This window comes from Amphiprion ocellaris, chromosome 11 (genome assembly GCF_022539595.1).
Source record: "Amphiprion ocellaris isolate individual 3 ecotype Okinawa chromosome 11, ASM2253959v1, whole genome shotgun sequence".
Lineage (NCBI taxonomy): Eukaryota > Metazoa > Chordata > Actinopteri > Pomacentridae > Amphiprion > Amphiprion ocellaris.
The window spans coordinates 30,698,176-30,842,354 of record NC_072776.1 but is presented as its reverse complement, the minus strand read 5'-3'; the positions used below and the strand labels follow the sequence as shown (position 1 = coordinate 30,842,354).

General features: G+C 37.8%; 2 protein-coding genes and 1 long non-coding RNA gene across 6 annotated transcripts in view; 1 reads left to right on the top strand and 2 right to left on the bottom strand.

Moving 5' to 3' along the window:
- The first annotated feature begins 5,314 nt into the window (after positions 1 to 5,314).
- On the top strand, positions 5,315 to 14,805 carry LOC111574238 (uncharacterized). 4 transcript variants are annotated; one of them, XR_008603343.1, is made up of 4 exons: positions 5,315 to 5,489; positions 5,580 to 5,658; positions 6,409 to 7,633; positions 8,573 to 9,077. It is a non-coding gene; the product is annotated as an uncharacterized LOC111574238 (long non-coding RNA). The 4 variants fall into 4 exon arrangements; XR_004848083.2 differs by having other exon boundaries at positions 5,316 to 5,658; positions 6,409 to 6,948; positions 7,475 to 7,633; XR_008603345.1 differs by lacking the exon at positions 8,573 to 9,077 and adding an exon at positions 13,543 to 14,805 and having other exon boundaries at positions 5,316 to 5,658.
- A 32,845-nt stretch (positions 14,806 to 47,650) lies between these two features.
- LOC111579586 (SH3 domain-binding protein 4) lies at positions 47,651 to 105,270 on the bottom strand. The gene is made up of 5 exons (XM_023286909.3): positions 105,112 to 105,270; positions 77,781 to 77,979; positions 73,128 to 75,487; positions 50,044 to 50,232; positions 47,651 to 48,932 (listed from the first exon to the last, which is right to left on the bottom strand). Exons 2-5 carry the CDS (start codon positions 77,902 to 77,904, stop codon positions 48,708 to 48,710), a joined length of 2,898 nt encoding a protein of 965 aa, XP_023142677.2. The 5' UTR covers positions 77,905 to 77,979; positions 105,112 to 105,270; the 3' UTR covers positions 47,651 to 48,707.
- Positions 105,271 to 129,700: 24,430 nt separating this feature from the next.
- Positions 129,701 to 144,179, bottom strand: part of pde1a (phosphodiesterase 1A, calmodulin-dependent) — a 51,230-nt gene continuing 36,751 nt past the window's right edge. Inside the window, exons 9-16 of the mRNA XM_023286922.3 lie at positions 143,508 to 143,633; positions 142,499 to 142,600; positions 137,989 to 138,109; positions 135,071 to 135,152; positions 134,549 to 134,669; positions 134,239 to 134,423; positions 132,914 to 133,090; positions 129,701 to 132,829 (exon numbers count right to left, since the gene is read on the bottom strand). Coding sequence (XP_023142690.1) covers positions 132,774 to 132,829; positions 132,914 to 133,090; positions 134,239 to 134,423; positions 134,549 to 134,669; positions 135,071 to 135,152; positions 137,989 to 138,109; positions 142,499 to 142,600; positions 143,508 to 143,633 — 970 coding nt within the window. The 3' untranslated portion in view covers positions 129,701 to 132,773. The remainder of the gene's footprint in view (positions 132,830 to 132,913; positions 133,091 to 134,238; positions 134,424 to 134,548; positions 134,670 to 135,070; positions 135,153 to 137,988; positions 138,110 to 142,498; positions 142,601 to 143,507; positions 143,634 to 144,179) is intronic.

Genomic DNA, 144,179 nt, shown 5'->3' with positions numbered 1-144,179 from the left:
AGCCCTTAGAGGCTGTTAAATGTCCAGTTTAGTTCACAAAAGTCTGACTGTTTCTAAAAGAACTAAAGAAAAAGGTAAAATTCTGGCAAGTGGGGCACGAAAACTATGGCTAAACAACAACTTCCATAATTAGAATACAGTTTCTACCCTTTACATATTTTACTAGGTCAGTCATCTTGCTTTTCTTTTAAATCTGTTGCATTTTGGTTATTTAGTTTGCTCTTTTGTATATTTGGTGTTTGTTTTTTCTTGGCTTTATCTCCTTTATTCTAATTTCTGCTTTGCGCTGCACCTTAAGACTTTAAAAGCTGCTTTAGAAATAAAGGTTTTCCTACTTTGTGCAAAAAAACACACAGGAAAAAGCATCATCTTTACATCAAACCAAAGTAAACCAACCCAAAGAGCAACTTTTCCTGCAGTTATGTCACATAACTCTAAACCAGTGAAGCCACATGTTTAATCCTTTAGTCGTTCAGGTTAGTTTCACTGCAGCTTTTCTTCTCTACGCCTGGAAACTGTCCAGTACAACCAGTCTGACTGAAGCCCGACCAGGCGGCCGACTGAAGGTTCTGGAAGGTGGAGGAGGAGCAACGGGCTCATATGAATGAGAATAAAACACATTTAATGAGCTGATAACATCTGACACGTCTGGCTGAGGGTCATGAATCCACTAAAACACACTAAAGAACACAGACAATACACTCACAACAGTAAATTAGTGGTGCTTTTTCATTAAGAATTCTCTGTATTTTTGCATAAATGTGATCTAAAACATCACCAGACTCACACACAAGTCCTCAAAGTAGAGAAACACAAGACAATTCAGCAAATTAAACACAAAGATTAGACTTGAAATGTCTAAAATGACACGTCTTCTTTGCTTTTCTGGTTCAACTCTCCCTTTTGGAAGCAATAAATGCCCCTAAATGTCTCCAGTTAATCTGTTCTGCAAACCAGCTGGAAGGAATCTTCTAGTAAAGAAGATAAATGATAATTTAGGATGAGATAAGATCAACTTTAGTGGAGTAATTTCCACATTATAGCAGCTGGATAGAAATGAAACTCAGTCAGAAACATGACAATGAATACAAAAGTTAAAAAAAGATTTAAAAAAATTAAAGACCCACAAAAACTACTGTAAAATAACAACTTCTGCAATTAAAATACCGTTTTTACCCTTAATTTTTACATAATGTGCTCTCTTGTTGTCTTCAAAGGGGCCTTAGAGAGTAAACACAATTCAACAAATGAGACACAAAGATTAGACGTAAAATGTCCAAAATTATGCCTTTCGTTTGCTTTTCTGGTTCATCTGCCCCCCTTGGAAGCAATAAAAGCCCCTAAATGTTTCCAGTTAATCAGTTCTGCACACACAAGAAATGCAAAAGTAAAAAACACGGTGTGTAGAACTGCATTTTGCTTAATGTTGTTTTAGTCAGAAATCATGTTTTCTACAAACAAGAGCAGTTAACGGACGGAAAATTGTTTGAAAATCTGTTTTAAAAAATCAAATAATAATGCAAATTTTAAGGGATATTTCTCTAAAATGCTGAAGTTAGTTAAAATGTGTTTTTTTAGTGGTATTTTTGTGTTCTCGTGTGTTTTCTTTGCTGTTGTTTTTGATTTGAAAGTCAGTTTTTTTGAGTGAGTACAGTGCATTGTGTGCATTTTTTCAGTTGTATTAAAGAGTTTTATGGATTTTGTACATGAACTGCTTGTTTCTTCCACAAAGTTTCTGTTGGATGAAAATCAACATTTTTAACTTCCAAAACATTCACTTTTCTTTCATTTAGCTCAGTGTTGGTGTCTTGCTGCATGTTTTCACGTTCAGTTCAAACAGATATCCTGATATTTTTCTTTAGGATTCGCTTGTGTAATTTAAAATTGTGAGCCGTCCCGAACCAGAAACCATGATGATGCCACCACCGTGCTTCAGAGCTGGGATCTGGTTCTTATGTTGGAGGACAGATTTCATTTTCTTCATTTCTCCAAACAAAATGCTTCACATTTGAACCAGAAAGATATAATTTGATCTCATATGTCCACAAACCATTTTCCAAAAGCTTGTACAGATGATCCCTAGCAAAAATCTGTCAACTCTGGCACAAACACTACAGTTCGGTAGTTTGGGGTCACTTAGAAATGTCCTTATTTTTGAAAGAAAGGCATTTTTTCCAATGAAGATAACATTAAATGAATGATAAATCCAGTCTAGACATTGTTAATGTGGTAAATGACTATTCTAGCTGGAAACAGCTGATTTTTAATGGAATATCTCCATAGAGGTACAGAGGAACATTTCCAGCAACCATCACTCCTGTGTTCTAATGCTACATTGTGTTAGCTAATGGTGTTGAAAGGCTAATTGATGATTATAAAACCCTTGTGCAGTTATGTTAGCACATGAATAAAAGTGTGAGTTTTCATGGAAAATGTGAAATTGCCTGAGTGACTGTGAGCAAAATGTGGTTTGTTAAACTGATAATAAGAAGAAGCTGAGTCAGACGTCCTGTTATCAGGTAGTCATGAACTGAGTAGGAACTGAGAATATCCATGACAAAGTTTCCAATGTCGCATAATTTGTACAAAACGTGTTCTTCAGAATCTAATATTCAGACATCTCTGTACCTTTGTGTGAGACTTGTCTCCTTGCTGCAAGAATGAAAAAAAGCTTAGAGTGATTTAATTAGAGTGAATTAGACCGAGTTAAAGTGACAGACATCCTGGGTTTCTTGAACAGCTTGCTGATTGTTACAGGTCTTGTTTATAGATCTCTGTTGGTCAAACACTCCTGTAGGAGGTCACAATGCTCAGTCTGGCTGCAGATTTTTGGAATCTAAACTATTTTAAAATGGTTTTCCAACCTAATGAGCACCAACAAACAAAACTGTTATGTTCAGAAACAACTTCTTTCCCATCACCATCTGTCTTTTAAAGAGAGGACTGTAAATATCAACATAGACACTCTTTACTGTCTTTCACATGTGCAATAACTTCTTATTTACTCTCTGTTTTCACTTATTTATATTCACTGCACTACTGCACCAGTATTTATAACTTATTTTGTTCTATCTTAGTTTTTTATTACTGATCCTGCATTGTTATTTTGTTCTGCAGTGCATCTCAGATGTAATTTGCCTGAATGACAATTAAGTAATCTGAATCTGAATCTGAACAAGTGTTTTTCTGAGATTTTTTTAGACTCTTTTGTACTTTGATTCACCTCCACAAAGAGAGGATCAGATATTTAATAGATTCTTGTTCTTTAAATAAACCAGGGTTCCACTGATTGCACACACCTGAGTCTAATTTCACCTGTAGTTTACCTGGTAGTCCTTCAGCTTCACACACTTTCATCACTCACACATCTGCAATATTGGATCATTTTACTCAATAAATAGATGCTGTGTTTGACTGTGTTCTCTTTATCTACTTTTAGTAAATGTCTGATGATGTTTTAGGTCATATTTATGCAGGAATGTCTTTAAAAACTTTTTTAAAATGCATATTATTGTTGTGAATTTAATTTTCAGAGGCACAGAATCACCATGAATCTACTGTGAATAAACCAGAATGATAAAATGTGTTGTTGTTTTTTTTTGTTTGTTTTTTTTTTAGAAACGCTCCTAACATAAATCAACACTAAAATCAGTCTTTTAAAGGTTTCCTGCTGTGACTCCGGCTGAGTTTAGGAGTTAAAAGCAGAGACTGACTCTGGACAACAAACACATCTAAATTATTCAAGTTATATGATGTTAAAGGTGTATGAGAGTCTAATCTATTAATCAGTTAAGTGAGGAAAAATAAATCTTTATCAAACTTTTTGTGGTTCTCATTTTTGATTTGCTACTTTTCTCTCTATTAAACTGAAAATCTCAAACTGAAATCAACTTTTTTGAACTGTTGGTTGAAGAAAACTATGAAAGCTCCTGATTTTAGACAATTCATTGACAAAAAAAAAAACTAACTGAATGATTAGTAATTAAAATAACAGTCCAGAGATAGAAGTATGAGCAGACAGATGTGCATCAAGTATCAATGTAATGACACAAAAGGCTGCTACTGCATATTTACAATATTTCCTTGTAATATCAATAAATTTAGGCAAAGTTATAATAATGATTTTATCAGACATATATTGTTAATTAAAATGGCAAGCTATAAAAAGAATGAAATATAATCATTCGAAGACAAATGTGAAACAAAAAAAGATTTTTAATTTAAAAAATATATCAGTTTCACTATTATTCATTGATTTTATTGTTATTTTCTGAACCTTTTAGAAGCCTTTTTATGTTTTGGTCTCTGTTTTATAAGCTTTTAAATCTCCTATGTAAAGCACTTTGATTTCTGTGGATTTGCTTCATACTTAGTTTCAAAAAAACAGACTGAACCTTTAACTTTGTAACATGCAGTTCTTCTTTCATGCACTAGATGGCGAAGTCTGACAGCGAAACTCAGTTACTGTGTTTCTTCAATATTCAGCTTTTATTTCATCACTCGGCTGAGATGTTTCATTAATATGAGGTAGACGGTGAATTTAATCTTTAGTTTCAGGACATTTCTTCCTCTAATGAGCGCTAAGAATAAATGGAGGGAAAAACTGGAACAGAAACTCAGGAAGTGAACGGTCACAGGCGCAGTTCCCTCTAAGCTGCGCGCGTGCGCAATTGCGCACTGCTGATGCGGTCTCCGCGCACAGAAAATCTGCGCTGCACAAAAAAAAATATCCAATCTAAATTGTAAATAAAATAAACACCTAACAGTTCATTCTGTGCTATTCTTCAATGTGAGTCAGTGAGTGACCGGTGACTGGCTGCTGCAGCCAATGATGCGATTCACATACGTATTTACCATAGACTGTATATAATGGTATTTATGCAGCTAATCAACGTCAGGCGTCCTTATGTGTAGCCACTGTTGTTCTCATCGATATGAATGAGTAGCTAGGACACGCCCCTTTGAGCTGCGTGCTACGGCGAGGCTAAGCTACTAGGAGCAAAGTTTCAGTGCATTCTGTTGATGTAGACGGCGTGGAAACGTAAACAACAAGTATGTCGGCTCACTGTGCTGCATATGTAGCCAGGTGTAAAAAACACACACAGTTATTTGAGTACAATCACAGAAGAGAGACTGTTTATTTTCTTTATCTTTATTTGTTTTGCATCGGTAAAGTGTTAGATGTCCTATTGCATTGAATGCACCGCTCAGCTCACGTGGTCCTACGTGCGGTACCTAGCTCTCAGCAGCCAATCAGAGGCTACGCAGTCCACGCTCAGCCTGTCGGCTCAGATGCGAAGTGCAGGCGCGCTGCTCTTCCGGTTCCTTCTGATCTCAGCCAGAGAAGCGAGGGCAGCTACATGGTAAGAGGAAGAGAAAACCAGGAGAAAACCTCGGAGTTTACCTGTGAAAAGGAAAAAAAACAGTTGGAGCACTTACCCACTGGAGGTCCGGAGCCAAGTGACTGAACGAAGGAGAGAGTTACGTCTGTAAGACGAGTCAATTATCCGGCGGAGAAAAAAAACCTTGTTGACGCTTACCGTCGTCGTCTATGCTAATGCTAGCTCTGTGCCTAACAGGCTAACCACTTGCCTTTCACCCAGAGAGCCGCGGCAAGGTCCGACATCGGCGTGCTCCGCCTTGATACAGAGAGCAACGGTAAGAAATGTGCCTTTTTAGCTGCTTTGGTGCTATTTTCCTCTTGTTTTCGCGGGTGTTGAAAGAAGGTAGCAGTGATATTACGGTTATGAGAGTGAACTGATATGAATAATGGTGAAGCACTTCTGGACATATGCACATTGTGTTTATTATTTTATGCTGATGTGTATGTAATTAAAGGGGAAGTGTTTTATTTTCCTAATGCCAATTTAAAGGGAAAAGAGAGTAATTTGGTATGTTGTGATGAATGTAAAACAATATGTTATTTTGTACTATATGATTTATTGAAAACATGTATGTTATTTCAGCTGAGTTTTGAGTAACTAGACGATAATTTTTGGTGCAGTTCTCTCACATGAATAGGCCTATAGTGTAAGAGTAATTTAAGCACACTTTTTTAATACCTCTGTGTCTAACTCAAGATGTGTACTGTTATGTTTTTTTGCACATGGTTCTGATATGGTTATGATTAATGATATTTTGAATGTTAATGGTTACTTACCATAAGTATTATTGAAACACTGTTCGTATGAACAGGTAAATGTGTGAGCACTTTCGTGTTTAGTCCTCATAAATGATACACTTAACACTGAACGTTGTACAACTGAGACAGAGATTTAAGATTTGAATAGCAATGAAGATTCATGTCAGAATTAGATGTAATGGTGTGCATCTTTTGACATTTGATATCCCTGATGATGCATCTGAGAAAAGACGGTGTTGGATGTAAATTGTGTGACCTGTCTACAGGTCAGGTTTTTTTTGGAGGACTGAAGAGTCTGAGGTTCAGGACAAACTTCCTGCTGTAACAGATGGCGAGCCAACCACCCTGAAGAAAGATCAGCACTGAGAAGATATCCACGTACCCACTCATTCACACACATTATACATTTACATTTCACTACAAAGACCTTTGGAATCAGGTGAACTTGCAATAATCCTACAACAGGAAAACCTGCAACAACTCCTATTTTACTTAAGGGCCCCAACGGACATTTTTTGTTTCAAGTGTGCACACTGGGTTTTTTCTTATTGTCTTACTGTTTGTATTATTATTTTGTATTCTGTACAAATCAGACAAATTGTTTTATCTACTGTTAAAAATTATACGAGTGGCTACTCAACTGTTACCCCTGCGATTGCCTCATTATTGTTGCTCAGTACAGTCGCTCCTCCCGAATTTAGTGTCTTCTGATTCTGGTCCAGGTATTATAAATAGTCCAAGTAATTATTACACTGTAATTCACTTTTACCTCCCTAAAGTTGGAAACTTGGAATGACTTTTCATAGGTAAGAATAGTTTTTGGCTCTTTTTTCATTATGAAATCTTGTTGAGAGCTTCCAGTCTCTGAGAGCTAACTAGTTAGCCACTAGCAAAACGCTAAGGCGAGCTAGCAGCTTGACAACCAAATACCAGACGATTAATAGTAGCTGTAGTATAGTTGTACAAGCAGTAGTAGTAATACTAAAAGTACAAGCAGCAGTAGTAGTATAAACAGTTGTTAGAGTCGTAGAAGTAGTATCAGCATTTGTAATAGTATTACATTATAAAGCCTAACTCATGCATATCCAGATTACCATCTATGTTCTTCCTACAAACCCATTTTATGATTGGGATTACAGGCAGTTCTTCAGGACTGCTCTCAAATAATTGAAATGTTACTAAACAAGGTTATACTTATCAAATTAAATAGCTCTGGTCTCCAGTATATTGGCAAATTCGGTTCTTTGTACTTAATTTATTAGCATGATTTCTTTTTAATATGTTGTGTACAGACTTAATTACTTCTCTGTCTACTTTTCTTACTCCATGTAGGTTTCCCAGAGACTATGGGTTGAGGAGGAAGTGGAAGTTTGTCGGCTTAGACCTGGTGTCATTCCATCAGTGTTAAACTTCCCGGCTCATCTTGGAAGAGTACGTGCCAGAAAGACCACGACCAAGCAGCCTTGAGATCTTAGGCAGCGTCTCCTTGAGGTGGGTGTCAGCAGTGTTCACAGTCAGGTCTGTGGTAATCCCATCAAAAAACAAAACTGAAAAAAATCTAGATTATAAATCAACATGTAACCAAAGCACTCTGTATAACGCCATAGTATAGGATGTAGTTCAGAAAATGTCAAAGTATAGTATGCTTTACTCAAGAATAACATAGTATGGCCTGTAGTTCATAGTACAGCATGTTGGCAAGAAAAAAAAACACAAAACATAGATTATTATGTGGTTTAAAAAGCGCAAAATGATAGGATGTTGCCTAAAATTGTCATGTATGATATGTGGTTCAAAAAATGTCATAGTGCAGTATATTGTCAAAATAGTATGTATTTCAAGAAAACATCAGCGTATAATATATCATCTAAAAAATGCCATAGAATAATAATTTCATTGCACAAGTAAAAGTGTAGTAACTTCTAAAACTGTTGGAATTCTTATATGTTGCTAAAAAAAACAAAAAAAACTAAAACAAAAAAAAGTCACAGTAATATGTCAATTTAAAAAGCCTATAGTATAGCGTGTCGCCCAACAAACATCATAGTATAGCATGTCGCTCTAAAAATGTCACAGTATAGCCTTTAGTCCACAGCTGTCAGTAGGTGAGGAGCAACACAAAAACAGTCCAAACCCTGGTTTCCAGAGGGTTAGACGAGAATTTATTTGAAAGAGTAAGTTTACAACAACACAACATGTGAGGGGATTAAAAACAAATGGGTGTTAGTAAAATAAAAATAAATAAACAGAACTAAAAGTGAACTTCATGTTGACATTGATGGGCATTCCAACCAGGAACAAAGTAAAAGATAATCAATACGAAAGAAACCTCTTCCTGTTCACCTCTTAAAACCCCAAAACACACCACAGTAGCAGCCCAAACTATAACTACAAATGGGTTCCCTGTTTTCCTTTCTGAACAATTCAAAGGTCCCTCTCCATCTCCCCACACATCCACCAACCACTGGAACACATCTCCAAAGTTCTGCTGGACCAGCTCAGCTTCCCCTCAGAAGAAGTGCCGCCACCTGCCAGATGAAGGAGCCTTTTGAGAGGCAGCTGGCATCGTGATTGGACTGTACTTTGGTCTGTTCCAGTCCAGCTTCAGCTCCAGAGACGGCAGGCGGGACGAGTCAACGGAGGCCTGGTGGACGAAGGCATGCAGCTGAGTACAATCCAGAAAACAACAGAGGAGGAGTGCAGCGGCCCAGAGCCAGAACAGACAGAGTAGCATCGTATGTCTCTTAGAAAACATCATAGTATAGCCTTTGGTATGAAAAAACGCCTTCATATACATCGTGTATTGTACAAATAACAAGTCAAAGGAAAGAGACATACATTGTAGAATTGTAGCAATTGTGGGCTGACTGATTTACTGATTATCAGTATTTTATTTTTTACTGATTTGTGGTAATAAATACATTTAAAAATGGTGCTTCTTTGGCTCTGAACCTTTATCTTCCTGTGGTCGCTCTGTCATCTGGAGTGATTTGATTGGTTATACGTAACGAATAAAACTCCTTTAACTTAACATCTGTAAACAAAACAAAAACGTATCAACAAAGTTTTCTGTTAGAGTTTGTGTTCTTCTAAGTTTAACTCAAGATTTTAAATACTTTCATTTACTGCAAATGAATATCTAGTCCAAATATCTCACTAATAATCATTATTAGCCTTAAAAACCCACAAAACACCCCTCTATACTCAACCACACTTAGTACAGTCCGGTTCCCCCTTCTATAAATCCGCTTGGAATCTTCCACTTCCTGTTTGTCAAAGTGGCCTTCTACCTGGACAGGTTTTGTTGGAGCTCATGCAACAAACATTTTGGGTAACTGCACTTTAATATGGATGGATGACACTGAATTAGAATCTGTTTTAATGAGACTGAGTTAAGATGTGTAGCTGTAATTAAATAGAAAATTTTTTCTCAGAATTCACAGAGAAAAGTCTGAAATGCTTGCTAGGTTAGCGTCCCACATGTTCTTTGGCTCAGCTAATGCTAACTCTCTCCAACTTGTGGATCTCTTGAGTTGCTTGTTAAAATATCTTGCTGTAGGTGCTGAAGCTCAGAAAGTCTGAGATGTTTGTTCAGAATAAGCTCATTCTCAAGTCTTATCTGAACTGTCCTCTTTTGTTTGAACTTTCCCTAAACTTAGGAGTTAATGACAGAGCAGCACATCCAGACTCAGTCTCATTTATGTAGAGATTAAACTTCAGTGTCATTCATTGATGTTAAAGTGCAATTTTTCAAATGTTTGTTGCACATGCTCCCGACCAAAGCAGTCCAGGTGGAAAATGATGTGAAGAGAAAGCTTCAGAGGATGAATATCACACATTTACGTTGGAAATAAATGTCCTTTAATTAGACATTGTCATGCAAAAGTTGGATTTCCCTTTAATGATGTTCAAATCTTTGTTGTGTTTTGTTGATGTTGGTTTCTAAATGTTTTTTGACACTCGGCCCCAAAGATTAAAACCTTCTACGCCTCACAAGCTGCAACAATTCACACATTATCAACTATCTTTCTGACTAAACTAAGATAAAAAGTGAAAAACTGCCTGATTCCTGCATCATGGATGTAAATCTTTTTGGTTTTTATGACTGTAAACTGAATATATTTGGGTTTGACGTTTTATAAACCAAAACAAATGAATTACTGGAGAAAACGATCAACAGATTAATGGACAAAGAAAATGTGTTTTCCAACATATATGGCTGAATTACTCCAACATTACAAGATACATACAATTTTAATTCAATTTTATTTATATAATGCCAATTACAGGTCAAATTGTCTCAAGATGCTTCATTTTTATATTTTTTTGTCATATTTAAAATATGACAAAGTAAGAAATTTAAACCTCTTGACTAATCCAATTTATTATTTAGTTTTTAAGAGACTAATTGACAATTCAAACTTTCTCCACTAAAACTAATAAACATGAGGTCAAATAGAAGGAACAGTTTTAAATACTGCAGTCCCACGATGACAATAAAGTTTGTCAACAAAAACTAAATCTGCTGGTGGATTCCATTAAAGTCCTAATAAATGATAATAAAGTGTGATACTAAAGGTTTTTGGTGCTAAAAATGTCAAAGTAAAGATATCAAGGTGAACATCTGGATGGAGGTTGATAAAAGTTGACCTCCCTTCATTTATCTGGAGCCGACTCCATGGATTTTATGGATGGTATGGATGGTAAGACCTGCTCTTCTAGTCATCTTCCTTCTAGTCGTTGTAAAAAGTCAGTCCATCCTGACCGACTTCAACACCTCTTCATGACAACTTGTTCTGCCTCCGACCTGGTGGAAACTCCAGAAACTCGAGAAAACCTGTCGAGACTCGAGGAACTCATCGAGACTCGAAGAACTCGTCGGGCGGGGGAAGGTGTGGTGGGTGGTGGGGGAGTAGAGGGGGGAGGCCACCACCCACCTCCCCGCCTACTCTCCGCCCTGACTCCACCCAGACTCCGCCTTGGCTCTGCCCACGTGGTCACTTCGGGAACTACGATGCCAAAGGGACGACGAAATTATTTCTTTTCATCTGATCTGTAGCTCAGTGAGTTAAGGATTTGCCTATGGAGCTGCAGGTCGCTGGTTCAAGACCAGACACTTCTTAAATTTTCTCAAAATTCTGGCAAAGACAAAGAAAGAAAAGTGCCACTGGTGGGTCTTGAACCTGCGACCTTCCACTCTGTAGTCACTCTTCTTATCCCCCTGAGCTACTTGCTCAGATACTAATTCTTCTTTTTTTTGCGCATTTATCATCTAGTTTATGTCATTTTCGAGTTTTTTTTTAACTCGACTCTCGTCTCGACCATTTTTCTCAGGAGGTTGGACTTCAGCCTTTGTGCTGGAGGGTGGAACCCTCAGTTCCAAGACTTTCCAAAGCCTCCACACCTCCCGAGTCCTCAGGACCTGAGCTTTCACACAGTCTGAGGGCTGAAATTTTCTAAGTCCCACAGTAGTTCTCTGTTTGATTGAACTTTCAGACAGTCCAAGGACTGATATCTTCTAAGTTCCTGAGTAGTTCTCTGTTAGTTTGAACCTTTAGACAGTCTGAGGACTGAAATCGTAAAAGTTTCTCAGTACTTCTCTGTTAGTTTGAACTTTCTGGTTGACAGAAGCCTTAAAACTTGTGACCATGAGTCTTGATTTCACATTTAGATCATCCATCTGAGTTCTTCTCAGACCTTCACCTGTGGGTATTTTAGAAATCCTGAACAAACTTTGATTCTCTTCACTGAACAGTAAAGTTTGTGGAGATCAGAAGGTAACATTAGTTTGATAAATGCCTTCAACTACTGGTAGACTTTATCTGGAAAGCAGTTTTCTGAAATGAGTTCTTAGTAAATCTATCCACAGTCAAACCAAGAACACAGAAAGAGGAAATGTTTGAAGAAACAACTTGTTTTCATTTCAGAATAGAAAACACTTTCAGACCTTTATTTGTTTTTGCTCTTTTTGATAGTTTTATTGTCTCTTCTGTTGAATTTGATCTTCTAAAGTCTAACTGGTGTTTTTTCAAATGTTTTGTCTTTAGTTTGATTCTTCTTAAACGTTTAGTTTTGCTCTTTTCTCACCTTTGATTCTTTTCTAATGTCTGATTTGATTTCCAAATGTTTTGTCTTTTTAATGTTTAATTGTTTTTTCAAATGTTTTATCGGCTTGGTTGAGTTTCTTTTTCTTTCCCAATATTTAATGTTTCGATTAAATCTTTAAGGTTTTTCTTTTTAAATGTTTTACCACTTTTTAATGTTTAATTTTCTTTTTAAATGCTTCATTGTATTTTCTGTTTAATTCCTATTTGAAGTTTTATTGTCTTTAAGATGTAATTTTCTAATTAAACATTTAATTTTTTAATAAAATGTTTTGTCTTTTTAAAGGTTTAATAATCTAATTAAATGTTTTGCATTTTTAAAATGTTTAATATTCTTCTTGTTTAATTGTATTTTTTTTAAATGTTTAATTATGGAAAATATTTTATCTGTACTTTTTAATATTTGTAATTTAAAAATTCTGTTTAATTTCATAATGACATTTACTGTATCTTGTTGAATTATCTCATTCAATATTTTGTCTACTTAATATCATTTAATTGTATTTAATGTTTAACAAAATATTGACAAAATATTGAATTAGATAATTCAACAAGATACAATACATGTCATTATGAAATTAAACAAAATTTTTAAAATACAAATATTAAAAATTACAGATAAAATATTTTCCATAATTAAACATTTAAAAAAAATACAATTAAACGAAGAATATTAAACATTTTAAAAATGCAAAAAATTTAATTAGATTATTAAACCTTTAAAAAGACAAAACATTTAATTAAAAAATTAAATGTTTAATTAGAAAACTACATCTTAAATTTCCTAAATCTTTTTAATAATAAAACTTTTCAAAAGTTTTATTGTATTAAAATTTTTTTCCTTTGATTTAATTGCTTTTTGTTATGTAGTTTATTTCTTTAATCTTTTTCTGTCAAGATTTTGACCCCAACCTTAAAAATGAAATAAACCCTTAAATCACAATGAAAATACTTCTGTTGTCACAATCATGAGTTAAACAGTTATTCCGTTTATCAATTCAACTTTATTTGTTTAGCACCTTTTACACAGATGACAAAACTAAACAAAGAGAAAAAAACTATGCTAAAACTATGATTAAAACTCAAAAACATTTTTTTAAAAAAGATTTAACATGGTAATAAAATATGTTGTGTCCAGGGGATGGAGGGAGTTTATTGAAGTCTTCTTGGGCTCACATGGGAAATCATTTAATATATAAACTTGATATTCAGTCTAAGGAAACTGCAGAGCGACAGAAGAACCAACAATATCTCCTGTTTTCTCCTTTAATGAGTCGACTCTTCTTGTGCTTTCAGACCAAAGAACTACAGACTCTTCACAACCTGCTCAAACTCTTGGTACAGGACCTCACCACACGGGTCAAGAAGGTTTCTGTCTCATTTCTACTCTGAAGCTCACCTTCTCCTGCTCAAACTGCTGACAAATGTTTCTGCTGCTCTGAAGTCTGGTCTCCAGAACTTCCTAAAAACTCTCAAAGTCTCTTCTGCTGCAGGTTGCTTTGTAGAACTGTTCCAGAAAACCTCACTAAACCACATGGAGGAGCCTCAAGATAGTCGTCCAAATGAAACCATACAAAAACCAAACTAGCACAACCCAAAAGCTAAAGTCTCCTGCAGCCTACCAGAGAACCTCTGAGAACAGAGAATCAGGACAGGAACTCTTACCTTCTGGACAACCAACGTTGGTTCTCAAACAAGAATACAGAATGTGTCTGACCAGAAACCTCTAAAGACTCACTACAGCCAAGATAAAGACACAACTCAGCTGTACCAAATCCACTAATCACTGCACACATTAACACCATGTGCTAACTGTGGCTAAAGAACCTCATTTACCAAGACAACTATCCAGTACAAAGCCCTAAAACACACCAAGAAACACATTAAAGTCTATTTTACTGCTGGAAGCTGCAAGCCAACGCCTAAAGAACAGACTAAAGCAATAGAGCCAAACCCAGTTCACTGGTGAAGAGAAGCAGAGGAAATGTTTGTCTGCAGCTAAATAAAGCAGGAAGACACTGAGCTGCTCAGGTGTTCCTGATAACACCAAGCTGCTCAGGTGTTCCTGATAACACCTAGCAGCCACCTGGACAGCCAATAGGAACACAGCTTCCTGGAAGTCCAGAGGGCTGGCTTAGTGAAGGAAATTTAATTTAAAGTTGAAGCAGAAAGTTAACAAAGAAAGTTGAAAACCACCTTCTGATCCCTGAAATCTCTGAGTTTTCACACAAAGAACACCTGAACATGTCAAACTGGTTCCATAGTAGAACCATCATTGTAAAAACGTCATAGTATGGTGTGTTGCTCAAAAAACATTAGGACCTGGCTGTCAGGGGACAAACATGTAAGAAACATGAGAACAGAGAGAACCCAACCAGTAGGTCACAGTTTATCATCCCCCAGTCATCTCCTGAAGTCCATATGGTGAGAGACATCAGTATCTGGTTGTTCATTTACCAGAGGATGCTTATAATCATGCTGATGTGGTCTGTACTCTACAGTATTTTAGTGACTCAATAAATGCCTAAGTTGTTTTTTTTTTTTAAATGCTTTTTAGTTTTTAATAAACATTTAACAGCCTATATGTGATCAATAAATAGCCTTTGCCTATCTTAAGAAAAATTCACTCAGAACTCTGATATGTTAACAGTACTAAATAAATCAATAAATACATGCATACACACAAAAATAAGTTAATACATTAACTGTGTTTAGATAAGATTTAGATTTTTAAAAAGTTGTTTATGTTTTTGCAGAATCCAGTATTGCACACTGGTTGGTCGTTACATTTTATTAGTTTGATTTCACTGTTTAAAATGATGCCACCTCTTTTCAGACAGAACCTGTGATAATAAAACAATACAAAATTTTTAGTTCCGTGTTAATAAAGCACTTAAAGCTTTAAGTATGGCTAAATGCTTTTTTCAAAATTAAATATATCACTCCTTAGGTGGTAGTGGCCCCAAGTTCAGTAAAGTTGGAAAGATATTCACAGATTGGGACTTCCAGCATCAATAACTCATTAGATATAGGTTGTCAAAACATAAACGGTGCCTCTTTCCCATTGTTGCAAGGCAGACAATGTGCTACAAGCCCAGTTTTATCAAAAGTAGCTGTCTTTCAAGCTACAGGAATAACATTGGTGTCTATGGAGTGAACAGGGTCCGTCTGCAATTTGCAAAACCTCTGCAACAGTAAAGAGACAAATATTCAATAACTTCACTCTTATACATTGTAGTGTCACTAAAATCACTGCAGCCTTCAACTGGCTCCTGTTGACAAAGTGTTTTAACAGAAATGTAAATGCTGTAATTTGATTCTTTTAATGAACCATGTAACTTGAATGGATGTGATGCTGGTGTGACCACAGTGCACAGGTCTGATGTTGCTCACAGTGGTCCAAGGGACGCTCAGGGAGTTTGTGTGTTTGCTCACACTCAGGAAAAATTACAGGGAACATTGGTCACAGGGGTCAGAACTGCTGCTGATGTTTTTATTTAAAAGCTCAGTTATAAGACACAAAACAACCTCAAAGACACAAGAAATAACTGAGACACAAATAGACCACAAACAGGCAAGAGGCGACCGCGATGAGAAAAAAATGAGCCCAAAGAGGCACGAAACAACAATAAAGAGACAAAAAATTACCACAGAGACAAAACAAAACACAAAAAAAGATTCAGATAAAAGAATGACTTTATACAGACACAAACTGTCAACAAAAAGACATTAAAAAAAACCAACAGAGATGCAACAAAAAATAATGATTTCAGAGTCACAAAACAACCACAAAAACAAAAATAATCACACATGGATCACAAAGAGACACAAGGTGATCAGAAAGCGGAACAAAACAACCACAAAAAGACAAAAAAATAAATAACTGCAATGCACAACAGGACCACAGGAGACACTAAATGAACACAAGACACAAAATGACAACAAAGAGCCATAAAACAACCACAGAAAGACAGAAGAAAATGTCTAGAGGCACAAAATGACCACAGAGATACAATAAATGACCACAAAACAGCATAAAATAAGATGTAACAAAACAGAACGACTGAAAATGTTGGTGATTAAAAAAAAGACCAGAGACACAAACAACAGCAAAAAGACAAAAATGACTCTAAAAAATCACAAAATGAAGAAAATCACAAAGAGAAGCAAAGATTCAAGAGATACAAAATGCTGAAAAAAACGCAAAAGGATCAGAAAGTGACCAAAAAGGGCCATAAAACAACCACATAAATACAAAAATACTCTAAAGAGACACAAAATGACCACAAAAGACATAAAATAACCATAAAGATACAAAAAGGAGGACTGTACAGTAACCACAAAAACATTCATAAAGACCAGAAAGAGACACAGAGTGACAAGAAAGAACAACAAAACAACCACTAAAAGAAAAAAAATGACTAAAGAGGTACAAAGTGACAACAGATACATTAAATGACCACAAGAAATGTCCACAAAGAGACACAAACTAACCACAAAAGGGCAAAAAATTCCCACAACAAAATACAAACTGACCACAAAAACATAAGATGACCTCAAAAAGACACAAAACAGCTACAGAAAGGCAGAAAAGACCACAGACACATGAAATTAACACTAAACACACAAAAATGACAACAAGGAGACACAAAACAACCACAAAATGACAAAATATGACTTTGAAGAGGCACCAAATGACGACAAAAGACACAAAATGACCACAAAAGACATAAAATAACCACAAGGATGCAAAAAATATATTGTACAGTTAAGAAACAACCACAAAAACACAAAAAAAATCGACAAAAACACTTAAAAGACCAGAAAGAGGCACAGAGTGACCAGAAAGGAGAACAAAACAACCACAAAATGACATAAAATGACTCTAAAGGGGCATAAAATGACAACAGGAACATTAAATGACAACAAAGATGCAAAAAATGACTCTGAAGAGACACAAAATGACCAGAAAAAGACATAAAATAACCACAAAGATGTGAAATAAAGGGCTGTCCAGTTACGAAACAACCACAACACAAAGCATGCTGACAAAAACACACATAAAGACCAAAAAGAGACACAAAACAATGACAAAAAGACAAAAAAGACTCTAAAGAGGCACAAAATGACATTTAATGTGTCTGTACACATTAAATGACCACAAAGATGGAAAATAACTAACACAAATAGACACAAAAATGATCACAAAGAGACACAAAATAACCACAAAATGACCAAAAATGACTTTGAAGAGGCACAACATGACCATAAAAGACATAAAATAACCACAAGGTTTTTAAAAAAAAAAATTGTACAGTTAAGAAACAACCATAAAAGTTGACAAATACACACAAAAAGACCAGAAAGAGACACAAAACAATGACAAAACACAAAAAAGATTCTAAAAACACACAAAATATAGATGCATTAAATGACCACAAAGATGCAAAAATAACTAACACAAATAGGCACAAAATGACCACAGAGAGACACAAACCAAACACAAAAGGGCGGGTTTCAACTTCCTGGCAACAGGAAGTTTTTTTTCCTCCACGCTGCTGCCAAATGTTTGATCTGATCAAACTGCAATGAGAGAGAGTCTTCAATAAAAAGTCAAAACAAAAGAACTGTATACGTTTTGTTTTGCAGATTCAACGACTTTATAAATTTTCACCGGTCAAAAACTTATGGCCGCCAGGGGGGCATCGGTCAGAATGCAATACAAGGTGTTCCCTGTTTCTCCTTTATTTCTTAACAGAAGTTACACATATGCATCTCTATGTGTGTAGTTCTATAAAAAAGAAGCAAATGGAAAGAAGCCAACAATAAGTATACAAAACTACATAAACATGGAACAGCAACTATCATCTTAAATATAAACAAAGAACATTTTCAACCTACTGGTAAATGTACAGCCACAAGGAAACATGACAAGCAACACCACATATATGTGTGAACAGTCCCAGCAAACACTCTCCTGCAGGACCATGCAGAGACCTTTGGAGGGGCAGGTGCCCAAAGTTAAAAAGGGGCAATGGTTATGTCTCATTACATTAGCTACGACAGTCCTGCTAACGGTGTAGCCATCCCATAACAGACCACTTTAGAAGACACTGAAAGTGCTTTAGTTTACAAAAAGTCTTAAAATGTTGAATATAATCGCTATAATTGCACTTTGAGTTTGCAGTAATCTGTGAATGTAGCAGACAGATGAAAAATGCAGATAAATAGAAATGAAACAAACAATTTTGTGGTTTAAGTTTTTACACTGACAAAGAGGTGAAGCCTCAGCAGTGTAACAAGTTAAACCACAAAAATGTCTGTCTTTTAATAACTTAACATTTACCTTGTGTGGTTACTACAAATGCACGCCATACTTCTGAACCTGACAACATCCAATCAACGCATTTGTTATTATTAGGCTATATAAAACGAGATACCTAACAAATTCAGCCACCTAAAGTCATTCACTATTTCAAGCTGAAGGACAAAATACAATACAAGTTTAGGAATATTCTCCTTCAAAAACATCAATTTCAACAAAGGAGTTTTCTTTCTGTATTTCTATAATCTGCAATTCAGTGGGCCTGAGGTGGGCATCTCTCTAACATTTGCTCAAAGTAAAATGTTAGTGGCTTTTTGCTCACTTTAACATGAGCAAAGTGTTAAAATGAGCATATATATATATATATATATATATATATATATATATATATATATATATATATATATATATGTATATATATATATATGTGCTATGTCATGCCGGTAATAACACCAACACCTCCTGCTGGGTCTGCAGTGAGTTCTAGCTGCCACTAGAGGGAGCAGACCGTCCAACTAACCGCCTGGACACACACACACGCACACGCAGACACACACACACACACACACGCACACGCAGACACACACACACACACACGCACACGCAGACACACACACACACACACACACACACACACACCACACACACACACACACACACACACACACACACACACACGTACCTGCAGCCTCTTCATCACTATTCCAGGGAGGAAACCTGCAGAGCTGCTCTCCACCCGCCTCCTGCAGAAACACACAAACACAGTGGCACATAAATCTCCTTCTGCACACACACACAACACACACACACACACGCACACACACCCACACTACACACACACACACACTGGTTTGTCTGCATGTGTGAAGCCTGGTTCACTTCCAGTGACGTGGTTTCCACGGCGATCCTGGAGGTAAATAAAGTCCATCTACTTCCTCTCAGGATGCGTCTCCTCTCCTGTCTGGATGTGGTTATCTCCACCCGGCACAGAGCAGCCGTTAACCGGACGCCCACACAGGTGAGCTGGAGTTAAAAACAAACTCACCTCAGAGTGGGTTCAGTGGATTCACTAAGGCCGATTCTGAACAGGAAGGTAAATACGTCTCAGTGAGCAGGACGTCAGCTGAGCTCACATATGAACCGCACAGAATTAAATCATCTTGATTATTTTACAGATTACAGATTTTCCTTCTTTAAAAATAGAACCTTTTTTTAAACATTTTATGAATATATTTTATTGGTATTTTACTAATTTTCCATTTTATTGTTCAAGTTTTTTTTATATAAAAGAGTATTATTTGATAATTATTTGATATTTTCAAATGCAACAATCTTTGGATATTTAAAAAAAATTACCAAAATATTTTGCCAATATATTTTTTTAGATTTATAAAATTTGTGTTGGATATTTAATCTCTATTTTTCAGGTACATTTCTGGTATTTTTTTTTAAATGTTAACATTTCATGGATTTGTGACAGACATGTATATAATCTTTTTCACTGATTTTATTTATATTTTTTGTGAAATTTTCCTGATATTTTCATAAAATTTTTTGTATTGTTTTTCTTTTTTCCTTGTTTGGACATTTTAAAAACAGATTTAAGAGATTTTAATGATGCTTTTGGATACATTTTAAATAAGTCTTACTAGTAATATATATATATATATATTATATTATATATATATTACACATGTTTTTCATTCCTCTTTTTAAAAAATATTCTACAATTTTTTAAAATTGTTCTTTTAAAATTCTTTGATATCAGTGATATGTGATATTTTACAGGTATATATTATATATATTCATATATATATATATATATATTATATATATATATATATATATATATATATATATATATATATCAATGAAGGGAAATTCTGCTGATATTTGATTGAAATTTGGTGGATATTGTTCACTATTTTTGTTGTTGGGCATATTTTTATGATAAAATTTAAATATTTTAATGACAATATTTAGGAAATTTTAATTATATTTTACTGGTAATTTTAAAAAAATACTTTACACAAGTTTTTCATTCTTCTTTTAAAAAAATATTTTACAGATTTAAAAATTATCTTTGATATCAGTGATATTTTGTTGAATTATTTTTTAAAAATCTATATTTTATCCATATATTTAGCTAATTTTTGGGGGATAGTTGTCAATTTTTGTTGGGCATTTTATTAATATCTTTTTGGTATTTTTGGATATTTTACTTAAGTTTGCTTCACATTTATCTCATTTTAGTTGAACTGATTTTAGAGTTGGATATTTTATTTCGATTTTTTTCAGACATATTTTTATATCATTAACATTTCCTGGATAATTCACAGACATTAATCAATGTTTTGTAATTATTTTATTTTAAGGAAAATTTTTCCAAAAATATTTCCCTTTTTTCCTAAAGTTTGTTAAATATTTATCCAGATTTTCTTGGACATTTTACTCATATTTTTTTTTAGTCATTTTACTGATACTGTCTGGTATGTTTTACTTAAATTTTAAGGGAATTAACTGGTAATTAAAACTATTTTGCCTCTATATTTTTTCATTGATTTTTCTGGTATTTTTTTCCATTGAAGGAACACCAGTTTTTGCTACTTCTGCATCGGTTTCATGTTTTGCCTCAGATGTTTCCACTTGATCACTGTCCTAATATTAGTGTGTTAACTGAACGTCAGGATTCTAACATGCTAAAATATTGATTAGCAAAGAAAGGTTAGAGCGTCGTTTATGTAGTTTTGCTTTAGTTTTGCAGCAGAGACATTAAAGCACCCTGGAGGGTTCTTGTAGCCCCAGAAAAACTGGCTCCACTTACTGCAACATGTATGTGAACCAGACACTTAAAGTCATGATTTATTCAGGTTATTAGATGTGTTTTCCAGAAGCATCTTCATGTTCTCAGCAGGCGTATTCTGATCTGTAGATGGGCTGGTTTGCATCTATGTGGGCTGTTTATCTGATGTTGTCTGGGTGTGGCAGAACTTCCTACAGCTCTCCACTGAGTTATGTAAATTTGATGCTTCTGTTTCGTCCGAGGATATTAAACATTCACATTGGAAGCTCAAACTGGGTCACATGAGTGGAAGAGAGGATGAACGGCTCCAAATGAACGATGTGAAGCCGCCTTATAGACGGAAAACGGAATTCTGCAAATAAAGGGAACTTTGTGAATGAATAATGGAAGGAGATAAAATGAGCGTTGGTTTTATTCTCAAGGACGAAGATAAATCAGGAATCGCATCCATGAAGGAACTGGTGAAAAGCCACGTCAGATCTGATAACGTCTCAACCGTTTGCTGCTGAAGACTTCAAAGTGGGATCTGCAGGATATCACATCCAGACGTTCCTAATGACCCCGAACTTGGAAGACCTTTTTCTCCGGTTTTGACAGAAGGGCTACAGAAAATTGGACGGCAGCAGCCATGAAAGATGACTGATGCAACTGAGGTCTCTTGCTGTGAAATCATAGTAAACGACTCGTAGGCAAGTCAGACTTTATTCACAGCCGTACATATGAAAGATATCAGCAAAGGTTGTCTTTAAAGTCCATTGTTTCCCAGGATGCACTGGTTTAAACAGCAAGGTAAAGGGTTCAAATCACAAAACTATAATGGATGCATTCAGTTTAGATCTTATGGTGATTGTAGTTTTTAAAGGTTCCAAGACATAAAGATCTAGGTCAGTGGTTCTCAACTGGTCTGGGCCTGGGACCCACCATAAAACTGAAATGACAAGTCGTGACCCAAACAATATTTCTCCAAAAATCAACAATTTATTGACTGAGCGTTCAAAGACAAAACTTTTAAACCTGAACTCAAGTACTTCACAACAACTCAAAATCAAGCAGCAATACTAATTCAAGTACTGAGGACTTTGAAACAAGTAGAACAATAGCCTCAAGTAGTTCTCAGGATATATAAAAGTGCATTTTTTTTCTACAAAAAAAGTGCAATTCAACAAAACCAGTAGCTTCTCATAATACTGCACAAGTCTGCAACATTGCTGTTGTAGCTGGAGAAACTATGTATAGAAATATGTGCAAAAGAGTCCAAAACATGAAAACTGATGAAGTGCATTCAACAAATTATTAAAGTGAAGAAATGCTTAATGTTCTGATCAATCTCAAAATGTAAACACAATAAAACATTTTTCAAAGGGCTTAACTATATTTGAAAGCCAATATTTGGGGAAAAAAATAGTGTGCAATATTGAAAGAAAAGTGTGTTTTTAAGCACTTACAAATAAACAAAAGTCACAAGTCACAATAAAAGTACTGCAGAACTACATGAAGTTCTAATGGCTTAGCTGAGGATGCTTTTTGGCCTTTACAAGAGTCTCAAAATCTGGCTGTATGCATGATAAAGCAACTCTGAGGTCATGCTCAATGTTCAGTTTATTTCGGTATTTTGTTTTCAGCTGAACAAGAGCTGAGAAGCCACATTCACAGAGGTATGTGGTGCTGAATGGTAGGAGGATTTTTACAGCTCGACTAGCAATGGAGGGATACTCTCTCATCACATCGTTGCACCAGAACTGGGAAAGGCTTACCTCTGTGAATTTCTTTCTGAGAGTGCGGTCACATGATAGCTCCACCAGCTGACATTCATCGCTGCTAGGCAACGTGATGCTTTCCATGTTTATTCCAAACGGGTCGCGCACCCAGTCGTCCTCGGGTTGTTTATCGGGAAAGTAGTCGCTAAACCGCTCGAAAAGTTTATTCATGCTTCATGCTTTCACTTGCCAGTACCTCACAACACAAAATACACTGAGGCTTTTGGACTCCTTTGTCTTCGATGTAGGAAAATCCATATTTAATGTACTCGCTGTCGTACTTGCGTTTAGCCATGCTGCTGTTGCTATGAAAACATGCAGTTTCTTCTACAGTAATACGAGTGTCCTCACCGGTCGCTGCTGACACGACGACCCCCTGCGGGTGCGGAGGGGAACTACAATGACTCGCCACTAAATTGGATTATCTTTATTTTTCTCTCTTTTTAGAAAAAGGCTCGCGACCCACCAAAAACGGCCCCGCGACCCACTTTTGGGTCGCGACCCACCAGTTGAGAAACACTGATCTAGGTACTGAATTATAATCCATTTTTCAGAAAAATGAGAAAATCATCACTTTTGTTTTTTTCCATTTTAAACCAACAACAATAACAAAAATGGAAAAACAAGTTAAAATGTCCTTTTTTCTCAGTGTACATTAACACTGAAAATCAAAAGTACTAAAGTGGAAAACAGCTTGTTTTGTGGTTTGAATCCGTGTATGGTTCGTTCTTTGGTTTCTCCGTTTCAAAATAAAATGAGAAAAAAAACCCCAAATAATCGTTTTGGTTTTGTGTTTTTTTTTTTGTTTAAAAATTAAATTTGAAAAACAAAAAGTAGAGTAAGAAAGAAACACTGCGTTTTTACCAATTTTAAGGTTTAAACAAAAAAAGAAGCCTTTTCCCTTCGGTCATTTGGAAGCTAATGGCGGAACCAGAAATCAGTTGTTCTCCCTGCAGAACCTCATTATAGAGCAATGTGGAGCTCCATGGCAACGCTAAGTGTTGCTGAATTCTGCGTGGGTTTTGCCACTCTCAAAGAGAATGAAATTGGAAAAGGACTTGAGTACAGCCATTCATGATATGTTTGCAGTCCAGACCAGCTCTAAACTGTTCTTCCTCAGCAACTTCTGGCACTTCTGGTGTTGCAACAAATTAAAACAACAGCTGTATTTTGTATTTCAGGTTTAAAAAATTAGAGCAAAAAATCCAACACTGTGGTTTTTTCATTAGTTAAATAATACATTTCTACATTTAGGTATTAATAACTGAAAAACCAAAAAAACAGCGAGGTTTATTGTTTTGTTTTTTTTTAGATTTTATTTTGAAACGGAAAAATCAAAGAACGAACCATACATGGATTAAAAACAGCTCTTTTTTTGGTTTGGTGTAATCCTGTTTGGCTGATTTAAGTCAAAAGCAATAAAACAAACAAGAAAATGGGACAATTTTTCTCATTTCCATTTTAACCCAAGTTCTAAACCATTTTTCCCCCCATTTGAACCCATTAAGGCAAACAAAATTGAAAACCAGCACTTTTTTTCATATCCCCAAAGAGGAAAACACATCCCCTCTCAACTTTTCCATTTTAAACTAAAGACTGACCTGTTTCCTCATTTAGTTGTACGTTGTTTTTGATATGTGACAGCAAACACATGATACCATACCTGACCTGTGAGCACGAACCTTCAGTTCTTCACTGCAGACCTCCATGTCTTCAGCTGAATGGAAACGTCTGTGAACAGGAGGCTGACTGCTGCTGCTGAAGGTCTTTGTGTTCTCCAACCCGATACACCGACGAGCTCCCTCTTAATGGCTCCTTCAACCTGCTTAGGGGAGATAAAAGCATCACCTTCAATATCTCATGCGCCTCCAGCGGTCTGTGTTGAGCTTTAATGGAAGCTGACAGGACGAGTTCCCTGAACGCAGCATCTGGACTCTCAAAGACTGAATGGAGGCTCTGAAGAGGAGAAGAGCGAAGGCTGATTTCTACTTTACCACTTCACATCTCAACTGTTTTTGTTTGAAATGTTGAAGAAAAGCAACACTGAACCTCGACGTGTCCACAGAAAATAAAGCTAGCAGGTAGAGCATGTTTATCAGGTGTCAGAGTCTCTTTTCCTTCCTTAAATTGGTTGATTTGAGGCATTGTTTTTTTTAGCACTTAACCCTCGGAACTTTGGCAAACTTTACTGTGGCCTCATTTTTCTTTGCAATATAATGTCCTGCACTTGTAAGGAAACAGAACAATCATAGCTAGAAAGAAAAAGGAGAGAATGTCATAAGTGAGGAAAAAAGGAAAAACAAGAGCTGAATTTCTTCAAGTATTTATCAAAAACTGAAAAATTCTGGAATCAATATGTGCAACAATTTTCAGTTTTCAATGCTGGATAAACACAATACATACTACTTATCCTGCTCTGTGTACATGGCCTGCAGTTCAGCCGAGAACACGGGAGTGTTGGAAGCAAAGATGATATGTGTACACTACTGTTCGCACAGATAATTTCATGTTTTCCATGAAAACTTACTCTTTTATTCATGTGCTAACATAACTGCACAAGGGTTTTCTAATCATCAATGAGCCTTTCAACACCATTAGCTAACACAATGTAGCATTAAAACACAGGAGTGATGGTTGCTGGAAATGTTCCTCTGTACCTCTATGTAGATATTCCATTAAAAATCAGCTGTTTCCAGCTAGAATAGTCATTTACCACATTAACAATGTCTAGACTGTATTTATGATTCATTTATTTTTATCCATCCATCCATTATCTATACACTGCTTAATCCTCACTAGGGTCATGGGGGGGGCTGGAGTCTATCCCAGCTGACTCAGGTGAAGGCAGGGGACACCCTAGACAGGTCACCAGTCTGTCACAGGGCTACATACAGAGACAAACAATCACTCTCACATTCACACCTACGGGCAATTTAGAATAATCAATTAACCTCAGCATATTTTTGGACTGTGGGAGGAAGCCGGAGTACCCGGAGAGAACCCACGCATGCACAGGGAGAACATGCAAACTCCATGCAGAAAGATCCCGGGAAAGCCGGGACGCAAACCAGGGATCTTCTCGCTGCAAGGCGAAAGTGCTAACCACTACGCCTCTATGCAGCCCTATTTATTTTTATATTCATTTAAAAAAATTGCTTTTCTTTCAAAAATAAGGACATTTCTAAGTGACCCCAAACTTTTGAACGGTATCTATGTTCTTGTGCAGAATCTAGTTGTTGCAAGTGGTGATTTTTTGTTGAGTATTTTAAAGATACATGTAGACTGAAGTGATATTAATGAAATTTCCAGATTTTATGTTGTGATTTGGTTAATTTTCTCAACAAAATTGCACATCAGAGATGATAAGTTCAAAGACCGCCAACTTGAAAATCCAACAATTCTTGCTGTTAGTATGCTATAGATATTTTGTGTGTTACATTTTTAATTTGTTTTCACACTTGCTTCCTCTGCGCTGTGTGATCACTGCCTGCATTTCAGCCCTAAAAAGCATGCTGAATGTTGGTAACGGCTTCAGTGTTGCACCAACATGCACAAAATTTTATTTATTTTATTTTTTTTTTTACAGAAACTAGTTAGAAATTGTGTATTTTTGTTTTTAAGTTTTTAATGAGACATGCTAAAAAAGAAAACCACTCAGAGAGCGCAATACTCTGCCAAGGCTGCTCAGTCGGATAATTTCCGATGGATAAAATCTTTTTAAAAATTCATGGTCCTCAGCGGTTGATTTGTAGTGGGATCGCAATCATGTGATCATCAGAAGGCAGCTGATGTAGTGTTCACTTGTTGTCATGGTTACAGTGACGCCGTGCTGCTGTCTTGTAAATGATACATAAATCTTTAAAAAGTCCGTAGATCCAGACTATAAGCCGCTTAACTGCTAAAATCTAGTCACTTGGTCTTTTTGTCATTTCTGACCTTCCCTGAAAATTTCATCCAAATCCGTTTGTTCGTTTTTGAGTAATGCTTTTAACAGACAGACAGAAAGACAAACCAACATCGATCATCACAAAACTCCGCCGTGCTCCTTGGGGGAGTAATAAAATGATTTTTGATTAAATATCTCAAATCTTAAGATTAGATTTAGTGAAGTTTTCTGAGGTGAGTACTTCAAGAAAAGCTGAAAATCCGATTTTTATTTTAGTTTTCACAGTTTCTCGCTTCATTAAATGGCATAATTTTGGCATGTTCTGTAAAGTTAACTTGCCTGTCAAACCATCAGCATGTTTTGAGGCTCAGAGGGTTAATGCGCAAAACTTTGAAAACAGTAGCCTCATGGTGGAACTAAAATAATCAGGATTTATCCACTGGGGACCATGAATATCTGCAAAACAACTGTACCAGCCCAATGATTAGATGTTGAGACTTCACTGGAAACTTTGATGTCATTTTAGATTTAGATCTACAAAATTATCTGAATTCATCCTCTGGGGGACCACAAATGTCTGTACAAAAAAATTAATGGTTATCTCTAGCAGTTTTTGAGATTTTACTAAACACAAACTCAGATGTAAACTAATCAGTTAATCATCCAATCAGTGTGTTTTCAGGTTTAACCACTGCTTGTAGCTTAGCAACATGCTGGATGAATTCTTTCCACAGCACAGTTCCATCAATTCTGCAAAAACAAGGCTAATTTTACACAGAATAAATCCTGCCTCCTTTGACTCCTGCCTCGCCCTCGTTGCTACGAACACAAATAGTTTTCCAGGACATATTTGCAACTTTTGGAGCCAAACTCTCCTGGAAATCGTCGACCTCCTCCTGCTGTGGGAGTCTCTGATTGATGCTCTGAAACTTTCAACAGAAGACCCAGTTCAGCTGGAAAACCTCCAACGTTCCTCTTGTGCATCCAAGTGTTAATGTTGTCAGACACAACCGTGCTTTTCCTGCTATTAAAAATCATTTTAATTAAAGCGAAAACCCACAGAGAACAATATCTGTTTAATGGGAAGAAGAGAAACTGCTGCAGGCGGGTAATTATCTTTAACCAACCACATTTTTAACTTATTAAAATCACCACATAACTCCTTTTGCTATCTAAAGAGGCAAATGTCTCCCTTCTTATCTGCTGTACTGGCAGCTCACAGCACACCCTCATTAGCTTTGTTAATCTCTAACTAGCAGGATAACAGAGCTGGTCGGTCCAGTAGTGGATCTTTGTTCCTACAGTTTGTCTTCGTTGATAAGAGCTCAGTATCTTCTGGTGCAAATACATTAATGAAAAGAGACATAAATACATTTTCGCAGTGGATTTTATTGTAACTGTCAGATTAGGATCAGGTTTTAGTTCATACATATTAGTGTTTGTTTTAGGGTTAATGTTTCCTCTTTTGTTTATTTTTCCTAAAAAGTTACCAAAAAGAAGAAAACAGCAGAACTCACATAAAGAGGAGTTTTCAAGTTTACTGTTGCTTTTTGTTGTTGTTGTTTTTGTTGTTATTGTTAGTGTTAGGGTTGTTGGTGTTATTGTTGTTGGGTTTAGCGTTGTTGTCAGTGAGGGTGTTGTTGATGGTGTTAGAAGTGTAGTTGAGGGTGTCATTGATGTTGTTAGTGCTGTTGTTGCCAGTAGTGTTGTTTGTGTTAATGCTGTTGTTGATGGTGATGTTAGTGTTGTTATTGCAGTTGTTAAGGTACATGTTGACTAGATGCGTTTCCCGCATGTAAACGTATCGCATCTGAAAATCGCCCGCATGGTGGGTGGCCACTAGTGGGTAACAACATTGTCACATGACCGCGCTTTCAGCTTGACAGTCCTGCAGACGAGTCGGACAAACAGAGCGGCACGGCTGCAAACTTTCTCTTTTATTTCCAAAACACTTTAGCGACAAGTATTTCTTAAAGCATCTGAGACAAGAGAGAAGTTGTGCAGTAGCTGAATCTGTCCTCGTTTTAGTTCACTGATGGCTAGTTTAGACATTTCACAAAAGTTTTGTGATGAGTTGGATCTCCGCACGCCGCATGAAATTTGCATAAAGAAGTTGAGTCTACTTTATGCAAATGAGCTGCAATCAGCTCCAGGTAAACACACCGGATTGCAGATCAAAATGGGCCACGTGTTGCATGCTGGTTTGGTTGCGGTGCGTTTTTCAGATGTGGTGCGTTTACATGTGGCAAAGACACATGTAGTGGACACGTGGCTTTAGTGCTGTAGTTGCTGGTGTTGCTTGTGTTACTGTTTTTGGTGGTGTTGATGTTGGTTGTGTTGTTGTCAGTGTTGTTCCTGGTGTTAGGGGTTTTGGTGTTCTTGTTGTTGCTGTTGTGGGTGTTTGTGTTGGTGTTTTTAGTTTTGTTGCTGAGCCCAGAGAGGCCAGCAGCCTTAAGTTAACATGATTTTAAATCAAAACGATGTTTAATTAGAGCTTATTACAGTCATTACTTTGCTTTGCCTTTTGCTTCCTTTATTGAATTTGCAGCGTCTTAGCTCATTTCTGTAATTGCTGTTTCTTCCCTGTTGCTGTACTTACAGTTTTTCACTCTTTTATCCTTTTCTGTTTAAAGTGGGTTGATTTTTCCTTTACATGTGTTTTCTAATGTTCTTTTAATGTAAAACATTTTGATTTGCCACGTCTCTGACTTTCTTGGTATTTATGTGTGTATGTGAGTGAGTAAAGCAAAACTCAGTGGGTAATTTAGTTCATTCAAAATGTTTGGAATAATGGAAAAGAAGTAGAATACTGGTTTAAACTGAATATTCCACTGATTTAATATTAGATTTGTTTGTGTTTTGTGACAGACACGATACTCTTTAGTTGATATGATAAACTTGTTGCTTATTTCCACATTCAGCAGTTACAGAGCAACACAGTGATTCATTTAGAACTGTGTTTGTGGGCGTCTGGTAAATACACATCTAATAATCACTCTCTTTTAGCTTGGTTTTTGGTCTCCACCAACTCCTGAAGGAAATATCTGACTCTATAGTAGCTAAATGCTACAGTTTGGTCGTGTTTGCTGCTGAGCATCCAATGTACAGTAGGTTTTTCTTGGTAAACTGATGCTGCTGTGAACAAAAATGACCTTATGAGCAGAGTGAGGGATGCCAAACAGTAATATTTTGCTTTAAAAAATGAGCTGAAAGTCGCTATAATGATAATTGAATTCATCCCCACCCGAGATGCCTTATTTTCACTCTTACTCAAGACATTGCTCATGTAAAATACAAAGTTATACATGCTCTAACTTTAATTCTTTCATTTGTTAAACCAAACTGCTTGATAACTGTTTCATTCTTATGTGATTTTGTGGGAAGTTAAACAACAGAGGAAGGTTGAATCTGGACTGAATGCCACATGTTGACTGGTGTTTGTGAGTTTGTCTGACATCTGCTGCATCTCAAACCAGGAATTCATCACCTGTGTGAAGAAAACTCCGGTCGACACTTGCAGCGGGAGTCGAATCGCTGTTTTTCTGTGATTGTGTTGCTTCCAGTCAACCATCTGCAGGGGCGGGGGCCCAGCATGTCGCCTCCGACGCCCAGCAGTGAGCAGCGTTCATTAACACCTCCTGATGCAAATGAGGAACACTGATTGAAATTACAAGCTGCAGCTCACAGCGCTGCCTCCAAAAAGTCTGCCGGCAATTAGGGAACATCCTGTCAATTCAATAAAACACTGAATATGTGGTTTTAATGTGGCTCAACACACTTGTCAGATCTTATTGTGGCTACATTTGTATTTTAAAACATAATTTATGCAGCTCCATAGAAAAGCACACCACATATGACACCAGAATTTGATTTACCGCAGTCTTTCTTATTGTAAACAAATGCAAAAAACAACATATGTTGGTACATATTTGACATTTCTTGACCCTCACCTCCAGATTGTCTATGTCGTCATGCAGCTGGATGCCTCACACACAGAAGGACTTTTTCCACTGTAGATGAGTAATTTCATGTCTTACTAAGTATTTGGCAGCAGTGGGAGGGACTTAGTCCAAACAATGTGTGTTCAGAGTGATGAAGGAACAGTGCAGCTGCCTGCTATGATGTGGTTTTAATAGTTTTTGGACAATAATGGAGCTCAGTGGCACAGAGGGGGAACAAATCAGGCTTCAATAAACATATATTTAGTAGGACGCATTCATTGTTGGATTTGATCTAATTCAGCTGGTTTATTAGTGGTGTTGGGACGCTGTGACCTTCAAATTATTTAGAGAAGAAAGCCTACTTGCACAACTCCCCTCAATTCTATCAAATATGACAAATACTGATGAAATAATGGTGGTTGCATTGAAATTGTTGAGTTTCAGGTTGGTGCAGCTGCAAAAATGAAAGAAAATCCTCTTATATTGTTGCAAAAATAACATTATTGGCAATAATAAATCCATTTCCTTTGCGTTATCCAAATTCCACATAGATCTAGAGGTGTTCCCAGGCCAGGCGAGATGTTTAATTTCTCCAGCGAGTTCTGGGTTTACGTCAGGGTTGAACAGCTGAAAGTGCCAGGAAATCCTTCAAAAGAAGGCATCTAATAAGATGCCTGAACTACCTCAGTTGCATCATTTTAATGCTCTAACCTGGACTCCTTTTGGATGTCTGAGCTCCTCATCGTTTCACGAAGGATTTGAAAATTCTTCATACAGACTCTAAATAGGATTCCAGTAATGTCCACCTCACTACTGGATTCATCTGCAAATAAGCTTGAAACTGGAGACACTCCTCATCTCTGAGAGACTCTAAAGCTTTGAAAGTGCTCAGAATGTGGAAGCGCCAAAACTACAGTTCCTCAGTTGTCCACTAGAGGCTGGCTCTTATAGTGAGTCATTCCCCATAGACCTCCTTGCTAAAATCTATCTTCACAGGACAAATAAACATGTTTATAGCCTGGTACAAGAAACAGTTTTGGTCACTGTAGCTAATTTCCTTATTTGTGACAACTGTGCAAAGGTGAATATTTATTTAACTTACCCATTTAAACTGTATTAAGACTTAAACTTATGCATGAAGGTAAGTATTACTAGTGACCATTGGTTGTTCACTACTTCTCGTGGTGCATTGTGGGATTCTTTAACATTCGAACACCACCAAAAAATAATGAAAGCACTATACAGTGGACTGCATAGAGTGTGGTGACTGATTTTGTACAAAGCCTAAGTGGTGATTGATGGTCCTGTTTACAGTTTCCCCCCAAAGTCTTCAGCACCAACTGCAAAAAACAAAAAACCAAAGCACTGATAGGACTTTGTAAAGGCATACTTAGTGTTGAAATCATACAAACCTGCTGCTCTTTATATACCAACAACAACGACAACAACACCACTAACATCCCCAGAACTGTGTTCAACACCTGCCAACCTACTTTAAGCACCTTGCCTGCCCCTGATTGGACAAATGCATCGACTGGGGGGGGGCTGGTCTGCTCAGCCACAAACTGTCTATTATTACAAAAACACTGCAGCGAAAAGTATTTCTGAAAGCATTTGAGGCGAGAAATAAGTTGTGCAGCAGCTGAATCTTTCCTCGTTTTATTTCACCGATGGCTAGTTTAGATGTTTGAGGACAGTTTCACGATGCGTGGGATCTCTGCACCCTGGAGTCCAGTCTACTCTATGCAAATGAGCTGTGGCCCGCTCACACCGCTAACACACCGGACCACAGCTGGAAATGCACCGCATGTGGCATGCTGGTCCGGTTGCGGTGCGTTTCCAGCTGTGATCCGATGTGTTTACCTGGAGAGGGCTGCAGCTCATTTGCATAAAGTAGACTGATTTCTACTTTATGCAAATTTGATGCAGCGTGTGGAGATTCTACGCATCGTGAAACTGTGTTTATCCGACTCAGCTGCCGGACCATCAAGCTGAAAGCTCGGTCACATGACCACGTAGCAGCCTGCTGTTGCTCAGCGCAGTCATGTGACCATGTTGTGGTCCGCTAGTGACCGCCCACTGTTCGTGCGATTTTCAGATGCGGTGCGTTGATGTGCGGAAAAATCGCATCTAGTGGACACGTGGCTTAACAGCACTAACAACATCAATGATCCCAACAACGTCAACAACAACAGCATTGTGTCTGGTTTTTGCTCTCCTCCCTCCTTCTGTAATGTTGCTTCAGATTCATTCAGCCTTAAGACAAGGGACAGCCTCCTCTGAGTTTTCTAATTTAGGTGAACTCATCCTTTATTGCCTCGTAAAACAGGAGCACCGAGTGACAAATGAAGCAAATAGAGGCCTCTGCAAAAGGTGTTTGCTATCAGGAAATTGTGTTGTTGTTGTTTCCCCTTGTTGCCCTGCAGGTCCCTCATCATTCATCTCCGGGATGCTGCAGCCGGAGCCCAAACGAATAGCAAGCGCATTTATCAATCATTTTTCTGGATGCCTTTCAATCATTATCTTACATTTTCCTCCTCACCCGCGCACACAAACATGAACAGGTTGCCATGGAGACGTGCATGCTGTGCTCTGGGGGTTGCCATGGTGGCAGTGTTTACTAGGAGGAGGGTGTTTTGTTGGCCGCCCTGCTTCGCTCCTGCAGCTCCGAACTGTTGAATGCGGCGCTGGATGTTTACCGACTCCTGAAATGGATCATAATGAGCAACGAAGAGGAGGATGTGGGCGAGACGGGAAAGTGAGAAGAGGGGTTCGAGCTACAGGGATGATGTGTGATCCGCAGACCGAAAACAAAGTGAGGGCGAATTAAAAGCAAAGAAAAGCAGGGCAACAGCTGCATAGAGGGAGGAAAAACAACTTCACGCTGCTTTCACTGAAACATCTCGCCACTAGTGTCCCTCTGAAAGCAGCCCATGCATTAAGAATCAGAACCTCCCCTCTGTGGTGTACATTAGAAGAGACACATGAACAGGCTCGTCATCTGAATCCAGCACATTTCAACACCCGGCAGGACATTATTGCGAATATTTTAGAAAATAGCATCAAAAGACTTCCCTCCCTGCTCAGTGTACGTCGTAATATTTTATTCTGTTTGCTGCTTAGCTCAGCCCAGAGCCTCGCTTGCTCTTCATGCTGATGAAAAAGAGAAAGAATAAGATGCTAAAAATACAGTCGAGACTGCAGGGAGAGGCAAGTTTGATGGAGGAACGCGCTGATTGTGAAATGTTCACTTGTGTTGCTCTGCAGTGATAAAAAGGCAGAGTTTCTTTAACCTGCTCTCCAGTGTAATGCTGATGAAATGCCCCTTATCTCCAGCGAACCTGTCCTCCTTGAAGCCGGGTTTCAAACCGACGAGGTTTCCAAGGAGACAATCGGCTAACGTCACACAACGGTGCAGTTTTTATTATTTTTTTGTTGAGAAATCAGAGGAGAAACAGGGGGAAAAGGCAGCCTTCACTGAGGTGCTTGTGTTAGACACAGTGAAAAGTGATGCATTCGGTCCATCACGTTGACACTTTGGCCTCTTTCCCGCTTTAACTTCACCACCTCTTGTCAACAGTAAATCCCCTAAAATCCTACAAACCTCACTCAGGAGTCCTGGTGCATTCAGCTAATCGATGCTGCCTCCAGCTCTATGAAGCATTTCTTTCGTAGTTATTAAAAAACAGCGCTCGTGTCATTTAATCGACATTCTGGAGGCGTAAATCCACCAAGAACGACAACATATACAGTAACGATTCACACTTAAAGCTGCGGTAATTGATTTTTTTTGGCTACCGGGGGGCAGAGGAGCAGCTCGGAGTCGCTCTGCTGCATCGGATTATTTTATGTGCTGTTTATTGATGGCTGCTTCTCAGAACTAGTCATCAATATGTACACAGCCAATCAGAGAGCGAAGAATACAAGGCTCAGCACGATACAGACTGATCCCCAAATGCTTTTATTTATTTGTATGCACATTCAAATTTATTCTAATTGTCTCTCAACCCTTTAAATATACACCTCAGCATCAGGACCATTTGTAATTCATTCTTTTTTCAGTTTGACTGCATAATATTCCTCAAAAAATTCATCTTTAACAATGTTTTGGTATTCAAAATTAGAAAAAGCATTGTTTTCCTCATGTTTTAAAGTAAAAATAACAGTATATTGAATGAAAATTATACAAAGTGATGTTGCAATTTCCAGTATGACCTCATGGTGACGGTGTTGTCTCACTATTTTGATGCTTAAACTCAGACACACTGATACAGAAGTTTGTCTGTTTGGCCTACAGTAACATGGTGGTGCTGTTGTCAGAACAGCAGAAAAAAGGGAAACAGCAGATCAGAGCTAGAGCATGAAAATGATATAAATGGTGAAAATATGTCAACCTAGAGATTTTTATATCCCTCCCTGGTCATTAATTTAACTTATTAAAACTTCTCTCTATCTATTAAATATGGAATAATCTTCAAAAAACTCTTAAACTAGAAACATTCATATCCATGAATGAGTTTAAGAATATCATAAAGAATACAGTGAAGGAGGAATGTCACTGTTTTTCTTAAGACAACACTGTCCTTGAACAGCTGTCAATCTGTTTTATTGTTTTATTGTTCATCGGTTATTTGTGTATCATGTATCTGTTTTATATAGCTTTTAAATTGTGTATGGCTGCTACCTCGGCCAGGTCGCTCTTGTGGGACTTCCTGGTTAAATAAAGGTAAATAATAAATCACAAAGTATTTAATTGTGTGAATTACTTCTTTAGGGTTGTTACATGGGAAGGCCTGGAAATCTGAATTCATGTGTTTAAGTTTGTGTAGTTTCTGCTTATTTCACTTGTGATGTGTCTTCCAGCATATATGTGTATATATATATAAACACCATATGGACGATGTTAACAATTTGATTTTCACCAGAGGGAGTCTTTAACATGCGTCTTCACATGGCGCGTCTATAATAGTGTCAGAAAAATGGCTTTAAGGATTCATATGTGTGTTTAATGCACAAAAATTACTCGACAACGAGGAGCTCTGCACCTTTGTATCTGGTAAACACAAAGCTCTGTCCTTCTGCTCCAACTCCTGTTTGTTTGCTCCTTATCTCCTCGTGAGCCCTCAAACCTGAGAGTGTTTACCGAGGACAAATGCTGCGTATTTTCACACATAAAGGGTTAATCGAGTGGACGGAGAGCAGGTTTTGGTTTGAACAGGGGGCCGACGGCTGCAGAGCAAACAGAAAGCCTCGGCCTCCCTGCCAGGTTTCGATCTTACTCACCTTTCTCATCAGAGAGCTGCTCTGAGAACAAACAGGCTTCTGTTCTGCTCATGTCAGCAGACACACAAACTCCCGCTGTGGCAACACTACACAACATGTTGGCCTCTTTTTGTGCACATATGTCCCTGAAATCAGCACCAGGAGCTGCAGGCAAAGGCAGGTCATGAAATCCATGGACACCTGAGTGACACGTACACTTTTAAACCAAAGAAGTGAATGAATGGTGAAGATCTGTCACGTTAGAGAGAGAAAAAAAGAAGTGTTTGTGAGAAAACAAACATTTCTGTGCTGAGAATCATATTTCTAAAAAATCTGAGCTTTCTGTAACACTGGTTCTCGCCTAGACAAAGGTTTGTGATCGGAGTTATTGATCAGCAATTTTACGCAACAACTACCATGTGGAATTTCATGAAATGTGATCAAGACGTGGAACATGGACAAAAAAAGAAGCAGTTAAATTCTGATGCATCTCTGAACCACTTAATATCAAATTCTGAGATAATTTTTCCAAGTAAAATCAATGGGACTTGATTCATTTTCCATCCGTCCATCCATCCCAGCTGACTCAGGGTGAAGGCAGGGGACACCCTGGACAGGTCACCATCCATCACAGGGCAACAAATAGAGACAAACAATCACACTCATGAACAATTTAGAATCACCAATTAACCTCAGCATGTTTTTGGATTGTAGGAGGAAACTGGAGTACGCAGAGGAAACCCTTGCATTCACAGGGAGAACATGCAAACTCCATGCAGAAAGATACCAGGAAAGCCGAGAAGCGAACCAGGGATCCTCTAGCTGCAAGGCTAAAGTGCAGCCTTCTTCAAAAATTCCCCAAATAAAAAAAAAATAATGCTAAAAGTAACTTCTTCAAGGAATGAAAATCTTGTTTGTTTACAAGAAACAAAAAGTGCCTAAATGCTTAAAGTATAACATCTATAAAAGGCCTTTGGCTGCTGAATCATAAACATTAACCTCACCAATTAGGTCCTTGGTTTACAACGTCCTCGACCTTTCGTGGTTATGTCACCATCTACCATAAATTTATGAAGAAAGTCTTGTTCCATTGTTCAGACATATGGCGTTTGTGACGTTAATACAAATTTTGCACAGGAAGTAGTTGGTGAGCGGAGTGGACGAATACGTTTTCACGTGGCGCTATACAAAGAAGACGGCTTTGTTTACACTCGCCAGTTGTACGCCACATTGGAAGGTGCTACATTCATTACTTTCATTTGTGTTGGTTTTTTTGGAAACTTTTTGCCCTTCATTATGGCTCCCAAGCATAAGTCAGACTCTTCTGATGGCAGTGCTTCGAAGAAAAGGAAAGCCATTTCCATGAAAGTGAAATTAGATATATTAAAATGGTACTTAAGTATGTGAGTTCTGACTTACGGTGAAAATCATGTTACGTCATGCCGTAGGAACGGAATTCTGACATAAGTCAAGGATCCCCAGTACATCTGGTTAATTTTGTTTCACCCAGCTGACCCTAGTGGCTGGGTCTAACAAGATACTTAAGAAACTCCAACTTGACTTTCCTTAAAAATTAATTTAAAGTAACATAAATTTAGGACCAATTGATTTATGCACTTCTAACATAAGCTAGTGGCACTAATATTACTTACTTACTTAGTGTAAGTGCAAAATTGAGGCTCCACCGCCATTAAATGAGGTGTTAATTTACTGTTATTTTGCTGAACATGTCAAAATGGGTGACTAGATGTGACCAAAGTCTGATAAACTCGCCTCCAAAAACACAACAGGAGATCTGTGGCAGTAGAAAATAAAAAGCCAAGCTCCTCTTTCTCTGGACTACATTTTCTGACACACCAGAAAATGGATCCATTAAGCGTCTCCGGGGGTCTCCGGCCGAGCAGTTCATTGAGACAGTGACCTTTGCCGGCTGCAGTTGATAGCTGCCATGGCGAAATGACAACACAATGATAAAAAATGACTCAAATTACAGCGAATCGCTCTTCGGCCAACGGGGAAGTTGAAGCGTCGCCGCGGTTAAAGTGACATCTGACCGCAGCTGTTGACAGAAGGTCTTTAAAAACAAAACATCACGTCGGTTTCAGGCTTCAAACTATCCGGGAGGGGAAACGGTGGGAAAAGGGAGGAAAGAAAATGCAAATATGATTGTGAAAAGCTGAAGACAAACATGTCGGAGAAATGTCAAGTCTGTCAAGAATCAATTAGTTTCGACTGAGCCGTCTGGTATTAGAAAAGTAGGTCTGGTGGCCTTTCATGCTGTCTGAACAACCCTGTTAGCATAACCTTTTTAGCTGGTAGAAGAAGAAGAAAACAGTGAATCACACGAAACGCTGGAATTAACATCATCAAACAGTTTTCCTAAAGAATGGATAGAGCAAAGCTATGTCCTCTCTTCTATTTTTCATATTTTCATAACATTGTCAGCCTTGATTGAATGTCTCACTCTACCTCATATTATCAGGATAAGACAAATTATTTTTACTTGTTTCCATCAGTAAGTTTTTCCTCTTGGTCAACAGTAACAGCTAGCTAAATATCTAGCTTCTACTGCTGAGAAAAAGCTAACATTAGCATGGATTAGCAACCCTGTTACTGTGATTAGAGTAGAGTTAGCAAACAACAAATAAAACATGGAATAAAAATGGTACCATTGATGTGGAAGCTAAGCCAATCAAGCAGGAAATTGTGAAGGAGAAGGTTTGTTTTCCAAACATTTTGAAGTCCAAATGTCCTCCAATTCTGGAATGACCCTACTGTTTACTGATGTTTCTGCTGGTTTCAGTGATTTTACATTACAGAATGATTGTCTGCAATAAGCTTCTGGTAGTTGATATGGAATTCATTAACGGCATCTCCACATTATTCGACAATCTGCTGCAGTGTCTCGGCAAATGTTAACAGTGAGGAGTTACGGACAGAAAAAGTAGAAGATGACAAAAGAGGGATTTGAGGCCGAGTGATGGAGTCTAACGCTCTCTGCGTTTCTGGGGAACTTTGATTTCCGGCTTCATGCTCGGTCACCGCAAAGGGCCAAATTTAGAAACAGTATTATGGAAATGGGAAACGTATCATTCAGGAGAGCGGCGGCGAAAGCACAGCCAGACGCTTAAAGGACTTGATCCCCTATAAAAATGCACAGCAGAACGGTGAGGAAACACGGTGGCTTAGTTGGTTTTTAACATTCTGAGTCTGGTTCGTACCTGTGTATAATGTGGCACCTGCAGGCGTTTATGAGGCTTTAAACTTATAATCCACTCGTACTGCATCGCTTGCAAGTGGAATTTTTTTTTTTGGAAACTAAACCCAGCGAAGATACGAAGTGAAATCCCACGGAGCGGACGTTGGACGCTACAATGGAAAGTCAACATGTTGAATGATCGGCCCCCCGAGTCGCCTCTTTGTACAGATTATCCCTGGATTTTGAAGCCGAACGTGGAGCCGTGTGCAGCTCCGTGAGCCCTGGGGGAGCTCATTACCAGCACTCCGGGCCAGGATTTGAAGCCTGTCAGCCCGAGCTCGGCAGTAATTAATTCCACTCCTTTTGGCTCTTTTTTCTCCTCCATTAATCTGTGTATTTAATTAAGGTCTGCTTGCTTTAGAGAGCATGAGGCAGACGATGGGACGGAGACGAGAGAAAATGAGCCTCGGAGCTTAAGACGCTTTTTATGGCGAAATCTTCCCAATTAAAGATGCAGGTCTCCTCCTCTGACCGAGACGCCCAGTTCTACTCAATTAAGATCTCGGAGGTCACATGACCAGAAACCAAATGTCTTCATCTCAGAATAACAAGCAGAAGGTTTAATATCATGGGGTTGCAGGTTTTATTAAAGAGTCCTGCTGCGGTTAAACCTGAGATTAGTTGTGACAGTTTTTAGCTGAGCTCAGACTGCAGAGTTTCAGGTTAATTTGACCCCAGTTTCATCTTTCAGAGAAGGAATGCTGTCCAAACAGATGTTGGTTCCAGATTATTTGGTACAGATCCAGTCTGAAAAAGACCAAAACAGCTAACAAACTCTTCAAAGGGCTGCATGACGAAGCAAGTTCAACATATCCAGACTTTCTTTGTGCAAGTTGGTTAAACAAAATCAAAGCTGAAGTCAGAGATATCAAGGATCATGAAGGTGGTTTATCAACTTTCTTTATTAATTCAGACTTTCTGCTTCACATACAAGGAAAAGTTTATCATGTGACTCCTCTTCTGCAGAAAATGAACCAATCATGTCCTACTTCAGTTAACAGGTTGTTTTGATGTAGAACAAGGAATATAAAAAGTTCTGCTGCTGTAAATGATGCATGACAGGAATGTTAGTAGAAAACTGTTAATCATGTTATAATATATTAATTTGACTGATCAATGCAGCTGATTATTGTTAATTGACAGAGGCACGTTAGAGCTGTTAAACTTTAAACTTCATATATTTAAACATGATATTGTATTGAAGTGTATTTAGGTCTGACACCATCCCATAATGCAGGATGTAAATGTCATTTGTAGCCGAATCAAAGTGAAATTCATGTTATTGATTGAATATTCTCTGTAATAAATATCAATAGGATAATCAGTGTTCTAATCAGTGTTCTATCAGCTGCAGGAAATCAAACATTAAAACATATTTATGTGATTTCTGCGTCACCTGCTGAATACATGCCAGGTTTCCATGGCAACATGATGTACACAGTGTGTGATACTGTAACTACACAGCTTCATTCAGTGGTTTTAGTAACGTACAGATCAACAGGTTTACAGTTAAAACATTTTCCCTCAGCTGAGGATCTGAATCACTCAGAGAGAATCATCAGGAAACCATTTGGTTAAAGGGAGACGAGACTCTGAACAGAACCTGATCTGGACCCAGTTAGCTCTGCAGCATCAGTTACCATGGAGATCTAGTCCTGCAGCATCAGTTACCATGGAGATCTAGCTCTGCAGCATCAGTTACCATGGAGATCTAGTTCTGCAGCATCAGTTACCATGGAGATCTAGCTCTGCAGCATCAGTTACCATGGAGATCTAGCCCTGCAGCATCAGTTACCATGGAGATCTAGCTCTGCAGCATCAGTTACCATGGAGATCTAGCTCTGCAGCATCAGTTACTATGATCTAGCAGGTTAAAACAGATCCAGTGAAAACTCAGACTGTAAGCTCAACATACCTGGCAACACACTAATCTTGCTTCATAGTTCAGCCCTCAGGGATGATCAGATAATATCAAACATGTTTGATATTTACAAAATAAAATCCTGACAGTTGCGATTATCACCTTAACAACCGGAGCAACAGATGCCAAACAGCACTAAACATTCTGGCCCTTGAGGCTAATTTGAAGCATTGCCCAACCCTTTTCTCATCTAGACTTGTTTACTCTTCTGCATTGTTTAATTCTTACCATAAAGAATGATTAGTTTCACAGCAAGTTGTGGCTCCACAGTCTCCATTCTGTTTCCATCTGTTTCCCCATGAGATTGTATGATATGAATAACCGTATACTCCATTGTTTTCCAGTCTTTATAGTGTAAGCAAGTTTGAGAATAGGGAGAAAAATATCTGAGAAGTTTGTCCGTATATCTGTGATGCACCAAGAGTTACAAACCTGGAATTGAAATCTTCTGCAATATGAGCTTGGCTTTAGACAGGATGGTGCTGTGGCTCTGTAGACACTGATGTTTGTCAGTCTAAAGGGAAATGACTTGAAGATGAGGGTTGATATTGTGTTAAAATGGGACAACTGGGTTTGCAATGAGTACCTTTAAGAAGTACATAAATAACCCCAAAAACAATGTTTACATGTTGCCAAAAATAAATTTGACGTAGAAGAAAAAGCTCACATGGTTAAGGCATCATGAAAGTAGTGATCCCAGAATCACAGTCAAACAGTGTTCTGGTAATAAAATTATCAAATTTAATAGAGGACAAGCTGATGTTGAGCTTGAATATTTTTATTGGGACCTTGAGAGGAAATCCGGGTTTCCACATGATTTAACAGCAGGGTGTATATAAATATGTTTAAACCCTCTGTAGTGTCATCTATTAATTTCCTTAACAGCGATTTTGAAGGTCAGTGTAAGAACTTTCCAAATTTCCAATGTGAACAGCTGAGTTTAAACGGTGGTGATGGAGAGGAAAAACCATGCTCAGTATCAGGCTGTAAACATGTTTATTTCTGCCGTAAAGTTGGACATTTTAACATGGAGGTCTATGGGGATTGACTCGCTTTTGGAGCCTCAAGTGGACGTTTGAGGAACTGCAGTTTTGGAGACTTCTGTTGGCTCCATTCAGGCAAGTTTGTTATGTGTTCCTCTTCAGTAGCTTTACAGAGCTATTAGTTTCCTAACTGACGTAAACCTGTAGCTTTCATGGAGATTATTTTATCGATGTAGTTGTAGTCCTGCTATAAATTTTTAAAACTTTGTATCTTATTCTGTCCTCTACAAATCATCTGAACCCAGCATAGTTGTGTCTTCTAAGCCTAATTTGAAGAAACTTTGTCCGCAAATTCACGGTTATCAGTAAATAAATTGTAAAAACCTGAACCTTTTTGGATAAATTGTGAGTTTGTCCAGTGCTTTGTTTGGAGCAATGTCCTGTAAAATTCAAACTCACATCAGTCTCAGCTGTATGCTCTGTTTAATGTGAATGCTAGCAAATGTTGGCATGCTTAATTAACACTGCAAATGTGGAAAGTCATAGAAAACTTGCTTGCATTGCTGTTGTGAATGTGCCGTTTCCACCATGTTGGATGTATTACAGCTCAGGCAGCAGAAACCAAAACATAAAAGAGTGAAAGTCAAGTGAAAAATGAGGCAGACAAAGCAAAGGAAGAAAGAAAAATCATTGTCCAGGATTGGCAGAGACAACTAATTCAGATCTTTTGTTAGTGAAGTGACAGATCTTGATGTCTCTTCTCTGAGTAATCATTGAGTCCAGGTTTCCAACCTAACAGACAGACAGACTGAGGGAAAAGTGGTGCAGAACCAGGGAACCAGCATATATACTGAGAGACTAATTGTCAAAGTGGATGCAGGTGAGCAGATCAGGTGAGAACAAAGCAGGTGGGAGGTTTTAACGATGGAACAGACAACCTGAATGAATGAATGAATGAATCATGAACTGGGACAACCAGAAATCTTTGAAAGAAAACCACAATTTTGAGCATTTTAATCATATCGCACCATATCCATCTGTGGCTAAATAACATTGGACTGAAGTCTTTTTTTCATCCATCCAAAATGGTAATTTCTGAGTGTAGTGATTGTGGGTGTAGCTTTCATTTGAATATTGTGTGGGACACTCTAATCAGGGGTCTGGGAGGGAAAATTATGAGCAACAAACCCAACAGGACGCCTTTTCTGCACCAATTTGTGGCTTTTCTGCATCAATTTAAGGTGGAAATGACTAAATTTTTGTAAAGGAAGATGCAAACTCCAAGCATCAGGTGACCATTTTAAGATAAAAGTGAATATTTATGGGTCTATTTACATTTTCCATTATAGTTTTGCTAGTTGTACAAGCTCACAATTCATATTTTGTGAGTCCCAGCACAGAAGAAAAACGTACAGCTGCTGTCTCAGTCATTGTTGCATCTATTAGTAGTAGTTGTTTTCAAAATAAAAGCCTTCTATACAATTTATTAACACAGGGGGACATAAATCTTGCATTACCCTCTGAAATCTACACCTCTCTTAATAATCAGAACAGACTTGTAGCTTTGTGGACGTCAGGAAATGATGCTTATAAAATGCTTTCTGTCAACCTAACAGGATGAAACTAGAATCCTGTTTTCCTCCCTGTCTTTATGGAACCAGCTGTTTGGAATATTACATCTGACCAGGCCTTGGTTTTAATCCCAGCACTCTGATTTGCTTCTATTTTTAATCATATTGGTCTCATGGTGTCACACACTGAAATGGAGATTATTATTCATGCATTAGCTTCAGTAACAAGGAGTGAAAAATCCTCAGAGCTCCAGCAAGTTGTTAAAATTGCTGCTGCAAAGCTTCTGACCAGATCTTCTAAGTGGTCTCATGTCACACCTTTGTTCTTCTCCTTGAACTGTCTCCCAATTAAATTCAGCCCACGCTCTGAAACAAAGAGCTTCTGAAGTCGTGGCCGCCAATACTTTGGATCGCTATGAGGCAGAAAGATGATGGTAAAAAGAGTGAAAAGAATCCAAATTTTACTTTTCAAAATTGTCCTATAGTTGAAAGTGACTCGATACAGATGGATTCCTGTCTAGAAGATGATCCTGGTATCTTCAGTAGGTAAAAATGATCTGAACAATCACCTATCACACATGCTGATATAAACTTTGAAAGTCTCCCCTAAATACACTTTTTAAAGTTTTCTCTGGTGAATCATTAGAAAACAGAATCACATCCAGAGTACTGCTTATTGTTTCTCATTTCATAGATGTTAAACTGGTGCAGTTTTACAATGGAAACTATGATATAACTAACAAAATTCATGAAAAACTGTGTTGAACAAAAGAAAGATTTTGGATTGTTACACCTGGACTGGATGTGGCATTGATTTTATTGCAGTTTTAAATAGAATTAAGGTGCATTATTAAGCCTTTTAAGCAATTCCACCTATCTGCTGTATTTATGAAGATAGTAGTGATAGGAATGGGTGCCAACTTGTACTTTAAGGACCTATAGGTGTAAAAATATTCACAGAATGAGGGTTAAAAAAAAGTTGCATGGCTTCAATAAATATATAGCTTTTTAAAATATAAATATACATATAAAATCAGCTGATTCTGAAGGAGTCAAGTGGGAACCTTTGTCAGATTTGACTGATTTCTATATGGAACGATTCACATATGCTACAGAATCCTTATCTTCTGTAACGCTTTTCCTAATGGACACAAACTTATTCATCTGGATGCTAACAAAAGAGCTTTTGGAAAACCTTTAGAGGTCACTCAAAGCTGCAGTGGACAGAAATGTAGAAAAGGCAGGAAAAAAACAGAACATGATTGGTAAAAAGCTGTTTTGGTACAATCTCCCATGACAAAAAAAAATGGAAAAAATGGAGCCAAATGGAAGCATATTCGTCTAGTTTCACCTCAAACCAGTTGAATTACAACATGCTGAAGAGTTAGGGTGGAATTCTTGACCAATGATGCACAAAAGTACTTGCTTACCCAGCTTCAAAGTGTTTTAATCACCTTAACATCTGCCACCTTTTTTACTAAATGAGGCTCAAAGCTTTGAAGCATTTTGTTTGTAGGACTCTTGCAGTGAAAACATTTCTTGTTCTTCTAACTTTGCTCGTGTCTTCTGACCTTGCCGACTCTTCCTCTGGTGTCTTCCTCACACAGAAGCGCTGATAAGGCAGCGAACACAGCAGCCCGTCGCTCAGATAAGAAAACCCTCCTACTGTGTGTTTGTGCAGCAGCCACGTTCTCACAAACGGTGCGTGTACAAATATTTACATTTTATTTTTCCACAAAAGTAGGCAGTCACAAAAAAAAAAAGAAAAAGAAAGAGGGGAGGTTTTCAAAACTCACCACTGGATGTGTTACGAGCACATATTACAGTATGCAGCACTGAGACAAAACCTAACCAGAAGCTCTGACAGACAGTGTCGTTACAACAGTGGTCTCAACATTAAACATCTGAGACGTCCGCTCATTTTTGGCAAGCTTTGGTAGAAAAAGTACATTTTAGAGGACTGTAGGAAAACAGGCAAGAGAGCGGACAAATGAAAGAAGACAGTCTGGTTTTTATATGGAGGGAACACCTGAAAATAACTGGAAATTTAACTTGAAATAATATATTAAAAGTTGCTTGTTCTGGAGCTTTCAGCCACATCTTGGAAAAAACTGTAACATCAACACTGTACTAAGAGAAAAAGCAAATTTGAAACATTTAACAGAAATAATGTATTTTCATTTGTAGGGAAGTTCAGGTTTTTAATTCATTCTCATTTTACCTCCTGCTGCTCTTGGTTTAGTTGATTTATTTGTTTTTTAGATTGTAGAATACTCCAATTAATGTTTAGGAATATTTTTATTGTTGTTGTTTTCCAAAAACACTGCTGTATTTTCTCTTTCTATATCCTCTCAACACTTTTTCTTTCACAGTTTTCTCACTGTGAGGTATTAATAGTTTAGATCACTTCTTTTTTTGACTGCAAACACCAACATTCAGTCAGAAAACGGGTTAAACTAAAGTAAGACGGAGTTTGCCTGCAGCTCCCAAATCTTTAAATCTGCTCTGAGCGCTCTGAAGCTGAATTTCTGAACAACGCTGCAGGTAAACAGACCAGAGATGAACTTGCATTTCTGCACCTGCATGTGATGAACTGTTGATGCATGTTTCCACAGATTCATTGAGTTTCCAGGAGCATACAAAAGGCTTGTTGCACTTGTGGTGACGAACACATCGACTCTGGGGAAGTGGAACCGCAATTTTGAATATCTAGTTCCATCTGCCAAAGTCACTAAGGCGTTGTTCACATAAATACAGATATTTTCCAACATTTTAGGTCATTAAAACTGCTTTCAAATGACTTCCATTGGGAGTTTGGAAGAAGACAGCATCACATCTGAATTAGCATGTGACTGAAACATTTACAATAATGTTGATCTATATGTTGTTTTCTTTGGTTTCCACTAGCAGTTACAAGTTTCCAACCTGACCTGGCATTGCTGCATCACTTCACATTTATCTGCTGCGCCTGATACTACTTAGTACGCAACCTAACCCGATGACAGAATGTTCTTCTGTGGTATTTGGTGAATTATTGATGTAGAGTGGCCAGCATGCTTGTAGTTGAGGTGTTTCTGTGTGTACAAAGACATTTTATGAAATATGGCTGAGTGGACAATTTTTTTGGTTGTTATTTTTAATGGAGAAGGAAAATATCTGTCTACAGAAATATCTGTATTACTGTGTACGAAACCAAATAGCAGTGTTTGAATATTGGCGCCATCTGTTGAGATCTCTTGGACAAGTCATTTACTATTCAATATCTGCCAATATGGCATCATTTTCCTACATAATACACATTTTTTGGATAGTAGATTAGGTGAAGTACCTGGTTGAGCCACCATGTGGGGATTCTTGCTATCTAATCCTGTAGAAGAGGCGAACAGTTCCGTACTGGCAAGCAGAAAGAATTAAGGGGGTCTAGCTCGTAAAGGGCGACCATGACAAAGTTTTCTGTGATGCACAATGACCCATGTCCAGTGTATGTGTGGTAAATCATGTCTGGATCAATTACGATAGTGCTTTCATAACCAAGTAGCATTATCAGTATAGGTCTAATGTCAGATTTAGTTTATATATATGCATATATATATATATATATATATATATATATATATATATATATATATATATATATATATATATATATATATATATATATATATATATATATATATATATATATATATATATATATATATATATAAAGCTACATAAATTAAGAAAATATTAAAACTTCCAACTCCAGTAACTGACAGTAGACAAGAATCAGGATTAAGTTTGTGCAAATATCGATTAGTTAAAATTGTCCTTGATAAGAATCACGATCTAGAATTTAAAATCTATTTTCTTCATTTCTGCAGCACCGACAGCAGAACCAATAACACCAGAGCTTATTGATCCTTCAGCCTCGAATGTTTGAACCCAGGAGTTTAACACCATCTCTCAGGATGTGGTAGAAAACCCCAGAACAAAGTAAGAGGACTTGGAGTTGAGTTGCGTCTTCAGTGAAAAATGTTCATTGAAATTTTCAAATGACACCTTCAGACTTCTTGTTTCGTCCAACCAAAGACAACCAATTTATGGTGACAGGAAACAGAAAAAAGCAACAGATTCTCACTAAAGAATCAATTTAAAATGAATAAATCTGCTTGTTAATAAAATGAGTTTCAGCACTAAGGGGGAGTTTGATTAAAACTTGGTGTTCAAGAGTAATAAATTATTCTGTTTTCGTCTTAGAAAATACAGACTGACACCAAAATATTTGGATCTCTGAAATGAGCAGGACCACAGGGAGAGAGAACCTGAAGAGAGAGACGAGGAGGTGGCGTTTCTCTTTGACGTATTAATAAATAGAACAGATTTGACACGTGTGACGAGGCTACGGTAACAAGGATACGATATCTAAAAGTGTCTCTTCTTGGAAAAAAAAGTGTCTTTCTTGGCGTTCAATCCACAGTTCATAACCAAAGGGTTCAAAGTGTTGCTTTACAAAAATGCTGTGCCATAATAAGAGTACAAAAATACATAACTGTGCAAGACGGGAGCTAATAAAAGAGTCTGTGTGAATACTGCGAGCTCCATACAGCACTGTGTTGTTGGGTGGAGTCCGGTTGGAGTTCCTCTGGGCGGGAAGAGCTGAAGGCGACGCCGTGGGAACAACACGACAACAAACGACAGCGGCGGTGGCGTTTGGAGTGAGCAGACGGCCAATGCAGCATTTCAAACCGTTCTTTAGAGCTGGTGAAGGGCTTCAGATGGCGTAGTCGTCCTGAGCGGCGGGGCTGAAGGCGGAGCTCCGCAGGGCGTCCAGGCAGTTGACCAGGATGAGCGTCCCGGTCAGGTGCTTCCAGCGTTTGGTGATGGGGCTCTTCATCTTGTCCAGCCCCATGTGCAGCTCCTGGATCACGTCCCGGTAGCTGTCGCCGATCTGAGCCGCCCACGTGACCAGGAAGTCGTACGCCGGCTTCCACATGGCCTGAAAACACAGACAGAGGAAACGGGCATCATGTTTTGATTCCATACCGATGAGTTCTGTTTTCTCTTTGACTTGAACCATAAAAATGAATGATCTGAACATGATGGTTGTATTGTGGGCCACATGTCAAGAACTCATGAAGGGTTTGGAAGCAGAGTGGTCTAACCCGCTTTCTGTAGTTTTTGAGAAAAATGGGTTCAAAGTTTTGTTTTCAAGAATGGTCTAACATTGGAAGCACCACTGTAACGCTATATTTGGGTTGTGGGTTTGTGTAATTCTGGACAAATTTTCGGAAATTCTGGATCATTTTCAAGTCATTTTAGTCAACTTTTGAGTCATTTTGGATGATTTTAAAACCATCTTGGACAAATTTAGAGTCATTCTGCAAGTTTTCAGTCATTCTGGATAATTTTTATCATTTAAGAGAAATTGTGACTGGTTTTGGATAATTGTCCAGTTATTTTAGACCATTTTCATGTCATTCTGGACACATTTTCATCGTTTTAGATCATTTCTGGAAAATTTTCTGTAATTCTGGATCATTTTCAAGTATAGAATAGAACACAATAGAATCAAATAGAATAGAATAGAAGTACCTTATTAATCCCTGAGGGGAAATTTGGCTGTCACACCAGAAATAATACCACCACCATAAATAGAGATAAATAAGTAAAAATGTGCAGTAAATAAAAATAAGCAATCAGAAAAATATAAAATGCAGGATGTAAAGAATGTACAAAAGTGTTTTATTTGTGGTGCAAATAAATGCATTTTGCGCTGTACTGGGACTGGGAGGACAGCATTTCATTTTTTATGGATGCAAATTCACCAAAAATGACAATAAACGAATCTTGAATCTTGGAATCAAGAGGCAGAAATCCCCAGAATGAAGCATCATCCAATCAGATGCAGCCAAAGTTTGCGTGAGTGTAGCAGGGTAAATCCTGTCAATGATCTATCAGCACACTGCCAAGTTGTAAGGCCATCAAACGGCCAATATTGCACTATCCATCATGTCTAAATACGTCCCTGTGAACACCTACGATGACTCCTGAACCACAAATGCAACTAAATAAATCCTAAACAGTGTTCTGAAGCAAAACTGTCGTACCTCGCTGTCCACCACTCCGTTCTTGTCGCGATGCGGCGCCTCGTAAGCGTCCATCTGCTGGCGTGAAACCTTGACAAGCCTCTCGGCCAGCTCCCTCCACCGTCCGGCCACCTCCACCGCCGTGGTCAGGAGGACGAAATCCATGACCAGCCTGGCCACCAGACCCTGACAGTCCATCTTCAGCAGAGCCTGCAGAGAGAAGACAGATAAGCACATAAAAGTTTAGTAGAAAAGCTGCAGCCTGCAGTGATGGAGACTTTATATTCTGCACATACAGGCCCTGAAAAAACCCCAGATATGAGCTGCAACTGGAGTAAAAGGGAGGATGATGGTGAATCGTTAACAAGGACTCTAGTGAAGATGGAAGTCTGTGAAGTCTGACTGAAAGACTAAAAGAAACACACTATAAAGAGACTAATAAATGTACATCTACAGGTTTCATTCCACTGAGCTGATCCTGTGTTATTTTCCACCGCCTGCCTCCACAATCCCCCTGCAAAGTCTCAGCTTTGTGCATTTTTCAGATGCTTTCTGCTGTAAATAGAAAGTAAGAGCCTTGTGCTACTTGAACGGGAGATTAAACTGAGGGGAGGAGAAGCACTGATCATTGCTGATAGACGTAAGCTGTGTTTCCATAGAGCTGTCACAAGAATTACTGGCCAATTCTTGAAATGGTTCACAAAAAAAAAACAACAAGAATTTGGCTCGTTTCCACTACCGACCTGCTTCACGTCACCAGAAGATGGCGCTATAGGCGACATGTGATGTGATAAACAGAGTAGAAGAAGTTTGAAACAAAACCACTTGCTTGATATTTGCTGAAAAACCTCAAAGAAGAAGAAGAAACAAACTTGATCTACAAGAGAAACATGGAGAGAAGTCTTGAGGAACTTTTTTCAATCAAAAAAATTGTATTTCTTCTTTCATGTCAGCTGGTTTTAACCATGTTTCACGCTGCCAAGAGACAGAAACAACAGAAGAAACAGTGATCAGCCATGTGAATTGTGAAAAAATGGCCAAACTGACTCTATCAGAGCCAGAAACTTTAAAAACAGGGGAAACTGTCAGATTTTCAACTCTGAGAATGTCCTCGAACAATTTATCTGTGAGATTTTAACCAAATCTCAGCTTAAACTTGTGATATTTCTTCAAAATTACATCATTTTACATGTCTTGTTTTTAAAAATGGCCAAAAAGAACCATTCACACCAAAATTTATCTGGAAGCGAGTAAAAATGTAAGTAAATTATCTACAGTATGAAGAGGCACTGTATCTTTAGAGTAGTAGCAACACCTATTTATGAGTTTTTAAGTTATGTTAATCTGAAAAATTTGAATTTCTTTTTTAACTTTTGTTTTTTGATGAATATATGATGGAATTATAACTCTGTAGTGATCAACAGTCTCGGCTGGACTGCAGGCAGTGTTTACACACTAACAAATAGGAGGTAAAACATACTGGATCAATAAAATAAATGCAGCATGGCTCAAAAGCAGTGAACAGAGGAGTTAGAGGATACATTCAGCATGGTGAAAACATCTTCCTACAGCTGATTTGCTTGAAAAAAAGTTTGTAGAAATTGTAAAAATTGTACAACGTCTGCAAAGTTTAAGTTGTTATGCTACTGTGTAAATGAAACTGCACGTGTTTAACTTAAATTTCAGGTTGCTCATAACATGTTTTGTAAAATGACAGTTCAATAAATGTGAACATCTAAATAATGCATTTGTACTTCTTTGCATGAAAACAGAGATAAATTCTCATTATTTATAGGTTATTGTGCTATTATGTTACTGGTACGTCCAACTTGAGATCAAATCGTGCTGAACTAAAATGAGCTGGACACCCCTGAACATTTTTTCTAGTACTGGTAACACTTGTGGGTTCTGGAAAAATTGTTGTGCATCTTAACTGCAGGATTTCTCAAATGCTGTAACACAGATAATCAAAGAAATGCAAAGTTTTTTAATGATTTGCAGCTAAACAGCTTTGTTATTCTGCACAGAGGTCGTGTTTTTGAGTTTTTATTCATGGTTGACATGCTTCCATCGAGGTGCAGGACTTTATATTGCAGAGAAAAATTAGCTCACAGTGAGTAAAAATGTGACAGGAACTAAAAAAAGTCAGAAAGTGCTTTGGGGTTCAGAGAGTTAAATGTTTGCTACGTCCGAACTTATTAAGAAAAGGTGTTTTTGTCCCGTTAACTCTTGTTTGAAAGGGTCAAGAACTACCTCAAATGAACCCTTTTTTGCAAAATTCAAGAAGTTTCTTCAAATTTTGCAGCTTCTCTTATTCTTTTTTCTGATGAGATACTAGAAAAACGTGCATAAAAGAGAGTTTTTGAAATTCGACAATAGTTTTTTTTCCCCTGCCACAGTGAGATTGATGAGAAACACAAAAATGTGAACAATATGTGCAACAACCCCGACATATTCCTGGACAATTGTTCCTTGTAGCATTCAGATTTATTCATCATATTGTTGTATTCATCTTGCATTGCTCGTATAGAGTGTTTTGTTTTGGAAATTTTTGTACTTCCTATTTTGATAAGTATTAATTCTATTTTTCAGTTTAATTTTTTACTCCACTCCAAGACAACCCTGCACAAGAATTCCTACGTGCCTAGACTGCTTCTCTGTGCGCAAATGGCAAATAAAAAAATGTAAAAACACATCACAGACAAGCAGGACAAGACCACAGTGAAGATTTAACTCTAGCTGGTGTTCAGGAGGAGCTTCAGAGAAACCGTCAGACTCATAATCAACAGTCTGGACTGAAGTTTGTGCAGCTGAACAACGTCTCCGTCCTCATGGCGAAACTATGAGGCAGAAAATACTTTGTGCCACGGCGTCTCCTGTTTGTTCTGAGCTAACTGGTCTGGACAGCAGCCCGGTTCCTCCCATCAGCCCCTGCAACCCCTCTGTCTCCGTCAATTCTGCCCAGATGGCTGCTGATTGTGGGGAAAAGAGGAACGCCGGAGGAGACTGATTCCTGCAGCAGACAGAACCTCAGAGGGGATTTGCAAATACAAACGTGCCACATGCAAATATGAGCGCATTTGCAATCACACGCACATCTCACACACATCTCACACACATCTCACACACATCTCACACACATCTCACACACATCTCACACACATCTGGACTGGTTGGCTTGTGAGGACGCACTGCATTCTAGAGGCCCTAGAGCTGCTAACACAATAATCGTTGTTAGCGTTCCACACAGCAACACGCTCAAACTGAACAGCAGTCAATAAAAGATATTAAAATGCTGCCGCTCAGTCGACCTCCTCATCAGATAAATCAAAGGTCCTGGACTCTAATTTCAAGCCTGAACTCCACCAGAGAAAACAAAACCTTCACAGCTACACACTTCATCGGCATCCTTAACCTTCTGGACTTGTTTTTTTTGCTCCTGTCACATTTTTCCTCAATATGGGATAATTTTTCACTGCAGTATAAACTATGGAAACAGAACAACCATGACTAGAGGTAGAGGGAACTCAGAAATGTCTTCTGTGCAGAATGACACAGTTAAAATGATAAAAACTGTAAACAAACAACCATCAAGGTGAATCTATACAGGTGTTACCAGTACTAAAAAAGCAGGGCTCAACATACTATAGCTATTTAACTATCTACATTTTTACAAACTCTACATTTTCCTCTCGACTCTGCACATCACCTCCAGATGTTTCACCCTGCTGAGTGTATCTTCCAACAACCTGCTGCTCTGTTCACTGTTTTAGAGTCGTGCTACATTTATTTTGTTGATCCAGTATGTTTAATTGTCCTCTCAGTGTCTCTAATCTATATCCTATTTTCATTCTACACTGCCTGCAGCTCAGCCAAATAGTCGTTGAATTTTTAGTTAGTCACAGCTGAATCAGTCATGGCTCTGGAGCATTGAATTTTTAGTTTTTCATAGAATCTTCTGCTATCTTTTGGCTAATGTTTAAATGAGACGTAAAATAAAGAGATTTTGATGAAATATTATGATTTTTAGGCTTAGATGAGGTTAATTTTCCATATAGAAGTGTAGTTCATGCATGTTTAGTTTGTTTAGAACCAGTGGAAAGCTGAATTATCTAATTAATTATCTTTTTTTTTGTAATTTTTTCCAAGTTTTGTTTTGTCAGATTTTTACATGCAGACTAAAGCAATTTCAATGTAATATCACAACTATAAGGTTAGATTTGGTTAATTTTCACAACGGAACCACACGTCACAAATGATTCATTCAAGGACAACTAAAAAGTTGAAAATCTGATAATTTTTTCTGTTTTTACAGTTTCTGACTCTGATAAATGGTGCAACTTTGGTGATTTGTTTAAACATAACGTGTTTTAAACTTGCTGCTGGGTTTAGATTAACCTAAACCTAAAGTTAATCCTGAAATCAAGACTAAACTCTCAAATGAAACTTTGAAAAACAGGGACGTGACAAAATGTGCACTTTGTGGGTAGATTTGGTTCATTTTCACGATGGAACTGTTCATCACAAACGATTCCTTCAAGGACAACTAAAAAGTTGAAAATCCGATGATTTTTTCTGACTCTGTTAAAGGGTGCCATTTTGGTGATTTTAAAAAAGATAACATGTTTTAAACTTGTTTAGGTGAACTTCAAGCTAAAGCTAATCCTGAAATCAAGACTAAACCCTCAAACAACACTCTAGAGAAGCAGGGACCTCATAAAATATGCATTGTGTGGATTTGATTTGGTTCATTTTCATGACAGAACCGCACGTCACAAATGATTGATTTAAGGGCAACTACAAAGCTGAAAATTTGCAGATTTTTTCTGTTTTCATCATTTCTGGTTCTGATAAATGGTGCAATTTTGGCAATTTTTTTGAAGATAACATGTTTTAAACTAATTTAGGTGAACCTTAAGCCAAAGTTCATCCTGAAATCAAGATTAAACCTGTCAAATGACCCTTTGAAAATACAAGGACCCAACAAAATGTCTTGTCTCTGCTTTTTCAAAGTGTCATGAAAATTAACCAAATCAAACTACAAAATGCACCTTTTATAGGCTCCCTGCTTTTTCCAAATGTCGTTTGAGGGGTTTAGCCTTGATTTCAGGATTAACTTTAGGTTTAGGTTAATCTAAACCCACCAATCGCCAAACCTGCGCCATTTATCAGAGCCACAAACTGTAAAAACATTAAAAAAATCTTTTTTTTTTATATTTTAAGGATTTTCAACTTTTTAGTTGTCTTTGAATGCATCATTTGTGATGTGAGGTTCCGTCGTGAAAATAAACCAAATCTAATCACAAAATGCACATTTTATAGGCTCCTTGCTTTTTCAGACTGTCATATGAGGGGTTTAGTCTTGATTTCAGGATGGATTTTGGCTTTAGCTTCACCTAAACCCACCAGCAAGTTTAAAACATGTTATCATTTGAAAAATCCCCACAACTGCATCATTTATCAGAGCCAGAAACTGTAAAAACAGAAAAAAATCTGTGGATTTTCAGCTTCTTTGATGTCCTTGTATAATCATTTGTGCTGTGCGGTTCCGTGATGAAAATTAACCAAATCTAACCACAAAATGCACATTTTATCGGCTCCCTGGTATTTCAAAGTGTTGTTTGGGGGTTTAGTCTTGACTTCAAGATGAACTTTAGGTTTTCATTAATCTAAATCCTCAAGCAAGTTTAAAACATCATTTACCAGAGTCACAAACTGTAAAATCAACGCTGACCACCTCAAACGACACTTTGAAAAAGCAGGAACCGGACATTTTGTGGGGTCCCTGCTTTTTTAAAGTGTCGTTCCACGGGTTCAGTCTCGCTTTCACGAATAATTTTCCAGCAACTTTATAAAAATGTCCTCATCTGCAAAACACATCTCGACTTTGCAGAAACTTTAAAGATGTCCAGACTTCCTCCAAATGTCCTCACTTTTCAACGCTGCTGCCTCCCCAAAAATGTCCCTGCTGCCTAGAAATACAAATTGCTCTGCGAGTCTGCAGCTCAAACCGGTCCTGACGGAGGGAAAAAAGCTGCAAAGGTGACTTTAAAGCTGCACTCGGGCCTCAGCGGCTCCACGAGCAGGAATGTGTGGAACGACAGGATGAGGAGGAGGGGGTGAGGATGGAGGGAGGCCGGGGGGGAGGGGGTGAGGATGGAGGGAGGCCGGGGGGGGGTGAGGATGGAGGGAGGCCGGGGGGGGAGGGGGTGAGGAATGTGGATGCTCCGGCAGCCTCCCTCACCCCTCAGACCGCAGCACCAGATAGCAGCAGCCAATCAGACGCTGGCTGGGTGACATCAATCAGGAGCTGAAGCCGTTTGGACTCTTTTTGGACAAAAGTTTGTTTGCGGCGTCGCGGCAGGTTTTGTTTGTTTGCATTTCACCACAAATAACAGAATTCTGTCTTGTCCTTCAATAAAACCAAATTTAAGGTAACTCTTGTTCCTGTCAGTAACTTTCTAACTGCACACAAACTAATGAATCGGGATGAACTAGCGAGCCAACCTGAAGAAAGACCAAATAAATGTGTTTTAAAAATGTTTAATAAGTAGACTTGTGATGACACAGTGAGTCTGTTACTCTGATTTTATCCAGAATGTGAAAATCTAATTTTTATAATCTCACAGAACAGATAAAGCTTTGCGCCCCCCCTCAGATCTCCGGCGCCCCCACTAGGGGGGCGCGGACCCTAGGTTGGGAACCACTGCCCTAGAGGATGCGTTAGGGTTAGGGTTGACGCTATCTTTGGGGGCACTTGAAGGCCATGGTGTATCTGGTGAAGATACGAAACATAAATCATCTCAAGGACTGCATCACTTCAACTGTGCTAATGCAAGTTCATCAGCAGCTCATGGCCCACCCTGTAGAAGCGCATTTAAAATCCACTCATAAATTACTGATTATAGGTCCTGGTCTGTATCGGATGAAGACTGGGTCTGGACTCGGATCGCCGGCCACCAGTTGGTGACCTGGGGTCTAGTATGTAGTGGATTAAACGAAGCCTCCATTCAGAGAATTTTTGCCTCGAGGAACTTTAGTAATCCAATTACTTGAGGAATCGTTTCAGCCCTAATGCTACATATCTGTGTACATGCATATACAAACTCGCAATAAATATATTGTTTAAAAAGAAAAAAGCTTGACAGCGACCAAAAACACCCTGTGAAACTTTACCCATGTATTAGTGAAGAATCACCCCAGATATTCTTCAGACTTCTATTAATAACAAGTGAAACCCTCATTCTTTTTTTACTGACTAACCTTGAAGAGATTTTCTATTTTCTTTACTTTTAAACTTTCTAGTTTATCACTTTGACCTGCTGCCTCTTTTACTTCCTTCAATAATCCTGACTTAGCGTTTTCATTGGAGGCCATGAGGTCTCAACGATTCCGGCCGCCGTAAATGTTTGATGGCGTGCTGTAAAGTATTTATCGCCAAGCCTCGAGACTCGGATTTTGAAACTAATAATTGCGGATCCTCTCCTCGCCGTCATTACTGCGACTTCTTCCACCAAGACGCTGCTGCTGCTGCTGCTGCTGCTGCTGCTGCTGCTGCTGCTGCTGCTGCTGGTGGTGGAGGAATTAAACGCTGCGCTGTGTTTTCTAAAATGTCAGCTGGTCCTGTGTGTTCTGGGAATGTGTGTGTTGGTTAAATGCCACAGAGTTTGTTTCACCAGCTCAGCAATCAGCGGCGTGAAGCCCTGCAGCTCCCCCACCTCCTCCCCCACCTCCTCCTCCACCTCCTCCTCCTCCTCCCCCACCTCCTCCTCCACCTCCTCCTCCTCCTCCCCCACCTCCTCCTCCTCCTCCTCCTCCTCCTCCACCCGCCACATAAATCATCTGCTTGTCAAAACCAGGAGAAAATTCCCGCAGACATATTTTCGGAGATAACGTTGATGTGGAAGCGGACGGTTCAATCAGTCGGTAAACACACACACACACACACACACACACACACACAGAAAACAGCTAAACTGAAGCCACAGTGTGACCGTCGGTGAAGGTTTTTTGATAAACGACTTGTTTCTTTCTGTTTTCTGCCCCCCTTCAGCGACACAATTGACACTCAATCTCTCCACTTCAATCTCCTCCTTATTATTTTTCTATCCCGTCTTCATTTTCCGTCTGACTTCCTCCACCTCTCCCATTTGCAGCCTCTCTACACTCTATCTTAGCCGCACGGTTTCATTCCGGTTTCGCGTCTCTTCGCCGTCCTGCGAAAACCCTCGAAACCTTTTTCTTGTTTTGACCTCACACGTGAACTTTCCTCGTTCCTCTGAGACCAAAATAACTCCCAAACGTGGCCGAGTCTCTCCAGAGAGAGAACGAATCTGTTGCTCGGTCAATTATTCCAAAACCACACCCAGCCGCTGAAGGAGGAAGTGAAGGGAAGAAGAAAAAATGTTGAACTGTGTACAAAAATGGCTGATCGCTTAAAATGGGCCTCTCCAGTGTTTCACAGTCTCCAGAAATAGGATGTTATTATTATTCCCAGGCTCGATCTGCCACACTGATCTCGCTGCAAATAATTCAGCAGGGTTGGCTGCAGGGCCCGGCTTGAAATGAAAAACCCCCCTTTTAGCGGCGAGACACCGCTAAGGTTTCCCTTCTGTGGTCTCCAGGCTTCACGGACGGTGCAACCAGAGGAGGCTTTTCTCTGCTGGGTCTCTTCTCAGCTCAACAGGAGGAATTTAAGCTGAAGTTAAAGGACAGAAGCTCACAGTGAGACCAACAGGATGCACGATTCACTCCGGATTTGTGCTGAAAATTTCACTATTTTGACCAAAGAAAGAAAAAATGAACAAAATCTTAGCTTAAAATCATGGTATTTCATCAAAGTCACTCTTTTCAGAGAAAGCCTTATAATATGAACAGATTTTGATTGATTATTCAAAAAAATTTGCAAAATAGCACCATTTATCAGAGCCGAAAACTGCAAAAACAGTAAAAAAAAAAAAAAAAAAAAAAAAAATTTAACCGATTCCTAATTTTCCAGTGATTCCTAAAGTAATCACACATGACATGCAGGTCTGTCTGGAAAATTAACCAAATCTAAGCTTAAAAATTGTAATAATTCATTAAAATCACTTTATTTTTTTCATGCCCCATTTAAATATTAGCCAGAAATGAACTGCTGGCACCAGATTCTGTGAAAAACAAAGAATTCAGAGCATTTCAGCGCAACTTAGAGCCGTGATTCGTCCAGCTGTAACCAAAACTGCTGCACACTTTCACAGTGAATTCATATAAAGCCTTATAATATAAAGTTATAAACCGGGGCTGGAACTATCAGTGATTTTCATTAATTGTTTGATTACTTTACCTTCTGAACCCTAAAAGCCAAACAGTGAGTTTAAAAAGCACATAAATCTATATATAAAATTGTCAAAATGACATCATTCATCAGGTAGAAACTGTAAAAACAGATAAAATTGCTGGATTTTCAACTTTCCAACAGTCCTTGAACTAATGCTGTGTGCAGCTCCATTTGTAAAATGAACCAAATCTAAGCTTACAATCATGATATTTCATCAAAACGACTCTATACAGAGGGGGTTCATTTAAAGCCTTGTAATATAAACTGATTTTGCTTGACTATTTTCAAAAAAATCGTCAAAACTGCATCATTTATTAGAGCCAAAAACTGCAAAAACATTAAAAAATTTAACAGATTCTGAACTTTTCAGTGATCCCTGAACTAATCACGAGTGACAGAACTCCATGTCATATCAGGCAAAATAAACCACTGGCACCATATTCTGTAAAAAAAAATAAAGAATTCAGAGCATTTCACTGCTACTTAGAGCCGTGATTCATCCAGTTGTGACTAAAACTTAAGAAAAATGAATTGGCCTTTCTGCTGAACTGCAGGTAGTGTTTACATAAAGCAGTGAGGAGACAAAATTTAAACAGATTACATGTGCAGAGTCATGAGAAAATGAAGGATTTGCCGCAAATACAAACATATAAGCAGCAAAAATATCTATAGCAAACAGCGGATTTGCTGCTTTGTGCTAAAAATGTGACTATTTTGACCAAAGAAAGAGAAAATGTGCAGCGTAAAGCTCCCCGGATCCTAACAGACTTTGGCAAAACAGCGTTCTCCTTCAAAAAAACTCCTAAATTAGAAACATCCATATCCATTAGTGAGTTTAAGAGCATCATAAAGAATGCAGTGAAGGAGGAATGTCAGTGCTTTTCTGGAAGGTTGCTGTCTTTGAATAGCTGTCAATCAGTTTTACTGTTTATTTGTGTGTCATGTATCTGTTCTATAGAACTTTTAAACCTTGTATGGCTGCTACTTCGGCTAGCTCTCTCTTGTAGAAGGGATTTCTAATCTCAATGGGACTTCCTGCTTAAATAAAGGTAAATGAATGAATTAAAAAAAAGAAGTTATTTTATTCATCATATATTTCCTAAATTAATCGACCGATTAATCAGTTATCGGTATTTTTTTCTGCCAAATATCGGCATCGGCCTCAAAAATCCATATCGGTCGGGCCCTAATATCTTCATTATCTGGATAAAACCTCCAAGATGCATTGTTTCTGCAACAACTCTGCAAAACAAATTAACTTATTTTTGCAGCTCAATGCAAAAAGAAAACGGCTCTCATTTTCTCCGACTGTCCAATAGAACAACATTCAGTCTGATTTAAAGGTTTTTGGATCCAAGAGTTTAAATCTTGTATCGCCCTGAACACCAGTCAAAACTCAAGTTAAAATCAACTTTATTGTCAATTCTGCCACATGTATGGGACGTAAGACACAGGCGATGCAGTGCAATAATACTGACCAGCTGGTGCACAGGTAGATAGATAGAACATCACATTCTGCATTTACACATTAGTGAAAACACAAAGAGTTTGTTGACCTGGAGATTCCACATGTCCAAAGCAAAACGAGCAGCAGAGAAACACTAAAAATGTGCAAAAATAAATGAGTTGTAGCTGCAGAAAGTATGAGCAAAAACAACGCATCTGTTTCGACCTGACGAGGAAACACAACTACTGTCCACAATTAGTTTGAATATACAAATCAGCAGCGTAAAGCCACATCTAACTGCCATCTAAAGCAAAAAAACAAACTACTTTGAATTCTTTGCCAGAGTTCCTGCTTAATAAAGGCTCCAAACAGCAGACAGGAACCACCGATGCGATAACTTGTCACCTCACAAAAAGACACGATACCAATTACTGCAGATACCAGAGAGGGTTTTACAAACATGATCCTGTCACTCGACGAGATGTGAGTAAGATTTATCTGAAGCTGCAGGTTGAAACAGAGCTGTGGAATATTTATTGCGCAAGTAAACCAGCCACTTTAGTCATGAGGAAAGTGTTTCCCCCAAATGATCACACAAATGAGAACATAAAGAGGCAGTTTTTAGTCCCAATTAGTCTGTAGAACAACATGAAATATGGCGAAAACGTGGAACAGGCTTACGCATCATAGTTAGTCCAATGTTTAATTTATGGAGCCTTTTCTTCATTTCACAATATATTGTATACTTATAAAGATCTTACACTGCCTGTCCAAAAAAAGTCACCACCTGGATTTAACTAAGCCAACAGGTAAGAGCCTCCACTGGATATTTACTGCAGTGATGAATACGTTTCAGCTGCAACAACTTATTTAACTCTAGCTGATGCAGTGAGGAGCTTCTCATTTCTGAAACAACCATGTTGGAAGACATATCCTGTGGTCGTGGAAAGGATGTTAATCTGTCTCAAGGGTCAAATTATTGGCCTGCATCAAGCAAAGAAAACAACTAAAGAGATTTCTGAAACTACTAAAATCAGGTTAAGAACCGTCCAATGCATCATTAAAACCTGAAGGATAGTGGAGAACCATCATCTTCCAGAAACAAATGTGATCAGAACAAACTCTTAGATGATCGTAGGAAACCAACAGTAGAACTCACAGCTATGTTTAATAGTGAAAGTAAGAGCATTTCCACATGAACAATGTGAAGGGAACTCAAAGGATTGGGACTAAACAGCTGTAGCTCTAAGAAAACCACTGATCAGTGAGGCTAATCAGAAAAAAAGGCTTCAGTTTGCTAGGTAGCATAAAGTTCGGACTCTGGAGCAATGGAAGAAGGTCATGTGGTCTGATGAGTCCAGATTTACCCTGTTCCAGAGAGATGGGGGCATCAGGGTAAGAAGAGAGGCAGATGAAGTGATGACCTCATCATGGCTAGTATCTACCAGTCTGTGGGGGTTAGAGTTATGATCTGGGGTTGGTCAGGTTCAGCAACGTTATGTTCCCAAAGAATGAGGTCAGCTGACTACCCGAATATACTGAATGACCAGGTCTTTCCATCAATGGAGTTTTTCTTCCCTGATGTTCATGGACATGTTCCTAGATGATGATGCCAGGATTCATGGGGCTCAAATTGAGAATGAGTGGATCAGGGAGCATGAGATGGATTGTCCTCCACAGAGTCCAGACCTCAGCCCCACTGAGAATCTTTGGGATGTTCTGGAGAAGACTTTGCACAGCAGTGTGACTCTCCCATCATCAATATAAGATCTTGGTAGAAAATGAATGCAACTCTGGACAGAAATAAATGCTGTGACATTGCAGAAACTTATTGAAACGATGCCACAGCAAATGTGTTGTTAGAGCTAAAGACAGTCCAATGAAATACTGGAGTGTGCGACTTTTTGCTTGGACAGGCAGTGTGTATGAAAGAACCTAAATACTTGATTGTTTGTTGTGTGTGTGACAAAGATACATGTGCTTCAGTGATTCCATTGTAGAAAATTCAGTTATTGGAAACTCAAGACTGAAATGATAGTTTTTGTTTACAATAAGTGCAATAATGAGAATATACAGGAGGTGAATATGTACACTTGTGTGGGTGAAGTTTGATGTTTTGTGAATTTATTCTAGTTTTTTTCATCTATTATTTATCGATTTAAGCTATTCTATACCCTGTTTTTATATTAGTTAGGCCTAATTGTGGATTGGACTGCAGTTTTAAGTTTGCTGCTCTTGTTACAGTGACAATAAAGTTCTATTCTTATCTGGTTCTGTCATTTGAAATTGCACATTTTTTTGTTTACTTTTGCACACTATTAACACCACACATAAAACACTTTAACATTTGCACATTCTTTACATAGGACATTTGGCATTTTATAGTTTTCTTGTTGTTTGTTTTTATTTTCTGCATATTTTTTGCTTATTTATTTCTATCTGTGGTGGCGGTAGCTGTACTCTTTCTGCTGTAACAATCAAGTTTTATTAAATTAATAAAGTATTTCTATTCTATTCTATATGCAAGAGCTTTATATGTGTATGGAAGCTTGCTCACAACTGCATACCGCAGAAAAGACAAATATGCCATTGTAGTGTTTTTTTCCAGTATTTTGCAGCTGTGATCTCGACTTTTGATAATGAAAAGCAAAATGTTTGACAACAAAACCATCAGGAAATTCTATTTTTTGCTATTTCTTTCCATTTTCTACTGCAGCTAATCAGTTATTCAAGAAAATAATCAACAGAAAATCAGTAAATGAAAGAACCTCCCCTTTTATTGTGAAAGAAATCTGGCACCAGTATCATCATCTTACATATTTCTTCTTAAATTTTCTTTTTATTTGAATTAAATAAGCAAATCATAACTATTTCAAATGCATATCACAATTATAACATTTAAGATCTGCCATGCATGAAGTCAGAAAGTCACTATTACTATTCCAAGAACAAACAGGGAGCTTATTTTTTGTAATTATCTTCACATCAGTCCATAAAAAAGCATAGAAAGGAACAATTCTGTCAGTTTTGATGAAATGCTGTACATCAACTCAAGAGAAAGACAAACACATTTCCCTGCTGATTTGCCAGAAAAAACATCAAATATTTGCAGGTTTGTTTACTCATTTCAGGTTTTCATAAAACTTATTTGCTCTACGCTGCCATTTGTGCCCATAAAAAAGTGCAGTTGTTGCTGCAGCAGCAAAGTCTCTGCTGGCAGGAGAACGAAGTTGGAGTAAGCAGCTCGCAGGCAGGTTTACATTTCTGTCAAAACCTGAACATGTCTGAACATCACACGGAGGTTACAGCAGGCCACTCGGTGTGTTTTGCATCTTTAATTTCTGTCTAAAGCCCCAAAGAAAAAGCAGGGAGTGAACGACGCTGCCGACCTGCAAAGACTTGCACAGAATTTCTCAAATTACACGACAGTGGGAACAGAACGAATGAGTTGTGTAATTTTAAAAAAATGACTCCCACAACAGCCCCGAAGTCACGTAGACGATTGTGGAAAACCTCCACACACCTCAAGAATTCTGCTACTCCGCTCATCTTTAAAGCGAGTGAATTCCCAGCAGCTTCCCAAACAGCCCAAGGCAAGAGATGTTTAATTGTCAGGGTGATTAATGTTAAAGCCTCACAGTCTGAATAATTCAATAAAAAAGAATAAACTTCTAGTCAAACTTGCAGTAACATGTTTTTGAGCTGTGAATATTTTGCATTTGCAGTCGTCTGACTCCAGTTTTCAGTCTCTTTTAGCTCCGGCTTTGGTCTCCACCGACTCCTAAAGGCAAAAATCACACTTTTTCTGTCACTACATGCAGTTTTTGTCAAGTTTTCTTTACTTTATGAACTAAACTAGAACTAAACTTTAGGAGCTAAACGCAACACTCTCATTCAGTGGACACGCACAAACAAAATACAAAATAAACACCGTTCTTGTCTACTAGCTTTAGTGCAATTTGTCGGTAAGTTTTTCTACTTACGGACAAATCTGTGCCACAATAATACTTTTCTATCAGCATTTTTATAGCATGACAGAAAGTGCATTATTGTTATTTCCACATCCAGGTGAATGTGGACAATCTGAACCACCATTTGTGTATATTTTCGCTTGATTTTGACATTTCTACTGATATTTCTTACATGTTTGCACAGTCCCCTTTGCTGCTTTGTCATACTGTACAGTTACAGCTAAATCCAGATTCTTTCCTCATCTTTCTCCAACTATCATCAGTACAATATTAATTCTTCTATTCACAGTCAATACAAACTATCCACAAACCCAAAACAAGTCTCCACCTGACAACAGTCCTGGAGAAACACAGATAAAAATGTGTATTTCAGAGATACTCAGTGCACTGGTTGACAAAAAAAATCCCAGTCAAAGGTTCTATTTTATGTATTTATCAGCTGAGAGACATTTTAATCTGTGATATTTTTCGAGGGTAGAGCAGGAGTCTGTTTAATATTTTAAAGAGTAATAAACCTAAAAGGCTTCCTGGCATTAGTTTCAAATGACATTCCAGTTCAGAGTTTAGATCACAAACACGGTTCTTCACGTCTGAATAAAACTGCAGAGCTCATGTTTGTGAAAGTCCTTATTCAAAAAGTCCAGTTTAGTTTTATTATTAACTGGAAAGTTTGTGTTCAGTCAAAGCAGGTGATAAAATGACTCACTCACAGTAACTGACTGCAGATTAACTCAATTTAATTTAAACTACTAGCTGTTAGATTGACAAAATCTGGAAATATCTACATCTTTGCACCTTCTACCTTTTAAACCTTGTATTTATTTACCAAACCACATGTATTTAGACTGAACTGCACCCTGTGTGTAATTTCTGCTCTACTTTAAGCCATTACCTTTACATACACAAGCTAAACTACTGTTTTAATAGCTCTTAATACACCAAATAAGCTATATTTAAAAGAATAATGTTCCCATAAATACACTTGCATGTAGTGTATTTTTTTTTTTACTGGATGTTTACATGTTATATTTGCATAATTTTTTTTACTGTACTTTTATAATGTCTGATTTTTAATTGCTAATTATTGCTCACTTTATTCTGCACATTATTTTGGTAGATATATATAATGTTTATATATTATGAACATGTTTATCTTTTGACAACTGCATGTCCGTTTTTTTTGTAGCATCGATGTGGACAAGACTCAAATTTAGTTGTACTATTATAAAAAAGTATGACTGCAACAATTTATTTTATCTAAATCTAAAATAATTGCTGCTAAATTTCATTGTATATTCATGGAATCAACTCTTGCCCCACTGTTTACTGCTTTTTTTAAGCAATGTTGCATTAAATTATTGATCAAAAATGTTATATTTTCTCCAATTTGTTTCCATACTTGTCCCCTATCTGCTCTGTGCAAACACTGCCGGCAGTTCAACCGAATAGTCATTCTTCTATAGTTAATAAATGAGACATATAAATTGAAGAGATTTTGAGGAAGCATCATATTCTTTAAGGCTTAGGTTTTGTTCGTTTTCCAGGTAAAACTGCACGATAAGCTCAGAGGTTGTTGGAAAGTTGAATATTTGATGATTCTGTTTACGTTTTAACTGTTTCTCAGTCCGATAAATGGTGCAACTTTGCAGCTTTTTTTAAAAATTATTTTCGGTTTAATGTTCACTCATAGTTCATGTCTCATATTGTATTGGTGGAATTTTATTATCATCTACTCTGCAGTGTTGATATTGAGGCTTTTTGTGCAGGTTTAGTCACATCAAAGACTTCTTAACAAGTTTTGCAGCACATTATAAGGTCTAATAAAACCTAATCCTCGGTTTAATGCAGCCAGATGTTTTCACTGCAAGACTAGAACACTAAAATGAAAAGTCCCTGAATTATTAATCACATGTTAATCACAGCTGATCTGTGGTGACACTGAGCAGAAATCTCTACGTGTTCTGTTAAAGAATCCACCTGCCACCGTCTCGGAGGCCTCTGATTGGTCCTCTGAGGGGCGTCCGGGTCGAGGAGGATCATGGGAAGGACGAGGCGCCTGCAGGTCCACAACTGGAGCTTCTGTTTAGTTTCTGAACAATGAGGCAGGAAACATCTGCAGCCCCAGATCCAGCAGACGCAACCTGGATCCGTTCCATCATCCGACGACGACAACAACAACTCAAGTCTTCACAAACCAGCGACCAACTGTTAAATATGACAGCGATGAAGCTTCATTCACGTGTTCATTATGTAACCTGGAAGCATCCAGAATGAACACATGAATGAAACAGCTCCACATGCAAAGTCTTAATCTAACTCAGGATATGAATTTCTGTATAAAAACGTATTCAAATTTACAATAAAGTCATAGAAAAGCTCCTCCGAAAAACTCTAACACATTATTTCCTGCTCACCTTAAAGCTCAGAGCAGCATCTGCATCTTTAATGAGATTTAACCTGTAAATCTGCACTGTTTACTTTCTTCATTATGTTTTTAACTCCTGTTTTTAAGTATAAATGACTCCACAACAGACTAAAGGTCTCCAGGCAATTAGAGGAAACACATACAAATTTTAATAAACAGTGAGGACTTACTGTTGTGTTGGCAACCAAACTCTTTAAATATATAAAATCACTGCCATAGATTAACTAAATGTTTAACAGTCTCTTTCTGCAGCCTTATTAGCCTAAATGAACCATAAATCAGCATAAACAGCTACCATCTGCAGCAAATTAAAATCATTTCAACCTGTTTTTTTCTACTGAAACTATCAGCACAGACTGGAAGCAAAGCAGCTGCTGATATTCACTTGATTTCAGAAAATATATCAACTAGTTGTTGAGTTTTGATACACAATCAGCTTGTTTGTCCATCAGTTTGAAAAAATTGCAGAAATGTTTTTCTAATTAATGATGGTCTGTTCCTCCCACCACCAAAAATAATGAATTAATCCTGGAAGAGTGTTGATAAAGAGCTATTCTTGTTATTAAAACATCACCAGCAGTTATCAGACTGATCAGAATTTGGTCAGATGAGAACAAACTGACCAACCAGTGGATCACCTGGAAGCTACAACCCAAATAACACCAGTTATGAACTAGAAAAGCACTCAGAGAGCACAGTACTCCTCCAAGGCTGCTCATTCCCCAATACGGCATTGTCAGAAATAGAGCATTTGTTTATTAGTTATTGACGATCAGAAATCACGGCAACATAGAATGTGTCCATTTAATATAGATGTACCCACAAACAAAATGACCTTGTGCTGAGCACAGGCGTGTGTTATGCATGTGTATGTTCTGTACGGATACCGGATCACGTGACCTAAATATGTCACGGGCGGCGTGAATTTATGGGACCCAGAAACCTCCACAATTTAATTAGTTGTTCCTTGTATCATTTCTGATGGATAAGTTCCGATAAGTCTGCAGCGGTTGATTTGTAGTAGAATCGCAATCATGTGATCATCAGCAGGCAGCTGATATCGTGTTCACTTGTTGTCATAGTTACAGTCACAATGTGCCGCTATCTCGCAATGACACAGAACTCTTTAACAAATCCATGGATCCAGACTATAAGCTGCATCACTACCAAAATCTAATCACTTGGTCCTTGTGTCATTTCTGACCTTCCCTGAAAATTTCATCCAAATCTGTAAATCCGTTTTAGAGCAATGTCGCTAACAGACAGACAGACAGACAGACAGACAGACAAACCAATGCCGATCGTCACATAACTCCCTCACGTTCCTTGGCGGAGTAATAACTAGCTTGTCATATGGTGCGTATATGAGTAAACCAAGTGAAAAGCATTTGATTCTGGCAGAAACATGAGTAGCTTTTCCTAGAAATAATTATCAGCTTTACTTGTTACATCGTTATAACTCTGTCAGTCCTTCAGCTGAATGTTCGAGTATAAAACTGGTCGGATACAGAGATCACAAGCAGCAGATGTCCACCTACACAATGAGAAACCACCTTCTTCAATTCCCACACTGCTGAATTGCATAACACATAAAAATATTACATATTACATATTACAAGCCTAATACCATCACAATGTTGTTGATTTAGTGCTTTTCTTCTTATAAAGCAGCACTGATTAACCAGCCAGTGGAAGTTTGACCAACTAATTGACCAGGTAACGTAAAAACTGCCTCAGTTTTTAACTCTTAGCTGGTTTTACAAAGCAGTTTACACATCAAACTGACTTTTAAGAGCATCCTTATTACACAAATTTGTTAGACTCTGCACTAAAATCACTATTAATCCCACACGTCTGTCTCCATTTGCATCCTATAACTATGTTATTATCAGCAAAAATGCTTCACATAGGGACAGATATGACACATAAATGCATCACTTAAAGAAATAAAGGAGTAACTCTCTGGAGTTATTCTCCATGTAGGGATCCAAGAGGTGGTTTGCAAAGAGATGCATGACGATAAACCCCAGCTTGAGGTTTCCATGGAGACATGAAGCTAGTTTGTGCCTGCAGGACTAGAACCTGTACTTTAACGTATGTACTGATGTATGTCATTAAAACTGTACAAACACGACATGTGCAGGTTATTAGTAAACACAACGAATAATCGCCTTCAGCTGAGCACATAATTGAAAACTTTGTCTAAGCCTGCTAGCATTCATTTTATTATGTAACTACTGTTAAAAGGATTCACTAGGATTCTCCCCCTGAAGTCCTGCTGCTACACCCCATAATGCTATAATGTTCAATTAAAGAAACTCTCTGACACTTTGGCTGTTAGAGGCTGAAACAATCCTCAGGTAAAAAGTTCATTGAAATCTAATGGCTTCATCCTCTGAGCTGCATGAGAAGCAGAGTTTAGTGTCTCACAATTAGAGCTACAACGGATTATTTTATTGCTGAATCAGTTTTTAAGCTAATTGTTTAACAGCTTCACTTACGAGTCCAAGGAGAGTCCAAGGCAAAGCTCACAAAACCCCAAAATAATCAAATTATAAAGACACCAAACCGAAAAGCAGCAATTACACAATATCTGGCAGCTTTTGCTTGAATGATTCGTTGATTATCAAAAGCGAATTAATTGTTTTTGACAATCAGCTAATCTACTAATTGCTACGGCTCTAATTAGAAAATGACATTTATTGCACTGAAGAGGAAAATGTGGTCCTTGCAGACGAGAGACTGGATACAAAATACAAAATACATGAGCTAATTAGCTGCAGCTAATCCTGCTGGAAGTGTAGCAGGAAAATCATGATTTTCCTCTTCCAGCTTCTCCAATATGATGATTTGTTTTCTTTTTTTCTGCTTTAAATCACTGAAAATTAAATATCTCTGGATCTGGACCAAACAAAAAACAACAAAACAAAAGAATCTGTCTTCTGAACACTTCCTGTCACATTTTTACTCACTGTGGGATAATTTTTCACTACAATATAAAGTCCTGAACCTCACTGGAAACAGAACAACCATGACTAGAAGTCGAGAGAACTTCAATGTTGTGACTTTTGTGCAGTATAACATACCTATAATGCCATAAATCATGAAAAATAAGACGCAAAAGTTCAATTTATTTGATTTTTAATTTTAATCAATTAAAGAAACATGTCCATGTGTGTAACCAATACTGAGAAAAAATGTGTGGTCAGATTTTTCACTATTTACATCTGTAAAAACATTTTCCACACGAGTTTGCTCATCAACTCTAGAAAGATGTTTCACCATGCTGAACGTATCTTCCAACAGTAATTTGCTGCATTAATTTATTGATCAAATATGTTTCATTTTGCTTTAATTTGTTTCCATATTTGTCTCCCATCTGCTCTGTGTTACACTGCCTGCAGTTCAGCCTAATAATCACTGAAATTTTGCCACATGTTGGTCACAGATGAGTAAATCATGGCTTCACAGCTGCACTGAAAAGTCCAGAACTTTTTGTTTATCACATATTCTTGTACTATTTTTGGATAAAATTTAAATGTGACATGTAAATTAAACAGATATTGATAAAATAACACATTTTTTAAGCTTAGATTGTGTTAATTTTCCAAGCAAAACTTCATGATAACTTCAGAGATTGTTGGAAAGTTTTTTAAAAAAAGAATGATTTTTATTAACGTTATTAACCCTGTCTGTGGATATTTTTGGCTAATATTTAAATGAGGCAGATAAAATGAAGAGATTTTGATGAAATATCCCACTTTTTTGTCTTAGATTTTGTTAATTTTCCAGGTAAAATTGCATGATAAGTTCAGAGATTTGTGGAAAGTTACAAATTTGATGATTTTTTAAATTATTTATCAGTTTTTGGGTCTGATAAATGGTGCGATTTTGCAGATTTTTTTAAAATAACTTGCCTTTTAAATCTACCTGCAGGTTATTTAATCATCAGTCAATCAAAATCAGTTCATATGAAACCCTTCTCTTTAACACAGCTCAAACTGTAATGATGGAAAATCCCGAGAAGAAAAAACTCAGTTCACGTCTCATATTGTTTCTCTGCCATACAGGAGATAATTTTATAATAGAAGCAAGACAGTTCCAGCAAAAACTGATCATCACAACCTTCCTGATGAAGTACTTATTGAAGGACTGTTGTTTTAGACTCTGATGGTTTTCACTAATGTACCTAAAGAGTCTATTTCTAATTGAATATTTAGGTAACATCGACCAGCCAGGATGCAGCGAAAGCAATCAGAAATCTATACTCAGTAAATACATCTCACTGTGTCTGTGCACGTAGAGCGCCGACGTTCTCCCTCCACTGACAATCAAAGCAGACCAGAATGGGTTCAGACGTTCGAAACACAAAAGCGTCTCTTTGGTGCTTTTGATTTCGAGCTCTCTTTCGTCTATAAATAGACTTCCGTTCATGTCAAACCGTGACAACAGACAAATCATTAGGTTGTCCTCTCCAACGCAAAGCTGCTCATTTTGAAGAGGAGGAGGAAGATCTCATCTGACAGTCTTTATAGTCGCTCGGCTTTATTCTGAAACCCAAAATCCACTTTTTTCAGAGAACGTCAGATGTTTGCACGTTACATAAACAGCATATTTGTGTCGGTTAAACAAAAAAGCCTTTGTGAGCTCCAATTTGCCTGGGTTGCTGCGTGCTTTGATTGTCCCCGCAGTAACCAGAAGTTTAGGTGTAATGCAGACAGAAATAACATTAAAAACAAGTCTATATTCAAACTCACTAGCAGGGCATATTTTCAGTCACCACCTTTTATTATGTTCTTTTCCATACTGCAGTTTTTCTGGCTATAAATGGTTCTAACTAGTGTTTACAACCTTGTGTAAATTACAGTGTTTATGCTCCGAGTTACTTCAGCTGTAGTACGTCTGTGACCTCTGACAGAGACTCTCCAGAGGATAATATACCGACACAGAAACAGAGTGTAAAAACAGGAGGGAACACTCTCTACAAAAAAGGGTGTGGTATTTCAAACGCATGGAATAAAAACCATAAAAATAAAACGCTGAGTTTTACGGCGCGCAGGGCCACAAGCATAAGTCCGAGCGAATGTGACAGGAAGTTGTGTTTATTGAGCATGTGAGATGAGACTTGCTATCCGGACGGCCTGAGGCGATGCTGAAAAATCCACATTTCCATGACAGAAGATGCACAACGGAGCGTCAGGGAGGAGCTGCTTCGCACATTTACAGCGAACACAGCTCAGCATTTTGGCCTCTTTGAAGAAAAGCTGAATGTACCAAAAGAGGAAGGCATGAGGCATGAACTGATCCTCTTGGTCTGCTGTGGACATCTGCTCACTTTAAGGAGAAAGTAAAAATTAAACTTGGCTAAAGAACAACTATGTGATACTGTAATTATAGCACAACGCTTTCTGGAAAAGGAGACATGTAAGAAAAGAAGGGTTCAGTCGTGAGATCAGACTAAACTCCTCGGTTTGTTTCTCCTCTAGTTTGATTCATACGTCCATACAAATCAACTGGATTGATCACATCAGCATACTGTACTCGCACTGCACAGTCAAGCAACACAAGCTCATATGGGGACAAACTGCTCTGCTGCTTTCTACAGCTCCTCAAGTCCCGATTAGACCCTGATGCCTACACAGCAGTTATCGACTGCACTCCCAGCAGAATTAGCCGACTGGACCACAGCCTAAAGCCTGAAGCCTGAAGCCTGGAGCAGCCATGGGCAGATAAGGCAAGAGAGGAACAACCGAGAGAGAAATCTCCTACCAGGAGGATACTGATAGAAACATATGGCCGTTTAATTGGAAACATGATGGACAAAACACAACCAACCGAGACTCAGAATTTTAAACGGGGGAGGAACAAATTTGCATTTTTTTCCAAATCAGTGGCTCGGAGAAAAACTCTGCAGCAGAGGGGGATGCCAAAGCTGTAACTTACCGTGAGGAGTTCTTTCTGGAAGGACTTTCTCTCTTTGCTCTCCGCATTGTTGCAGTCCTCCTTCAGACACTCCAGCACCGACGCAACCCTCTCAGGTTCGCTGTCCAGCTCCGCCCGGCAGAAGTGTGTCAAGGGCAGGTTGATGTATCCGAGAGCATCGGCAAACGCTCGCCAGTTGCCAATGTTCTCCATCAGTATAGTTCTTACGGAGGCGTAGATGTACGTGAGGAACTTGCAGGGCTTCAGTATCTGCTCCAGCAGCAGTGAAGTCGTGAGGTCCGGTCCACTGAAGTAAATGGGCTTCACTTTGCCGACCACGAGCACGTTCTTGGCGTGAACGAGTCCCATCTTGCCCTGATAATATCCAATGTACCATTCCTTTGTCCACAACTGACCCTTCAGCTTGATCTTCTCCTCGCTCAGCAGGGCTACAAAGTCTCCTTTTTTGTACTCGAGTAAGTACTGATTTTTTGTTTGTCGGATGACGGTTTTGATTAACTTTCCAAACTTCAGGTTGTTTATTCTCCGGTCCTGGAAAACGGGGTACTTTGTGGCGATGGCGAGAGGAGACAAGACGATCTTGCCAACTTCCTTCTTCTTTAGGAATCGTCGTTGCACCGATGTCTTTGGGCCTGCTTTGGGTGGTGGCGTTGGTGTCTGGACACAAAACTGAGCGAGTATACATTCTTGGTCATCTTTGACCTGGATTCTTAGGGTGAAATCAGAAACATCTTCGGCGTTGCGTGAGGCGATGACATAGACGAGCCTGCTGACTTTGCCTAGTTTGACCTGGAAGCCTCGAACCACTCTGGCCTGCTCACTGGCCTTCACCTCGTAGTTGGCCATGTTGGAATAAACTCCAACTCTGAGGTCCTGCGGCCTGGACAGGACAAACTGGTGTTTGCCCCAAAGCTGCAGGGCAACTGGTGGTGCAGACTGCGCCTGTTTGCCGACTTCACTCACCAGCAGGGTCTTTGGGGCACAATCGTGGCCAAACATCGCCACGACTGTCTTGAAGGACGGGTGGATGTGTTTGGGTCCATACACTCCTAAGGTGATCTTTTTAACCACTTGCTCCCAAACGGTGGAGTCCGGTGCTATGGACTGGGCCTGAGCCACGACGCACACATACATACAGGGTTCGAGGTTATCCAGGCACACCTGAACCGTGTCCCCATACAAGTATGCCTGAGGAACCGGAGTATAAGGTCCCTCTTTACAGTCACTGCGAACACACAACACTTCAGTTGTTTGCCTGTTCTCCATTTTAACCACTACAGACACCTTCATCTCCAGGGTGACGGTGGTTTTGGTTTCCATGTTGCTGAGTTTGATCTCCACCACGGGGCTGACGGTGGTGCAGCGGTCATTGTTGAGCTCCAGCGGCGGGTCGAGTAGAGCTTTAATCGAGATCTGCTGGGTGTCCCCTGGAGCCACGTGGCCTTCGGGTATGTGGATGCTGATGTTGGTGTCGGGAAGCTGGACGGCGCCTCCTGAGCTGTCCAGCCGACACACGATGTTGGTCTCCACTGGCTGCGTTTGGCCCCAGCCTGGGTTCTGGCCCAGTGAATCCAAATCGTGGCAAGACCTGGCCAATTTGCGGTGGGTGAGCCACGCTGTCCGGAAATCCTCCCGGCTCTGGAACTGCTCGGGCGCCGGCGCTTTGAGGCCTCCGAAGAAACCGGTGGAGGTCTGAGGGGCGTCGGATTGAGCCTGTAGAATGGACAGCTCTGACAGACTGTAGGAACGCTTGCTTCTAAAAAACGGGTTGTCCCTGCGCAATGTTTGTCCCACTCCCACAGTGGGACTGAGAGGGTTAAAGTTAAAAACGCCACTGCCGAAACCGTTGATGTCGGCAGTGCTGCTGGTGGAGTTGGGCACCGATGGAGTGAGCGTATCAAACAGGAGGAGGTCGACTGATTTCTCATTACTGTTCTGATCGAGCGAGCTCTGAGGACCCCCATTCAGGAAAGGGTTTGTAGAGGTATGGTTTGTTGCAAAAGGATTTCCATTTTGGAAGGTGGTTGGTTTCAGAATGACTCCTGCCCACTCTCCTAGAAGGTCCATTTCTTTGGCTGCCTCCTCGTTGTCTCCCACAGTGTCGATCATCCCGCTGTCACTGAAGGACGAGTCTCTGTAGTTGATGGGCTCGACGTAAGCTGCAGGGATGTAACCCATCTCCGTGTTGTTGTGGGCGTACCACCACTCTCCTCCTGATGAGTCCAGAACGTAGAGGCGGTCCCCTTTGGAGAACTTCAGGGTGGTGAAGCTGGATGGGCAGTAGTCCTTAATGGCAACGACCTCCCTGGCAGCGCCGAAGGAGGCGGTTGCATCCAGCCGTAAGGCACTGGGAGAAGGCACTGGAAAAGAGAGAATCATGTCATATAGAGGTGGATGACATGGTCTAAAACACGACCATTTGTTTTATATCTTTGACAGCATTAAAAAGGTGTTAAGTTTTTGCTTGTTTGCAGTGTCTCTGAGTCAAATCATCACTGCCTACCATTTTTATTACAGAGAAAATCAGTGAGAACTTTAAAAATCCTAAAAACAGGGCACCCCAAAATCTCGAGAGGCATCATATTTTATTTTTAATAAATGCCAAAATCGTAGCATTTGTCAGCCAGAAACCATAAAAACCAAAAATATCGTCAGTTGTTCCTTGAACTAATCATGTGGGAAATGGAACTCCTTCAGCAAAATTTATTCAAATTTAAGCTTAAAATCATAATATTTGATCATAAATAGTTTATTGTACCTGTCACATTTTAAATTTCACCAAACATAAACCTTTTGCACCAGATCACAACCCCCAGAAACTGCTTGGGAAGTTCATAGATATTCATGTCTTGCAAACTGAACACAACTGAAACATGCAAATCTGACGCCTACATGTGCAAAACCATTATTTAAACAGGCAAAAACGAAACTGCTGCTTGTGAGGATATAATCATTGATGCCTCATATTGTATCTTTAGGAAAATACAGACAATCCCATGCAGCTACATGCTGTCACAACCAGACGCTGCAGCTGAGTAGAAAACAAGCATCCACTTAATCTGCAGAAACACGAAAGAACAGAAAGGCCTCTCGCTAATTTATACTGCAGGAAAAGGTGGTTCATTTTCAGCTCCATAACTAAAAGGAAACCTATCCACTGCTGGATGGTGTGTTTTCTTCTAGTTTAATTAAATTTGATTATGTAGTGGTGTGTATAGCAAGTTGGCAAAAATGTATAGGCCGCTAACTACTAATACCTAAATCCAACAACAATAAATACATTTTGGGAGGAAAAAGCAGCTTGGGATGTACTAAACTACTTTTTTCCACTTTGGCACTTTGTGGAAAAGCTGCTGTGACTTTTATGACCCTAAAGAGTAAAACAAAAACACTGACAGGCTTTTATCTACTGCAATAAGAAGAAAGGCAGAAAGTGTCTCAGAGAACTATACAAGACTGACAGTTTATTTATTCTACGACAGCGAACACAAAACCGTTTTTCCATAAACTGTGGGATTCTTCCTGATCATATCAGAAAGTCTACGTTCCATACGTTGACTAAGGAGCTTCCACAGACTAAAACCTCATTCCTCATGAGCTCTATTTCTGACCTGGCTTATATAACACACATGTGCTCAGGTTTAAAGCTTTAGATACATGTTGTATGTCTAAAAAATGAGAAAACATATAATTATGAAAAGATGATTAACACAGAAACAAATAACACACTTAAACACTACATATCAAGAATCTGTACAATACTGTTTTTTCTTACATTTAGAAGACTGAGCATTATCAATATTTTCTATATATAGAGGAATTTGTATAAAATCTATATTTTTTCTGCATATAGAATTTTGTGCAATGTCAATATATTCTCTACAGTGAAAAATGTGTACAATATAAATATTTTTCTGCATATAGAATCCTATACTCTATCAGTGTTTTTGACAGAAAATCTGTATATTATCACTATTTTCAAAAAATAGATCAAATCTATGCAGTTTTCTACATATAGATGAATTTGTGTTGTATCAACATTTTTCATGTATAGAAAAGTCTGTACATTATATTTTTATCAGTAATTTCTATGTATAGATGATGATGAATCTGTGCAACATCAGTATTTTCTATATTTAGGGGACAGAATAACAATATATTCAATATATGAAGACATTTTTTTCCATTGGAATTCTTTGTATAAATATCCTTTTTAACATTTACAAGAATCTGTGCAATATAAATATCTTTCATATACAGAAGAGCTTGTACAATTTCATTTTATCAGTATTTTCTATGCATGGAAGGACCTGTGTTACATCAATATCTCTTTAAATATAAAACTTTTTTTAACAAAGATGAATCTATGCAATATCAATACTTGCTATAATTAGAAGGTTTTGTGCAACAAACTTTGTCTATATGTTGAATACTTTCAATATATAGAAATATAAAAAAAAAATTCTGCAAATAGAATCTTGTGCAATATCAATATCCCATCTATATAGAGAAATCTGTGTAACATCAACATTTTCTACTTGTAAACTATTCTGTGATTTTTTTTTCTACATATATAAGAAGCACATGAATAAAAATGTGAGTTTTCATGGAAGACATGAAAGGAAGTGTGTTTTCGGTGTTTGAGCTGCCGACCTTTGACGTCGGTCAGACTGGCTTCTGAAACGCCTTCGCTGAGGTCGATCAGCGTCCCCTCTGACTTGCAGCGAGGCAGCGACGTGTTGTTGTTGGTGGTGGCTCTGATCCGGTGGGCCGCCATGTTGGATTGTATCAGGCTGCTGTTACGTCCTTTTAGTGAGCGGCGACGTCGAATGTCAACAACTTCCCATCATCTCTGAAAGACACAGAAAATACACAGAGTTACTATTAAATACTACTTAGGATGCACGGTTTTGTATTGATGCATGATATTTATCTTCTCTTAATGTTGCAAATCAACCAACAAACATCTCTTTATGTAGTGAATGTGCATAAATATGTGTGAATGGAGTTTTTGAAATAACTGTGAGTGTTTATATCTCGATGTTCAGAGCAACAGGAGGATCAGAAAGTCAATACAAACAGAATAATAAATGAAAATCACACTGAGTTTCGACTGCTAGACTCATGGATGCAGACGTCTTAAAGATATTTGTTTATTTATTTCATTTACCACTAACTGATCCATAATTTCTGCAATTTTCAGCACACTGGCTCAAAATATCTGAGTAGCTGATTTTACTGCTTTGAAAATGGGAAAACCAAAATAGTTTTCAGAACATTCAGAGGAAAAACCAGCTGACAAACATCACTATATATCAGCTATAGTAAGATTTATTAAGATGTACAGTGTGCATTCACCTATATTTACCTGCAAAGCTGTTGGTACAGACCTTCAGTACTCGACTGTACAGCAAATTTTAAACTTTTAACTGTTTAAAATCAGCTAATAAACAGAGTTATGACATATAATCATCAATTGATTGACCTCCTGATGTTCTGTATTTTCCTGATCATCAACAAAACCTCAGAAAAGACAAAAATAACCACTTTTTGGTCAATTTTCCTGCAGCTCTCAGTTCCAAACTGGCCCATTTCTGCTGAAGAAAAACCCTCCACAAATGTATAGTTTCATTTTCTAAAAGGTCTCAGCAGATTTGTCAAACCGCTTTCTCAGAGGGAAACATTGCATCTGTAGTTTGGCTATTTTCAGCAGAAGATTAATCCACATTTGTTGAGTTTCTGCAGGGTTGAAAAGTCTTAAAAAGCTCTGATTGCAGATCCCTGGAGGAAGATCTTTTTTCTGTCCGGCTGTAGGTTGTAAAATGGGTAATAAAAGGTTTCCTGTGTGTGATTTTAGCAGAAACTAGACGGGAAATCCTCACTGTAGCTTCAAAATCCTCTGACCTTATATAAAAGTCTTATTAGTCCGTCCAACTGCTCTGCTGCTTTTCCAGGTCCAGATTAAAGGCTTAGTGAATGATATTATTAGGAATTACTGTTAGTCAGGCTCTCGTATAACAAATATTTTTATTTAAAAGGGTTAATTGGTCTATAAAACATTAGAAAACTTAAGAAAATCCCCAGCAAAACCTCAAACTACAACTTCATATCATCAAAACTCCCCAATAATTCCCCAATAATATTTGATTTATTCTAACGTGAGATGAGAAAAAGCAACAAATTCACACATTTGAGAAGCTCGAAGCATCAAATGTCTATTAGATGACCTGAACTGCTCAAAATTGGTGAAATGTGCAGACAAAAAAGTAATATTTAAGTTCTAAATATCAAATTGATGCAATGTTATCATCACGGTGTGGAAATATCTACTTTATTTTGAATGGTACAATCATGGATCTGGTATTAAATTTCATTAACATGATTTTCAGAGGAACAAAGAGGACATATTTTTCTACTTATGTTTATGTTTACTTCTGTTTATAGTTTGTTTTTTTCTTATGTTTATATTTTAGTTGTCTTTTTTTAACTTATGTTTCTATTTTAAGACATTTTTCTATTTATGTTCATGTTTTAGGACACATTTTTCAATATATGTTTATATTTTGTGACATATTTCTACTTGTGTTTATATTTTAGGACTTTTTCTACTTACGTATATATATTTTAGTTTTTGTTATTTATGTTTATATTTTAGGACATTTTTCTACTTATGTTGATATTATAGGCTGTTTTTTTCTACCTATTTTTTATATTTACAACACATTTTTCTACATATTTTCATATTTTAGGACCTTTTTCTATTTATGTTTATATTTTAAAGACGTTTCTACTCCTGTTTATGTTTTAGGACACATTTTTCTAATTATGTTTATATTTTAGGATTTTTTTTTAACTTAGGGCATATTTTTCTACGTATGTTTATATCTTTGACATTTTTCTATTTATACTCAGCTTTGTAGGACATGTTTCTATTTATATTTATATTTTAGGACATTTTTCTATTTATGTTTATATTTTAGGACATTTTTCTTTTTATGTTCATATTTTCAGGACATTTTTCTACACATGTTTATCTTTTTTTTTTCATTCTAAATTTCCAAGACCAACTGTAAGTATTTCTAATTCTTGCTATGAATTTGAATTTCAGAGTCCTACTACTGGAATACCAGAATCCATCTTTTCTTTGCCATCCTCTACAGAAACACTGAGATAAATGTGATCCGTCGTTTGCTGTTGCCACTCAGAACATTTTGCACATCTGCAGCAGTACTTCCTGCCATTCTTCAGAGCATCGTTGCCAAGTTCTGACGACGCTTCGCTGCTGTTCGATCCCTCACAGTTACTGTTCGGACAAATATTTAAACCATTCTAAACGATGTTAACGCAAAGCTTACAAATAATAAGGAGGTGGATGAATTAAATGCAAGCAGCAGATGTGGGTCAGTGGAACACAGCAGTTTGAGAGATACCAGGCTTTTTACTTCAATCCATAATTCATAGCGGTGGAGTCGTCGCTGCGGTCTAGAGATGGTTTATTACTGACACACTTCTACTGAACCGCAGCAAAGAAACACTTCACTTCCACCTGATAAACTCTATTTTAGATGTTTACTTTACACAATTCAATACCATAAACAGCTATAATTGGACAATGAAAACCAGTTTCTGCAGAGGAGGGTTGCAACTTTTCAATGCTGATCATTTTCTCGGTAAATTGATTGGTTCTTCAGTCTATAAAATGTCAAAAATTGGTGAAAAATGTTAACCAGTTATTGACAAAGTCCAAGATATTGACGGCAAATGTCCTACCTCATCTACAATCCAAAGATTTTCAGTTGACTGTATTGAAAGTTGAGCTGCAGCTGATAATTTCCATTGTTAAAACCCCCAAAATATTCAGTTTACTGTCACAGAGAAGGACATAAACTAGAAAATATTGACATTTAAGTAGCAGCAATTAGAGAATTTATATTTTATTTTCTTTTTAAAATTTCATATGATAGAAACTTGGGCTGCAATTAATTAAATATTCAGTTTACTGTCACAGAGCAGGAAAGAAACTAGAAAATATTCCCATTTAAGAAGCTGCAATAAGAGAGTTTAGACCTTATTTTCCTTTTAAAAAGTTAATGGCTGAATGTTGAGCTGCAACTGATTATTCCATTGTCAAACATCATCAAAATAGCAAAAATAAGCAAAAGAGCAAATAGTCACATTTAGGAGGCTGAAATCTGATAATTTAGACTTTCTTTTCTTTTTTTATTATTGATTATTTCAATTGTTAAAACCCCTAAAATATTTAGTTTACTGTGACAAAGGAGGACAGAAAATATCAAATATTCACATGTAAGCAGTGGAAATTACAGAATTTAGCATTTTTCTTGTCAAAAAACATTTGATTAATTTAGTCGTGGACACCAAATCAATGCTCTGCTGCAAAGAATCTTATCCACTGAATAAAATCCACAGATTTTTTTGTAGAAATTAAACACATAGAAATCCAGGAGGTAGAAAAAGGCTGAATGAGGATATTTTTAAAGACAGAAAACAACACGGTCCATTAAAAACTTTATGTTCTGTCTCTTTTTGTGGCATTAACTACATGTCGTTACATGATTTTTAAAAAAAAATCGATTTAACCACATCAGTTGGGTCTGATTTAAATTAAGGATATCTCAGAGTGTTCCTTGTTTTCCGACACACTTCTTCAACTCTTTTGTTCCTCGATGCTGCAGCCACATTACAGTTAATGCTGTTGTTCCTGCTGCAAATGAAACATTGAAAAAAAAAGAGCATCGATTGGAAAAAAAACTGTATGTTCTGCTTTTAAGTGCACAAAACAAGAAGTCACAACGTTACAGCTTCCCTCTGATGCACGTTGACATGTAGGACTGAGGAGGAATTATTCCGTTATGCTTTTAAAACTCTTAACAGCCTCATTCATTGGAGCTGAATTATTGTTCTGGGGCATAAAAGCTGCAGCATCAGCTCCTTTATAGAGCAGGACTCTGCATAAACCAACGTTCTCGCTGGACCAGACAATACTCTATTGTCTGCTATCAGCTTATGATGAATCTGTATCCACTTAATAGTCGACAGAAACAGAAAAATGCGGTGAAAAGATAAACGCCTGGTAGTCTGACCTTGCATGTAACATTCATTATTCTCTTTAACGCAGTTTTATCGCTCTTTAATAACCAAGTTGGTACGATCCGCTCCATGGTACAATCTGAAATACAGACTATCCTGAAAGTGACATCATTATTAACAGTTAAAACATTAGCCTGCTGTTAAAAATAGAGCCGAGCTTTAATATTACACTTTAAATGTTATATATTTACTGCCTGTGTCTATTTTTGGAGCATCAATCTCAAGACAAACTGACTTAAAGCTCTGCTGGTGGCCTAAAACATCCAAAAACGTGCAATAAGAAGGTTAAAAAAAAAAAACAAAAACGTAAATTTTAGTCTTTAGGCATTCATTTACATTTTTAGTTGTCATTTCTTTATATTCACAGGTAAAATCTGGATTTCCTAAGTTCAGCAGACTACGTCCAATGGACCACGTATACTGTCATCTTACAGGATGTAGTAAGTAAGTGAAAACGAATAAGTAATAAGTCATTTTGATGAACTATCATGATTTCAAGTTTAGATTTCCTGACTAAACAGCATGCTAAAGATGAGTAGTTCAATGACTGTTGTAAAGTACAAAATGTGATGTTTGTTTTGTGTTTTCACTGTTTCTGGCTCTGATAAATGATGTAATTTTAGCATTTTTTTTAAAGATAACTTGTCTTTCAAACTAGCCAGCAGGTTAAGTAATCAGCGATTTAAATTCTGAAAGTCTAAAAAGACTTAAAATTACAATAATCCACTCGGAGACATGAAATATTGAGTAAATAATACACCATGGAGGCAAGTTTTTCATCAAAAACATGCAGCTTTGATGAAGATTTTCTCTTTTATCCCATTTCAAAGCATTTATTTTGGCTCCGTCAGCCAATTTTAAACAACTATACAGTCCTGCACCAGCATACATCTGAAGCATTTTACTGGATGAACCAGGAAGCCCCCCTTCAGTTGATTGGTTCTTTAGATTTGTGATGTAAGAAATCCTGGAAGTCTGAAGCTGTGTTTTAGCACACTGCAGTTTCAGGGTGTAAATGCTTTATTTTGTTGATGACGTGTTCTTCTACCACATAAAAAATACACAATATAGAGATGTTAGCAAAGTAGAAAGCTAGATTTTTACCCAGAAAGGGTTTTTAAAAAATGTAAATTGTCAATTAGCAATGTCAGCTTCTAAAAAAAGAGGATCTTTTCTGGGTTTTGTCGTCTCCTTTGACTTTAAACTGATTATCTTTGAGTTTTAGACTGTTGGTCAGACAAAACTTGACATCTGAAGACATCACCTTGAACTGCAGGAAATGGTAACGGACATTTTTTTACCATTTTTTGACATTTTTTAGAAGAAATAAATGTTACATGCAGCTGTAATTCAGTTTCTGTCCTGTTCACTCCCTCTGTTCTACTTATGGATCATTACAAGCTCCTATTTGTTTGGAAGTTTTGTTGCAAACCAACAGAAACCATTAAAATTTTCCAAATCATCAGGACGAATTCCGGATAAATGAGTATAAAATGAGGCACAATAAATCTAGAATATTGTACATTGGTTAGAAGGTTCCCACTAGAACAAAATGGTGACTCCATATACTGTCCTTTTACTGTTTATATTTTAAATTTGCTCCGTCAGCCGGTTTTAAACAGCTACACAGCCCTGCACCAGCATGCGTCTGAAGTATTTTACTGGATGAACCAGGAGGCCCTCCTTCGCTTCTCTGCACGAGATTCTTCAGTTTTTCCAAAGCCAAAAACCTCAAGTGAGCCAGATTCCAGCTTTTAAGCAGCCGGACGATGATGCGAGAGTGTCGACAGTTTTAAAACCTACAAGTTTGTCTTCTTCTTTATCTATTATTTCCTTTACATTTGGATCTTCTTGTTTTACTGTCCGTACTCCCGCTACCTTATTAGTTTCCCAGCTACCTCTAAAAGCACCTTTAACTGCGTGAAAAGGTGCTGCACAAACAGTCTGATTAAAAATTCAGCTATCAGCAGCTTTGATCACCCAAAAAAAAAAAAAAATCACTCTCAGGTTTGATAATCCAACCCCCGGAGGCGACCCTGTCACCGCTAACTGGCTGTGTTGGCTCTGTGGGGCGGCATGACGTCTGGATCTCGTCTCTTTTGAAGAAGGCGGGGAAGGAGGAGGAGGGTGAGGCGAGGTCAGAAGTAAAACTGTGGGTGGTCTGCAACGGCAGCAGATATCCAAACCTCAGCCTGACCACCCTGCACTGTTTAACAATGGCGGGTGGGGTCTTTCTGGCATGTAAATCTGAGAAAAAAAGCATAATAAGGAGAAAATTCTGCCATGCAAATCTCCACATGTTGCCCAGCAATGAGGCTTTCTCTGCTAACGGCGTGTCGAGAAACCCTCCCTCAGGACGCCTCTAATAACATTTCGGCAGAGTTTAACCACTCGGCCGTTAAGCACCAGCTTTCATAACACCAGGAATTAACAGTTAACACAGTTTCATGTGGCTCATCGGGGGGATGAGGAGGAAAGTGTTTGGCTCAGACGCTTTCCTCGACACGAGATAGCTGCACAGGAAGTCATCTGAGATCATCGCGGAAACTATCCGTTGGTTTTATTAGACCTGGAGCCTGATGGTGGAGACAAATCAGCTAAATCTGGTCCTCAGACATCTCAAAAAGTGTAAATAAACACCCGCAGGACTCCAAGAAAGCTGCATGAATGAACTGAGTGAGGAAGCTGCTCATTATTGGGGCTCTGAGTCGGATTTTAAAGCCTAAAAGTCAGATTTTACTGGCATTTAACTTCATTTTCACTGACTATGTCCATTAAGAGGTGTTCTTTCTTACAGCTCTGTCCCTCTCATCCTCATTTATTGTCATATTTATGGTTCTTTTTTTCTGTTTCTGTGTTTAATTGTGTTTCCAGCGACCACGGTGGCAGATGTGTTTGAATTGTGGAAAAAATTGTGGTTATTCAGAGGTTGGAAAACAAACTATAAAGTCACTTTAATATGGATGTAGTGTTATTTGTACCGGGATCCTGCACTAATGATAACTTTTTTTGCTCTGCAGTTGGGTTTTTTCATGATTAAGTCTGGATAAAATAATACTCCTGGCAGGTTTTCGCCTCACAGATACAGTGTCATGGCACTGTAGCACTAATTCAACCCCTACAGCCCTAAAAACACAGTCTACACACACTTAAATTACACCAAAAGCATCCACAAAACTGTTCACCAGACACCTCTAACTTCAATTAGAATAGGTCATTTTTACTTGTTTGTAAACCTTTTCTAAAGCCTAGAAAGCCACTTTTACATGCAGTTATTTATTTCAGTTTAGCTTCAATCATGGGAACAGTCAACATCTTGGAGAATAGAACAGATTTCCTTAATCACTGCACTGTGTACAACAAAATAAAGCCTGTCATCGCACTGACAAAATCAGACAACATTTCTGAAAGTGCAATGAATGTGCGACCAGAGAATACAAACATTTAGCAGAATAAGCAGTGTGTGCAGGAGAATCTATGGAAACAGTGAGATGGGTTATTCTTTTCAAGTTAGCTTATAAAAACACTAGTTATAGTAGTAGATACAGCACATTGCTGATCATATATGAAAAAGTACTGGCTTAAAATAGTGCAAAAGTCACAAACAAGGTGCAGTTTTGTGTAAAAATTTGTAGTTTCATCAAGTAAATACAATGTGCAGAAGGTAGTAGGTGCAAAGGTGGAGATATTTCCAGGTTTTGTCAATTTAACAGTGAGTAACTAACATTAGATTGAATTAAAATTGCCAGTAGTACTACTATATTCTATTCTATTCTATTCTATTCTATTCTATTCTATTCTATTCTATTCTATTCTGTCGCAGCTTCACTTAACCTTTAAGTTAGCCAACTAACTCAAACCTGCTGTGTCCATCTGTTCATGTGCGTATTATTACACAAACAACGTTAAAAGGCTAAATAAACCCATCTCCCAGCATCTAAAAGACTTTAGAAGTTTGTACCATGACAATAATCCCCTTCTGCCCTAAAATCTCCTAAATATCTCATTTAGTCTCCACAGATTTAGTTTTTTCTGCCTGGTTCTCAACTCTCACTGCAACTCAGCACACCAGCTCACCTGGACTGCAGGAGTAATTCAGCCAAACATGTTAAACCTGCAAACTGATTCTTAAGAAGGATAATGATACAGAAAGCTTCACCCTGCAAGCTGATTGGTTCTTTAGATTTGTTATGTAAGAAATCCTGTAAGTCTGAAGCTGTGTTTTTGAGGCTGTCACCAGTACACTGCAGTTTCAGGGTGGAAATGCTTTATTTTGCAGATGATATGTTCTTCCACTCCATAAAAAAACACAATATAGATGGGTTAGCAAGGTAGAAAACTAGATTTTCCCCAGAGGGGGTCTTAAAAAATTGTAAATTGTCCTTTGACAGCAACTTCAGCTTCTAAAAAAAGGAGGATATTTTCTGGTTTCTGTCATCTCCTTTGACAGTAAACTGATTATTTTGGGGTTTTAGACTGTTGGTGAGACAAAACTTGACATCTTAAGACATCATTTTGGACTTTCGGATATAGTGATGGACATTTTTCAGTATTTTGTGAAGAGAAGAAATGTCAAAACAAATTACTATGTGCAGCTGTAATTAATTTTTTGTCCTCATCACTCTCACTGTTCTATTTATGGATCAGTACAAGCTCTTATTTGTTCGGACATTTTGTTGCAAACAACAGAAACCGTTAAAAATTTCCAAATCGTCAGGCTGGATTCTGGACAAATGAGTCTAAAATGATGCACAACATATACAGAATATTATACGTTAGTTAGAATGGTGTGGCATTTTTTTTTTTTTTAAAAAAACATCTGAATTAAGAGCAGGAGCTGAATTTAAAGTAAACTTTTGATGTTTCCGTGACCCAACCTGCCATATTTATGCACCAAAAGAAGGCTAATCATCCCTTTAACTACTGTTTGCTTTCCGGCTTTTACACTCAAACACATCAAATACATCTTTACAGAGAGAAAAAACGCAATAAACTCTAAATTATTTACACAGAACATTTAACAGGCTCCAGATCGTCCCATAAAGTGTGGTGCAGTGGACGTTTGTGCAGACAGTTTGCTCATATCTTGTGTTTGCTGCCCGTCTCTGCAGAGTTGTTTAACGCTACAGATCCGCTGTTAAAGCTCAGCCGGCCTCAGGCTGAATACAGCAGGAGGAGGAGGAGGAGGAGGAGGATGGAGGTTCTGTTCTGCTAACTGCTTCTTCAGACTGACAGGATTCTACCAACGCAAAGCCAAGCTATGAATACAAAATCATAATCACGTCTGTCATTCTCCAGCCTCTGGCCCGGGAGGTAGTCATTGTCAACCCGGCGGAGGAACCGTAAGCCGATTTCCACACTCGGATTCACTGCCGCCGCCGTGGGAGAACATCCCGGCTTTAAGGACAAGTTAAAGCACTCAGCCTTTCCTTCATGGCCCTGCAGGAGGAAGCGCTCGACCAGGCTGTCATCCGTGCCACTCCTTTCATTCAGCTTCCTGTGGGGTGGACGTCCCTCCGGAAAAGGTCGCCGCCAAATGGTTTTTATTACAGATTCACAGGGGAAAAACACAAAGCAGCCTCTGGACAGCTGACAGGACACAGTGGGACGCTCACCTTCATCACAGCCGCAACGCTAATGTGCTCATGTTAAGCACGTTTAATGCTGTTCACCTTCAAAGTTTAGGGAATTTTCTGTTTGCTGTTTTGGCTTAGTTCCATCCAGAAGTTAAGATTTGACTCCAAGCTTCTGTAAATAGTGTAAATAAATATCACATCTCCACCACTGAAGATCAGTATATTTCACTAAACTCATCAGGAATCAACTGTCTTTGGTCTCTACAAAATGTCCTGCCAATGCATCCAGTAGTTGCCAATAGTGGAAGAAGCATCCAGATAAGTATAAGTACCATAACAGTGGTGATTGGTATCGGACTGATGAGCCAATATGGCCACCGTGGCAAAGACAATCTGCCTATCTGTGCTATTTCCCAACTGTTAACACTGGAATCCAGCTTCTTACTAGTGTATTTTTGGTGACTTGCAGGAGTTCGTAAAGGTTTTCTTATATTTTAGTAGACAGAAGGTTGCATAAGCTATTGTATGTTGGTTTGTTGCCTTTAGTGCGATGATCTCGGTAATTTTGTGGTTGTTGTTTTGGGCTATTTCCACCCTGAAGTTCAACTCCACCACTGAAGATTGGCATAATTCACTAAACTTATCAGGAATCAACCTTCTTTGGCCTCTACAAAACTTCCTGCCAATGCATCCAGTGATTGCTAGTGGTGTAAGAAGTATTCAGATAAGTAACAGTACCAAAACAGCAGCGTAAAAAAAAATACAAGTGAAAGTTCTGCATGAAAAATCCTCCTTGAATATGGTCCAAAAGTCCAATTGTTTATCATAAAGCAGTTCCAGTGATTCACAGCTCAACACATTTGAAGTCTTCATCAATAGTAGAAGTATTTAGATTATTTACAGCAGTAAAAGTGCCAATAAGCAAAGTCAAAATACTGCATTACAAGTAAAAGTCCTGCATGACAAATCCTACTTCAGCTCAAGTACACAACAGTTAAATCTTGCTGTATAAGTTTTGGTTTTTGGTCCCTCTGACTGATATATTATTAGATCTGCCATTATTAAATTATTCAGTGTCAGCTGTTGTAGCTGCAGTTTAAACTACTTCATATCCAGTTTTATATTCAGGGACAGAAGATAAATCCAAGATTTAAAAAAATGCTCAATCCAAAAGAAAAGAAGAAAAACCTCAATTCTGATGCCCAAATCTGTCCTCAGTTTCTCTCTCATCTTTGATTTATGGTGAGATATTGGATCATTTGATCATTTATTGAAATATGTGAGAAGTTTAAATGAAAATCTCCCTTTTAGGTGGAGCTGTTAGCAACTCATAGACCTGAAATGTGAGTTTTGTAAGAAGCCAAAATGGTTGGAAACTGGTTCAATCTTTAACTGTTGCACTTTAAAAGCTTGTTCTGTTACCTACTGTGTCAATTTTGCATCTTTAGAGGAACTAAAGCTGTCAGATAAATGTAGTTTAGTGGGAAGTACAACATTTCCCTCAAACTTGTGTAAAAGGTAAACAGGCAGCAGCATTTAGATTTTGTTGCGGGTATGGTTTCAAAGTCTTTTTTTAATTAAATGACTGAGATGTTTGAAAATCCTGACACAACTTAAGCTTTTCATTTAGTTTTTCAAGCAAAAGTAGTGAAAAAACAAACACTTTCTGGTTCCAGCTCCTCAAATGAGTGAATTTACCTTTTTTTCGGTTACTCGCTGTAAACTGAGCAGTTTTAGGGTTTTGGAAAGTTGACCGACTTGAACTGGAACTAGAGCTACAAAAATCAACTATTTAATTATTCTTTAGCTATTTTGATCAGTTTGAGGATATTTTTAAGAACTGGACATCCACATTTTATGATTCAGGCTTTTTAAATGTAAATATTTTACGTTTTTTATCCTCTGTGACCATAAACTCAATAAGAAATTAGCCATTTGGACTTAAACACTGATGGACATTTTATCTCGCCATTTTCTGACACTATATAGATCAAATTGATTAAGAAAATGATCGTTTCTTGCAGCACTCTTCTCAACTGTGACGGACATGAATTCAGTATTTTTTGACACTGTAACATCCAGAAAAATGCTCCTGCCAGCAGTTAATTCGATAAAACAGTTTGTTTACTTGCGTCTTTGAAGACTTCTTGGTGCATCATGACAGATTTTCCAGCTTCGGGAAACAAATAAATCAGGTTTAGCTGTTGTCTTGAGCGACTGCGATTAGATTTTGCCTGTTTTTATTGAGTTTGCATCTCAGATTGTGACTTTGCAGCTTCCTGCTCATTCGTCACGTTTACTTTCTGCTGCTGCTTATGTTCAAAGGAAAGTAGACATTGTGTGTTGAGGATGAACAATCATGAAGCTCAGGCTGTAAAACTGCCTACTGTACAAGGTCAAAGACGTGACAACGGTTTCTCCACAGCTATAAAAGCATCCAGAACGCTGCCTCCATATCAGGCCTCGGAGCAGCCGGTAGAGTTTAAGGACGACTGCTGCTTAGCAGGAAGTGGCTGAGGAGGAAATGCCTTTGTGATGAGAGGCGGCCAAAATCTCTGCCGCACTTCCTTCAAAGCGCCGCCTTCCATACGTCTGCTCAAGAAAGATGCTCAAGAGCTGCTGCGACGCTCACCGATTTAAAAAAAACCCTTTGATTGTTTACGTTCTCACTTTGATGAAAGGTTAAACTGATCCCGTCACATTTATCATGCAGAGCGGTTCGGGGGTTTTGTTGTTTGCAGCTGAGGAACCTCTGCTGCTAAACGAGCTCACAGACCTCGACTCGGCTCGTGAATTCGTGAGATAATGAGAGAAACCCAGATGCTGCGTTCTCAGGCTGCATCCCAGGGAGAGATGGAAGAACGGCAGCAGCCTCAAACTGCCGAGGCCTTGAGCGCAAAGAAACAAAGCTCCAGTATCTCCTGGAGTCCCACAGTGAGGTGGAACTACACAGCTGAGAACACAACCAGCACAATGTTTCTGAATGTCTAGAGAGTCACGGCTACACTTTAAAATGTACTAAACAGCAGGGCAGTGGCTAAAGATTCACTTTATTATCCACTAATTCATTACCTCTGGTACATTTAGGCAATCCAAATGGAAAGTGCAAGGACAACTCTGCCAGTATTATTCAAAAGAGCTCCATAATTTCATGCCAAAAAGTGAGTAATCTTTAGTTATGAGTCTGAGTTTAATTTAGTTAATGGCACCAAAAATCTCTTCCAACATTAGAAACCAAACAGATGCTTAATACTACACTGTTTTTACTTTAATCCACTTGATAGATCATGATACAACCGTCAGAAATGTTTCTGTACGTCTAGAGAGTACTGGCTACACCTAAAAATATGCGTAGCAGACTGAATAATAAAGATTTATTTTATTATCCAGTCATTTATTACCTTTAGCACATTTAGTCAGAAAGTCCCAGGACAACTCTCCCAATATTATTCAAAAGAGCTCCTTAATTTCATGCCAAAAAGTGAGTATTCTCTAGTTTTGATACCCAACAAACCCAACTAATTCTTAAAGCTACAGTGATCTTACTTGAATCTTCTTGGTAGATCTTGATACGACGATTACAAATGATTGTGTACGTCTAAGACTCACAATTGCATCTTAAAATATACCTAACAGCAGGGCTGCAGCTGATATTCATTTAATTATCAGGTAATTTATTACTTTTTGCACATTTAGTCAAAAAATTTAGTACAAACTCTTGCTCAAACTACTATATTACAACATTTTTCACAATATCTCCAAAAATTATGGCTGAAAACCATTCGCTCTCCAGTAGTTCACGTTTCAGACTAAACTTTAGTCAATTAATGGCACCAAAAAACTGTCCCAGCATTAAAACCTAACAAATTGTTTGAGATTATGGTATGTTTACTTACATCGTCTTGGTAGATGACAACACAACTATCAGAAATGTTTCTGAACGTCTGGAGAGTCAAAGCTACACCTTCAAAATATTTAACAGCAGGGCAGCGGCTAAAGATTCACTTTATCATCCAGTCATTTATTACTTCTTGCACATGTAGTCGGAAAGTCTCTGTGAAAATTCTGTTTTTGAGACTTCAGATCAGATGTAGATTATTAATTGGCACCAGAAAACTGTCCCACGTTTAGAAACCCAATCAGGTTTAGTTGCTGCAGCTACACTACAGAGAACATGCAACCATCAGAAATGTTTCTGTCCATCCAAAGAGTTACATTTACACCTTGAAAATATTTAACAGCAGGGTAGCGGCTAAAGATTCACTCCATTATCCAGTCATGTATTACCTCTGGCACATTTAGTCAGAAAGGCAAACTAGGAAAAGCTTGACAAAATAATCGACACTGAAAGTAGTCGATGGTTTTATCTCTATTTTCACAGCAAAAACATTTCCTTAACTAGAACCCTTTTCAGACACAGATTAGGATTACAATAATAACCCAGACTACAATAATGATTCATAGAGTCATTGAGCTAAGCTGCTACTGCCTGTTTTCAATGCAGTAAAAAAAAGGGTTTTTGTGAACATCTCAGTTTGTTATAGATAGAAACTGTGGAGCAAAGTGAATAAAAACAGTATTTGGCTCTCTGTGATGTTGGTTTTGTACCAATAATTCACACAACTCAAAGTACCGTCACTTTTGAGTTTCTGTGAAAGTAAAATCTTACTAGATCCAAACTAGTAAAGTTGTTGTTGCACTTTCTACGGAAAATTATCCATAATGTTCATTCAGACGTGAAGCCAACAGACTCAGGTGCTGTCACAATAACAAAAAGCTTTCTACATTTAGTTCTTGGTGACAAAAACACCCCAAACACAAACCTCACACCTGCTTCTACCTGTATTCAGCAGGATTTGGTGCCACCAGAACTAATATTATGATAAAAGACAGACATTTATTGCACTGACATTAAACAAAAATGTGCACTAAGAAGAGTGAGATGAAGAGAACATTGGGCAAAGAACCCAGAGCAGCTCTGGGGAAAGTGTGGGTAGGAGAATGAAATGCTATTTTCTTATTCCAGTTACCTTCCACAGCAGAAATAAATCACCGGTAAACAGCCTCCTTTTTTATTTATCATTGCATTCATTCAAACGTCACAGCGCAGGAAAAACATCATTACTGTTTCCTTGTGTGAAAATTGCTGCCGTCTTCGCAGGTTTTCAGATGCAGTGAAAATGGAAACAGGAATGAGATAAAGGACTGTCAGTTCCTGAACAGTTCCTGCAACTGCACAGCAAACGTTTGGCTTCTGAAACATCTCAAACGATTATCAGAGGAGCTGTCGATTCTCATCAACCAGCGGATTCATTATTTAATCTATTTGTTGAATGATGCCAGCACAGAGGCAATTTGTCGGTTTAATCGATGGTATTGAAAATATATCAACGCCGATATTTCTGAACCAATGCGAGGATATTTAAGTAATTTAAGCGATTTTCTAAAATGCTTAAGTTCATCGTAACAAATGTTTTTCTTCCATAACATGACACATTTGTGAAAGTTGTGCGTAAATTTTTTCCAAAGACCCAAAACTTTTAAAATACAGAAATATTTCAAATGATCACAAGACAAAAGGCAAAGTTTTGATGGCGACAGTCTTGAAGATGCATCACCAGAAATGTTAAAAATCATCGTAAATGTTGTCTTTTCATTAGTTGGAAGATATTTTTAGTATATTTTGCTCTTATGGCGGCTAGAAACACAGAGCTAAAACTCAAAAATGAAAGCGAAACACTGAGCATGTTCATGCGTTCATGCTGCTGCTGTCAGTCACAGGTACATTAGCTTGAGCACATATTTGCAGACGTTTACGGTGGGTTCTCCACAGTTGCAGATGTTCATTTTCCTCTTGCAACCACAACAGGTATTCGGTGTTTTTCTTTGTTGTTTTTTTTTTTTTTGCGGCAGCTGCAGCCGTCGTTCATTCTTTCGCTTCGTAATGTAAACACACCGACTTGGAATGGGTCTGCGGGGAAAAAAGTGAGGAGGAATGCGAGGAATGCTGAGCTCCAAATGAAATCTTGCATTATTCAAGCGAAGGAGGTGGTAAAAAAAAAAAAAAAAAAAAACGGGAAAAAAGGAAAAATCATCATTCTTTTTACCACAAAAGGGGAGGTTAGAGATCATGTTAAACTGTCATTCTGGGCTTTTATCAGGAAATTCATTGGGCGGCTTTCAGTGTTACCAGTCTTGTCACGAACCGCGAAACAATGGCTATGAACACACACAATGACACACACACACACACCCCTCCACTCCAACACCCACACAGTGACACACACACACACACTTCACTCGCTTTCCTCAACAAGTCTGCAGCTGGCGCAGAGGTGTGCAGCTTGAATCTTTATTACAAACCAGGAAACAGCACTGAGAAATGAGCGAAACTTTACTTTTCTTTCCCCATAAGTTCGTCCCGAAGCAGCCTGGCTCCCACTAACTCATATCGGATGCAGCGTAAAGCTCAGCAGAACACATTCCTGCGGGTTTGTTTACTACCGCGGTCATTGCTCATCACTTAAAAATAACTCTTAGATCAGCATCTTTTCCAGTTAAATGACCGGATTCGTAGCAACTGCTGAAACGTCTCCCGAATCCGCCGAAAATAACGTTTAGTGGGACAAACATATGATTTGCTCCATGCTTTTTTTGGGCTGTTGACACTGGTCCTGAGAGAGATGATATTTTGTTTGGGTGCAGTAGGTTCATAAATAGGGACGCCAGAGCATAACTGTGAAATGTCAGATGCCTAATGTCAAATACGTGGCGCGATCAATAAATTCTGGGACTGTTTCTGCTGCATATAGTAAGTATCACAGATCACAGGTGTTTCTGTAAAAACTGGTCCATTTGCAACTTCTACATGGATCTCAAACTGGAGCAGACATCATATTCTGTCTCTAACCAACTTTCACGTTGGTCACCATGGTGACCAGAGGTAGGTCTGCAGCTACCATCAGGAGAAGAAACAGAAGTTTTCATAGTGGAAGAGCTGTAGTTTCCAAAACCAGAGAAGGAGCAAGAAAAGAGCACGCCATAAGAACCACCTGAAATTCAACCTCCGATGCAGAGATGAAGATATTACACCGACAAGCCTCAACATCAAGAACCCCATCCCAACCAAAAACACAGCAAACATCATCAGCAAAGCGAAAAGGGCCCTCATCAGAGAGAGATTCAGAACCATGGTAAACAAACTTGAAAAAACCAACGCACAAATTACAGAGGAATTAAGCAAATTTAAGGAATGCTTCCCTTTGGAACAATTGCTAATCTAATATATGAGAAAATGACAAAAAGAACATAATCAACAGAGAAGTAGTACCACGTTCATGCTAGTTGTTTTCTTTAATATTCAATATTCATGTAGTTTTTAACTATGAATTAGTCTCCCACGTTCAAATTATCGACAGGTTTTTTTACCCACTATAATGGCTTTCCACCATCCTATTCGATAGATTTGTCTCCCTATGACTTTTTCCTGTTCCCCAAAATGCAACAGAAGTTGAAGCGTTGCCACATTTTCGTACAGAGCGCTCAACATGTTTACAAAACGGGACTTTCAGGGAGCAGTACAAGCGTTGCAGGAACACTGGGAGCAAAGTATCACTGCACAAGGAGGATACTTCAACAGTGATTTGTCTAATACAATTTTAAAGTTGATATTTGGGTGTTTCTGGCTTTTGTTTGAATTAAACAAGATAGTAGAAGACGTCACCTTCTGAGAAACAGTCTGTAGATGAATCAGTAGTAAAGAACTGCAAGGTGTGAGTGATTGTAAGCAGCCTAACAGACATAGAAGATCATAAAGTGTCTAAATCCTCAGTTTTCTAGAGTCAGAACACCTTGAGCGAGATGGTTCAGCTTGGTCTCCTTGACTAAACGACTGGTCCTCGTTTGCAGTCTGATCACCTCATTCTGTCCCCAGAGACACCTGCACTGCGAGTCAGGCTCAAATATTCATTTTTCAGTCACGTTTTGTCACTGAGACCTATAAAAAATTGTGTCAAAGGTGGCCAAATTTAAAACTGGCATGTGTTAGGATTCTTGATTTTCATAGGCACAGTCTGTTGCATACAGTGTCTCCATTACATAGTTTGAGACCAAATAGCTCTGACAAGTTTATTTACCCAAAGCAAAATGTTACACAGGGTACACAAATTTGTGGAATGTGGGATATCGAAAACATCTGTCTGATATTTGTTCATTTAAGACTGATAAGTTAATGATTAACTATTGATAGATTAATTGCTGCTAATAATCAAGTAAAAATATAGAAATCGATAAGGTAAAAGAGCTGCAGAACCTGGTGGCACCACCAGGAGAAGCCTCTTACTGTTTCATGAGACAGAAGACTGCAGTTTATTTGTGTTTAATACTGTATTGAGTTTCTGTAGCAGTTCTGTGTTGGAAAGCAGAGAGCACTGTGGGAGTTAAGCTAGCGGCGGGCACCATGACATAGACTTCTGTGACAGTTAACGACTTCTAACCAGAGCTCACCACAGCAAAGTAGCCAAAGAAATAAAGCGTACAATGTCATTAAAAATAACGCAATCATCATTTGGTATATCGACTGGACGCTATTGATTATTGGCTAAGAAAGTTGTTTGAAATTTGCTTCCATGTTTAGGACAGCACTTTTTTTTACATTCTTGTTTGTCCCTGGACTTTCCTTCCCAATAACATCATAAAAGGCAAGACCTCAAGGCAAGAATTTGTGAGCATACACTACTATTCAAAAGTTTGGAGTCATTTAGAAATGTCCTTATTTTGGAAAGAAAAGCAGTTTTTTTTCAATGAAGATGACATTAAATTAATCAGAAATAAAGTCAAGACATTTTTAATGTGGTAAATGACTATTGTAGCTGGAAACAGCTGATTTTTAATGGAATATCTCCATAGGGGTACAGAGGAACATTTCCAGCAACCATCACTCCTGTGTTCTAATGCTACATTGTGTTAGCTAATGGTGTTGAAAGGCTCATTGATGATTAGAAAACCCTTGTGCAGTTATGTTCACACATGAATAAAAGTGTGAGTTTTCATGGAAAACATGAAATTGCCTGGGTGATCCCAAACATTTGAACAGTAGTCTATAATCCCCTGATATGACACAGTGTTCATCTTATCAGCCAGAAATATTGTGCAGCGTGCGCCTTTTGGGCTATTTTCCATTAGCTTGACCTCACACGTATGTCAAGTTGTGCCAGAAACCTCATACTCTGGAACCAAAACACTGACAGACAGCTGCTGCCAGACAGCAGCTAAAAATACAGCTGCAGTGATGAATGTCCAACGCCAGTGCAGGGACGGTGATGTTCACACCTTGTCACGGAGCGCAGTTTAAAAGCAAAGATGTAAATCAAACTGATAAATGGAGCGTTTCCTTCCTGATGGCAGGTAGCGATGACTCTCGGGCGGCAGCGAAACGCTCGCTCTGGGCTCCAGCTGAGAGGGGAGGTTGTTAGGGAAAAGGCGGAGCTCTCAGATGACTCACTCCTGGTATAATGGCTGGCTTCAGGCCCTGACAAGTAAAGCTGACGGCGGTGGCCCCGGACTGGAGGGGACGGGGTGGGGGGGTGGGCAGAGACCAGCTGGCGGTCTGATGCCAGCAGCAGCCGAACCCTCGCTGTCATAACTCGCGCCGCAATCAGCTGGAACTGAGCTCCGGCGACACCAGGACAAGCACGTTCACCCCTGGAGGGGAGGAGGTGAGGCTTGGAGGGGAGACGCTTATCTGGAATCACATGCATTCATTCACACAAAGGAGGCCATTCAAGACCAGCTGAAACGCAAGATCGGGCCGATGGAAGGATGAACTAAGTTTTTGCTCAACTGTTTTCTCCACACAGACCTTCACAGAGCTGCAGTTCCAGCCGAGTCGTCAGTCATGCTGCCGTTAATCAAATCTGCATCGCGATCAACCGTTCAGAGCGAATATTAGAAATGTCTGAGACAGGAGGCCAGTCTGGGCTGAGGACAAAAGAAGCAGCAAATAACACACGAGATACAATCTATAATTCTTATCTTAATCGAGACACTTGCTGTCAAAAGTCCTATTTTGTCGCTGAGGATGTCAGCGCAGTGGAAAACGTGTGTTATGAAACTTCTCAGGGATTTCAGATGACATTGAGTATGCTAGGGCTCAACAACTAATCATTTTTTTGCAAACTATGCAATTAGCAAATCTCAAAGGCTTTGAGATTTAAAAACCTTCATTAAGCAGGGTTTACACTGTTGTAATTATAAAATAAAATCAAATTTTAAAAAATCTGTCACAAAAATGGCTATTAAACATTCAGCCCTGAAGGATGCCAAGGGTGTCTTTTGAACATTCAGCTCCTAGTGACAACTTCAATTTATACTACTGTCAACAAATCCCACAAAAAAACATGGCAACAGTCGATTAACCGATCCTAATGAGAAGCGTTTTGAATGTATACTGGCTTCCCACAATTACATGAACACGATCGACTACAATATCGATGTTTAAAATGCTTCATTCATAGAAAACAGCTCATGTAGATGAAGTCCACTGGCTACATTTTAGAGTAGGGCATTTTATTTTTATGCTTTTTAAAGTGATTGTGGCATCAGAGCTGTCTAAGCTGGTGCAGTAACTGAGTGGAGACTAGAGGCTTCTCCATGCACCGTCGCCTAGCTAGCATCTACTAAAGCCTGCGTAGGAGACGTTTAGGAAACATCTGTAAATTGCAGCATCTATTGCCATCAAATGTTTAGTAACTGAGGAGGTTTGAGTACAATTTCTATTTAAAGCCTCTTGGAGATGCGCTGAATTTGGGGATTTCAAAAATATTTTATTTATTAAGTCCTATTTTGATGTACATTTGCACTTTTAACAGGAATGTAGCACAACATGGAAGTGAAAGCTGTACTCTGTCCATTTAAATGTGAAAGTCACTATTTCAACACTGAGCAGGATATCTGTAATCAGAATTTGTCTCTTTTTCCAATGATTGTTGGCTTCACATCTAAGTTGCTGCAGTAACTGAGTGGAGACTAGAGGCTTCTCTCTGCACAGCCGGCTAGTTAGCTTCTACTGTAGCCTGCAGGTGAGGTGTTGAGGAAACATCTGTAAACTGTGGCGTCTATTGACGGGAAAATGTTCAGTAATTGAAGAGGTTTGGGCACAATTTATTCGCCAGGGAATGCAGTGGAGTTATGTGATGATTCACGTACGTTTGTCTGTCCGTCTGTTATTCTGTCTGTGCACAACATTACTTAAAAACGGACTGACAGATTTGGATGAAATTTTCAGGGAAGGTCAGAAATGACACAAGGACCAAGTGATTAGATTTTGGCAGTGATGTGACTTATAGTCTGGATCCATGGATTTGTTAAAGATTTCTGTATCATAGCAAGATAGCAGCACGATGTCACTGTAACTATGACAACAAGTGAACACTACATCAGCTGCCTGCTGACGATCACGATTGTGATGCTACTACAAATCCACCACTGCAGTCTTATCAGGATTTATCCGTTGGAAATCACACAAGGAAAAACTGATTAAAGTGTCGGGTGTTTCCGAGTCTTATCAATTTCCGCCGCCCGCTACACATTTAGGTTACACAATTCAGTATCTGTACATAATGTACACATGTATAACACACACCTGTGCTCAGCACAAGGTGATTTTATTTGTGGGTACATCTATATTAAATGTCCACATTCTATGTTGCTGTAATTTCTAATCATCAATAACAAATAAACAAAAGCTGTATTTCTATTAAAAAAAAAAAAAAAAAAAAATCTGCATTTCTGACAATGTCATATGGGGGAATGAACAGCCTTGGCGGAGTACTGCGCTCTCTGAGTGCTTTTCTTGTTTATATTTTGTCTCTTGGAGATGCACTCTTTTTCCAATAATTTTTGGCCTGACATCCGTCTAAGTTCCTGCAGTAACTGAGTGAAGACTAGAGGCTTCTATGTGCAGCCGCCTAGCTAGCTTCTACTGTAGCCTGCATGTGAGACGTTTAGAAAACATCTGTAAATTGCAGCGTCTGCTGACAAGCAAAATATTCATAACTGAGGAGGTTTGGGTATAATTTATTTCTATTTTGTCTCTTGGACATGTGCTGAATTGTCATCATGATCTCAACACTGATCAGAGTATTTGTAATTATAATTTTGGTCACAATCCCGCAGCCCCGCTGGATATTTTTCTCCCCTGTGCCTCGGAGCTCCATTGTTGTCCAAAAACAATTAAAAACACAACACAGAAACCCTGTTGCGCTCAGTTACTGAGGCTTATTTTGAATCAATCCCACGTACGCTCAGTAGAGCACCAAATTGATCCACCACTGAAACTAGTCTCCAGTAAATTCAGGACTGCACTTTGCAAAGTAGCCACAGCTGCTTCAGGAAATGGAGCTTTAAAAGTGAAGAGTTTTTCATGTTTTGAGAGCTGCTTTTTACATCTTCAGTGGGAGGTAGTGGAGCTGAGAGCCTCAGACAGGGCAGGGAGTTCATCTGAGGAGACATTCAGAGACATAATAACACTCTGCTGGGTTCAGCGGGTTCACTGGATCTCTTGACTATATGATATTACTGCCAGCATTGTTCTTTAATTAAAACCTGCCTCTCCAAGAAACAGGAGTTCCCTTCAGAGATCTCGAGTGGTTTTAATGTTGTTTTAATTCATTACGCGAGGCACAGCAAACTGCCCTTGCGCTGCACAAATAAACTTGCATTATTCCCTTTCATACATAAGTTAAGAGGAGATCGATTGCACTCGCACTTGGAGCAGAAGGTAATTAGCTCGGTTTAGCATAAAGGCTGGAAACAGGGGAGACATCAGATGCCTGAAGGGAAACAACAAGCACCTACCGGCCTCCGAAAGCTGACAGATTAACACAAAAATGTAAAAACAAGCTGCGGTAAAGACAGAAAACACTCTGTAGACTTTGTTAAGCTACCATTTAAGGCCAAGAATGAACTTTCATGCACTCTTTTGTGTGGTTATGATTTAACAGCAGCAGATTTATGACATTTAAGAGATTTGAAGTGATTTTCAAACAGTTTGGGATATTTAAAATACATGCTGCTGCTGATGCTGCTGTGGCACTTTTTTATTCTAATCGTGTGATTTAAAGCCAGATGAGGCATTAACTAACAGTTTCTGGGTGTTTTCTTGCTCCCTGTGGGCTCATTTTCTCTACAATATAAAGTCCTGCACATCTATGAAAACAGCAAAAACAAAATGACTGGAAGGAGAGAGAAGTCAACATAATTTGCATTTTTAATTTTCCTCCTATCGGCTCTATATAAACACAGTCTGCAGTTCAGCTGAAAGGTTCTTGATTTTTTAGTCACTAATGGCTTCACAGTTGTGTCGATAATCAGATTTTTTAAATTTTTTACAGAATCTGGTTATAATTTTGGTGATATTTTGAATGAAACATGTCAAATAAAATAATTTTAATGAAATATCCCGATTTTAGGCTGAGATTTGGCAGAACAACACATCACAGATTTAGTTTAGTAAAACAAACAGAAATGTCAGAGTTACAGCTTTATCATGTTTTAAGCTGAACCAGATCTCACCTTAAAATCAGGATATTACATTTAAATCACTTTATTCAACATGTTTCACTTAAACATTTGCCAAAAAAGAACATTGAGGGGGTTAAATGTGTATGAAATTAAATCTGCTGAGGAGCGGAACCTTTTAAACTTGGATGCATTCACGTATATAAACACAAAGTGTTTGACAGAAAGTCAAAAACAACTTCCAGATTTGCATTCTGATCTTTTGCATTCTGCAGGACACCTTATGTAGGTTTGACATTTCAACAATGGAAGCTGCTTGTTTTTGTGAGTTTTTTGTCATTTTTTTAGTTTTTAAAGTTAAATTTAAGATGAAGCAACAAGTCCAATCTCATTTTTATGTCACGTAGGTCGTTATTTGTAGACATGAAGTTCTTTTTTTAACCTTTTACTTAATTAACCAACTGTACATCTCGTCTTTTATCTTTGTTTTGAAAAATCTTTTGCTTTCCTCACTGTATTTTCGATGGTCTAATGTGTTTCTTACATGAATTTAAGGATCTGTGCATTAATTAGGGCTGCAATTTACGATTATTCTCACTGTTGATTCATCTGTAAATTATTATTCTGATTAATAGATTCGTTGTTTGATCTATAAAATATCAGAAAAATATGCAAAAATGTTTATTGGTGCTCAATTTCAGACCATTTATGAAGCTGGAAGTTTATTTTTTATGATTTTTTTTCTATAAAAGCTACTCAAAATAGTGGACAACTGATTGTTTAATCGTTGCAGCTGGTGATTTATATAGAAGCTTCACACGTTTTAGAGCTGATGAGTCGATTAATTGATTAACTGATTGACAGGGAAATAAGATTAATTTTCATTAAGTCATCTTTCAAGCAAAAGTTGTGGGAAAATTGGCAAATATGTGCATTTTCAAAGACGTCACCTTCTGAGAAACAGTCTGTAGATGAATCAGTAAGGAACTGTGTGTTGTGAGTGATTGTAAGCAGCCTAACAGATGGAGAAAAGCATAAAGTGTGTAAATCCTCAGTTTTCTGGAGTCAGAACACCTGGAGAGAGATGGTTCAGCTCGTTCTCCTCGACTCTCTGCTCTGATTGGTCCTCGTTCACAGTCTGATCACCTCCTTCTGTCTCCAGAGACACCTGCTCTGTAGGTCCAGCTCAAATATTCACTTTTCAGTCACGTTTTCTGTGCATCTTTAAAGCCTGTTCCTCAGGCAGGTTTTCGATTAATGGGACAGACTTGACTTTAACTACAGAAAAGAATTGATTTTAAAACCCCGTAATGATTCTTTATGCTTGGAAAAATATGAATCTAGCACATTAAAACAGCCGATGTTTTGCCTTAAACTCACCTCTCGTGTGTTGAAACAGGATTTACTGTCTAAACATCTGCATGTTGTCAACATCTGGCCTTAATGCTTTACTCAATCTGAATATTAAACGATGGTTATGATGCTACATCCACGTAAAATCACATCTTTTACAAACTGACTGCTGGTAAATCTCCATATTAATGACATTTCATCTCAGGGTTTAAGGGTTTTTTTCAGTCATGTTTTATCAGTTTTCTACAGATGTGGAAGTGTATATTCTGTTTTCAGTTACATTTCTTGAAAATAAAAGTTAAAATGTAAAGATATTCACCATTTGGGCCTGTTTTGTTTAACTTTTTTCACTCGAGGTGTAAATAATTCAGGAATTTATCTGTGACTTTAGTGGATATTAATTAGTAATTTAACAAAACTGGGAAAATCTGTAAAGTAACAGTTAAAAACCATATTTATCACTTTTCAGTCCTAAATGTAAGTAATTTTTCTTTCAGTTAACAGCAGATATTTGCAAAATAATATTATCTGTTGATTTATATATAGTAAAAAAATGTGTATTTTACAGCCACACATGATGAAAAACCATTTTTTAAACTTAGAATGTGTATTACGATTATTGTGCATTTTGCATTTTATTGTTTTCTTATTGTTTGTCTTTATTGACTGCATATTTTTGCTTATTTATCTGTATTTATGATGGTGGAAACTGCTCTTTCTGCTGTAACAACTGGGATTATTGAAATCCTATTCTATATTCTTACTATTTATAAAAATACAGATTACATTAAATCCTAATGTCCATAATTTTCCTTTAGTAACAGAAAACATCTGTAAAGTGTTTCTGTGCTTGTTTTGTGTTTGCTTTTTAAATAATTTTCTTTTTTTTACTGATGCAAATACAATTTAAAAATGTGTAATTTTTACAGTCAAACATAGTAAATAGTAAAATACACTTAAAAAATAGTGTACTTTTACAGTCAAATATTGTCAAGGAACTAATTACCACTGAAAAAAACTGATTTTTTTAATGTGGATATTATGTCCAGTTTTGAACGTTTATTTTTATTGTTTTGTTAAAGTTTTGTAAAGTAAATTATTAGTTTTTTTGCTGTGATTATAGTAGACATTCTGTGAAATCTGTAAAATAAACACTAGAAACAGCCGAAAAATTATTAAATTACATATTTTTAATGTTTGTTTGTTTGTTTGTTTGTTTCTGGCTAATTTAAATACATTAAAATTGCGTAATTTTACAGTTAAACCATGTAAAGGAACAAATTCCCATTTGTAAAAGTACCCAAACAGTTTAATATTATGGTCATATGTTGTAAAAGAAAAAAATACTGTTAAGATGTACAATAGTTTTTATTTTGTTGTTGTTGTTTGTTTGTTTGTATGTATATGTATATATATATTTTTTTAAACAAGCGGTATGCAAATTAATGTTTCTGTGATTTTACTAGATATTATCTGTAATCTAACAAATAAAAAAAATAAAAACACTTTTTTACTGAATTCAACTGAGAAAAAAAACACATAACTAGGAAAATAACAGCACATCAAGAAAAAGATTAAACTATATATTTTTAAAATGCATATTTACAAACAAATTTACAACTTTTGGCCTGTTTTTTGTGGGCACTATGTAAATTAACAGTTTTTTTCTGTAGTTTTACTGCTTGCTGTGTCATTTAAAATATCCGTTAACTGTAGAATAAAATACAGTTAAAAATGAATAAAAAAGGTGATGTTTTTTGCATTTTTTACAGTGCAGAGCAGAGTACACTTAGACCCTGGAGGTCAGAGTCCCACTGAGAAGATGATAAAGATGATGAAGATGACTTATTATCAGTGTTGTGTTTAATTGGCTGCTATGGTAACCAGCCTCATTAACATACAGTGAAGCATCCGGATGAACACTGCAGCGGCTCCACATCTGTTCCAACATTATTCTAACATTAATCCAACCTTGATCTCTATTTTAGAGGCTATAATTCATCTCCAGGCTTCTTAAAAACTCCACGAGGTTTAAAAACAGACTTTTGTCCACAAACAAACAGCAGCTCTTACTGTAGTTGTCCAGCAGGTACGATCCACCCAGAGAAGCCAGAAAACAGCGAACCGTTAACGAACACCGGAGCCTGAACCGAACTAAGGAGGTCCGAACACACCGAGGATTAAAGAAAAGAGGAATAAAACCAACCCGGTGTCGGTTAACCGCCGTTTTCTCTCCTTCTCTCGATGAAAACGCAGCACTGAGCGGATTTATACAGAGAAAAGTTGCAGCTTGTAAAGAAAAAAAAAAAAAACAACTGTCGCTTCCAGCTGGAGAAACATTTTCTCCTCCAGAAATGACAAATAAGATGGAAAAAATAAACACCACGGAGGAAGGTGGGAAACCGGAGCCGGGACTGGAGGCTTACCTGGCGGAGAACCGCGCTGCTTTTGTCCCATGAAGAGAAGCTCTGGCGGGGCTCCGGGCGTCGAGCTCTCCGGCGGAGCTGATGTGGATCCAGCGAGTCTCCTGGAGGAAAGAAGCCGAGCGGCGGCTGATGTCACCCGGACAGGGAGGAGCCTCGGCGGGCCCCGGCTCCAGGAGGACATGATGTCACCGGTTCAAACATCCACAGACCCAGTCAGAGCAGCTCTGACTGCTGGAGGTCTCAGGCTTTAATGCAGAATTGTTTATTTTCAAAACAAGTGAAAATATTTTTAAAGGTTTTTCCTAACATGCAAACTAAATTTAAAACAAAATTTTCCCAAAATAGTATTTCACTTCCTGATAATCTGTATTTTCAGAGTAATTCCAACAATTCTATCAACATTGACCCCCCCCCCCCTTTTTTTAATTAATATACAGAAAATAAAGACTAATTATACACATAAAAGATGACCCCACGTCAAACATTAAATAAGATAAAACTTGTGGACTTTTTTTGGCAAAGTCAAAAGGTAAATCAATATATATATTTTTTTATTTTTATATATTTTTTTGCTGTGATTTTAGTAGATATTCTGTAATTCTAACAAAACATTGAAAACCTGTAAAACAAACAGATGAAACAGTAAAAAAATAGCATTTTTCAGTTCTTATTGTACATAATTTTAATTTTTTTAATTTTACTCCTTTTTTTGTTTGTGTTAAATCCAGTAAAAAAAAAAGTGCAGCGTGGCGACCATTTAAAAACAATGTAGATGTTATTTACAGTTTTGGACTTTTTTGTTTGTTTTTTAGAATCAACATGTAAATAATTGTTTTTGCTGTGGTTTTAGTAGATATTCTGTAATTTTAACAAAACATGGAAAACCTGAAAAATAAACAGTTGAAACAGTCAAAAAAGACATTCTTTTCATCCTTATTATACATAATTTATTTATTTTATAGTTTGTGTGTTTGTTTCTGCTGATTTAAATTCAGTATAAAAAAATAGCGTAGTGCTGCGGCCATTTAAAAAAAATTAGATGTTATTTACAGTTTTGGTTGTTTTTTGTTTGTTTTGTTTGTTTTTTCAGTCAACATGTAAATTAATGGGGGTTTTTTGTCTGTGATTTTAGTCGATACTTTGTAATTTAACAAAATATTGGAATCTGTAAAATAAGCTGTTGAAACAGTCAAAAAAGACATCATTTTTCAGTCTTTATTTTGCATTATTTATTGTTGGGTTTTTTGCTGATTTAAATTCAGAAAAAAAAATATAGTGTAGTGCTGCAGCCAATTTTTTTATGTATTTTGTTTTATTTTTATTTACAGTTTTGGTCTTTTTTAATTTGTTTGTTTTTTACAATCAACATGTAAAATTGATGTTTTTTCCTGTGATTATGATGTGATATGAAGGACTGAGAAATGGTTATACTTTCTGTTATTTTATAGATTTGACTACAGATAACATCAAAAATCTGTATTTTTACAAATGGTAGCTAGTTGGGTTTTTTTTAAACGTTGAAACATAAAAATTATGTCAACCGGTTCCACAAAACTCAATAATAGCATACAAGTAGCCTTAACAACATGTTTTAAGTAAATCCAGCTAAATCGTGTGGATTAAATGCTACATCATAGAGGTATGTTAAATTAACTCAACATTATTATGGTAGATTTACTAGCAATGTGTTCAATTAACTTGACATTATCAAGTTCAATTTAAACTCAAATGAGCTGTATTTACAGGATTTTGCAGATTGTACTTAACAAAAGTTATCCCTACTTGTTCTTTTTAAGTTTGTACGTTAAATAAATATAACTTAAGTCATTTCAAGATTCAAGATCTTTACATAAATATACATATTACATAATATTTTATGTCTCATTTGATGTGTTTAGGCTTCATTGTATTCCCTGGGTATATAAGAGGCCATTTCATGTCATCAGCAGCCCTGCATATGCAAACGTCTAGAGTGGTTTCCTGCTGACATTCAAGCCGTATCACAACTCAGAAGTTGTCAGCTCTCACATAATGCCTAAAATAAAAGAATTATGTGAAGCCACAAAGGCAGCCATCTTGGCACTGCTGGATATTGGCATGAGTGAGAGACAGGTAACGAAAAAACTGAAGATCTCCACAACAGCCATTCATTGTACCAAGAAAGAACAAGCCAAACATGGTACTACCAGTTGCTTGTGTTTATTCTTATGTGGTTGGGTACGTGAATTGTATGTACAGTTTATGCACAGATGCTCTGACACAAATGAAGTTCCTAACAGAAAAATAAAGGTCTTTGAATTGAATTGAACTGAGAGATGGAAGTCGTGGAATCTCAAAATTCTCCAAAACTTCTCAAAGAGAAGTGATGGATCGAAAAAGAGATGTGCAACATCTCGATGCTGCTCTGATAAACTCTAAAGAACTACAACAACAGCAAAATACTGCTATGGAACACAGCGTGTTGAAAAAGCTTCAAAATGAAAACAGCAGTTTGACACAGAAAATCAGGATCTGCAAAAAATCCTTGATCAGGCAACCAACATCCTGCAAGAGCACAAGGAATTGGAGCTCAACTATCATAGAGTGAAACAGGAGAATGAGGCAGTTTCTCAATTGTAAGTACGCAAGTCTGTACTCGTGTTCTCGCAAGACCAGACTTGGCTAGAACGCATCGAGGCTAAAATGCATTTGGAACACCATCATACTCGATGACGTCACATCCCTGCTCGGCTGTGATTTTGATCTGTACCTATATATATATATATATATATATATATATATATATATATATATATATATATATATATATATATATATATATACACATATAATACTATGTACAACACCAAATTATCTGTGTTTGTTTACATGTTATTCATATATTAAACTGTTAGTAAAAACCGGCATGTGTTTTTATAGAGGGGCCAGTGGCCCCACCACTTGACTGGCCTCCACAGAGTCTTGACCTCAACCCCATAGAACACCTTTAGGATGAATTAGAGCAGAGACTGAGAGCCAGGCCTTCTGGTCCAACATCAGTGTGTGACCTCACAAATGCGCTTCTGGAAGAATGGTCAAAAATTCCCATAATCACACTCCTAAACCTTGTGGACAGCCTTCCCAGAAGAGTTGAAGCTGTTATAGCTGCAAAGGGTGGACTGACGTCATATTGAACCCTATGGATTAGGAATGGGATGTCACTTACGTTCATATGCCAGTCAAGGCAGGTGAGCGAATACTTTTGGCATTATAGTGTAACTCCGCCGAGACTCTGTCTCCTTAAATATCAGTAAATGGTGAAAAAAACTGTTAAAACTGTAAAAAAAGCATTCATTTTTTGCAGTCCGTGCTACTTGGAGACGTCCATGTCTGCAGCAGCCTCCACAAGGGAGCAGATTCACATCATTCCCTCCTTCACTCAGAACTGCCCTGAAGTCTGCTAATTCCACCACTATCAGTGTTTTAAAGCCAGACTCTTATCACAACCGCTGCAGCTGCCTGTCAGCTCATAATTGGTATTTTTGACGTGTTACAGTTGAGCCCCGGAAGCTCTTTTTTTTGCTTGTTTTGAGGCCACATAAATCTCAAACGTCAACATGTCTTCATGCTTTGTAGCCAAGACAATCAGCAGAGCGACCCTTTGAAAACTGTGCAATCACTATGATAATAACGCCAGGCTATAATTTTACGGAGGCAGTGATGAACGCTGGCAGCTTCCTGACCTTTTGAGAGACTCTCAACAGGCAGGAATCTCTCATCATCATCGTTTTGTACGACACAGCTCAGAAACAGCAGCGACGACCTGCAGCACAACATTTCCTCACAGCAGGTATCCAGATTCATCAAACACAGGTGGAACTAATGACATTAATAATCAGTTGATCTCCTGACGTCTTCCAGAATTCTCATTTGTTGGACAAACATTGAATTTCTTGCATTTAAATCCCCAAAAAATTGCAAAATTGAAAAAACACTGGCGTTAAGATAGGATCTTTCTAAGTGTTCCCATGTGCTACCAACACTGGAAATAATGGAGGCTTCACATATTATAGATGTTTTACTATTTACACTTTTAAAAACATGGCATTTTTCTCTCTACTCTGCTCATCTATAAGGATGTTTCACCATTTATTTTTGCAGAATCTGTTTTGTGCAAATGTTTTTTTTTTCTGTGTGAATTTTAAATGACTTTTAATTTTAATTTTGATGAAATATCACACTTTTAAGCTTAGATTTGGTGAACAGTTAAAGCCTGGATATGTCAAACTTTCTTCATAGTATACTGGGAAAAAAAGAAAAAATATGTCGGTCAAAAAACAGCAAATATTGGGTACAATAATATTTTGAAGCTGGTTTAAATACAGTAAAATAGTGCCATTTTATGACAACACTGTAAAAAAAAACATGCTAAAAACTGTAAATTAATCAAAAATATGTATTTTTATAATTCATTGTACTTTTTTTGCAACATTTGACGATAAGATTACTTTTCTTGATTTTATTTAAATCTTTTTTTTAAAAAATTATTGTTTTACAGAACAAAAAAAATTGTTATATGAAAAACTGAAAAATGCAAAATAACTTTTATAACCTATTTTACAGATTTTTTTCCCGCTGTTTTGTTAAATTGTAGATCATAATGACATAACATTAGTACATTAGTATATAACAATAACAACAACAATAACAATAAAACAACCACAAAAATAATATAACAAACAAACAATAAACAACAATAACAAAAACAATAACGACATTTATAATAACAACAATAACAATAAAAACATCAACCAAACTAATAACAATAACAACAAAATGACAATAAACAACAACAATAAACAACAAAGAAACAATAATAAACAACAATATAAACAATAAAAGCAACAATAAAAGCAACAATAAAATCAAACATTAAAAATCAGTATTTTTATTATTATTAATTCATTCTTTCTCAATGCAACTATAAAATTATACTGTTTTTCTGTATTTAAATCAGGTAAATGATCGTTTTTACTGACTGCTTTATTTGCAAGTATTTTATTAAGTTATTTTCTGAAGAGATTTTTTTCAAGAATCGTACAACTAATCTCTCTGAACTTGTAAATCTCTAAATCTGTTTAACACTGATGACAAATGAATGACATTGCCTTTTAAAGATGTTTTGTTCTTAGCTTCACCTGTATTTGAGTCTAAATGTAAGGAAGCTGAACTTTAAACGAGCCTAATTCAAATCAGCATTAGTTGGTTTTTGCTTTTCAACTAAATATTCATGAGACGTTTTTATTTTTTGTGTGCCTGTTTGGCGAGCTGCGAGTCTCAAAGTGTGTTTACTCGTCCTCTTCCCCTACAACAGTGACTGCTGAGGGATCGCTCGTTAAATATTTGATGCTGTTTTCAGCACATTTCCTTTCATGCAGATGTTCGAGCCGGTCGGCAGAGTCCTGTCTTCTCAATTAAAGTTTTTTTACGCAGCCTCCCAGCCGCAGGGTTATTGCTCTGGAAGTTCTTCCTCCCAGGAATCAGCACTTTGATCCACCGTATTTACTTACAGTCCTGTCTGTCCTGCAGCTGTGGTGTTGTGTTTGTTTCAAAACTTAGATTCTGAACCCGTTTTACTCCAAAGTCAGTCACGGTTTGAGAGTCAACACATACAATGACTCCAGTTAACAAACCCAGCAGCAGAAATCTGTCATGTTCTCTGTGTTCTCTGTTAACAGGATGTTGCTTTTTCAGTTTGCTGCTGTCAATTTAAATCACATTTTCTGCCAATTTTCTATGGAAAATAATCAGAGTCTCCTTCACCGTTCTGAGCTGGAAACTGTTCTGACAGGTGAAGAATCGACAAGCTGGAGGCAGAATCATGATCCTGGACAGCAGAAAAAACACACAAGGGAAAATATTTTAACATTTTAATTACTGTGATCAGGAATGACTAGAAAGAGAAGAAAAGAAGATTTTTCTCCAGATTTTTTGGCAAAACTCTGTCAAAATACTTCTAGGTTGCTTCTAAAGAGCTACAGTTTCTCTAATGTTGGATTCCCAGTCACCTAAATAAACATTAGACATAGAAATGAAGCAGAAATTAGATTATTTTAAAGTAAAATATGTCTTTTGTCGTCTCCTCTCTGCTTTGTGGAACACTGCCTGCAGTTCAGCAGTTACTCAGTCAAGGAACAAAGTATTTTGGCTTAGTTTTTTTTTCAGGATCTGATTTATGAAATTTTTTTTTAGTGCTGTCAAACGCAATTTTTTAAAATCAGATTAATTAGATCAGATTAACTGTGATTAATCAAAGTTACATGTTCTTCGTTTTTAATCTATATTGATCGCGTTTCGTTTTGCATGAGCAGACTTAAAGGAGGAATTTTACACACACACACACACACACACACACACACACACACACACACATATATATATGAAATATCACAATTTTAAGCTTACATTTGGTTAACAGTAAAACTTTTTCTTTGACAGTTTTTGACCTAAAGTTTATGAGGTTTTAAGAAAAATAACCAATCAATATCAGTATTTTTAATTTTATGTATTTTTGCTATTTGAACAAAATAAAATGTGCATATTAAAGATAAATGAACTTTTAAAAATGTTAAATAATTTAAATTTATTTCACAGATTTTCCCTGTTTTGTTAAATTGCAGATAATATCTAGTAAAACCACAGGAAAGAATTAGGGTTAGCATGGCAATGATGCTGCCACCACCGTGCTTCACATCATGATGCTGCCACCACCGTGCTTCACATCATGATGCTGCCACCACCATGCTTCACATCATGATGCTGCATCAAACACCAAAGAGGGATCTGTTAAGAAAAATGTCAACAGCCCCTTAATGATTTATGCAAAACCAGAGTTAACCAGTCTCATGTAAAACACACAACTCTGTCACCGTTCATGATTTTTATAAAGGCCACAGTGGCTGGAAGCAGACATGACTTCACTTTGACCAGCAAATGTAGAATCAAAATTCACAGAATTTAAAGGAGGTCTGACATTAAAAGTAAGTCAATGGAGACATGTGAACGTTGCTCAATCACACTTTCAAGTGTCTGACGGAATAATTCATAATCTGCAGTGAAAAGTTCAGAAGCAGAATAACAACCTTTTGCCTAGATCTCCTCAGAGACTCAGAGGTTTCAGTTTGGTTTCAGTGGCCAAAAACAAACACAATAAACAAAGTCTGCATGACTGATTCCTGCTTATATATTGTTATCATGAGCCTTTCAATTAGTGTGATGGACGATGGAGTGGAGATGCAGGAATTGATCGACTCGGCGGCTGCTGTCGACAATAAATCAGATCTGGGTTCATATCTGGCACCAACATCCTGACAGATAAACAGGCAGCCGAGAAAACCTGATTAACTACAGTAGAGTCACACGGCCGAGCTGACAGCTCATATACGCTTTATAATCACTCATGTTATGTATAAAAAGTTACCAAGTTTCTGTCCCTGAAAATCCAGAGAAACATCTGAGCAAATGGTGAGCAGCAGGAATAAAAATCTCCTCATTTATATTCAGTGGAAGTCGTCTCCCTGATAAAATGCATCGGCTTTTAGAAGTTGAGCAAAAGATTCAGTTGGTTTTATCCCTCAGCAGCATCCTCAGATAGGTGTCTCGTTGTCCTGAATACACTGTACACTACAGCAGGATGAGCCCAAACATGCAGAAAACTATATTCAACCTCGAGAAGAACGAGTCAGGAGATGGTGACTCCACATCATAGAGTCTGTTTGGGATCATATGAGGAGACTGAATCCATAAAAGAACTGAGAAAAGTTCTCAATGAATCATGAAAAACTGTGTGTTGGTATACTGAGGAGAACTGGAGTTCTTTTGAAGGCAAAAGATGTAAAGAATGACTGTGGCAGCATCATGAATAGAAGCATGGTGGTGGCAGTATCATGATGTGAAGCATGGTGGTGGCAGTATCATGATGTGAAGCACGGTGGTGGCAGTATCATGATGTGAAGCATGGTGGTGGCAGCATCATGATGTGAAGCATGGTGGTGGCAGCATCATGATGTGAAGCACGATGGTGGCAGCATCATGATGTGAAGCACGATGGTGGCAGCATCATGGTGTGAAGCACGGTGGTGGCAGCATCATGATGTGAAGCACGGTGGTGGCAACATCATGATGTGAAGCACAGTGGTGGCAGCATCATGATGTGAAGCATGGTGGTGGCAACATCATGATGTGAAGCACGGTGGTGGCAGCATCATGGTGTGAAGCACGGTGGTGGCAACATCATGATGTGAAGCACAGTGGTGGCAGCATCATGATGTGAAGCATGGTGGTGGCAACATCATGATGTGAAGCACGGTGGTGGCAGTATCATGATGTGAAGCACGGTGGTGGCAACATCATGATATGAAGCACGGTGGTGGCAGCATCATGATGTGAAGCATGGTGGTGGCAGTATCATGATGTGAAGCACGGTGGTGGCAGCATCATGATGTGAAACATGGTGGTGGCAGCATCATGATGTGAAGCATGGTGGTGGCAGCATCATGATGTGAAGCATGGTGGTGGCAGCATCATGATGTGAAGCACGGTGGTGGCAGCATCATGATCAATGCAGCCAAAGGTGCATCTACTACATACTGACTTGAATACTTATGCACTTATATGTTTTATACTTCTAATTAATTGACACAACTCAGTACAAATCTGCAAAATAAAATTCAATGTTGAAATGCAATAAAAGGGGAAACTTCCAAGGTGGGTGAGTTCTTTTTACAGACACCTTACAAGTCTGTTTTGAAGTCAGATTGTGTCCCATTAGTGCGTCACACTTGGAGAATCCTAACAGCTGTGCACTGGATCATGTAAAAGCTCATATGTTTACAGATTCCCCAGTAGCCGGGAGCTTTATGTGTAACAGGATGATGTGAGGAATCCCAGACCTTTATGTGTTTCAGCTACAAGAGGCTTGTTAGCACTGAGAGCACACTGCTTAAAAGTACATAAAGGATGAAGTCATTCCAGTGTTATATTCTTTTTGAAAGAAATAAAAGGCTCGGAATGAAAGTTCTATAGCAGCGATTCAGGCCCATAATAAAGAAACATCAGATCCAGCTGTTCCTCTAAAAGAAAGGCTGGAAGTGGTCGAACAAAAGAAGGAACTCAAACCTCTGAGCAGCTCTTGACATGTGACGAACACTTTGTTTGACTGAACTTCCCACAGATGCTGAATCAGATCATTTTTTTTAAAGTAGGTGTTCAGCTTCTCAACAAACTGTATCATCAGTTTGCTGTGAGGTTAATGGATCAGTCAGTTTTACATTTTAACCACAACTACACTGGAAAAAACAAATTCTGTCGTGAAACTGAAAATCTGGCCGCAAGGACACCAGAAAAATGCAGTAAAAACTAAAAATAACAGTAAATATCTGTAAAATATGATTTTTTAATTTTATGTAAAAGAATACTTTTTTTAACTAAAAATGTAGGTTTTTGATTACACATTATATACAAATCAATACTGTTTTTCTTTGATTTTACTTGAAATTATATGTATAATTATATGTCTGAATTTTTTTTAAAAATTGTAAAATAACATTTAAAAAACACAATTTCTCAGTCATGAAGATATTTTCCTTTTGAATAACAGCAAATATCTGTACAATAATACTTTGCTGATTTAAATACAGCAAAAATTAAAAATAAAAGTACAAATTTGTATTATTTTATTTATTTTTGTTTTGCAGTTAAAATTTAAAAAAGAACAAATTACCGTTTGTAAAAATACAGATTTTTAATGTTGACATTATATATCTCCAATTTAACAAATCTGCCACAGTTAAAAAAATATAATATAATAAACCATTTCTCAGTCCTTGATTTAGATATTTTTCTTTTAAAAAAACAGATATTTAGATAACAAATATCTGTACAATAACAATATTTTTGCTGATACTGCAATACACACACACACACACACACACACACACACACACACACACACACACACACACACACACACACACACACACACACACACACACACACACACACACACATATATATACATATTCAACTCTTCTGGGAAGGCTGTCCACAAGGTTTAGGAGTGTGTTTATGGGAATTTTTGACCATTCTTTTGGTGGTCATGTATTGTTTTACAATGTTTTGACCATAAAATTACATTGTTTTTAAAATAAAAAAATATTTATATCAGCTAGAAATATAATTTTACAATTTTATTTCCATTATTTAAAAAAAAACTATATATGAATGATTGAAAAAATGGTAACTGAATCATTATACAACAGATAATATCTAGTAAAATCACAACCAAAAGTGTTCATTTACATGTTGACTATGAGAAAAAAAATAAAGGCCAATATTGTCCACATCAAAAATCTATATTTTTACAAACAGTAATTCCTTATTTCACATTGTGTGACCTTATAATGCAGTTTTACTGTATTTAAATTTAAATTGCTGTTATTTTCACACATTTCTTTTAACATTTACAGTATGCTTTGGGCCGAAAGCAACAACCACTCAAACCTGTTCATTGGTAAGTGGCTCATAGGACGGATTTAAAAGAGCCTTTTCTTATAATAAGAGGTTCATGATGAGAATATGAAGGAGTTCTCTATACGTTAGAGTCACGACAGAGACAGAAACCTGCTGGAAATGTTATTCAAGGTTACTTGGGATCACAATAGAAGCTGCTCTGAGACTTTTCACGTTGCCTTTTCTTTTCTTTGCTCCTGTGAAGCTCCAGTATCTTTTTACAATCCTCCCCCACCTCCTCCTCCTCGCTGTTGTTTTTTTTTTAAATTTATTTTTCTTTACATCTCACAATATTAACCCACCTGTTCTGTGGTTTATCAGACGTTCTCTGAAGCATTGATGTTCTGAAACAACCACCCAGCATCCCTCCTGAAAAACAGCCAAACATTTCTCTTTCTTGACACCCAGTTCCAGTTATCTGTGAGCACAAGGCAGGAAGAAGCCTCATAATTATCTCTGCCTTCTCCACACATCAACCCTGCACTGTAACATCCAGCTCCCACTTTGTTTCTCTTCCTCTTTTGCAGCTTTAAAATGAGAAACCCCCCTCATCCCACACTGTCTGACAGTATTATATCAGCTGTGTCGCCTTCACTGACTCCACGTTTGTACGGCTGCACCATTCATAGTCTACATGCCTGAAATTCAAGCTGACGTTGTGGCAACTCTGCAAACTTTGGTATCTCCACTAGCTTTTAAAATTGAGTTATTTCACTTTGGACGCACAGTGTGTGCTTGTAGAGACAAAATAGATAGTAAAAAGAAAGCTTAAAATCCCAATATAACATGACAGAGATTAATTATGTAAACTATTGGTCTGTGGAGCTCTTTTATTCAGCTCTGTAAAATGTGTTTCTGGTTTTAAAAAAGAGATATTGTACAGACTGAATACTAACTAGATGCAAAGCAGAGGCACCAGAGCAGCAGTAGCTTGGGTTTAAAGGTCTAAAATAGCATATTTAAAATAACTTGTCACTTAAAGCAGCCACACACTTATTTATTCATCATTTTAGGCTTTAATACAATTTAAGCAGATGAGTTCTTTAAAAAAAAAAATCACCTCAGTACACTTTTCATGACTCTGCAAATCAGCTATAGAGACCAAAACTGTTTCTTATACTAGGTTGTAAATATATTCATTTTTGCTGTAAAATTGGGCATTTTAACATGGAGGTCTATGGAGACTGACATGCTTTTGGAAACAGCCTCTAGTGGCCATTCAGAAACTGCAGATGTTCTACTTTAGGTTTGTTTTTGCGTTTTGTATTGGGTTTGATCATGCTGGAGTATATCTGGGTCAGGACTGGCTGTGTTCAGGTCACACTTGGATATGTGATTCTTTCTTTGTTTGGAAAGATGCACCGTTTGGGGTAGGTTTTCCACGAGTACATTTCAGATGACCTTTAATGTTTAAATTTAGAAAATCCAAAGACTTTACTACAGCAAAACAATAACTGAATAACTGAGGGAGGTCAGTATATATATATACATATATATATACATGTCGGTCGACTGTTCCGTCTTGTTTTTTTTTGTATCCCAAATTCCCACCAACAGGGCCAACATGCTGTTTAGTGCAGGATTAGTCAACTAAAATTCCAAGAGGTCCAGTCAGAGAAAATGTATTAAAGCAAATGTCCAGAAAATCTTAAAGTCTAACTTGAATTATTAGTGTGATATATGTTGATGTAACCTAGTAGTTTTATTAGAGCCTGGATGTAATCAATAACTGACAGTCAAATCAAATAAACTCAGTACAGTTCAACAACATTTTGACAACATTTAATAATAAATAACTTTTGATATAATTGTACATCTGAAAACAAAGTGCAGAATTTGATAGATAGATAGATAGATAGATAGATAGATAGATAGATAGATAGATAGATAGATAGATAGATAGATAGATAGATAGATAGATAGATAGATAGATAGATAGATAGATAGATAGATAGAACAGCTGCTGTGTTACAAATGGTGCTTTAAAGCAGAAAAACAATAAATTCTGGACACCAGGACAAGAAAGTTAAAATGATTTTCTCTGTCAAACTGCTAAATTTGACCTCAGATATTTCCCAGGTCAGAGCAAAAACTACATATAATATAATATGAGAAGGCAGGTATCCAGCACTCACTTTTTTCTTGGTTAATACGTTTTGTTTTTTTTTTTTTAACAATATAATCCCAAATGGAATGGAAATGTACTTTCCCTTTTGCCTCCGTCCTCTGCTCTATATAGATGTCTGTGCAGGAGGATGAGGAAAAAAAATCAAGTCACATTTATTGTTGGCAGACTGAGAGACTCGTCGTATCAACTGCTTCCTCCGGAGGCAGACAAGAAACAAACAGATCATTTATGTGAAGAGGAAGAAACACTGGGGAGCTGATTTTCATTACGTTTAACTTACTGCTCATCCAATCCCCGAGATACAGATTTTAAATGACTCTCTTTCTGCAGAAGTCGTGTGGGACTCGAGCAAATACGAGGAAGACGTTAAATATTTGATGAAAGGGGAGATTAATGAGGAACTCCACTGTATTCTTGGACAGTAGAACAGATGAGTTTGCGGCATGTTAATGTTACACAGTCGTTGATATAAACTGCCATCTCTTCCCATCAGAAATGAATTTCAGCGACGTAGAATCTCTCTGTGCGGGAATGAAGCACTTCAGAGCATCTCAGGTCTCCATCACGTCCCCGTTCCTCCCAGCGAAGCACTTCATTCTCTGCTCAGAAGCAAACTGAGTGGAGATACGACACGCTTCTGCAAAGAATTTAAATGGAGCTGAAGAGCTGCAGAACCTCAGCGCTCAAGTGTTTCCATCAGAGATTCTGGCTTTCAGCAGGAACAACAGAGCAGATATTCTCACAGAATGACAACAGAGCTGCAACGTTTCATCAGTTTAATCAGCTATTAAATTACCGTCACTACTTTCAAAATCAATTAATTGGTTTGATTGTTTTGTTTTGTTTTGTTTTGTTTTTTGCAAGACAAAACTGAAAATATTTGGATTCCACCTTCATAAATGTGAATATTTTCTGGTTTCTTTCCTCCTCTATGACAATAAACTGAATGTCTTTGATTTGTGGATAAAATGAGATGTTTCAGGACGTCATCTGAGGCTTTTAGTTATATTTAATATTTGCAGAATGATCCACAAGCGCTGTGTGATTTTAGATTATTCTATATATTTAAATTTGCTTTAATCTATCATATATTTTTGTCTGTGACTGATGATAATTTAGTTTAAATCTTTTTTTATTTAATTATCATATTTTTTTGTCAACCATAGATGATTTTATTATTCTAATCTATTTTTTAGTTTATTACATTTTATTATATAGTTTTCTTGTCCACCACCAATGATGATTTCATGATTTTGATCTACTTTTATTTCATTTTGTTATTTTTTTGTCTATAATCAATCGTAGTTTTATTATTTTAATCTATTTTATTTTGTTATATTTTTTGGTCTATGACCAATATTGATTTTATTATTTTAATGTATTTTTATTTTATCATCAATTTTTTTTTGTTTAGAAATGATGATGAATTTTTTATTACCATAATTTTTTGTCTATGATGATGATGATTTTGTTATTTTAATCTATTTTTACTTTCTTTTACTATCATATTTTTGTCTACAATCGATGATGATTTTTTTATTTTATTGTATTTTTATTTTATTTTATTTTGTCATCATATATTTATTTGTCTATGACCAATGATGATTTTATTATTTAATTTTTTTTATTACCATAGTTTTGTCTATGATGATAATTTCATTATTTTAATTTATTTTTACTTTATTTTATTATCATATTTTATGTCTACACCCAATGATAATTCTATTATTTTAATGTATTTTTACTTTATTTTATTTCATTTTATCATCATATTTTTTGTGTACAATCAATGATGATGTTATTATTTTTGTTTTATTTCATTTTATTTTCATATTTTTTGTCTACAACCAATGATGATTTTATTTTAATCTATATTAATTTTTTTCATTTTATTGTCATTTTTTGACCGTGAACGATATTAATTTTTTCATTTTAATCTATTTTTTAAATTTTGTCATTTTTTTTGTCTATGGTCAATGATGAGTTTGTTATTTTAATCTATTTTTACTTTATTTTATTATCATATCGTATATCTACAACTGATGATGCTATTATTTTAATGGATTTTTATTATATTTTATTTCATTTTATTATTGTATATTTTTTAATGCATTTATATTATATTTATTTATATTGTATTGCGTTGTGTCCAATGTGTTCTTAAAATGTGTTTTTTTTATGTGAAAATGTGTCAGTTTTTGTCAAATGATGACGAAAAGTGGTAAAAAAACACAGAAATTTATAATAAAATATTTTGGGAAACTCATTTGTTTGCTTACAGATCAACTGGTCGATTGATTCATTAATATTCCCTTAATCGAGTTTACTTTAATAAGAAGAAAAGCTCCACATCAGCTGCTGTCCTGGGTTCATCACATAATGTAAAACTGAATCATTTCTCCATGAATATTAGAACATTTATATCTCGTTTGGTTTCTCTTTATCTTTCAGACTGTGTGAAAATCTGATGCTCTTTTCGATCATATTTACGCAGAAATATGTCAAATTTCAATCTCCACCTGCCCGACTGGCACCAATAACTGTTTGGTTTTGTGCTAAACATCATGAGTTTTCCTCGACGACGGTTTCAGCTCTGGTTTCTATGCAGCTGCGGCTCTTGTTGAGGCGACTGAATGTGGGTGATGAAACAAACACAGTTAATAAGGTTCCCTTTCAGCAGCAAACTAAATGACTATTAACAATCCAATTACTATGATCCTGAGTGTGGCGAGGCCTCTTCCTGCCGCTCGGTTTGATGGCATTAGTCACGCCGTCGGCCCGAATAAAAAACAGACACACTGAGAGTCAACAATGAGACAGAAGCTTCATTCACGTCTGAACACAGATAAGTGGCAGCCGCTTTCCTCACAGCATCACATCGGCCTCTGAAGTCCAGCCGTCTCTTTCTTTTGGTCTGTTTCTGGTCATCAGCTGTTATCTACTCTGGGTTTTTACACTCTCGTTTAGATTCTGCAGCAGCTCAGTGATAAAGAAGGTTAACAAAGGATTCATCTGAAGGCTGTAAAACCAGCAATGAGTCTGAAATCGGCCACTACTCACCATATAGTTCTTTCTGAATGGTAAGTTCCAATTGTTACACCCTGTATAGTCACTCAGAGTTTCTCACAATGCACTGTGAGAAGCAAAGAACAGCTGATGGTCACTAAGCAACAGCATGTTCCATCATGCATTGCTTTGAAGGAAAATAGCAGACGGATGAGAGAGAAAATTGAGGATTGGTGGATTTTCTACAGTTTTCTGACGGTTATTTGATGGTTTAAGATGCATTTTACAGTCTGTAAAAACATATTTTCTCATGTTAAGGCTTGTTTTCTGGCTTGTATAAAACATAGAAAACACATATTTTATAGTGTTAAGATGTAAGTTTGAGGCCTGTAAGATGTATTTTACAGTATTTAGGGATTTTATAGTGTTGTCTTGTTCATTATAGTGTTAAGATATACACTACCAGTCAAATGTTTGGACTCACCTTCTCATTTTTTCTTTATTTTCATGACTATTTACATTGTAGATTCCCACTGAAGGCATCAAAACTATGAAAGAACACATATGGGATTATGTAGTAAACAAAGAATTGTGAAAGAAGTCAAAACATGTTTTATATTTTAGATTCTTCAAAATAGCCACCCTTTGCTGTGATTACTGCTTTGTATGCTCTTGGCATTCTCTGGATGAGCTTCATGAGGTAGAACCTGAAATGGTTTTCATTTCATAGGTGTGCCTTGTCAAGTTTCATTTGTGGAACTTCTTGCCTTCTTAATGGGGTTGGGACCATCAGTTGTGTTGTACGGAAGTCATGTTGGTAAACAGTTGACAAAAAGGTCCTATTTGACAACTGTTAGAATCCATGTTATGGCAAGAATCAATCAGCTAAGAGAAATGACAGTCCATTATTACTTTAAGAACTGAAGGTCAATCAGTCCGGAAAATTGCAAAAACTTTGAATGTATCCCCATATGCAGTTGCAAAAACCATCCAACTCTACGACCAAACTTGCTCACGAGAACCACCCCAGGAAAGGAAGACCAAGAGTCTCCTCTGAGGATAAGTTCATCGGAGTCACCAGCTTCAGAAACGGCAAGTTAACAGCAGCTCATATTAGAGCTCAGATAAACGCCACACAGAGTTCTAGAAGCAGACACATCTCTACATCAGCTGTAGGAGGTGTGTTTGAGGTCATTGTCCTGTTGAAAAATAAATGATGGTACAACTCAAGACAAACTGGACGGGATGTCATGTCTCTACAGCATGCTGTGGTAGCCATGCTGGTTCAGTGTGTCTTCAATTTTGAGTTAATCTCCAACAGTGTCACCAGCAAAGCACCTCCACACCATCACACCTCCTCCTCCATGCTTCACTGTGGGAACCATGCATGTACAGACCATCCGTTCACCTTTTCTGCATCGCACAAAGACATGGCGGGTGGAACCAAAGATCTCAACTTTTGACTCATCAGCCCAAAGCACAGATTTCCACTGGTCTAATGTCCATTCCTGGTGTTTCTTGGCCCAAACAAATCTCTTCTGCTTGTTGCTTTTCCTTAGTAGTGCTTTCTTAGCACCTGTTTGACCATAAAGGCCTGATTCGGGCAGTATTTCATCATGTTAATGCTTATTTTTTTTTTACTATTAAAGCATATTTTATGGCGTTACATTTTTTATAGTATTAAGACGTATTTTTTTGGTGTTCAGACATAGTTTCTAGTCTGTTAAGACGTATTTTACAGAGTTAAGATGCATTTTATAGTGTTAAGACTGTTGTAATTAAAACTATTGCAGGCTGTGTACAAACTCATATATTCGTCAGAGAACATTTTCATAAATCGGTGCGTTTCTGTGAGTTTAGGTACAGACTGAAGGCTGCTGGAAACTGTTCATCTTTACTGTCGATTTTTAACTCTACTTCCTGCACAGTTCACCTCAACAAGCCTGATGACAGACTTAAATAAGTGGTCAGTGGCAGGTTTATACCCTCAGTCAGACTAGCTTGTTAGCAACAAGTGAACTTTGAAAATAACAAAATAACTGACATAAAAAAATCCTCATGTAGGACAAAAGACTTCCAGATTTCACTCATTAGCAGTTTGTGCCCCAAATCCTGATATCAAAGCAGTAAATAAACCTTTTTACTGGTCTTTGTTCTTGACATTATTCAACCTCACTGCTAAACTTATGGATTCCCTTCATCTTCCTCTATACAGCTGAGTGTTTCTGAGTCCTAAATAAAAACCATGATCCGATCTGTCACTCACATCCATTAAGGGAACATCAGTGCAGTTTTATTGCTTGAGATTTTGAAGGAGGCTCCGGCTTCGTCACTTCAGCTTTTGTTTAAGTAAAGGGATTCCCGGCTGACAAAAGGCTTTTCAAACAGCTGAAACCTTTGAATCTGAGAGCGGAGAGGAAAAGACCCTTTTCAGAAGAGACATGTTTGCTCACTGGAGCTGAACGAGCAGCAACAACCTGGTTTTTCTTCTTCTTTTTTCTTTTTCTACTCCGTCTGTTCAGAAACCACCTGAGTCAATTCTCATCCTGCCGGTCGAATGAAGCTTTAAGAGTTCTTCTCTTTGATCAGACATTAAAAACTGGTCTCACTTTCAGGTCTTTTTCCTGTTTTCCTTCTTGGTGACAAAGAATCGGCCATTTAAAAGTTCAAAGCAGCTTTCAGGTTCGGGTTTCAGAACAGAACAGATTCAGCAGCGGGAAGCCAGAAAACATGCATAATAATAAATCACACTCACATTTATGCACATTAATGGACTCTACCTGAAGATGTGTTAAATATATGCCTGTATAAGTTTACTCTGGGGTTTTACCGACATATGCTGAATGATTTATAGTTCAAAAACTATTTTTCTCATGTATGCGGACGCTCAGTTCAGCCTCTGTCTGAAACAGGCTGCCATCTTTAACAATAATACTTGTTGGATCTACTTCTTTTTCTTGTTCTGTACAGAAAACATCAAGTTAACAACATCTGGAGCCCAAATCTGATTAACTAGAACAACACGCTGGACAACATTGACAACAAAAGGCTACAGAACAGTCACTTGTGGTGCTCCAGCGTCATTTTGATTGTAAATTAAATCAAATCAAGTGTAAATATGCAGCATGTTTTAAAACAACCTGAGCTGACTGAGGCTGCACAGTGGCGTAGTGGTTAGCACTTTCACCTTGCAGCTAGAAGATCCCTGGTTCGCGTCCCGGCTTTCCCGGGATCTTTCTGCATGGAGTTTGCATGTTCTCCCTGTGCATGCGTGGGTTTTCTCCGGGTACTCCGGCTTCCTCCCACAGTCCAAAAATATGCTGAGGTTAATTGATCATTCTAAATTGCCCGTAGGTGTGAATGTGAGAGTGATTGTTTGTCTCTGTATGTAGCCCTGTGACAGACTGGTGACCTGTCTAGGGTGTCCCCTGCCTTCACCTGAGTCAGCTGGGATAGACTCCAGCCCCCCTGGCGACCCTAATGAGGACTGAGCGGTGTATAGATGATGGATGGATGAGCTGACTGAAGTTCTGTACATGTTATAAGACAAGCTGGTAAAAAAATATGGTCCAAAAGACAGGATAAAACTTTTAAAAATCACTGAATATATGACACTAAGACATTAAGAACACTTAGAAAAGCCTCTGAAAACGTGTTTCTCTTGAGAATTTCCTTTAAAATGTCTATGAAGGAGCAACATTTGGTGAAAGAAGATGATTCCAAAGATCTGGAGCTGAAGGAGCAAAGGTTGGATCTTCTTTAACCAGCGGTCTCCATCGAGGAACATTTAAAGTAGCTTTCATGCGTTCTTAAGTCTTTTGGCTTATTGCATTCGTTCTCATGTGATGCAGTTTCGTTTCCTGGCAAAATAACTTATTTCAGGGGTTTAATGAAGTTTTTTTTTTTATGATCATTATTTGTCTTTCTTTCTGGTTTCTTCTCTGGCCTCTTTCACCAGTCATTGCTTTAGACTTTCATCTATTGACTGCCAGCCTTTTGGGGAAATTTTGCCCATTTTACTGCTCTTGATGAGCTGTAAAGGTCATTTCGCACATGTTTAAAGATTATGTGGTGATGAAATTTCTGCTTAATTAGAAAGAAAAATTTCTCCCAGGACATGATGTTGATCCATTTCAGTCATTTCCTTCTACTGATTAAACCAAATTTTCACAATAAAGTTGGAAAAACACCAGATTAAACACTTTACAGTAGACAGAAGAACTTTGAGCTTGTTGTAAAAGTTAGATTGTGATTAAATCCTTGAGGTTATGCTAATTTAACATCAATGTGGACAATTAAGATGTAAAGTCTAACCAGAAGGATTGAAGAAATATTGTCTAGAGCAGTGGTTCTCAACCCGGTCTGGGCCTGGGACCCACCATAAAACTGAAATGACAAGTCGTGACCCAAACAATATTTCTCCAAAAATCAACAATTTATTGACTGAGCGTTCGAAGACAAAACTTTTAAACCTGAGCTCAAGAACTTCACAACAACTCAAAATCAAGCAGCAATACTAATTCAAGTACTGAGGACTTTGAAACAAGTAGAACAATAGCCTCAAGTAGTTCTCAGGATATATAAAAGTGCATTTTTTTTCTACAAAAAAAGTGCAATTCAACAAAACCAGTAGCTTCTCATAATACTGCACAAGTCTGCAACATTGCTGTTGTAGCTGGAGAAACTATGTATAGAAATATGTGCAAAAGAGTCCAAAACATGAAAACTGATGAAGTGCATTCAACAAATTATTAAAGTGAAGAAATGCTTAATGTTCTGATCAATCTCAAAATGTAAACACAATAAAACATTTTTCAAAGGGCTTCACTATATTTGAAAGCCAATATTTGGGGGAAAAATAGTGTGCAATATTGAAAGAAAAGTGTGTTTTTAAGCACTTACAAATAAACAAAAGTCACAAGTCACAATAAAAGTACTGCAGAACTACATGAAGTTCTAATGGCTTAGCTGAGGATGCTTTTTGGCTTTTACAAGAGTCTCAAAATCTGGCTGTATGCATGATAAAGCAACTCTGAGGTCATGCTCAATGTTCAGTTTATTTGGGTATTTTGTTTTCAGCTGAACAAGAGCTGAGAAGCCACATTCACAGAGGTATGTGGTGCTGAATGGTAGGAGGATTTTTACAGCTCGACTAGCAATGGAGGGATACTCTCTCATCACATCGTTGCACCAGAACTGGGAAAGGCTTACCTCTGTGAATTTCTTTCTGAGAGTGCGGTCACATGATAGCTCCACCAGCTGACATTCATCGCTGCTAGGCAACGTGATGCTTTCCATGTTTATTCCAAACGGGTCGCGCACCCAGTCGTCCTCGGGTTGTTTATCGGGAAAGTAGTCGCTAAACCGCTCGAAAAGTTTATTCAGATGCGTGCTTATTGTTTTCGTCATTGTCTTTTTCCCCGCCGCGTCCAGCTGTTGTTGCTCGTTTAGCCATGCTGCTGTTGCTATGAAAACATGCAGTTTCTTCTACAGTAATACGAGTGTCCTCACCGGTCGCTGCTGACACGACGACCCCCTGCGGGTGCGGAGGGGAACTACAATGACTCGCCACTAAATTGGATTATCTTTATTTTTCTCTCTTTTTAGAAAAAGGCTCGCGACCCACCAAAAACGGCCCCGCGACCCACTTTTGGGTCGAGACCCACCAGTTGAGAAACACTGGTCTACAGGGTGTCCCTAGAGTCTGGACACACAGGAAATCTCAATAACTATAATTTTTTTACCTGCACACATTAAATATGGCTTTATTGAAAGAAGAAAGAGTTGAACTGGTACTTCTGAGTGCACGTGAAGGATGGACATATGGAAAGATAGCAGATGAATTTAATGCACGTCGTCCAAGGAGTTTTTCTATGGTGCGAAGGTGGTTAAAAAGTTTAAAGAAACTGGCAATGTCATGGACAAACCCCGTTCTGGATGATCAAATGTATCAGCCGAAACTAAAGAATCAATCATGGCTAAAATTCATGCTAGCCCCAAAAATCACTTCCCTAACCCTAACCTCAACCTCAACCCTAACCCTAAACCCCACCCTATCGTTCCATATGGCCATCCTTCATATCCACTGAGAAGTAACAGTTCAATTCTTCCGTCTTTCGACAAAGCCATATTCAATCTGTGGAGACAAAAAAAATGATAGTGAATGAGATTTCCCATGTGTCCAGACTTTAGGGACACCCTGTATTTAACTGCACATAATGTTAGAGCATTCAGAACCAAAGCTTTTGATCTGCAGAGCCCTCTCAATTTTTAACTCAACCTCTGACATTATTACAGTTTTATTATGACATTTTTACAACAAATTCCCATTTTTATTCTTCTTTTGACATGCAATTTGAGTTTTAAGCCACCATAAACTCCATTTAGAAGAAGTGACCCTCAGTATCTAGTCATTGTTGCTGGTTAAAGGTGCATTAAAAGAAAAAATCTAAAGATTTTGGGGTTTGTGCACCAATTGAAAACTGTTCTTTTTGTTTTAGCTTGTGTTGGACATCATGCATTAGCAGCTTTTATATAAGCTGCAGGAAAATGGAATTAGATAGTAAATAGTCTATAAAGGAGCATAAAACAGACTTATTAGGTAGTCTGTTTGTATATTGTTTGCATATTACCATCACACAGTATTTCCATGGTTTTATATTTCTGTATTTCCCCCCCGTACTTGTATTATATGTGTTATATGTTTACGTTCGCTTTCTCCTAAGCTGCTGCAATAACCTGATTTCTGGATCAATAAAGCGAGTCAAAGTGTCAGACTGAGCCAAAGCATACAGTAAATCGAAGAATTTTTAAAAAGTGATCAGAGCCGAGCCTTTGGTCGGGGCCATGCCACTCGCTTAGATTAGGTTGGCAGAGCTGACGGCTTCTCTGCTGCTGACACAAGCTCATTCTGCTGGCAAAACACTGACAATCAGAATTATAGTCTTAATTATAACGAGCCTGGACAGACTTCACAGGACTCTGAACTCCCAGTGAAGCTCTGCTGAGTCAGGCTGAGATCTGATACGCTAATAAATGACTTCGTGACACTAACCGTGGAGTAAATCATGTTTAATCCAATAAACGGGCTAATTATGAGCTTAAAACAAACCAGATGGAGTCAGAAGTCTTGTGGTGGAAGTCCTCTGTGGCTCGGGAATTATAATTATATTTAGATTTTTTTTTGTAGTCAAATCTTTAAAGAAAACAAAACAAAACCTAAAATTAAAGCCACTTTGTGTAGAGTTTGAAAATGTCTAACTTTATGATTCCAGAAGTCTCTATTTTTAAGGGGGCACCATCACTATATCCTGGGCCTAGCTCCTCGAAAAACAACGGTGTCTGTGTTTAAGGAAATATAAACAAGTCAGAGTGTTTTTTCCTGCTGTAGCAGAATGATAATAAGGTGAGGTCAGAATATTCTGTACTGAAGAATGGTCTAACTTCCTGTAGGATCTATTGAGTATAGTTTGTGGTGTCATACTATAAAATAAACAAACTGGGATGTTCACAGTCTTAGTTTTCTTCAAACTAAAGATCGACTGATTATCTGATCATGCATTTATTAGATTATTGAGTTTTTTTTCTTGTTTTTTTTTTTTAAAAACTAATTTACGATAAAATAAATGAATATGACCCATAGCTAGTCAACACCAAAGGCTAAATATTGCAAAAAATGTTATATTAATTAAACATGAAAAACAAAAAAGGTATTTCTATTAAGTTTAATGTTGGCATTTGTGTTATTTTACATTTTGACATCAAAATTTTTATCATCAGGCTCCGACTTCAAACTAAAACTTTGAATTACTTGAAAAATGTTGTACTTTTAAACCTGCAGTGACTGGTTATGGCCACTTGGGGGCAGCAGAAACAAGCTGCAAACACTACATTGAGGGCAAACTGAGGACTAAACTTTGAAGACATGAAAAAAAGACAGCATTTTACCTGTCAGTAAATGCTCTTAACACAAAACTTGGTGTTGACTTTGTCTTCGGTGTCTTGTTTGTTGACAGAACGCAGCCAAAGACGCCTTCGTCTTTTGGCACAATGAGAACCCGTAAATGAAATATTCACTTCCTGCTTAATCTGAAAGTTACAGGATTCTGCTTCACAACTTTAAGGAGTGATTCAAGTGCAAAGATTCTCATTTCCTGGATTTTTGGCCCAAATCAGTCTGCTTTGTCTTGAGTACCCCGGATGACCCTGGTCTTCTACAGAGGTGCAGGACTTTATATGGGGGTGAAAAATGATCTGACAGTGACTAAAAATGTGACATAAAGGAAAAAAACAGCCAGCTTGAGGTTCACAGGGTCAACCTAAAAGTAGAATAATTTCAAGTTAAAATAACAACAGTGTAATCGTGTGTAAAACTACCTATTAGCGCAGCTTTAAACTTTCTGTTTTAACAATACAGTGACTTTTATGTCTAAAACTGAACTGGTTGCTCCTTTAACAAGGACCTCTTGTGTCTTTTCTATCCCAGTGAAACATAATTTCTTCATGTTGTTGATAAAAGCCCTGCTGATTAGTTGGTTTAAGTGAACAGAAGGACAAGTGTTTTCTTGTGTTGCTGCTGTTAATCAGGAGCTGATTGCCTGTAACTGAAGGCACCTGAAACGCCTCTAAACTGGACTACTAGGTGGATAACATATTCAGCTGGTAAATGGAAATAAGCCTCTGCTGCCCCCTGGTGGAGAAACAGGACCTACAGACTGACTGTTATTGCACATTTAAGGGGCTGTTTTCACTTAAACTACACATTTATATGGAATAATGTTTTCCAACATAGTAAAACAGATGTTAGAGAGTCAAATACACATTATAACTCAACTACCAAATGTGCCGTTAGCGTGTTTTGCCTTTGCAGAGCAGTAAACGTTGAATAAAACACTCACAGCAGATGACTGGAGTTCTGCATGTTTAATACAATAATACAGAAAACAGCTGTACAGTAAACAGCACACACACACACACTTCCTCACACACTCTCTCTCTCTCTCACACACACACACACACTTCCTCACACTCTCTCTCACACACACACACACATTCGAAACCTCACGCACACACACACAGAGCCAAAGAGCACACAATGACTATAGCACACGTTGCATGAACGAACACAGTGCTCAGAGGACCTAAAAGAGTTTCCACTGTCGGCCATTTTGGCTCCACCCTGCGGCTCATTGGCCGTTGCTATAGAAACCGGTGTCGCCCTCGTCACCACGGTGATACCACGGGCGGGCACTGTTCTTTTATTCACAGTCAGAGGAGCCGTCTGACCTCGGAGCTCCTGTCGATTTAATGAGGATTCTTTTTCTGATAGGGTCGCCACAGTTTCTACAATGATGGCAGAGAGGACAATGCTAAGCTAACCGATAGTCATACCGGCCCAAAGTACAACGAGACAACCGGTGTTGTTTTAAAAAAAATACTTGCTTTCAAGCAGTCGTGTGTAAACATGTAAAGAAATCCACACTGATGAAGCCACGGCCGCTGCTCTGCTCTCTGAGGGTTTAAACATCACTGCAGCTTTAGTTCGGTTCACTTTCACAGGAACACATCTCTGAAAGTCACCGTGACACGACTGTCAGAGTATCTGGCCACGACTTAGATACAAATTTGATTGCAACTTCTAAAAAAACACGTGTGTGCAGTGACAGAGCTGGAGGTGATACAGGAGTGGTGACTACATTAAAGCAGGGATGTGCTCTGATAGCTACGATCATTTAGCTGTTGATTAAATACCTGAATTCGTTAAGCTCTGTTTACAGGACAGAAAATGAGCTGCATTCATCCTGGAACTCCTCTTTTCTGACAGTTGTTTCAGCTGATTCTCCTCTCTGATCAGTACACAAACAGGTTCAATAAGTGGATTAAAAAATTTACAATTAAATACACAAATGCCATACTGGAATCACGTTAGATGGGGAAAAAGCTAAAATCCTACATTAGAAGGTCTAAAAATAAGTGATAGGCTGTGGGTGCAATAATCAAGCTTAACTGTGTATTATATGTATTGTATGTTTAATGTTCAATGTCAAAATCCTTTGTTTAAATATTTAAACTAAAAACTCATGTTATTTTAGATAAAGACCAGCGGTTCGGACTCAGCACTAGCACAACAGCTAATTCGCCTCCAGGTAGCAACCTCCCATACTGAAAGTTTCAAGTTTTGCAGAGGATTTAGATCGTGCAGTTAGACGCTGCTGCTAATTTTTTACCATGAATTAGCCATTTTATTCTAGTTCTCGCGTCCTTCCACCAAAACAGTTCCAACGGTAAGTATTCTGAGGGAACACCATCACTGTATCCTGGGCTTAGCTCCACTCATAGCAACTGTGGTAAAAGAAATGTAAACAAGTCAGAGTGTTTTTATCCTGTAGCACAATGATAATATGTACAGCCAGACCATTCTCTGTCTATGCGGGGCTACAATCCTGTTAGTCTAGTCATCGGATATAGTCTGCATGTATAATTGGCCCTACATTTCATGTGGCTTCCAATATTTTTGTGTTGCTGTTTTCATATTCCCCTTCACTCGAGGAAACAACAACAATCTCCCTTCCACGCTGAAATTTTCAAGTTTTGCCCTGCTAATTTTTATGGTGAATTATCTTTTAATGACATCTTTTAATTTTAATGACAGTTCTCACCTAAGAAACAACGGCACACGTCATTATTTTAAGGGGGCACCATCACTACATCCTGTGCTTAGTTCCTCTAAAAACAAACGCGACTGTGTTTAAAGAAATATGAACAAGTCAGAGTGTTTTTTTCCTCCTATAGCGGAATGATAATATGTACAAACAGACCCGTATTTAGCTACGGGAGACTACGATCCTTTGAGTCTGACTCATATAAGGCTGCCACTGGCCCTGCATTTCATGTGGCTTCCAATATTTTTGTGCTTCCATTTTCAAATTCGCCTTCACCATGAGTATGAAAAACAATCTCCCTGCCACAATGAAAGTTTCAAGTTTTATAGAGGACTTGGATTACGTAGTAAGGAAGCCTTGCTAGTTTTTTTCAGCGAATTAGCCACTTTGTTATTCTCGCATTCCTGTATGCAAATTTTTGACTTTTTTTTTTGGCCTTATTAGATAGGTACAGTTGAGAGGCTGACAGGAAAGTAGGCGGAAGATATGCAGTAAAGGGCCCTGAGCAGGAATCAAACCCAGGCCACTGCATCTGGGACTAGCCACTGCATCTGGGTCATCCGCTCAACCAGTTGAGCTTTCTGGGCACCCCAAATTTTCCACTATTTTGAGGGGGCACCATCACTGCATCCCGGGCGAAGCCACTCTAAAAACAACCGTGACTGTGTTTAAAGAAATACAAACAAGTCAGAGCGTTTTTTCCCGCTGTAGCAGAATGACAATGAGGTGAGGTCAGATCATTCTAGAATGGTCTGACTAACATCCTGTAGGACCTATTGAGTTTTGTTTGGCATCACAGATTAGGGCCTGAACATGCTTGATTAGATGAAGCCAGAACAAAGAGCAGAGCAGCAGTCACCGTTCACAGTCAGAACATACTATAAGAGGTGTATAAGAACACGACTGTGCTCGGCTGCATGAACAAAACCTCCACGACTGCCTCCTAACAGCTCCATGACTCATTCCTCCTGATAGCATTTCAGCCGCTGTCTGCTCTTTGGTTTCCACCTCCCTGATTTCTTTCTATTTCAGTGTTAACTGTTTCCTCTGAGTCTCTAATAAAATCACTAAACATGTTTGAGCACTGAGAATGAACAATGAAGCTGCTAAGAAGCTGTAATCTGATAAATGTGATATTTTCTCAGTCGGTTGTAAACATAAGGTCCGGTGGCCCTTTGGGGGGCCGCTGAGGGGCCACTGAGTCAGCTGCTGTGTTTAAACTAAAGAGTTCGTCTCTCGTCGTCACCGCACCGCGCCGCCTGTCGCCATGGTGATCTGCCACAGTCAGATACAGTGGGGGAGTTCGCCACTGAGTGTCGTCAGGCGTTTTCAGGCACTTCCTCGTCCTCCCTCTTGTCCTCGCCTGGCCCCGCCCCTGCAACAGTTACCACAGCAACACGTGAGCTCACCCAGAGTTAAAGTTTACCAAGTGTTTGTGTTTTTAACGTCACGCTCGTACCATTCCAGGTCAGGTGATCTACGGGGTCAGGTGCCTCGTCGACTTGTGTTTCAGGTGGGGTGTCGTCGGAGTTCTGTGATTGGTCAGAAGCGTGTCCATCGGCGACAGTGTGGCTGGGCGAGGCTTGTGATTGGACCTCGGTGTTCTCTTTCTCCTCTTGCTCTTTATCGGCCAGCTCTGTTCATGACCGACACAAAGCAATAGTTAAGTTTAAACGGCAAAGGTTAGTCAATTAATACACTTGACAGATTAGATCAATTAGCAAACATTTGGATAACCGCTTAATAATTTTATTCAAAAAATTCCCCAGATGCGATTGTTCCATCATCTCAAATGTTCCCGAAGACTTTACGCTTCTGCCAATATGACGTCCAGTTTATTGTAAAAACTCAGCTTTACTTTAAACACACAGCTGCAGTTGTACATGGTAGTTTTTCTGCTTTTCAAACTGTTAATATTGCTGTTTAAATTACATTAAGGTTATAATATAACTACAATTATTTTCTAGAACAGGGGTGTCAAACATGCGGCCCATAATGTTGTTGAAATTGAATTCATTTTTCTTAAGAAATTTCAGGTTGTTCATGATGTTTTATAAAAAGATAATTCCTTAAATGTGAACATTTTGCACTGAAACAAAGGAAAAATTTGGAGTTGTGGCTATTTACAGGTTATTATGCTGTGATTTTACTGGTCCGGCCCACTTGAGATTAAATTGGGCTGAATGTGGCCCCTGAACTAAATGAGTTTGACACTGTTTTTGTAGAAGTATGTTTGTAGCCGTCTAACAGGCTTCACTATTGGTTGTGCACGTTGAGACTTTAATTAGTTAATTAGTTATAGCCACTCAAATTCATTGATTTATTTCGCCTTTCCAGATTCCTGCTTAACATAGTTTTTAGTTCTGCATAAATTATGATGTAGATTTTAGTGTGAAGGAAAGAATAACAAGATGAAAATGGTAACGTGTTAAACAGAGTGCAAATTGGGACGCAAAGAGACACAGTCCATTAAATTATGCAAACAAATGGACATTTTTCTATTCAAGGCTCTGTAGGGGTTCCTACATCTTTTGTTTTTCACATGGAATAACATCAGTGGAAGTTTTTTAAGATGAAAAATCTAAAAAAATGTGCTTTGTAATACAAAAACTCACCTTTTTTCCGTTTAAAATAATTGCGCAAACATTGCATCACACATCAAAGCAGACGTAGGGAAACGTTGAAGCAGTTTACATGAATGGGTTTTCAGTTTTGTGTGTGTGTGTGTGTGTGTGTGTGTGTGTGTGTGTGTGTGTGTGTGTGTGTGTGTGTGTGTGTGTGTACCGTGCACAGAAAGCTCCTTCCACCGGTCCTTGTTGCTGGCGATGACACCAGACAGGTGGAGCCTCAGAGTCGGCAGGTCGATGGCCGTCAGAGAGAAGTCCATCTGTCCGTCATCGCTGTTGCCGTGGCGACCGCTGCTGTGTCTCTGCACCGACTCCACGGTAACCGAGCCGCTTCCTGTAAGACTGGAACAGAGCAGAGCATCTCAGCGCTGCGTGCCGTTAGCGCTGGATGTGGAAACAGATCTAATTTAAATTCACTGATTTCTGAATTTCTTCTCCTCTAACGGCAGCATGAGGAGTCGTGGTACCTGGACCTCCTGTTTCCAGTCTCTCTGGCCTTCCTGTCCTCTTCTATCAGAGGACCAATCACCTTCTCCGTTGTGTCAATCAGAACGCTGAAGGTCGGCTCCACGATGAAGTCTATGAAACCTGCAACCGGAGAACGGCGGACAGATGGAACAGAGGAGGGAAGGTAGAAAATGTAGACAAAGAGCAACAACAGAAATGATAAACAGGAGTTTGTCTTCTTCTTAAAACCTAACGATTCACCCATCGATTACTGATCAGGACCGGGTTGCAACAGCTATTTGTTTGCTAAGTTTGTGCGTCAAGTCCTTCCAAGGTTTTCCTGATTCTTCTGTTTAATTTGGTAAATTATTTAGTCTGGTTGCTAAGTAACATCTGTAGCATCGTCTAATCAAAGACTAAGAGTGAGAATTGAACAGATATTGGTCCAGTGTCGCTGTTAAATGTTAAAATAACTTGATGTATTATTGTCTTTTACTCTCTTTTACTTCCTGGTGCTGTGATTGGCTGATGGTGGTTCTTACCTATCTGTGATTGGGCGATCATGGTGGCTTTGCGGTCACACAGAGGAGAAAAAGGAAGGCCAAGTTCCACCTCTTTGTCTCCCTGGAAAACATACAGTCACCAATCCGTTGTTATATTCAATTCTGAGTGCTATTTCTGTCCATTTTTTTTCCCACTTCAATCAGTTGTTTGAGCTTCCATGCACCTGTTTTCATGCACATTTTTGATTTGCATATAACAAATACAGATAAACACAGCAAATAAATGATATTCTTTGTGTTTAGTGGCTAGACAACATTAGTTTTCTTTTGCAGATGTTCTCAAAATCAAGTTAAAATTTGGTTGTAAACTCAATTTCTGGTAAAATAAGTGAATAAGATGGTCAAGACAGCTGGGGAAATTTTTTTGAGTAATGTTGCTAACAGACAGACAGACAGACAGACAGACCAACGCTGATCGTCACATAACTGCCCCTCCTTGGTGGAGTAATGAGGGAAGAGGAGGCACAGACACATCTGATGATCAGTGGGCAGGTGGAGGCAGGAAGATACTGAAGGAAAAAGAGCGTTTCATTCATTTACAACGGCTAACGCGGAAGTAGAGCTGTAAAATTAGACGAATATGAATCACAATAAGGATTTTAGCTTCGCACCACTACACGAAGACTATCTACTGCAGTATTTACACTTAAAATGCGATCTTTCTTGTGAAATGCGGAGCGCACCTACGTATACCACATGGGACAAATCTGACATTACAACACCCTAGTTTAAGTGTTTTCAAGGTCTTTTTCTTGTGATATATGTCTATCAAAAAGCAGATATTCAGCAAGTGATGTGTTTTGCTGCTCATGCATTTACAGGTGTATTACTTATTACTGTGTATTTACAGATATACACAGCTGTGAACAGTTGTTCTTATTATATTAAGTCAACAGTATATCATGACAGTCCTGAGTTTCCAGCGACTCTGTCTACTTTGCATTTTGGTTCATTTATAGATTTATTATTAGGTCTTCTGAAAATATGGCTGCTAATTAGTGCAGCTCTACTAAATCTTACAACATGGTTTATTTCCTTGGGTTTGGGAAAAGCTAAATAGAAAGGCAACAAAATCTTTAAATTTGGTTTAACTTAACCTTCACAAATGCAAAAAACTGATGATTATATGATGGTTTTAGCGTCCATCGTTAATGCTGTCTCTGTAAAGCAACGCATTTCACCTGTTTTCATACATTTTAGCTCATAGATACAACTTCTGATGGTGCATAATTATTAAACTGTTATTTTAACACCTATACATCTTGCCATCACATTACTCACAGCTCTCTGTTTTATCACCCCACGGTACATCACAGATTTTTCACAGATTTTTTTTTTAGGGGTCACGTGGGAAGTATTTACTGGATTTTCTCTGAAGAAATAAATGCTGCAGTGAATATTATAGAACGAATTGAAGGAAGAATAGTTTCCCTGAAGATTTTGGAGCCAAAATCACCAGAAAATGATCAGAGTTTAAACTAAAAAGAGCAAGTGGATTTTTTTTAGCCAGTTTTGTTAATTGGGGGTTCATTTACTCAAGCTTAACCCTCCTGCTAGGTTTGTTTCTAAGGAGCAGCGATGATGCTTCAGAGTCAATTAATCATCCAAAACTGTCAGAAACCAAAAAATCCCAGTAGACATGTTTATATCTCATTATTAACTCCATTAATAACCTTTGCTGTCAATAACAGTGGTGTTCTTTGCCTCTCACAGATCATGCTTCAGTGGGGATAATTCACTCGTTTCTCATTAAAAATGCATGGTTAAACTTTTCTTAATGCACATTGGAAAGACCTACATATAAAAGTGGGAGTGATCCGATCAACCACTTCTGGTTGTTCCGAAGTCGAGGCTTAAATCTAAAGGTGACGGAGTGTTCTCCATCAGGACCTCTGCTTTGGAATGATCTGCCTGAGGAGATGAGGCCTGCAGAGTCAGTAACTTCCTTTAAATCACTTCGTAAAATCCACTTTTATAAACTTGCTTTTATGTGAAGATTACTTTTAGCTTTATTTAGTCTGAGTTTTCTATTTTGTATTATGTCCAGTTTATTTTAGATGTTCTCTCTTGTTTTATTTTAATTTTAGTTGCCTGGTTCGTTGGTGTGATGAAACAGGCAGCTCTAATTCTTTAATTCTTGCATTTTTTGACTTTTAATTTTAACCCTCATTCTTTTCCTTTAATTTTCAAACTGTCCTAGTTGCCTTGTTTGATTTGCGTGCTAATCAAGCTAATTATTCATTAAATTTATTATCATTTTTACTATTTCTTTTAATTTACTGCTCTGATTTCTCCCATATCTTGCTTGATTGCATTTGACTGTCAAAGCAATTTGTGAATGTTGTATTTAAGGGTGCTATAAAATAAAGCTATCATCATTATTATGAAAATGAGCAATTGGATTTCTTTTTAGCGAGTTTTGTTAATTGGGATTTCATTTACACAAGCTTAGTAGATACTTTTGTTTCTAAAATAAGAAGAAAGTGCATTGATTTCTGTCACTGCTTTGACTGTTTCTGATTGATAGCCTGGTTACTGTCGTCTGAATCACCCCAAAAAGGTCCATTCTGAGCAGGAAAGCCCTGCACAAGATGACTGTGATTTACCACCTCAAAAAAAAAGCAGATTTAGAGTTGAGTCACTCTTTAAACGCAGAGCTCCACTCTTCGTTGCCAGCAGGCCTCAATATGTGGAATCCTGTTTTCTAACAGACCTGCCATATGGGAGCTCAGCTACGACGGGATGATCACAGCTTAGTGAACGCTCACTTATTCTGCCGTTTGACGCTGATCTCAGTTTTGCATTATGAAGTTCTTTTACTAGACTCGACGTGCGTCTTCGTGAGGACAAATCGGAGGCTTGGATTAAGGATTGGGGTTCGGTAGAAACATGAGCACCTGTCTGAAGAACTCCTCCATCAGACTGTGAGTCCAGCGGTAGTGCAGCGGCCAGGCTTTGGCAGGATGACTGATGTCTGCAGCGTGAAGCATCAGAGACAACGCCTTCACTTTGTCGATACTGTGGAGACAGAGATGACAAAATAACCTCATTAAAAAATGTACTCATTATAGAAAAGCTCTCTTGTCTTGAGGCCCAAAAAGTCAAGCATCTCCTTATTTAATTGTTGAGTTGATTAATGACGCACATCCCTAAATCAGAATTCTCTTCTCCTGTATATTATCGCAAGTTTCTTCCTGCTGTGTTTTGAAGATAGTCCTTCTTAATTTCACAAGATTCTCCGCTGAGGAGAATTTCAACGACCAACTACTGAATGCATTCTCAACCTTAATGTTATTTACATTTTATTTTATTGCCATACGTAAACACTGAAGAACTTTGTGACGGTTCTCATTCTACAGTTGCATGCATGACCTTTTCATCTTTTACAACAACTCAGAAAATCCTCTGCAGTTTCTTTCTTTTATTTATTTTAAACCCAAGGGCTTTTTTAAAAAAATTTATTCTATTATGCACAAATCAGTGTCCAAATAGTCTTTTCTGGAAAACACCAGAGAAAAAACAGTAAAATATTCAGTTTTTTATGTTTTAAAATAGTAGAAGACACAACATGAAGGAAATAAGCAGTCAGCACCATGGCTGATAATTTCCATTACCGTAATTCAAATAAAGTGCAAAAAATGTGGATTACTTTACATGTTAACTTTAAAAAAAGAAGAAGAAGAAAAAAGGTCAAAACAGTAAATAATTCCCATGTGCTAATGTTCACAGCTAAATTTCCCCTTTACTGCATTTAAATCTGAAAAAAATAACACACTGTTTTCAGATATTTGCCGTTATTGTCACTGTTTTTACAGTTTCTGAACAATATGGTGTTCACTTTTTTGTTTTTCTTTTTTTTATTAGATTTTTGAAAATAAAAAAAAAGTTTTCCATGAAAACTCACACTTTCATTCATGTGCTAACATAACTGCACAAGAGTTTTCTAATCATCAATGAGCCTTTCAATACCATTAGCTAACACAATGTAGCATTAGAACACAGGAGTGATGGTTGCTGGAAATGTTCCTCTGTACCTCTATGGAGATATTCCATTAAAAATCAGCTGTTTCCAGCTAGAACAGTCATTTACCACATTAACAATGTCTACACTGGATTTATCATTCATTTAATGTTATCTTCATTGAAAAAAAACTGCTCTTCTTTCAAAAATAAGGACAAAACTTTTGAATGGTAATGTAGATATACAGTGGGGTCCTTGACTTATGTCGGAGTTCCATTTCTACAGATTGACGTGAGCCGATTTTTGCCGTAAGTTGGAACTCCAGTGAAAATGTAAACAAAGCCGTTATGTGCACCGTGATATGAATTATTTAATCAGTTCTTTGGAAAAGTCATGAATACCAATGACTTTCATGCATGTATGAGTCATTTTACAAGAAGATAACAGAATACGTTGCACTGTTTTTACAACTTGAGCATTTTATTATATCTAGTTTACTTCCATGGAGATGGCTTTCCTTTTCTTTGAAGCACTGCCATCAGAAGAGTCTGATTTACACTTGGGAGCCAAAATGAAGGACAAAAAGTTAGCGAATGTAGCACAATCCAAGGTAGCGTACAACCGGCGAATCTGAACAAAGCCGTCCTATATCTCCACGTGACAATGTATTCATCCGCTCCACTCGCCAACTAGTTCCACATGACTAGTTGTGATGTAATGACGAAACACCGTACATCGTAAACCAAGGACCCCCTGTATATATGTGTATATATAATGCAAATTCTTTATACTGCTTTCAGTATTTCAGCTAAATTTCAGCTAAACATGTACCCGAGGCTGCACAGTGACGTACAGAATCTGCTCTGCTACAGTCTCCTGTATGTTGGCTGAGCAGATGTGTGTCTTTTATCGTGTGTTTTGACGGCGGTGTGCAGATTGTACAGTTGTCCTGCTGCTGTTGCAGCAACACAAGCAGAACCAGCATGTTGACAGGCTGATGACAGCGTCTTCCCCAAAATCCCATCCAAGCGTGAGCTGAGAAGCGTGACAGCTCTTCCCCCCCCACCAGCTCCTCCACACCTCCAGCAGCTCTGACAAACAGAGACGGGGAGCTAAACTCTGCTCACACTGTGTTCCTGTGAAAGCCCCAACAGGCCGATCTGCTCCAGCAGCCTGCAGGACCTTATGCTGGGCCGATTCACCAAACTCCCACTCCTCGTCTCCATCAGATGCACGAGCCTCCAACTCTCTGCCAGAAAGCAGAGTTCAAGTCTGTACCGTGCTGCAGAAGAAGCCGATTTTCCAAGTTTCAAAGGTTAAAAAGTCATTTTTTTGTTGTTTTTTTGGTCGTGATGAATATAAAATAGTTGAAAGGATCTGCAGGTGTAGGTTGCAGGTGTTAAATGTGAGACTTTCTGAGATTGAATTTAAGACCTTTTAGAAAACATGAAACACTCGCATAAAAAACATATTTTCACTGGAAGCTATTCTATTGAAACACCCACATCGGTGGCTCAAAAAGAGTTCAGCCGGTTCAGGTCTGCTGTGGCTGCAAACACTGAGACTTATGTTACAGGGAGCTTTTCTCCCACAAAGTCTAAGCTGAAGAAAGGAACAAAATAACAGAAAAAGCTTTTCATCAGCATTCATGATACTATATCTACAAGTCTTTCGGGTGATCTTATCTCTGCGGCAGGCTGCAGTCAATCTAAGGCAGTTATCCTGATCCAGCTGGATTCGCTTATGTCTGATGAAAACCACCAGAAAGTCCAACATCCTCCATCTGTTCTGCAGCAGGTCGCTCTTACAATGCGACAAAATGAAACATGAAAGTAATCCACTTTGCTTGCAGCTTTTATAAGATGCTTGAAAGGTGGATTTAACAAATTAGAGGTCATTCTTTTAGACCAGGGGTGTCAGACTCATTTCAGGGGCCACATACAGCCTGGTTTGATCTCAGCTGGGCCGGACCAGTAAAATCACAGCATAATAACCTATCAGTAAAATAGACAACTCCAAATTTTACCTTTTGTTTTAGTGCAAAAAAGTACATTCTGAAAATGTTCACATTTCAGGAACCGTCTTTTTACAAAATATTCTGAAATTTCTGAATAAAAATAAGTGAAATTTCAACAATATTATGCCTCATTTTATCATGGACACATTACAACTTAGTCTATCGGTGTATCTAGAACTCAACAGTATTTTTGCTTTATGATCCAAACAACTCATCAAGACCTAGAAATTATTCTAAATTTAAAGCTTCACATATTTACAATTTGCAGTTGATGTCTTCTCTGTAATTTTCACTTTGTAAAGGTGTCCTGCGGACCTTTTCTGGCCCGTGGGCCATATGTTTGACACCGCTGTTATGGACAATTAATGCTTTTACTCTGAAAGCAAACATAGGATCTGCAGACACTCTGTACTTTCTATTTAGAACCTCAGAATAAATTCACACCGCATCAACTCTGCACTGTAAATTTAGTCTGTCATTTCCACAGCATCTTGTTTCTGTCCACCTTTGCAAAGTTATCAAAACAGCTATTTTTGTCCAAAATATCCAACTACCACTGCAAGAATAGTGAGTATAAGTGAAAAATATTAAACACAGAAATGTTCCTCTCTGTGCTCAGCCACTTAGGTTAATAAAATAAAAATGAAATAAGGTCTGAAAGCCGTTTTTGGGGCTGTTGGTTTTTGTTTTTTGATCTGGAGTGCAGTCTTTTTCATCATTATGTGTGGTTAAAATAAATTAACAGAAGTGAAATAAGTGAAATCTTAAACTCTTGAGGACACATTTAGTCACATTTTTTGCATAAAACTTAATTACCTGTGTAGAAACTTATTAAAATGTGCTAAAATAATGATTTCATCTGAATAATAGAAGAGAATTATTCTCTGAAAATCGAAGAAACTCACATAAAAGTCTGACAATGTGGTTTGAAACTCGAGCCTGGTTTGGTAATGATGATAAAAATCAAACCGATCGGATGAATTAAGGCATGTTTTTCATGTCTGTTCAAGACATTGAACAAACATGAACAAGATATGTTATAATTTTATCAAATTAACCATTTTTTACAAGAAACATATTCATAATATCACAAATGTTTCTGTTATGAGACAAAATCAAGATATATTTTGAAACCAAGAAAATGTTCTCAATTAAACCTATCATTTTATTGTGCTATGATGAGAACACTTACATATAAAATGAAATAATTCAGTATATTAGTAATAATGAGAAGATATGACATTATAGCTTTTAATATGTTGTTATCCAATAAAAACAAGGTTATTAAAATGAGCAAAGAACCAATTTATGTTTTTTAAATCAACAATATTTTGTTCATCAGTTTATCGATGATCAGTAATTCATTTATAACCGATAAAGAACACATTTTACAACCGTAGTAGTTGAAACCGGTTGTAGAAATACTGACCTGTGTGTCTGCGTCAGAGCGTTCCTCATGGTCTTGATCTGCTGGAAGTGGCAGGACATGTCAGTGGACATCACCATCTCGATCACCAGAGACCTCAGCTCCCTGCCAGTAATCAAAGCACATGATCATCGTTGATCGGTTCCCATGACGAACACCTCAGCTCTAAGAACATCAGTTTATCAGCGATGTGACAGTGTGGGTGCATTTAAAGGTAAATCCTCATGAATTAAGCATTAAAGTTTAGGATAAAAGCTCGGTATGAGGTTCAGAAATATCTAAAAGTCAACCTAATGTTTCTGTAATAGATGTTTCTGAGGACATTTTTTAAAAGTGAGGACATTTAAGATCTTCAGTTCAGGACAGACTTTCAAAAGACTGTCTGAAGGTTAAGATCGGGAAGGTTTCAGTTTACAGTCATTAAAAAACACCAAACTTTGTTGTGTGGACTTTTGCAGAGGCACCAAAGACCTTTCTAACCACCTGGATGTGAAAAGAATCTATTGGCCGAACTATAAAAAGATTTATAACCTTTTCTTCAGCTGTGAATCTGTTTCTGAATCAAAACACAGATGTCAATCCACTACCTACATGGATATCATTCAATTAAACTTTTCAAACAAATCAAATGCAGTATAGACTTCTTCACAAACGACCGAAAAAGCATTGGATGGTAAAAATAGAGATAAAAAGAGAGATAGATGCCATCAAAGCAGCTAAACTGTATAACACAAGACAGTCTAAACTAAGAAAAAAGGTAAAAGAGTCTTTGGAGAGTCAGGAAATATCATCAGAACAGCAGTGAATATTTTTAAATGGGCTCCTGGGTTTTTTAAAGATCACACAGTCCTATTTAAAGAACCTCTGTGAGACAAAACTGGACTTCGGCATTTAGTTGCGTTTGATAAAACTCCATTTAAACTTCTGTGTGTGCAAATAAACTTAAGTTTAGGGTAAGGGAGTGCATGTAAATTTCTCACAGAAGAACCAAAACAAATGTGCGAAAACGAACCTCCAGTCGTCCTTGTTCAGGTTGACCAGGATGTTCATGTCCTCCTCGGCCATCAGCCTGTAGGCGGCGCTGACGTGATGGTTCTCCAGCACCGACCGGTCATTGTACAAGATGGCCACCTCCGACCTGACGGACAGACACGACGTCCAATCAGAAACAATGTACAATCAGCAGTTCATATACAGAAGCTTCAATATGTTTGTGTTCTTGTTAATCTCTTGCTTAACAGATTAATTTTGTGTTTTTGCTGAGTTCTCTACGCTGTCAGTCAAATGTTTTTCATTATTTTATTATTTTTAGCCACGCTTGCTGCTCCAGGTACAACAGCATTACAGTATTTCAACATTTAGTCTAAAATTTAGTACAAAAGTCCAGCTGAACTTCACTGACTTTGGAGATAATCTTGCTTTTCTCTGTCAAGCGTCTGAGTCCACTATCTTGACATTTATTGGCTGAATCGCTGTAAAAATCGCTGCAGACATTCACGTTCCCTTCAGGATGAATTAAGACATCTTTGATATCCCTTGACTTCATATTTGCCGCAGAGTTCAGCTTTGATCTGACATTGTTAGAAGCAGCTCCTCTCTGGTTTTATCATGTAGTGAAGAGAAACATGTCCTGATTCATGAGCTGAATCCATTTTTAATGAGCTACTTCTGGATATATTTTAAT

Excerpts from the sequence above, each read along its gene's own strand:
- LOC111579586 (XM_023286909.3), bottom strand. The coding sequence starts at position 77,904 with ATGGCGGCCCACCGGATCAGAGCCACCACCAACAACAACACGTCGCTG. Across the intron at positions 75,488-77,780 it reads CAGTCTGACCGACGTCAAAG|TGCCTTCTCCCAGTGCCTTA; the intron begins GTCGGCAGCTCA and ends TCTCTTTTCCAG. Across the intron at positions 50,233-73,127 it reads TCCAGAAAGAACTCCTCACG|GCTCTGCTGAAGATGGACTG; the intron begins GTAAGTTACAGC and ends TTCTCTCTGCAG.